This window comes from Bolinopsis microptera, chromosome 9 (assembly GCF_026151205.1).
Source record: "Bolinopsis microptera isolate Bmic1 chromosome 9, MBARI_Bmic_1.0, whole genome shotgun sequence".
Taxonomy (NCBI): domain Eukaryota; kingdom Metazoa; phylum Ctenophora; class Tentaculata; order Lobata; family Bolinopsidae; genus Bolinopsis; species Bolinopsis microptera.
Window position 1 is genome coordinate 4,498,294 of NC_087080.1, and position 144,179 is coordinate 4,642,472.

General features: G+C 38.0%; 6 protein-coding genes across 12 annotated transcripts in view; 2 read left to right on the plus strand and 4 right to left on the minus strand.

The window, feature by feature from the left end:
- Window positions 1-13,199: 13,199 nt before the first annotated feature.
- LOC134821169 (benzoate transport protein-like) lies at window positions 13,200-21,302 on the minus strand. Its single transcript, XM_063831839.1, has 4 exons — window positions 21,083-21,302; window positions 17,012-17,182; window positions 16,665-16,788; window positions 13,200-16,462 (listed from the first exon to the last, which is right to left on the minus strand). Exons 2-4 carry the CDS (start codon window positions 17,172-17,174, stop codon window positions 15,445-15,447), a joined length of 1,305 nt encoding a protein of 434 aa, XP_063687909.1. The 5' UTR covers window positions 17,175-17,182; window positions 21,083-21,302; the 3' UTR covers window positions 13,200-15,444.
- Window positions 21,303-37,012: 15,710 nt separating this feature from the next.
- LOC134821101 (homeobox protein ceh-13-like) lies at window positions 37,013-37,777 on the minus strand. Its single transcript, XM_063831767.1, has one exon. The coding sequence runs from the start codon at window positions 37,775-37,777 to the stop codon at window positions 37,013-37,015; it is 765 nt and encodes a 254-aa protein (XP_063687837.1).
- An 11,441-nt stretch (window positions 37,778-49,218) lies between these two features.
- On the plus strand, window positions 49,219-107,229 carry LOC134820823 (NADPH oxidase 5-like). Of its 4 annotated transcripts, none has more exons than XM_063831457.1 (23): window positions 49,219-49,327; window positions 82,688-82,727; window positions 87,186-87,319; window positions 87,598-87,692; window positions 87,844-87,958; window positions 88,781-88,872; window positions 88,972-89,086; window positions 90,404-90,554; window positions 96,739-96,807; window positions 97,009-97,150; window positions 97,733-97,819; window positions 97,964-98,113; window positions 100,501-100,667; window positions 101,272-101,367; window positions 101,523-101,599; window positions 101,991-102,182; window positions 102,438-102,592; window positions 103,114-103,263; window positions 103,725-103,879; window positions 104,647-104,871; window positions 105,053-105,201; window positions 105,430-105,501; window positions 105,907-107,229. In XM_063831457.1, exons 1-23 carry the CDS (start codon window positions 49,232-49,234, stop codon window positions 106,000-106,002), a joined length of 2,820 nt encoding a protein of 939 aa, XP_063687527.1. In that variant the 5' UTR covers window positions 49,219-49,231; the 3' UTR covers window positions 106,003-107,229. The 4 variants fall into 4 exon arrangements, with proteins under 4 accessions (XP_063687527.1, XP_063687528.1, XP_063687524.1 ...); XM_063831458.1 differs by having other exon boundaries at window positions 49,281-49,327; window positions 87,192-87,319; XM_063831454.1 differs by lacking the exon at window positions 49,219-49,327 and adding an exon at window positions 76,653-76,817.
- A 794-nt stretch (window positions 107,230-108,023) lies between these two features.
- LOC134820778 (carcinoembryonic antigen-related cell adhesion molecule 1-like) lies at window positions 108,024-113,010 on the minus strand. Its single transcript, XM_063831390.1, has 10 exons — window positions 112,814-113,010; window positions 112,084-112,366; window positions 111,728-111,901; window positions 111,041-111,367; window positions 110,563-110,696; window positions 109,885-110,150; window positions 109,225-109,415; window positions 108,862-109,069; window positions 108,578-108,678; window positions 108,024-108,419 (listed from the first exon to the last, which is right to left on the minus strand). Exons 1-10 carry the CDS (start codon window positions 112,850-112,852, stop codon window positions 108,295-108,297), a joined length of 1,848 nt encoding a protein of 615 aa, XP_063687460.1. The 5' UTR covers window positions 112,853-113,010; the 3' UTR covers window positions 108,024-108,294.
- A 19,211-nt stretch (window positions 113,011-132,221) lies between these two features.
- LOC134820353 (uncharacterized) lies at window positions 132,222-140,474 on the plus strand. 4 transcript variants are annotated; one of them, XM_063830662.1, is made up of 12 exons: window positions 132,222-132,341; window positions 132,563-132,752; window positions 133,154-133,259; window positions 133,403-133,512; window positions 134,953-135,118; window positions 136,969-137,086; window positions 137,229-137,501; window positions 137,712-137,878; window positions 138,069-138,556; window positions 138,743-139,027; window positions 139,177-139,316; window positions 139,752-140,474. In XM_063830662.1, exons 1-12 carry the CDS (start codon window positions 132,241-132,243, stop codon window positions 139,909-139,911), a joined length of 2,304 nt encoding a protein of 767 aa, XP_063686732.1. In that variant the 5' UTR covers window positions 132,222-132,240; the 3' UTR covers window positions 139,912-140,474. The 4 variants fall into 4 exon arrangements, with proteins under 4 accessions (XP_063686732.1, XP_063686730.1, XP_063686731.1 ...); XM_063830660.1 differs by having other exon boundaries at window positions 137,220-137,501; window positions 139,752-140,471; XM_063830661.1 differs by having other exon boundaries at window positions 136,972-137,086; window positions 137,220-137,501; window positions 139,752-140,471.
- Window positions 140,293-144,179, minus strand: part of LOC134820351 (deleted in malignant brain tumors 1 protein-like) — a 9,739-nt gene continuing 5,852 nt past the window's right edge. Inside the window, exons 9-15 of the mRNA XM_063830659.1 lie at window positions 144,067-144,157; window positions 143,730-143,787; window positions 143,244-143,363; window positions 142,663-142,709; window positions 142,024-142,359; window positions 141,523-141,615; window positions 140,293-140,919 (exon numbers count right to left, since the gene is read on the minus strand). Coding sequence (XP_063686729.1) covers window positions 140,831-140,919; window positions 141,523-141,615; window positions 142,024-142,359; window positions 142,663-142,709; window positions 143,244-143,363; window positions 143,730-143,787; window positions 144,067-144,157 — 834 coding nt within the window. The 3' untranslated portion in view covers window positions 140,293-140,830. The remainder of the gene's footprint in view (window positions 140,920-141,522; window positions 141,616-142,023; window positions 142,360-142,662; window positions 142,710-143,243; window positions 143,364-143,729; window positions 143,788-144,066; window positions 144,158-144,179) is intronic.

Consider the following 144,179-nt stretch of genomic DNA (forward strand, 5'->3'; position numbering starts at 1 on the left):
AATTAGATCAGGAATTTCAGAACTTACTGAATCTTCACGTATAACGTAACGTAAAACTTAAAACGTTACAGGTTTGAAGTTGAACACGTCCTCACTCTTTGTAGTGTAGTTGTCGGGGTGAGTTATTAACTATAAGTACTATGGTAACTATGGTAACTAGCAGTAAGTTAAGTACCACCCCAACATTACAATCCCATTTTTTATGAAAACAAGCAAAAAACTAGAAAGGAAAGAACTTCCGTTTCATGAAAATGTTGTTCCAAAATAGAAACATTGCACAAAAATATTGATGGCACTCCTGAAGAGGTAGATCTAAAACCACGCACATACCAGCTTAAGGCAGACAGAACTGACGTAGGTCAAAGTAAATAGTTAATAACTGTAGCTATGAAATAACCCCAAGAAAGCACTCAATACTGCTGGGGTCGAACTGCGCCAGGTTATCGTTATTACATGAAATATACGTGCCAAGCAAGTTATCAAGGTCTAACAATCCATCGCCATGGTAACAATCCGCTACTATTTTGCTCTAAATTTCTCATCACCACCTTATTGTCAGATTATAATCTTCAAGATTGACGATCTGGCACCATAGTCATAGAATGATATTGGGGTAGATTGACTTTATCTACATCAACATTGACTCGATAAATTTATAGCTATAGCGCAAATTCTTGTTATGTATTGAGCTGTTTTCTCGAGTCGATCTTATAGAGTTTAGCGCCACGTATTTTTAATAACAGTGGTCAGTGACTCAAACCACAGAATTGCGTAAAATAAATTGACTATTTTCACAGCAACTATTTTTATTTAATTTGGGAGGACATTGAAATTAAATGGACGGAAATAATTTGGGTGGACAATGGAAATTATATTATGAAGTCCGATAAGTCTTATTTCCTTTGAATTAAATCCACAGTTCTCACTTATCTGTGTAAACTGTAAAGGGGTCTTATTCTAAAATCTAATCTGCTGTACAATTTGGTTATAATATGCCATGTACAGCTACTCCATGCATAATGCATATTGCATTTGATATAAACAAGTAAACATGTTATTATCCGTTATTCAGAGAAGATTTTAAAGTAAGAGACGTGAAAAGGAGCGTAGAGTGATTCTCATCTGGATTATGATTAATCTGGATTATGATTAATCTGGATCATGATTAATTTTCATCAACTTCTCTTCTGGGAACCCCTTCAACTCTTCAAGGACATCGTCGAAGGGGAAGACCACACCTCACATATATTGACATCCTTCGGAAGGACACGGGGCTTGACGTTGAAGCCGCCCTAATTAGGGCGGCTTCAACCTCCGAACAGAGATAGTTTTTCTCAATATCTGTCTATCCAGCATGAGTTTGTTAATCTCCTTGCTGCCGTCAAGCACCGTGTCCTTCCGAAGGATGTCAATATAAGTCGAGTCGTAAGTCGTATGATTAATCTGGATTATGATTAATCTGGATTATGATTAATCTGGATTATGATTAATTTGGATTGTGATTAATCAGCCTACGGAAAATAATATTGATATTCCCCTAGGCGATTAATCACTCAGTGATTATTCGCCTAAGGGAATATTAATGATATTTTCTGTAGGCCGATTAATCATCATCCAGATTAATGATAATCCAGATCTTGGACCCGGCCCTCAGCTAACATGGGCACAAGGTATTGAGAATAAACGTTAAGACTTAATAACAGTAGCTACCCAACAAACCCATGTTAAGACGTAGCAGTCACCAGAGCATATCGGTGGACCCGGTAAATAAACAATAAGACTGTATTGCCATGCCCCTCATATAAGTATAACTATATTAACCCGATCAACCGCGCTATGATCAGGCATCCTTTACCACTCTAATATATGCACATAAACCATAATATATAATTATCCTCGCAAATATTATTATCCTCGCATATATTGACACTCACTATTAAATAATGTAATCCTATCGCACAGGGGATATGAGATATAGCTATATCGTATATAGTGTATATAGTGTTAAAATGATATTATGTAGTCAGGGTAAATAGTAATAGGTACAGTTCTGACTCGCTGGTAGGTAATTCCGACCCGCTGGTAGAGGGTTTATCATGTCATGTCACGTATCTCAAATCTTCATGAGATTTGATCGGATCCTTTTTATGGAAACTATTATAGCGTTCATAATGATTGCAATCCAATATTTTCAACAAATAAATGTCAAAGATTTGATTCTGAAGGAAACGCCAGAAGTGAAAAAACACAACATAGAATGTTAAAGATTTCTAAGCTTCAGTGGGGAAGATCAATGATGACTCTGCTTAGAATTAAAATGATGTTCAGAAATCAATATATACAGAGTAATCTTTTATAAACGACATGGGTCTTATAAAATATTAAATACAGTTTAAGATGGGAAACTGTGGTACAAATAAAGTACAGGGTGGTCCAGAAGTAACTGCCAACACGCAACCCTTTAAAGCTTTAAATTTAATAACTCACGCAATTCGTGTCAGAATTGCTGAAAATTTGTTGTATTAATAACACTAAGACACTACGTCAGACAAAAGTGAATATTTTTTGCAATCGATTTGGTCAACATCTAGACGCTCTGCAAAATTTCAGATCTCTAACTCAATTTGAACATGGTTTTTAAGGCACCTGAATATGCCAATTTTGGGTTTTTTCCGTGTTTCGTATAACAGTGCTGCAGGCGCGTATTTTGCGCAAAAATTCTTATAAACCGCCACATAACTATTTCTTATTCCTGTCATCTTTGACATTGAATTAGAATGTTTTGAACTTAAAATATGCCTGCTGAACGATTTTCGATTATTCTTCATGCCTGGAAAAACAGTAAAGCCAAATGGAGTATTTAATAGTATAGGGGGTAAATACTAATAGTATAGTGGGTATAATGGCCGCAGTCGTGCTTGCCAGCACTTTGATAACAGTAAGACAATAGTAATACGTTAGACCCAAGTGAACATTAACTATATTCTCTAAAGAATACAATTAAAAGTTTCTGTTAATGGACGTTCACCAATTGAGCAGTTGATCGCTTTGAATGCGTGTGATATTAAAACTCCATTAGCAAATTTAATAGAATGGTGCTTAATATAAATAGGATCCAGCCGGCTATAGAAGGGGTACTTAGGGACACTCAGAATGGTTTTCGAGAAGGACGGTTTACCATTAGTCATATCTTGGCACTCAGGAGGATTCTAGAGGGGGCTAGAAATCTACCGGCAGCTATGGTGTTTGTTGATTTAAAAAAGACCTTTGACTCACTTCACCGGGGAATTTTGATGCGAATACTAAAGGCCTATGGAATACCGGACAATATCGTGGATATCATTAATCTTAAATCTACTCTATGTCAACACGAAGGGCAAAGTTATAACACCAGATGGGGATACCGAGCTATTTGATATCTTGGCAGGGGTTCTACAAGGGGATACTTTAGCACCATACTTGTTTATAATTGCCCTAGACTATTGCATGAGATAAGCCTTCAGCAAGCACCCTGAAATAGGATTTACCATCAAGCCTTATAGGAGTAGGAGAGTCAAGGCGGAGAAGATATCGGATACTTCTTTTGCGGATGACATTGCTCTGATAGCAGATATTGTAAAGGAGGCAGAGACGCTGATTCAAAAGGTAGAAAGGGTTGCTGCTACAGTGGGACCAAATTAATTACTCAGAAAATCAAGAATCCTGATATCATCAAGTCCCTGAGTAACAGCACAATAGAGCATGTGGAAGACTTCACTTACCTGGGTTCTAGAATCAGAGACAGTGAGAGTGATATCAGGGTCAGGAAAGGAAAAGCATGGGGAGCATGCCACACACTCAAAAAACTTTGGAATTCTAAGCTTAGGAAGTCTATCAAGATCAGAGTGTTTACAGCACTAGTCGAGTCGGTGCTTTTGTACGGTTCAGAGACTTGGACTATGACGAAAAGGCTAGAGAAGATGGTTGATGGTTGCTATACGCGAATGTTAAGAATGGCCCTTAACATCAATTAATATCGAGACCATGTCAGCAACCACAGCCTGTACGGTGATCTTCCCAAAGTCAGCTCCAAGATAACCCAACGAAGGCTTCGAGTATCTCGGTCATCTGAGAAGCTATAACTCTTTTCAGGACAAACGTAATACGAATGGCCAAACACAATTCAGTAAAATTTAGTTCGATCCGACTATCCAAATTATCAAATAAATGCGAAAATGAACCTTCATTTGAAAAAAATGAACACGAATATTTTTCGAGTTGACAAATTTCTTGAACCAGTGGTGGTACTATAAAGTCATACCAGAAAGATATGAGTGGGAGATTTGTTACTCAGTTAAATCTAGACAAGACAGCAGCATTTACCGAGGTGCTGACTGCTAAATGACGATCAAAGTTGAGACACAGCCAATAAACTACGGAGTGACTAAAATGCTATACAGCAAAAAACAGAAGACTCCAACCGGCAACCAACCAAACCCTCAACCTACTGACCCATAACCACCCTACCATATTTCTCTCTCTCTCTCTCTCTCTCTCCCTCTCTCTCTCTCTCTCTCTCTCTCTCTCTCTCTCTCTCTCTCTCTCTCTCTCTCTCTCTCTCTCTCTCTCTCTCTCTCTCTCTATCTCTCTCTCTCTCTCTCTCTGTCTCTCTGTCTCTCTCTCTCTCTCTCTCTCTCTCTCTCTCTCTCTCTCTCTCTCTCTCTCTCTCTCTCTCTCTCTCTCTCTCTCTCTCTCTCTCTCTCTCTCTCTCTCTCTCTCTCTCTCTCTCTCTCTCTCTCTCTCTCTCTCTCTCTCTCTCTCTGTCTCTCTGTCTCTCTCTCTCTCTCTCTCTCTCTCTCTCTCTCTCCTCTCTCTCTCTCTCTCTCTCTCTCTCTCTCTCTCTCTCTCTCTCTCTCTCTCTCTCTCTCTCTCTCTCTCTCTCTCTCTCTCTCTCTCTCTCTCTCTCTCTCTCTCTCTCTCTCTCTCTGTGACTTAGTGAACTTACGGGGGCCGCAATTTAATTCTGAGTGCCCCTCATGTATTTAATAGTAATACTTGATAGGCAATCTTGAGGAACACAGCCAAATTACCTAATTACAGTAAAACCCCGATTTACCGCAGAGTTTGGGGGAAAGGAGACGTCCGCGGTAAATCGGGGTTTGCGATAAATCGGGGTTTTGTTTGTTTACAATATATGTATGTTAAAGCCTTATTTGAGGGAAAGGAACGATTTTTGCTGACCTACAGATTTTTTTCATGAACTTTTATTTTACGATAAAAATCTGAAGGTCAGCATTTTTTTTGATTTGTTAAATTTACAATATTTAGTCATCTTTTCCTAGTATAGTACCACTACTAACAACAAAGGGTCGACTGTGAAAATGGCTAAAAATGTTTGATAATTTGTAAAATTTCAAACTATTTTCGTTATTGAGTTATACTCTTGTTCATTTTTACACATTTGCTCACATCACTCACAGTCAGCCGCTCTGACATGGTTAACCACCTTCCTTGTGTTGTTGGTTAATCATATGAGCGGGATATAAATACCTCATTTCATTTCATTTCATTTCATTGTTTCAAAAATTCTTTTCGCCTTTAAAAAAATGTTTATCAATAAACTTTCAAAATGTTTACAAATTGAAATACATCATTTTATTTTATTTTCATTGAAAAACGTCGAGAGCGAAAATGGTGACGACAAAAATCATAGGAGGGCTTTCTCCAACAATAATATTATTACTAACAGTAAAATATGACATATGCAACGTCGAATAATGACTTGATGCACAATGAAGTCTGATTTATCGAGATTAGACTTTACTTAATAATTGAAATGCGAAAATAATTGAAATGCGAATGTACAATATTAATAATATTGTACAGTCGCATTTCAATTATTTTTGTTTGAAAGCCCCTCGTAAGGGATGTGTATCTTTTTAACTCTTGAAAACAATATTTGGGGCAACCACACCCCCCCCACCACCAACAAATTTCTAATATTCCTCTATATTAGGACGCAATGAAACTACCGGACCACGATGTATGGGGACTTGCCACCCCATGGCAACATTAAAATATATCGACTCTGTTACATCGTTTCGCTGTTAATATAAAACTCCGTTACAAAATGAACTGGGATCTGGCAATACTACACCTTAGTTCGATAAAATATGAAATAGGAATGTATAACTAGACTTAAGTAAAAGTCTGAAAGAATATAGAAAATGTAATTGTCAACCATTAGCTGAGTCCCACAATGCATAACTCAAGTTGCTTTCAGTGAGCTAGACGTGTATAATAAAGTAATAAGTATAATGTTTGATGAGGTCTGTACGACCGGGAATTAGTGCTGGTGTCTTATATACATGTAGTTCTACCTTAGTACAGGTAGTCGGTAGTCACGAATCACTTTATAACATTTGATTCAAGTCGTGTGAGCGTGTAGAAATTAGAAATTAGAAATTAGAAATTAGAAATTAGAAATTAGAAATTAGAAATTAGAAATTAGAAATTAGAAATTAGAAATTAGAAATTAGAAATTAGAAATTAGAAATTAGAAATTAGAAATTAGAAATTAGAAATTATAAATTAGAAATTAGAAATTAGTATATGTTTCCATTTAACTGACACCACATCATCAAATTTAACACGACTTTCCACGAAAACCATGAAAGATACCCATTGACATTTTTGACTGGGTCTAAAGCTTTTATAGCTTTTAAGTTATGCAAAATTGGCCAAGGAATAAGAAATTTAGGTCCCGAAATTTGGATTCCCAAGTGGTGTCAAAATCGCTAAATAAATAAATATTGTTGTCTCCTGACACCACTTTAGGGTTAAACGGGTTCCTGCTAGTAATTTTAATGTGCAAAAATTCAACAGTAGTGGTGTACACAGGCTAGCCGGCATGTAAGCCGGTGATAACCGTTATAAGGTCAATTTTTATCACGCTTTCTTGAAAATTACATTATTTTAAAAGGAGAGAAACTATGCTTGGTGTAGCTCGTTGGGATAGTAATAGTATAGGAATTTTAGTTCCTATAGTTGGGAATGAAGTAGTTGTCAGATCGCCCTCTAAACTTACAATGAAATATTTCCTGTAGATCCTTGGTATATAAGCAACATGACATTTGACATAGCATAGTGTGGAGTGGGCTATGTGCCCATCCTTGGAGAACCCGGTGGATGTCCTTGCTGTACAGCAGTGTTAAATAAGGGACTGAAACCGAGGCCCTTCACACTTTGTTTCTGTCTATAGTTCTAATGTACCGTCACAATAACGACTTTAATATATCGCGTCGGGGTAGCTTACTTAAAATATGGCAGCTTCTATTTTTTTTGTTAATCAGCGAGTAAAAGCTGAAATGGGCGGCTAGTTTTGACTTTCGAATTCTACTTGACATTACTAGGTGGTCTCCATCGTAATCATAAAGCTACTTTCAAGGAAGATCTGTAAACGTTTTGTCGGGTTGTATATTAGTCGCGAGCATAATAAATTGAATTATTCATGAATATTATGGGCTGCCACCTATTCGGTACTTCGGTACCTATATCAGATAGCAAAAATAATTGGATTTGGGGTAAGAAATCATATACTGTAGAGCAAGATCATCGCTATCAGTATCACTAAAAATAGCATTATATCGGAGGCTGGATAACTATCACCTGATAATGAGATCATATTGTGTGTTTATAAACCCTAATATTTGTGGGAGACCTCTCATTCGAATAATTGTTCACTTTGATACTCGACTCATTTTCTTCTACTCCTACTCAGGACCCTGTAGCAACCGCGGACTCTTCATCGGACCTAGGCGGACAAAGACTGGTGGAGAGACGTTGCATCGGTTTAAAGTTTGGAGCAACTCACCAGGACTACTAAGAAAGTCTGGTTATCGTAACTTATGGTTTGCTTACGGAACATCCAGTTCTTACGGATACTCCAACACGAAGAGCCATGGTGTAAATGTGAGACACCAGGCAGCTGTCCAGCTAGGAACATGGAGACATGTGTGCTACACGTGGAGTCTCACTACTAGAGCAGCTAGTGTGTACTATGATGGGTTATTTCTCGGATCAGTCACAACCCCTTCGGGTAGAAAGCTTGGTTTATACGGACATTTTATGCTGGGAAATGAGTTCGAATAGTACGGAGGAGGGTTTGCAGATTATCAAGCTTTCGGCGGAGAACTCTTCAAGGTAAACGTATTCGACAAAGAACTTGATGCCTTTGTTCAGAAGTAGAAGAGAAATACGGACGAAGAAGGTACCTGAAATGGGGGACTTGTTACTCGAGGTGAAGTCAGGTTATGTTAATGAGATCGACACAAGCTGCACCAGCACAGCTAGGACTGTGAATGTGAGCAGGGGAATGGAACAGTGTTCAGCCGGTGCAGGGATCTGTTGCGAGGGGAGGAATTCTTCAACAGTACGGTCTCCGAGGAAATGGCGGAGAAACTAAAACAGAACTTGGATATACTAGGTACATTTGAAAAATGTTTTATGTATATTTTATCTCACCGTCATTTGGTTTATTGAACGTGAAATAATTCATTGATATTATACCACGTTAAAAAAAAACCTTTCACGATACACAAAAAACTTTAATTAACTTTGCTGCAGAAGATTTCGAAGGAGCAACAGCAGTGACGGAACGGTGCATTTCTCACTTCAAGTTGTTTAACGAGAAAAAAAAATGTAAATGATTTCACTCTTCTCGTATTTGTAAAACGAGGAATATGAACAACTTGTTCAATAATTTGTAAAGTTTTTCCTTGTGAGTTTACTTAGTATTCGCTTTCTTATTCGGCAACATATTGTTTATAAGAGATATCTGAATAATTTACACATTAAGGTGCCCATGTCTGAGCGGCTGTCTAGTATCTTTGAAAGACTGTCTCTCCTCTTTAGAGGAGAAAGTTTAAAACAAACATGGGTCTCTTAAAATCAAAAAATACCAAAGTTACCACCAGATGATAAAATATTTTAAGCAAAAATGCATTGGCAAGTTTGATAAAATACAGTTTGCACATTTCAGAACATTCCTAGTTACTACTACTATAAGTTAGCTACAAACCAAGACCACCGGAGAGAGTAGGTTATGCAAACTGATTGCATTACTTTGAAGCTTTTATCGGTGAAATTAAAAACGGATATAAACTATAACATAAACTATAAAGTATTATCCCTTATAAAGTGATACCACTTGCAAAAAGGGTTCGGAAAAGATTATGTAATATTTTTACACAAGAGCGGAAGTTGCTTAAGGGAGATGGATCTAAAATGGCCGAACCAGGTTTCTGTAGTATCTTCATATACTAATATTATTAGCAACAAGAGAAACGCCATAATTGTTGGACGTGAGGAGAGTAAGGACTCAAACTACATTAAATTAATTCCATCTGTAACGTCCTCAATAAATGTAATAGATTTGTAGTGTTGTAATTAGCTACAAGGATGAAACGGATGAAAAAGGTTCAATTTGCGATTTCTTCCAAAATACTCGATACTTTGTTCGGTTATATAGGCCCCGGCATTCCCAAAATAACTCTTTCGTAATTTAATTGCTTCACAAGCCGAGTTGGAATGCGGTAATATATACTAAAATAAATATTTCTTCAAGAGAAATACCATATGCGATATGTGCACCTGATTTTAATCGTTCATAACAAGATTCATCGGCAGCTGTAGAAACTTTAAAATGAAAAATAACTACTTCACTAGCTAAATAAGAAAAATTGTTCATAAAGGAAACCACAGACCTCAATCCAAATAAGGGAATAAATTTGAACAAAAGTGTTACACAAGTACAATATACTTACATAGTACTAGTAGATACAAAAATAGTCAACTCTAAATTCCTACTTCAAAACATGCTCACTATAATATTAATAATACGTGGCTGAAATGAAGCACGTACGTATAAGTTATAAGTATAACCAACATAAGATATGGTGCTAGATATAACTTGTCATCACATTCCTAAGATAAAGAGGCACTGCTTTAAGTCTTTAGAATGACCTTTATGTCTATAATCGACACTTCGACAGTTTGACTTTGATGTTCTCACCACTTTAATTGATAGACATTAAAATCATTATTATATTGAGTGGAATGCCCGCCCTACCGAATATGTATTGCTTTGATATAAAAGTCCGCTTTGAGACAATAGACAACTTTGTAGAAGTTTATTTTCTCTGATCGACTACCAAGTGAAACGGTTATCTCAGGCTAAAACTCATCCCGACAAACATTTACGTAAAATATTACGTAAAATATCACGTAAAATATCACGTAAAATATCACGTAAAATATATCGAAAATCAAAATTACTACCCAACAAAACCAAAAATAAATATCTGAACTTCATGAAACTGCACTGAAGAGATCTCAATGACAAAACGTACTACCTATCCCCCCTCCCCCGTTAACTATTTTTGCCGCCCATCTAAAAATGCTCTGATGAAAAAAGTTTAGCCTTTTTTCCCGCCCCCTATAGCGTTTTCCCCCTGACAGTGCAGTCACTTAACGTTCAATTAAGTGGACAGGGTAATACACAAAATATACATTTCCCCCTAAAATTCAAGAAAATGCCGCCCCCCCCCCCCTGTACGAACCCACTACAAACTTACAATATTACAGAGTAGTTCACTACGTGCTGTATGACTATCTGACTATGAGTTTCTTACCTTTATCTATATAAAAAGCAGAATTATTTCCCTTTCCTCAACCATTTAAGTGGCTTCCATTAAGGCAACCCCGTTTTAGAATTATGTCATATCATCTGCCTTCGATTACAAGTCGACCCCGTCTGCACTACAGCATATTATCCTCCAAAACACATTTTATCAAAAGTAATACGAGCAGAACAGTTGGCTCAACTACTTTATACTTTTATAGCTACTTGTACAATATGAGGTCGCCTCAATCTGCAGACTCGTTATATTGTTACTCCTAATTCTTCCCATTACTGCTTTACTGTTACTCCCTTCTTCCCTTTACCGCTAGTTAAGACCTGTTAAAGGATCACATGTTACGTAGTCAGCCTGGGGGGGGGGGGGGGGGGGGGGGGGTTCAGAAAAACAGGAATTAAACAGGGATTAAACAGGGATTAAACAGGAATTAAACAGGGATTAAACAGGAATTAAACAGGAACTAAACAGGAAATGACCAAGGAGAACACTAACGAACTCGTTTTGGTAATACAACAATTCGTAAAGACGATCAGAACTCTACAAATCGAGAGAAAGCTATAAAAATAAAATCTTAAAAATTAACCGCGAATGGAGGCTGTGCAATGTGATGAAGGAAAGCCAATAAAAAGGAAACAAATCATTGAAATGAGTATTTAAAAAGATTGGTAGCACAACTTCTGTTAGATTATCATTAAGAAATTTATATAAGCAGTAAATCATTTTATCAATTAAGTGTTTATCTCAAATTGAAATATATGAAAATGGTAATAACAAATAAGCGCTAAGTATTTACCTAAATTATGATCTGAAATTTAATCCACCCAGAAAGAATACATCAATTCTATGATAATGTAATATTAACAACATGATCCCTGAATTCCATATAAGAAAGCTCGAAAAAGTTCAAAACTCATTTACCCGCCTAAGTTTTCCAAAATTAGGACAGTGAAGGGCTATTCTCCTGAATTAAATTGATCATTTATTATTATACTGAAACATTCTGAACGGGGGAGCTGTAACCATGAACATTATACTATTTTATGATTTATCCCAAATAGCCGAAATTTCATAAATCGCGTATTTACACCAACGCTAACTTAGGCTAAATTGAATCAACAAATGGAAACTGCTTAGAAAGTTAGAAATAGAACTACGAGTGAAATAACTATCAATTATGGTAAAGCCAGAGTCTCAACACTCCTACCTAAATATAGCTGAGATCAGTGGCGTAACGTTGCCTGTTGGCGCCCCCTGCCGAAAAAAGCGCCCCCCTGTTAGCGCCCTCTCCCCTTTTGGTGCCTCTCCCTAAAATTGAACAAATTAGGTGATTTTAAAGAATACGCCGGTAAAATCTCTAAAAAAGTGTGTATCTAGAGCAAAACGCGCAGTTTTGCTAGTACTTTAGTTAAGTTTTCGAAATTGTCCCACATTCAAACGACGATTTGGCGCCCCCCTAAGACGGCGCCCCCCTGCACAGCGGGGTCAGCAGGGCCTTTCGTTACGCCACTGGCTGAGATTTACAGCAGTTTCAAGCTTTTTAGTAGGTATAGTCTAGCGAGAATTACTTCAATATAAATAAGAATATAGTTGAGATTAAAAGCGTTTAAAATCTAATGCTCAAATAGCATTTCAGCTTTTATAAGTTTTATAAATTAAGCTTTTTTCGTCCTTGAATCTATGTGAATGTGTATTTGAGGGAGCAGTTGACTAACAAACCATGAAGGCCCATGACCACATTATTGCACGCCGCCGAACACCACCACCACCGCCGGCACGTTATCAGTTTAGTTGTAAACGCAGGTATACGCTGAGTTCTGTTTTCCAGAATCTATCCTATTCAAGGCAGGCCTTCATGAGGGCCGAAAGGTTAGAAGGTATGTTTGTGTTCTCAGCTCAAGTGAGTAGAGTGACTATAGAAGAATAGATTTAATTGGAACAGTTACACACGGAATTTGCAAGTACACAATTTGTCTCGACACTGACAGGCAGTTTAACTGTTCAGTTAAATTAATATTAGTGTTACGGATGCTATAAATATGGTTTTGAAATAATAATTTATATAAAATCGTAGTATTATTATGTAACCCGTGCCTAAGGCCCGGGACTTCACTATCGCAGTTGAAATGCAAAAGTATAAACCCGCCTATTATATTTGAAAACACGCATAACATTGTCGTATGAAAGTATGAACTCTCTCCAATCAAGGAATGTTGAGGAAGGAATGCTGAAACTATAACACAATAAGTTCAGCTGTCCCTTTCATAGAGCTGCTCCAGTTCACTAACATTCAGTTCTCCTTGTTGAGACTATAGACTATAAGTTCAGCTGTCCCTTTCATAGAGCTGCTCCAGTTCACTAACATTCAGTTCTCCTTGAACCTCGAAATATCATCATGTGTGTACCCAGTCCCCAGATCACATACGCTCCTTCTTTTATTTTATTTTGTTTTTGTTTTTTTTAATAATTTGTATTGATACTGAGTTTTCTTTTATTTTATTCAATTTTCGTTATTTTTTATAATTTGTATTGATACTGAGGTCGTTCTCCATAGTTTAATTGTTTTATCAACAAACATTTCTGGCCACAGTTCATTATAGAGCAATACTCAATACTGTTTAAGATTATGTTAACAATTTCTTAACCGGTGTATCCACGATCTGTATTATCATATCGATACCACCTTTCTTTCATATTTTATATAATACTCATGAAATCAATATAGCAATCGCAATACAGATATCAAGGAGCTATGATGATGATGATGAAGATTGTGGCAGTATTTCTACTCGTGGCTGGATCTTATGGTTAACAAAATGGTGGTTTTTTTAATCTGATTTAATTTGTGAATACCAAATTTCCATCGACTTATTTATAAATAATACATGATATCGACATTACATTGGTATGTTTACACTTTACATTTTTTAAACATTACCCATTTACAATGTAACCCAATTTCAGCTTTTGCTGCATTTAGTGTATCGTTTTGATAGGGAATAGGATTGTTCTGGATGTATTTAATGTGAGACTAGAGTTTATAAGAAATTCAGATAATCCATTGAGCCCAACTACAACTGGTGGGAGATGCACTCATTTAATCCTTAATTAATCTTTAATTAACGCGTATTTAATATTACAACTTTTCAGCTCAATCACCATGTACTGATACCTTGGAGGCTGTGGTGCCTGGACAATGTAAAATTTTTTTAACAATGTTTAAGGGGAACTGTAACGGAAACTCAAGATCAGCATATCTTTTGGAAAATTGCGCTAAAAGTTGCGGTGCCTGCTAACTGGGTGCTAAGTGCTGATGCCTCTGATGATGACGTGATACTTGGTCTAACTTGCAGTAGCGAGCGACCGCAGTACGCGTAAACACATGATCACGTGATACCTGATGGTGGAGGGTACGAGGATAGAGACAATTATTCATTGTTATCTTGATCAATGGGCACAATAAGTTGATTTCTGTAATCATAGCTTACAATTTTAAAATGAATTTAAAACGATTCCGTATTAACTATTACTACACTATACTATTTTTTCTAAACTTTAATGCTTTTAGCATTTGCATTTACGTATTATATCTGTCTTATTTGTTAAAATTAAACATAATGTTATCACAGATACAGCAATCAATCCGCTAGTTGATTATTTTGATTTACAGTAGATAAAAAAATGGTCTGCTCTAAAGTAAAGTATTAAAAACAAATTAGTTTGTCGAAGTCGCACCGAGTATAGCATTTTCCATAATAATATCAAGCAAACAACAAGCAAACAACAAGCAAACAAACCCCCGTGAAGGACAGACTGATGAGAAGATCATATCTCCAAACCTTCCGGGCAATCACCTACGTGGCACTTCAGCAATAGCCTGATGACTCTGATACTGATAATGGTAGTGACTTATATAGTACAGTAAAATCAAATATCTACCAATACCATGATGAGAACTGACGTGTACGTGGCACTCCAGGCTTACGATAGTAGTACTATAAGTAATCGAAACATGCTAGCTTAAGGCACCATTGGAAATTGGAGTAGCTCAAAGAACCAATTAATACGAATTATACTTAACTAAGAATGAGTAGAAACTGTTAAAATCAGGTCTGCAGATGGATCAGAAAAGTTATTGAAAAGTGATAACTGTTGATATGGGTAAGAGCATGCCTTGCACTGCCTACAAACTGTGGCCGGTACAAATGCATGCTAATGACAGATAAAAAGGTTCAGTTGGGACAATGTTTGAAAAGTCAAGTATCTTTTTATTTTATAACGCAGTTTTTCTAAGATCCCTCTGCGTGATATTAGCTATTATATATTAAAAAGTATGATTGTACAATGTACAACTTGTATCCGAAGTTTATTTGATAGTAGAAAAGATTTTGCCTTGAATATTTTTCGAAAAAATTATATCTTAATCTGCACTTCTCTTATGAAATTAACATTTAACAACAACGAAAAATGTATCAAGAACTGCTAACTGGCACTGAAGGACAAAGGATTATAATTAGAAATGCAGTCTATCATAGAAATTGTAAGTCTATTGTTATTGAAGTGTAAAGTTGACAACTGTTGCATTATCTCAAGAGATATAATTGACGTTGTTCTGTAACAATCCAGGGCAATCAATCCAACCGGCATAATTAGTATAGTAGTATTGATGTGGAATTCAAGGAGGAGGACTCGATAGGTAACACAAAGTGACGGTTGATTTCGTACCATATCCTTCGTATGTTTCAATTTCATCCCGAGAGGTCGACTAAATTTATGATGTTATCCTTTTTTCAACCTCTGTCATGGAAATCGCTAACAGAATCTGTAGTGCACTAAGGACTAATGCAGTGATTGTAACATGTAATGTTGGTGCAAAAGCGACTGTGGCCGTCCCAGCTACTCCTCCCGCCAGGCCCATACCATACGCAATACCGGAGGCCGATGCATATTTTGTCTCTCCGAAGAACTCTTTATCGATGAGAATGTAATAGGTAGCCATGGAGCTGATGCCATACAAGAACTTAACGATAAAGTTAGTCACAGCAACTACCACTAAGTTTTCCTGTATAAGCATCGCTGCAAAAATGCCCACATTGAGGATGCCAACTGCTACCTGCGATTTGCGAAAAGACACTCTTTTCTGGAGGAAACCGCCAAACAATTTTCCAGGTATAGCTGCAAATGTGACAAGAGCCAATATAAAAAGTTCTGTACCTTGAGTTGCAGTCTCATGGCAGTCACTTTTCAGTCCCGCTTTTCTGATATTGATCAGCTGAATCATGGCTGGAACAAGGAGAATGGTGAGCCAGCCTTGAAACATGAGCACTGCACGATAAAAACAAAGTTTAGTGAGTCTGGTAACAAGGTTTGGCACGGCCACTGTTTCAACTTGCGTTGCTTCATTCTGTTTGTCTTGCATTTGTGAACCTGCTGTATCTGCAAGACAGAAATGAAGCATAAAAATTGGTGGCAGGAAGAAAGGTAATGATGTGAGAAGTATGAATACCCTCCATTCTACCACATCTAACAGTATGGATCCCAATACTGGTACCCAGACTCCCCCAAATGTGTACATGGTGGACCCTATCAACGATATATTACTTAAAACCTCCTTACTTGAGGCCAACTCAGTAACTATAACATTGTGAATCCATAAGTTGAGCCCAACACAAAACCCTATGAGGGCTCTAGAAAGGAGGAGCGTTGCATAATCAGCCACTACAGCGCAGACCACTGTACTGATAACACTCAGATAAAGAGAAAACAGGGTTAACTCTCGCGTTCCAAACCTGAAACAAAATGGAACTCTGAATTATCCTAATATGATAATATTTTGGAGGTAATATATTATATTTGTTTCGTTAAGTTGCTGCGTACAAGAGGATTCAACACTTAAAAGTTTCTAGAAATTAAAAATTAGAAACTGTTCATTTTTCACCAGCTTAATCTGGTCAAAAATGAAGTGGGGAAAAGCCAGTAAATTTAACCTACCTGTCAGCTAACAGCCCCGACGTAACAGTAGCTACAGCTAAGGTGAAATACTGTATACACTGAAGTATACCTTCCAGTAATGGAGACAGTTCAATGTCACACGAAACTTGCTGTGCTATCACTCCTGAGGTTTTAACGGGTGGTATGGTTGTCTTTTCGAATGATGTTATTATTACTTAATTTCACCATTTATCACGGAAATCGGCCTCCATAAATGGCGTAAAGTTCAATGTCACCAACCCCGCAAAGCTTGTTTGGTGCCCACAAATTTATTTTTATATTTTCGTGAGTACTGAAGTTAGGTTCGTCAAAATTACATTTGAAATAGTACGACGCATTTTACTAACCAGGTAAATACATTTCCACACCATCTCCCAGATTCATAACTATGGAAAATACCAAAAGGAGCTTGTCCATTCTTGTCCAAGACTGCTGTTGTTCGATCAGAGGTGTCTCCTCTTTGTACGATATCTCTCCAGGTTGTATTTGTAGATCTTCAGAGTCCGCCATCTTAGCAACTATGAAATATAATTGAGAAATCTAATTTTCAACCGAATTAAGGTCAGAATTCTAATATGCAAGCAGCAAGTTTCTAACGCGAAAATTCACATACATATATCAAAATGGTTATTTTGAATTTTGAAAATATTCGAAACGAAACGAACGGAAACACAGTTCTTATACTACCCCGACAAAGATATTGATTAAAATATAACTAAATGTTTTAAGGTGCCCATGTCTAAGCGGCTCTCCTCGAAAAAACACCATCGGCTAATATCCGTTCTATCAGATACTGTGAACAATAAGAACAGATCGACATGCACTCTATTTCAAAACGTACTGTAGTCCGACATACCCTAAGGTTAGAATCTGTCGAACTATAAAAGTGCGCTACCTGGACTCAGGTTCGACACGTACTAAAGTTCGACAAGAGAACTTTGACTGTATAACTAGAGTTTTGAAATAGAACCTGTAAGACTGGCCTCCAGCTCGACATTTTTGACTTTGAGATTTAAGTAAATCGAGAATGTTCAAAGGGTGCAGGATGTTCAGCTCGACAAATACCGGTAAATTATTTCGTACGCCCTAAAATAGGCTCAGGTTTATACGTCATACTCTGAAATTGACCAAAACCCATAATCATGGGTAGAGTGGACCGCTGCCAGTGTCTCTCATTCCCAAAACAAAAGGAAATGATATTAATTTGATTGACCGTTCTCAAATGCAAAATGATACCGAGAATGAAATCGGTCGCTCGCTTTTCCCATTCATTCACGGCTTACGAATTGTATAAATAAGTTTCGATTTATTACATCAATCAGATGCTGTAAAAATCTCTTTGGGTTGCGTTCGGGTCGATACCTAGTATTTCGGGGTAAGGGACAAGGGTGGTAGTTATTACTTATTGAACAAGCTGAAGTTTATTGAATCTTCATTGCCGAGTACAGCTGCCTTTGGGTAGTTCTTCTTAATCTATTACAATTATAAATGAATGGGAAAAGCGAGCGACCGATTTCATTCTCGGTATCATTTTGCATTTGAGAACGGTCAATCAAATTAATATCATTTCCTTTTGTTTGGGAATGAGAGACACTGGCAGCGGTCCACTCTACCCATGATTATGGGTTTTGGTCAAATATCATCTCTTTTTAATTATAATGTCAGGGTACTTTATAAAGTCGAAATATAAACTGATATCTTCATTAATAAGGAGGAAGTTTCAACGATTTCGAAATTTTTCCTTTAAAAACATTTCCTTGTGTTTAGGTAAGCATATCGGTCGATCACTGACTGAATATGCCACTTAATACTTATTCAAGTTGGCATTAAATTCATATATAATGACATTAAACTGTCGTGGCAAAGCAGAATTTGTTGGAAATCACGAATGAGCAAAATTCTCACCTTTCGCACGTGCAAACTTTGAGCGGACGTTGCGTGCGCATCCAATATTGAATCGCCGTAAAGTTTTGCATGTAATTGTTTTATATATAGTTTGATAAGCATGCAAAGTTTCAAAGTATTTCAAGAAGAACTGTAATCACAACGGCACTCTAAAGTTGACAGAAAATGACGAAAACAGCAATTTTCAGTGATTTTAGCAATTTTCTATCAATTTGGGCGTGTCCCCACGTGTGCAACTTTTCGATTTTCAACTTTAAAACTAGCCTAATGCACAATTTATACCTATAGAAAGCAGAACTGAGCTTCACAACCCAAGGCATGGCCCAACACCAGAGAATACTAAATCGCAAAATTGACGTTTTTATAAAATAATTCTTCAAAAAAGCACAAACTTCAATGACGAATATCTTTATGAAGGAGCAAGCTAGAAAAACTTTCCGGTAAATTTTCAGAATGCTTGAACAATTATCTAAGACGAAAATTTCCTCAGATTTTGAATAAAATTACTCTTTAATGGTTTAAAATTAATTTTAAAAGTTATTACTTTGTCAAAAATCAAGTTTTAAAAACGGTTAACTTGATGACGTCATCAAGGGGTGTTTATGACGTCAAATCATTTTTTTATACAATGTAAACTAAAGTGTAAACAATTATTTGCAAGACCTGTGGTCGGAAATGGCTGTATCTTTTATACTTTTGAATCTATGGAAAATTAAATACAGGCTACAATTGACTGGCAAAGCGTCTATCCCTGAATATATATGTATGTAATTGTGGGTGGCGTCGTCTGCTTACAGTGCTCAATCGGCAAGCCGATACTAAAAGTTCCTATACCTCAGTTGTCACTGATGATATCATGGTTTTGTATCATGATTGAAACATTTGTCTGACTCAACCGGTCGTTTCATTTTGTATATATGTATGTATATATCACGACAATCTATCGTAAAACAGGGGTTCTAGAAAACCCATTTCCCGATGCTCCTGAAACCTGAAACTTTTTTTGCAGTCGATTTGGTCAACGTCTAGATGCCCTGAAAAATTTCAGATCTCTAACTTAATTTTAACATGGTTTTTAAGGCACCTGAATATGGCGATTTTGGGTTTTTTACCGAATTTCGTATAACAGTGCTGGCGAGTATTTTATGCAAATTTCTTAAAAATCTCAACATAACTATTTTTTATTCCTGTCATCTTTGACATCAAATTAGAATGTTTTGAACTAAAAATAAATCTGCTGGACGACTTCCGATGAGTCTTAATGCCTGGAAAACTCCTGCCGGAGGCGGCGGCCTTCGGCCGCCGCCTCCGGCCGGAGTGCACGCTTCGCGTGCACAAAAGAGGCTTGTAACATGTACCAAAGGGGGTATAATAGTAAAGGGGGTATAATAGTAAATGGGAACATAGTATACCCACAATAAATGCAACGGTCGTGCTTGCCAGCACTGTGATTAGAATTATGTAAAGGAGATAAAAAATAAATGGACGGTAGAAAAGTCAAATTTATCCGATAATACTATTATTTACACGTCACTCAATTAAAAACTGTGTTAAATTCTTCCACTCTTTTTTGTCATTGAGTGTTGGTTTTTTATATTTACCAAAAATAGGGCTTCCCACAGGGGGACTATAGTGCAAAGAAACTGCTGCTAACTGCTGCTAACAGCTGCTAACAGCTGCTAACTGCTGCCATGCTAACTGCTGCTAACTGCTGCTAACTGCTGCTAACTGCTGCTAACTGCTGCCAACTGCTGCTGACTGCTAACTGCTGCTAACTGCGCGCGCGCCATTTGCAGCAGTTAGCAGCAGTTAGCAGCAGTTAGCAGCAGTTAGCAGCAGGTAGCAGCAGTTAGCAGCAGTTAGCAGCAGTTAGCAGCAGTTAGCAGCAGTTAGCAGCAGTTAGCAGCAGTTAGCAGCAGTTAGCAGCAGTTAGCAGCAGTTAGCAGCAGTTAGCAGCAGTTAGCAGCAGTTAGCAGCAGTTAGCAGCAGTTAGCAGCAGTTAGCAGCAGTTAGCAGCAGTTAGCAGCAGTTAACAGCAGTTAGCGGCAGTTAGCAGCAGTTAGCAGCAGTTTCTTTGCACTACAGTCCCCATGTGTTTCGTTTCTGGATTCGAGGAAAGCAGTGGCACCGCGTTCAACTTTAAGTGCAGTGGGTACGGAATCGCACTATTGACCTAATAGTAATACCGCACTTTCCCGCACCATCGCTATCAGTGATCGGCGCCGATACATCAAGTTTGTGCACTTGGTACTGTTAATTGTGTACGATAAGAAAATATCGACATGCTCACATTATTATTATTATTATGGGCATATCGATGTGGCCCCATAACTATGATTAGGGTCAAACATTTTTATGACGTAACACCAAAACTATCAAAAAGAAACTAAAAGTATAACTTTTAGTTTTAAAAATGCCAACTTTTTCACCAAATATAAATTATTTGCTGAAGTATGGTCCAAGTGCCAAAAGACGAAACCGAAAAGCAAACTGCAAAATTGGCTACCACTTACCAGTTACTGGAGCAGCTCGATCTATAACATATATATATATATTATGATTGGCTACTGGGACACGTCATACACACGGTTGGATTGTTAATTCGGTTGAAGTACCTTTACATCCATTATCACCATAATCTGAACATGATTTATTAAAAATTTGCAATATTGAAAACGAAAAATCTGAATAAACTGAAAATTTTGAAACTGAAAGCTGCACTCAATTGATGGAAGGCAAAAATTTACTCATAACTAGCAAGGTAATAACTACAAATGAACAGCAGATTTATAAATCTGCTGATAAAAACTAGATACAAGACATGGTAACTGATAAGAGTTTGAAATTACATGTAAGCAGATAAATTGTATAAAATTTCTGTCGCAAATCAAGTTTATAGTGCATCATGAATTTAGGCCTGTTCGATCAAAGTTATATTAGGAGATATTAGGAAAATAGTTCGGTCGGCCGGAAGGGAGTCCAGACTGAGTGTGGTGTGGAGGCAGGATCACTGAGAGACTCGAGATGCTTGTGAGAGTAGTGTACTCATCTACCGCCATCCAAATATATATATATAATAAAACTAAAAGAGAGCTAGCTAAACAAAAACTTTTTTGGATCTTGATCTTGTCTCAACATTCCCCCTTGTCCAAAATATATGTGTACAGTGTTTAATATTCGTATGTAAGTTCTTAATCTATTACAATTGTAAATGAATATTGCGCAAAATACTATTTACAATTGTAATAGATTAAGAAGAACTACCCGAAGGCAGCTGCAGTACTCGACAATAAAGATTCAATAAACATCAGCTAATTCAAATTGGACACTAACTATCACCCTTATCCCGAAATACTAAGTATCGACCCGAAAGCAAGAAATTTTACAGCATGTCATGGATATAATTAATTGAAACTTTATTACAATTCGTAAGCCGTGAATAAATGGGAAAAGCGAGCGACCGATTTCATTGGTGGCATGAACAAAGGAATGGATGTTAAGAGGACAAACTCCCGCCGTTTCACTTTCAAGAAGAAGCCAACCTAGCAGCGGAGCCCATGCGCATCCGAAAGTAAATGCAATGCTGCCTTGGAGGAAAGAAAATGTTGGTAGAATCTCATGTCATTAGAAGAAATATGTTTAGCACCAAAGACCCCAATTGTTGTCATGTTTAATCCACAGCCAAATCCTATGAGAGCTCTAGAAAGTAGAAAACTATAGTAGTTGGGGACCAACGCGCAGAATACGGTGAAAAAGATGGAGCCATAATGAGAATTGTGAACAGAGCAAAGTGGTTTTATCTCCAATTTTATTCGCCATCGGAACTGCAGCTAGTGCAGCTATATCCAAAAATACATAAAACATGATAGAATGGGTTCCTTCCTGAAAAAAGGAGACCTCAAGCTCACATGATACTTTTGTGTGATCACTTCAGGCTGATATTACGTTTCCACTGCATCCCCAAACTTGATCATCATCGCTACTTATAATGATAGATGAAAAGGTAAAAATTCAAGTATCTTTTTTCTTTTATAACGCGGTTTTTCTAAAATCCCTCTGCGTGATATTAGCTATTATATATCAAAAAGTATGATTGAACAAATATGTACAACTTGTATCCAAAGTTAATTTCAATTTTGGCAATTTTCGATAGTAGAAAAGATTTTGTCTTGAATGTTTTTCGAAAAAATTATATCTTAATCTACACTTCTCTTATGAAATTAACATTTAACAACAACGAAAAATGTATCAAGAGCTGCTAACTGGCACTGAAGGACAAAGGATTAGAATTAGAAATGCGGTCTATCAATCTATCATAGAAATTTTAAGTCTATTGTTATCGAAGTGTAAAGTTGACAACTGTTGCAGTATCTCAGGAATTTGTCTATTGTTATTGAAGTGTAAAGTTGACAACTGTTGGATTCCTTATTTCTCCTCTGATCTGCAATTATCCAACAAGGGCAATTAGAAACAATAGTGGTTGTCAATTAACAGTTTTGTTGATTTTCACTCGTGGTTGACTCACGGTCCACAGAATAGTAATACTGATTCTAAAAAAGGGGATAGCTAATCTAGCACATTATAATATGAGAAATCCAGTGTAAGAAAGTTTTCTTGCAACTATACGAGTTGCAAATGCAAGTTTTCATAATTCTTCTTAAAGTGAATTTTGGTAAATTTGCTTATTCATGGACTATATACTATCGAGAAGTTATGTCATTTCATTTAACACATTTTATAAATTTTTTATTTATTTCAAAATTCAAATAAACTTTACATCAATGTATTACAGTTATATTCAATAAAAAGACCACAATATCTCCTGTGAAGCAAAAAAATGGAAAAAGAGAGCTAGAAAAATATTCATGATACTCAACACTACCAGACTCAGCTGGAGTGAGAAACAAATTGTAAAAACATCAAGGTAAAATTTATTTCGGCTGAACCAAAACACGGTGGTAAGACCATAATAACATTGGTGCCGACCCTACATAAAATCATTAATAAATAATCAAGAGAAAAAATTTAAATGTATACGATACCTTCTTGCTACTACTCCACAAGCTTACACGACATAACAACAAAATAACATAATTAAATAATATTATAATAAAACAATCTACAATCTAGCCACTCACGTACTGCGTGACGCGCTTGTTTCGGGTTGTTTCATAAAAGAAAAAACGGCGCGTTCTACTGCAGGTGCGAGGGGCAAATTATAGAGAGTATGACATTCATAAAGTAAAAGATATATATAATAATATTCCATGATGGGCCATCTAATCAGGCCAGCATACGTCAGAAGACCAGAGAAATTCAGTTAGCTTTGTTTTGAAAATAGAAATTTTCTCAGTCTGTCTAACATAGGCTGGCAGTGCATTCCACAGAAGCATTGTTCTATAAAAGAAGCTGTTTCTGAAACTATCGCAGTTTGGTACAATAGAGCAGGTATATGTGCTGGTGTCAAGTCCTTCAATGACTGATGCCGTGCTCCTTGTGTACCTCATTGTTCCAGCTTCAACAACAGTAATATATTCAGGTAGAGATATACTTACCAAATCATTTACTATTTTATAGAAGAGCGTAATTGAATTATGGATGAACTTAGATCTAATGGGTAGAATTTTAAGCTCCTTCTGCTTCTCATAGAATTCAATATCACTATAATGATCAAACTGTTGTCCATTGATCCATTTGATCGCTCTTTTCTGGATTGCCTCAAACTTCGACATGGCTGTGTTTCGAGTAAGTTTCACAATGTTTACATTTTCGATCAAGATTTTTTAATTGAAACAGTTGGTTTAACACCTATTACAGTATTAAACTATGTACTGCGTATGTGCTTTAGTTGATATACAAGCAAAAGATATTATACAAATTTATTTCCATAATGTTCCGACTTTGTTCGCATGTTTGATGTGTAAACAAATCATTTATTATATCAGCTTTGTATTGAGTATTTTGTTACCAAAGTACTTTATTAGTTACATTGCAACCAAATCCGTAGTATTTTACAAAAAATCGATGGCACAGTGAACTTTTCAAAAATGACTATTTTCATGACTATTCAGTATTCATTTCAGATAACAAATTTATGACCAATTGGTTTAATTCTAATTTCTTCAACTTATTGCAATCGCTCAATTTATGATATTTTTGTTGTTCTGATACTAAACTTTCAGTTCTATCACATACCGTATGGTTATCATAAACACAGAGCCATGGATGGAACCGCCTCCTTCTCTAGAGAACAAAAGAGAAAAACAAGCCTCACCTGAAGCAGAACCAAGTTTATTTGGTTTCCAAGACTTAGCGAGTGACTACTACCAAGTGCTCCGTCAGAAGAGCAGACCTCGTGCCTGTAGGATGATCTGGGGTGTTGTAGTTGTGTTCCTCTTCATTTGTACCTCCTACATGGTCTACAGCCTGCTTAGAGCGTACTTCAGACATGAGTCTTTTAACCTGTCCTCAACTGCGTGGGTGGAGAGCGTAGCACTTCCTGCTATCACTATCTGCAGCACCAACTTTATCAACTACACTTCACTCAGGAGCTCGTTGGAGTCACAAAATGAAACTGAAGTCCTCGAACTTTTCACACGAGCCATGGACTTTCTTGAAAAGTTCGATCGGAATTCTGATTTCATGGAATCAGCTAGACTAGAACAATATCAACCATTATTTGAATACGAAAGAGAAGTCACTTCGTTGGTTCTAAACTTTTCTCTGGACGTCTCCAACATGCTAACAGGGACACCCCATTACTTCTTCCAAAAAGTTGGACAGTACATTTCTGATCCCGCCGAAGCCGTAACTCATACAGAACTGGGACTATGTCTGAATATTAACGATGACGGAGTCTTAAAACAAGCTCACGGCGGCTCAAAGAACGGCTTTACAATAGATCTGAACACCAATCTGAAGGACTACCTCCCAACCACATCCACTGATGGATTTGTTCTGTTTCTCAGGGATCATAACGAGGTTTTGTTCATGGATGAGGGAGGGTACGTTATAGGACCAGGTACAGAGACCTTTGTTAAGCTAACTTCTAAAACTATAAAGAGGCTGGGACACCCTCACGGGACTTGTAAGAATGTAGAAAGTAGATTTAGAGAACACTCTGGAGAGCACTCCTCGGAGAATATAAGGGAGTGTTGGCAGAGGCAGGAGATAGAGACTATGATAAAGATGTGTAGGTGCATTCCCGTGTACTTTGCAGAGAAGATGGTTCATAATAATAAAACTCATATTTTAGATGAAGCTATTCAGGTGATACAAGCTGCAACAGCTGAGTTGAATGCGAATGTTTCGTCCAAACAACAACGTCTAGGCTCCACCAAAAGGACCACCAGCACTGAAGACGGACTTGGTGATTTGAAAGAATGGGATAAACTAAACTTCATGAATACACCCTACTACAACTACGCATGTGGACTGGTTTTACAGGCCGGTTGTAAGGTATATATTGAGAGTATTATTTCGAGAGGAGAGCTGGACTTAGAGAAGTGTGCGGAACCCTGTCAGTACCATGAGTGGGATGCAGTTATAACCTCCTCCCCCTTCCCGCCTACCCGGACATACTTCAACAAGTTCCTCAAGAGTGGGACCATTCCAACATTTGAAGATGCTCGGGAGAATCTGGCTCGACTCATGTGTATTACGATGAGATCAGGATCCAAAAGACGGAACAGAAAGCATCTTATAGCATTTACAACTTTATCGCTGAGTTTGGGGGGACTGTTGATTTATTCATTGGTTTTTCTTTCTTTACAGTTTTTCAACTTATTGAGATTGGGATCGCATCTTGTGTTTTTAAGTGCTGCAGGAGGAAAGTAGTTGACAAAGAACCCCGACCTATGAACAGTGAGATGTTGCAAAGGAACGGTGAAATGTTGCAGAGGTCTTTAGAAAACTGCTCGATAAAGCTTAGTGGAATGGAAAAATAAACCATAACGTACATGTGTAAGAACCGCCGGATCTCTAGAATCTAGATGCCAGTGTATTTCTTGTACGTGTCCACTGTCCGAGGTTCAATAATCTGACCTCAGCTTCCACCTCTAGTCTTGAATAAAGTAACTTGTTAATCTGATCAATCTGATTACTGTTGTAATCTCATACCTTCGCACGGAAATGAACCCATTTAATCCCCGATAAGTGAAGGACTGATAAGAGTGGTCAGAGCTCCGAAGAGCGAAGTGTCTCTAGTAAACCCGAGAACACCTGATTTGCAATGGTGGAGCTGGGAATGTGAAAAAGGATGAAGAAGAACTAACCACTTCTCGACTAGAGTTTTTGTGTCTCGAGGCGCTGTTCCTAATGGAACCTGGGACGACAAGGACACTGATATCGAGGAGATAGCATGCAGACGTTCTTTCCTGTTAAACTACTCATTTCGTACTAATAACTTGGGTGAGCACTCCTAAGGGTTTGTTACATTATTCGTTATACGTTTTAGTATGTATCCTTTGCTTAAAATATTTACCTTAAAGTCGAAAACTTAATTTCGGCCACTTTAATTGTGTACTTCAATAGTCTTGATAATATAACTCAGTGACAAAGTGTCACCAGCCATGGCCGTTGCATCTGAGATGTAATTGTCAATGAAATTGTGATTGGAAGGTTAACCTAACTTTCTGTATTGTAACGGGGATAATGCCGTGTCATATTTGGCTGTCGAGCTATTTTAGAGGAACATTACGGATGCGAGATCCTGGTGAGACCTGAAGGAGGACATGGTGCAGGTAAGTATTGGCACAAATACCCGGCCTAACGAAGACATGTTTCGGGAGCCGTTGGGACCCTACATTTAATTAATATAAGCGATGTTCAGGTATAGTACCGCTGTAGTATTGGTCGTTTTCCATAAGACATCCGGTTCTTACAACATGTATTTGTTAAGTTCATGTTTCTTTTTTATTTTTATATTATAACTAGAACGTAACATATGTCGACTGAATAGGATGGTGACATGACGGAAATTGGGACAGGTTCAAGAAATGGCCGTCATGTTTAAGCAAATATGTCTCCGCACACGTTTTACTCGACAGTCAACACATACCGTGGTACTGCAGAAAGAATTTGATTTTTAATCGCTGCGAAGTTGTCGTTTCTTGAAAATTAATTGATCTGGCCGCCCTGCTGCTGGTTACACTTAACTTAGACAATATCTGGTCGACAGGTCATTTTTTGAATGCGACGTTTGTCTCAAAATGTGATACCCTGTTTCAATGTGAAATACACAAGATGGATCAGACACGTGGCCGGCCACGGGGTCACAGTGTACATGAACTCAGTACTCACAGACGAATGTTCAGTACTCTGCAGTTGCCGATACCGACTTCGTTTTACTGACTTGTTTAAATCATGTGATAGAGTAGCAGATATTTTAAAATTTAAATCGAATAAATTTGCCTTTAGATGTTCATTCGGCCTCATCTTGATATCGTTTTCGCGATCAGCGGATATCTAGAAATCTTTTTTTAGTTGGAAACACCTGAGCACTGCCACTATTATATAGTTATATCATCCCATTCAACTCATCTCCAATATTATATCATCCCATTCAACTCATCTCTATCGTTTTAATGAATTGAACCGGAGCTGGGAGCAATCAACTTTGTTATATTCTGGTATCCCACGCGAAATATCATGCATTTTAAATAAACGTCAGATTTACATCATCCTGCTCGAGAGAAATTGAGAATATGATGTGACAACGATCATGAGGTCTTTCTGCGATATCGATTATTCACTTTAAAAAGCAGAAATTCTTATATTAAAACTTATGAAATGAGGAGATTAAGTGGTCTTACGAAAATGTGGAGTAATTTTTTCATCCAATTCATGTTCATAATAAAGAATGAACCGAAAGTTAATACGGCAGAACAGTGAACTGATTTACGATATACATTTTAGTTGCTATACAGAGTACGAGCCCCCATGTAACGAGCAACTTGTTTGTTTGTTAGCTTGTTTGTTAGTTTGTCTGGCACCCACTCTACCCTGATATCATGTCAGTAAGGAGACTACCCGCTACGCCCTGTAAGTTATAAAGTTATAATGTCTAATGTACTGATAAGTTGAAAAGTAATGATTATTATAAATTAATACTTTAATATATTAAAATAAATAATCCCTTTAATTTCCGTACAAAACCATAGCACACTCTGTGAAACTGAAAGGAAGGAATCGCATTTCTTATTTTAAAATTCTCACAAAATCTGAGATAAAATTAGTTTGTTATAAACCTAGTGAGGAATTGTTGCCTCTACATGTAGAATGTAGATGTAAATCGCGTTATGTGCCCTTCTGTTTTTAAAATGTCCCGTGTTCACTTTGCATATAGAAAAATATATATTTGTATTATAATTATATATTAGCCATACTATTATCGATTAGAAATTTTATTTATTTATTTTTCGCAGTAAATTTGACATCAGTACTCAATTAGTATTAATCACTTTGAGACTCTTAAATTGGGCTCTACTTTCAAATTAGACTAAATTAATAAAATTACTTAAATCATAACCAATATATCACAGGGAGGAAATTTAAACAAGTTTAAAACTTTACAGTCTTCTTCACAATACTTCTTCAGTTCTGTACTCACAATACTTTTTCCCAAATCCTATCACAAGGATTCTCAAAGAACAAAACATCCCCTCTACCCTGGATTCTTCTCTCATCTATCAAAGAGGCACCCAAGATAGCTGGCTTGGCTTACAACCATTTCAACGCAAACAGATCGTTCAAACGATTCCCCAATAGCATTGAAGAGCCAAATCTCTCCAGTCCTTTTAAGAAGGTCAGTTCGTTAGAGTCTTTTGTTGTGCTGAAGAATATTTTGATTAAAATATGCGCCTCATCGTTCTCTCTGTAAGTATGGGGACCATTATTCTAGATTTGGGCAATGCAGAATATGGATTGCAATTTTGTTACAAGATTTAGGGCATGATATCTTGTGTTGGCACTGCAGTACGCGTCAACTAGGTAACTTGTTGTTTTGAAGAGCAAATACCGGGGTTACAGTAGTAGTTAGTAGTTACATTATTAGTTAAAGTAGTGGTAATAGTAGTCACAGTAGTAGTTACAGTAGTAGTCACAGTAGTAGTTACAGTATTGTTACAGTAGTAGTTACAGTAGTATTGTTACAATAGTAGGTACAGTAGTAGTTACAGTTTTAGTCACAGTATTAGTCACAGTATTAGTTACAGTAGTAGTTACAGTAGTAGTTACAGTAGTATTTACAGTAGTAGTTACAGTAGTAGTTACAGTAGTAGTTACAGTAGTAGTTACAGTAGTAGTTACAGTAGTAGTTACAGTAGTAGTAATAATAGTTACAGTAGTAGTTACAGTTGTGGTTACAGTTGTGGTTACAGTAATAGTTACAGTAGTATTTACAGTAGTAGTCACAGTAGTAGTTACAGTACTAGTTACAGTAGTACTTACAGTAATAGTTACCGTACTACAGTTGCAGTAATAGTGACAGTAGTAGTAGTAGTTATTGTAGTTGTTACAGTAGTGGTCACAGTAGTAGTTACAATAGTTATAGTTACAAACTTCTTTATAGTACTTTAGTAGCGCTGACTGCACGGGACCCGGTATTAGAATTGTTGAATTGTCCTCTTCTTATCTTGTTAGGAACGATTAAATAAGGTTAGGAATGATTAAATAACAATAATTAAACAACAATGCATTTACTGACTTACTAAGCATGCCCAGTAAAATTATAGTTCTGAAACTATGGGAAGCACAGCTGCTTAAACTTTAGCTGGTGCTTTGAACGTTTTAGCTGATTCTCCACTGTACCCCAAAAGTCATCTGCCATCCGCCATTTGTCATTAAATTAATAGTTTCTTTGTTCGCAAAGAATTTTTGTTTTTGTTCGTTATCACTACACTGGTTATTCTAGTTGAATCATGTTTCTATCCCTAATATAGATAACTGGATGTGATCAACTCTACCTCTACCAAAGCCAAAGAGCTGAATAGTACCAAAATGGAGAGCGGAGGAGGAGAGGTAAAACACCGGGTGAAGTTCGGGATAGTGGAAGAGGCGGAGGAGGTGATCTGGGCAGAACCCAAAACTCCCTCCATCAGGTTGGTGCTGATTTTTTAAATTATTCGGTTGTTCTTACTTCTTATCCTTCAATATTAGGATTTTTATGGGTTACCTCAACTTTGATTTGATTTTAACGAATACTGTATCGTTTTTCACATTTTTTATTAAACGACATTCAAAAATAACCATTAAACTGGTTCACGATTATCAGAACAATGAAGTAATAATAATCTTTGTGCCAGGAAGAAGACGCCAGCACGGCGCTCAGTGACCGTGTCCCCGGGCCCGCGAGCAAGACGGTCTGTTGTAACTGGGGGCAGCAGAGAGGGGAGCAGGGAGGAGACTATTAGTTACCATCTTGTGTCCCCCACATCCGGCAAAAAGGGAAGGAAGATTAGTCAGATCAGCCCGGATGCTTATTGCCCCGTACACGGGCCTTTTGGTGAGTCTTATCCGCTTATAACTGCCCCGTACACGGCCTTTCTGGCCGTATGGCGCACGTAGCTACTTTGATAGGATTTAATCCGGATGCTTACTGCCCCGTACACGGGCCTTTTGGTGAGTCCTATCCGCTTATAACTGTCCCGTACACGGGCCTTTTGGTGAGTCTTAGCCGCCTATAACTGTCCCGTACACGGCCTTTCTGGCCGTATGGCGCACGTGGCTACTTTGGTAATTTTAGTTGCCAGAGCATCGAATAGTATAATACTTTTCCATAGGAGGTATCTAACTATAATTCCTACAGAAGAGAAGATCTGTGCAGAATGTGAGGCTGAAGTAGAAGAGTACGACCATCTCAGTAGACACGGAATACCTGTTACCACAGGCCGAGGAACAAGGTGCTCCACAAAGGAGGAGTTAGCTCGTCTGGTAACCGTAACTGAGGCCGTCACCCGCACCCCAGCTGCTATCAGAGCCAAGGTAAGGGACCGTCACTCATACCCCAGCTGCCATCGCATCATAGCCAAATTACTAATTAGGATGCCGTCATCTCATGCCACATTCAAAGCTAAACCAAAAGTGATGTCTTCCAATTTTAAAATCCAAATACGGAAATTCTGCAGAAGAAATATAAATAAGTGCAAACAGTTTTATATCACTAAATTTAGCCATGATTGTGATTATGAAACTGAAGGAGTGGGTTTGATCAGTTCAGCTAGTTTAAAATTTGATTTTACAACCTTTTCGACTATGGTAATAAGGGGGTCCCCAGAATAAAAGAACATGCTAGAAGTAGAAGTAGCAGTTCGGAGCCCCCTGATATATTTATTTTAAAAACCAGACGGATGCAGATGCGGACTGAATATTATTGGGAGCCACCTTTCCCTAATTCCCTTCCTGCCTGTCACTAATAATGTGTTTGAGCCAGCTCCAACCCATACAAGCAGCACAAACTGAACTATTAAGGTTATCTTCAGGTCATTTTTATTGGCAGGTCAGACCTTATTTTAACATTATAACATGAGAAGTTGAGGTCATGTCATCTTCAGCGCACTGAATCTGTAAAAGTGGGCCTGGGTAGCGGGCCGTTAAGTTGTGGAGCCTTGTCTTCCAGCTGCAGCAGGTCAAGTGGTTACCTTAGCAACCTGTAACCTAGCAACCTGCATAGCCTGGGTAGCGGGCCGTTAAGTTGGGGAGCCTTGTCTTCCAGCAGCAGTAGGTCACGTGGTTACCTTGATAATAAGGCTAAAAATATATTTACAGATCATCAACCAACTGTTAACTTGCTCTTAGCAACCTGTACCCTACCAACCTATACCATAATAATCTATACCCTAGTAACCTATACCCTAGCAACTGGCACCCTAGCAACCAGTTGTAAGGTAGGGTTGTAACCAGTTGTTGCAACCAGTTGTAAGGTAGGGCCCTAGGGCCCTAGGGGTCGAGTTATTAACCCGAACAAATTTCATCAAACAGTCCGTTAGGGTCGAGTATTTCTTTAGGCTTTTAGAACAGTTTTTACTGATATAATTATATTTACATTAAATAATAGTCGATTTAAAGATTTAAACTTTTAAAGAGTGTAAGACCCGGCGGTCAGGTGGAAGACTACCGTAATCTACAATGGTGGACCAAACTGTACTTAGATAAACCTAGGGTGGAGTGCTTATTTTAGGCTCCACAAGAGCGCTCCTACAACTCTTGAAACATGATTATGCCTGGCTAGCCGGAGTAACGAGTTCGACTTACCTACATCATGTCCTCCTTCAGGTCCACCAGGGTCCCGAGTTCGTAACGTCCCACTAATATAGTGGTACCCAACCACGGATACTCGGGAGCATTATTCCCGCAAGTGGCGGGAAGGAACTTAGTAATTTCAATCACAATTATAGCTCAGGATATTTCCTGGCTGGTGACTCAATAGTCACATACTTCAGTTTAGAGACTAGTAACATACGCCTATTTAAGGGGGCCGGAATAGAACTTCCGACATCAAGGTAATTAGAAGTAAACATACAATAGTCTTCAATAGAATATTTAACACGTAACCTATTAGCCCGTCCTAGGAGTACTCACCTCAGTATAGGAAAGGAGTTAGTTACAGGAAAGGAGTTCCGATGGGTTGGACTCTAGATATGTGATGATCTCCGCTGTTCACGATGATATGTCGTCAGTGCTCCTCCAAGAGTAGTATTCCATCCTGTCGTAAGAGAGTCCGTTGTGGAGAGAACCCAGGTTGGTGAGGACTGGAGAGCGAGAGAGAGCCCCAACTAAGTATTGTGCCGTATATTTATATCCTCCTCGTTAGGAGGTCGTTAATGAGAATTGTGTTATCTTGATTACTTCTCGATTGACTAACTCCGTTTAACGACCGTGAGGGGTTCCTTATTAGAGCGCTATCTTAACTTAGCTTGATTAGTTATGATTGACTGCGCTCGCTTCAGCTTTGTGATTGCTCCAAAACGCTATCTTGGTTGTCACTTTTATCTTGGTCCTGACACTGACGTGGGTTCACCAACTATCGTTGGCTGAAGTCAATTAACTCCGATAATCTAAAGAATTAATATCCAAGAGGCATTACACACAGGTAACTGAACACATACTGGTATGCTGAATACACACCGATATGCTGAACCATCGGAGGTTCTTACAAAGAGCCCATTAAAACTTTAGGCTTACTTTTAGTATAGACTGTAGGTTTATCGGTGATTTAAGTGAGGAGGCAAGTATCTAGATATTTGTCTAGTTCACACGTGTGAAGTTCACGAACAACCAAATTTTTGAGACACACTATTCACATCGGGACATATTTCTCGATTCATTCATTTTAATGAGGCTAGACCTGAACCTAGCAACCTGCACCCTAACAACCTGCACCCTAGCAATCTGCACCCTAGTAACCAGCACCTTAACAACCAGCACCCTAACAACGAGCACCCTAGCAACCTGCACCCTAACAACCAGCACCCTAGTAACCAGCACCTTAACAACGAGCACCCTAACAACGAGCACCTTAACAACCTGCACCTTAACAACCTGCACCCTAGCAATCTGAACCCTAGTAACCAGCACCTTAACAACCAGCACCCTAACAACCAGCACCCTAGTAACCAGCACCTTAACAACCTGCACCCTAGTAACCAGCACCCTAGTAACCAGCACCTTAACAACCTGCACCCTATTAACCTGCACCCTAACAATCTGCACCCTAGTAACCAGCACCTTAACAATCTGCACCCTAACAACCAGCACCCTAGTAACCAGCACCCTAGCAACCAGCACTCTAGTAACCAGCACCCTAGTAACCAGCACCTTAACAACCAGCACCCTAACAACCAGCACCTTAACAACCAGCACCTTAACAACCTGCACCCTAACAATCTGCACCCTAGTAACCAGCACCCTAACCACCTGCACCCTAGCAACTTGCACCCTAGCAACCTGCAACCTGGTAACCAGCACCCTAACAACCTGTACCCAAGCAACATTTGTAGCAACCCGCCCCTGACCGCATGATCATTAAAAAATGCGGGCATGCAAATAAAGTGAGAAAATGAGGTTGCTGCCTAATGCTCGGCTTGTTAAACTGTTAAAAGTATGTTTCACTTTGTCCAAATCTTTCACTTTGTCCAAATCATCAATGCTCGGCCACCTTTCCAGATCAGAAGCTGGAACAGCCAGTCACTAATCAGCCCATCTGAAAACATGTTAAGGCATAATCCTGCATTTTCAGCAGTTTTTCCAAAACATTTCCTCGCTACACCAGGCTAAGTGTTTCCCTGAAAACTTCCACTAAAAGTAGGTTTTGTTTCTCGCTTTTGGCCGGGTATATCAATCTGCAGTACTGTTGACGAGCAGGTCACCAGCAAGTACAGATCTCGTCACAACCAGTTGAAGAGTGAAGATATCGTGACTTGCAACTCAGCTCGCTATAAACGACTCATCTCATTCCCATTTCTATTCTCGTTTGTTCGTTCTCGCCATTTCCTTGAAATATTCTGGTGGCGTCCACGGTCGTGCAGCTTTACAAACCCTGCTGGACAAGTATAGTACGTTATCATTAACCCGTACCTAATTTCTGATTATATATCTTGAAATAGATCGAAACGCCTGATAAAACGTACCCGTCTGCAAATGTAAAATTAGCCGGAAACCCGTTGATTTCCCATGAGCTGCTCGATTAATCGCGGCTATGTAATAATACGCACGAATTCAATTAACCTTACTAATCACCAACCCTTGATCGATCACGTGACAATGTTTAGTTTGATCAAGCACCCTCCGACTATTGCGAAATAAGTTCGTCTGGTGTTAACCTGTGAGGATCATTCCTTTGAATTCATTTCCATATTTTTGTTTAATTTTTGTTAGTTTTTTTGGGTGAGTGACATGATATTTTTAATTTGGACTTTTAATAGTATTTCGTTGCCAGCTGATTGAATTACTCCAATCATTGTTGTCTAGGCGACGAGTTGTCACGTGCACACGGCTCGACCAATCAGGAGGGGTTATCCTCTCAATTAACCAATCGAGGCTTAGTGTGCCTACTTATAACTAGCCCGTTTAACTTTTTATACCTCTTCTATTTTGTTTGCTCAGTCGATAAAATTACATTGTTTTTGAGTTGCATTATATAGTTAGAGTATAATTTGTTAATTTATAGTATTGTTACCATAGCAACACACTTGTTACCATAGCAACACACTTGTTTGACATGCAGAGCGCCTGGCTGACACCATAAGCTTACCAATACAGAAATACTGCAACTTAATCGACCACATCATCCTAATATTATAACAGGTTTGTAACGATTTGATTACCTTATTACTCATATGAATCATAGTAACAATCGTGAATAATCATATTTGTTTTTAATAGCAGAGACTAAAAAATAATTGTCCACACTTCAGCTTGAAAAAATTAATTGTAAATTTCTCCATTTTTTCAGTCACACATTGTACATGTTACTATATTCAAATTTAAAAACTAGTAAATCATAACCACTTGATAATTCTCCAAAAAACATAAATAAACAGAAGTCTGGAAAACATGGTAAACACTCTGTAAATTTGGACCGAACTTTCTAGACCACCCTTCAGGATTCATTATCCGGCTACTATAATCTACGGTTAATAAAACACGGCCGTTCTTGATAAGGTCTAACGACATGGAAATAGCTTGAAAGTCTAGTTCTCTGATGAGTCCGAACCCATTTTTACAGGTCATAAAACTGGTTCTACGTGCAACAGTTATTAATGTTTAGTTTGATGAAGGAGTTATTAACGGAAATTTAGTGTCGGTAAAACAAGAACTGTCACGTTGAACCCAGGAAATAAGGGAATGTAACCAGGTAACCAGGTGAAATGAGGTTATTACCAGTCGATACTCTGAAGTGGGTGTGAGGCGAAGGCGATTATCTCAAATCGATACGTATCACTTATGTACAGTGGTTCTTTACCGTATTCTCCCGCATATATCCTCCCTCTTCCTAACTCACAGAGTTTAGAATTTAGATTAATCAACAATTATCTACTATAATTTTAAAAGGAGAAGGATTACCGGGTATGATAATACCTTATACAACGAAAATCTAATGGGATGGTTCCGTCTTTTCAAATCACGAATTACCGTTTTATAATTATTTCGGGATATTGTTAGATAAACTTGCGGGATAGTGTTTAATTAGACATATGTCGACACTAATCACATGGCAGATCCTTTTGGCAACTCGAGAGATCTGTTTGGGCTTTGTTTCAATCGTGGAGTGGCTGCAAAAATACACACCACCTAGGTAAGCAGGATTTATTTTATTTTATATTAAACTATGATAAAAATAATTATTTTATTTTATATTAAACTATGATAAAAATAAATGCAAAAGTATTTATCGGTAATTAACCATTATTTTAATCTAAATTATCATATAAAAAACAACAGTAAAATCACAAGACATCTGCTCGTGGTATGTTAGCACTCCTTTTCTTCTCCATCCTGCGTCTGTTCTGGAACCAAACAGAAATAGTCTCCTCCTTGAGTCCCGTCTCCTCCGACAACAGTCTCCTCCTACTCTTAGTCAGGTACACAGTCTCTGAGAACACCAGTTGTAGAGTGCCCTTCTGTTCGGAGGTCAGGTTGGTGCGTGTTCTGATCTGGTCAGCTGATTGGGTTTGTCTCCGGGGGAGGGAGGTTTGTCTCCGGGAGAGAGAGGTGGGTGTTGTGATTCTGTGAGGGCAGGAAGGAGAGTTGCAGGTAGTGGCAGTACACACGTGGGGAGTGGAGTCCGGTTTAGTAGAGGAAGGCTGGGTTACGACAGCAGAGCGAGGTTTTCTAACGGGTCTTGTTGAGGGAGTAACCGGAGTGGAGAAACTGAGAGGTTGGAGAGTGAGGTTGGTTAGGTGAGGTTGGTCACGAACCAGGTTAGTAGGAAGGGAGGAGATGTATTCAGAGAACTGTATCTGCTGTTGCATCTGCTTCAGGAGTAGCAGCTGATGCTCTAGAGGAGTGAGGGACTCCTTCCTGTTAGGAGACGGAGGAGGAGTCAGGGAGTAGGGTCTGTAACGAGCAGAGGGGCGAGCAGGGGTCCGCTTCTTGTGAGGGGCCAGGAGGGACTCTATACTGTGCTTTAGAGGCTGAGGTGTGAGGGGAGAAGAGGGGATCGTTAAGATGGGTGTAACGAAAATAGGAGTTGCACAATCCAAATTAGACATATTTAGTTCGTTAGTTGGGGTAATTGAGCTAGACAAGTAAACAATGATAAGAGATTTTGGGTGAGTAGGATTATATACAGAGTTCGATGTGACTCGAGATCATGGTTGGGTGCAACTTACATGCTCTCTGATAACGGATCACATGATGATGCTTGTGGGGGACCGGAATGATATGTGATCCGAGCTGTTTGTACTTTAGTAGGTAAACACCGTGATATGATCCTCTGAGACGTGATCTTAATCCACCCCATAGGTGGGGTAAACGTACTCCACAACTGTGAAATGATCTGGTTAATCCACCCTTTGAGACATGATCTTCTTAATGCTTTGATGCCTATCCACTCTTTGAGACGCCATCCGGCGATTTTCATAATGATAATGTACTCTCCATAATGCCAGTTCGTGATATTTGCTGCGTACATTGGCTGTCACAAGCCTCCAATAAATAAAATGCCCATGGTTTTATAGTTTAGCTTGTGTGTCTTGCCAAGAGACTGTACAGTCAAAATCCAGACTAGATTAACTAACGGTTTGGACAATGGGCGGGCCATCTAATTTAACCAATAACAGTTAACATATCTAATTTATCTAATCTATTTTAATCGGCGTCCTTCTAAAACTGTGTGTCTGTTGACTTTATTGCCGAAAATGACAATTGTGGTAAAAGAAGAGCGTGCATTACCACTATACCACCCACATCCAAACCACGCAACCTGCGAATTATCAGTGCTTCTTATCTGTTCACCACAAAAGTGATCATTTTCTGTTGACCACAAAACAGTTGACGTGTCAGAGAAGCTGACAAAACCATTGACAAGCACTTTGTGAGGTGTTGTACCGCAGAACAGCTGAACAATGCTTAACTAGTCACCATGACAACTACTTACCCGCCCGTAACTCACCAACAATTTGACGACTAACAGTTACAGTCAGCTCTTTCCTGTCCAGTCCGTCCACACTTTCGGAGTAGATCTTGTGCCACCTATCTGATTGTGTGCCACGCATGACCAATTAACTGCTATTTCAGACACCTGCAGACTTTAGCGAGATTTTAATGGGGGATATCCCACCTAAATCCCACCTAATTGATGGACAGACGATGTGTAATGCGTTTAATCGAATTCGCGTGTGTTTTCAGTTAACTTTGGTCGTATCTCATGCAGTAGATCATTAAGATGTAGTTTGTTTGCGGGATAAAGTGTCGACTGTTCCATCCTTGTACCTCGCTACCAGATGATGACTCGGTTTGTGATGCCCAGGTACGAAAGAGATGGTTTTGTTTAACGGGTACCAGTTACCATAGTTACACTACTAGTTACCATAGTTACACTACTAGTAACCATAGTTACGCTACTAGTTACCATAGTTACAAATGTAAACAGGTATTGCTCTTTTAGCCACTTAATTGCAAAATGAGGTCCAGATGTTGATAAACATGGTCTGTCAACGGATACTTTCATTAATTCCTCGATTTCATTGAAATTTATGAACATTTAGAAAGATCCAGATATTGCCAAACCTAATTTTTCTGTTCTAGAAGTTTCCACCCCCATGTTTAGAAATTAGTAAAAATCCTCGGTAAACTCCCCTCGCCCTGGAACTAGAATAACTTAGTCAACGGTTGCTTAGCAACCGTAAATTGACTGATGAGTCTTTTTAAATAAATGTAAACGAGTATGACACATGTCAATTGTACATGACATGTTTTCACTTAAATTTGGTCGTTACTCTATCGGACACATTTGCTACTGTTTCATCTTTGTGCCTCTAAATCAGACTCTTCAAACTCCGGTCACAAGGTAAAGAAACAACAGACTTATATCACTATAGCAACATCATGCTGTATAGTGTATAGCAACCGAACAGCACTGTTGTCAGCGGCTGCAGCCGTGGTTTTTTATGCTGTTATATGTTATCATTTAAACTTACATCTTAATATATATAATATATTTTATAATAGCGATAACTTCTTCTCGTGGCTAGATCTCACGATTTTACACCGTTAATATTGATCAACGACCCAAGTTTCAAAACTTTTATGCTCAAAATTTTCAGATGACTGATCGTTAAGTATTTTATAAAATTGATTGGTCACGTCGCCGATGATCTCCAGTATTTTTGGCAAATTGCCGACGACAAACTTTAGGCGGTGGACAACACTGAGAAGTAGTTAATGTGGTTTGTTCTATTTATATACTAACAGATGACATGGCTTGCTCTTATTACTTTATTACCACCACTTCTAGGTCGGAGTAACTAACTCCGATCTAGTAGGCCAGAAGTTCCCACCCCCCATCGTAGGCCTAAAAACTTTGAGTCGTAACGAAAATGTTTTTAAATGAATGTAATGGCAGTGCAATGACACACGTTAGGATATTTAGTATACTTTTTGGCGACAAACAGGCTTTGGTCATTCTCAAATTAGGCCTTGCAATAGCATGTTTGAAGAGCATGTTTGATTTCATGAGCTATATAAAATATCCTAATCTGAACTGGTTTTTAACAAAATCTTAACCGATTAGCAAAGAAAATAAGTGGATAATATAGTGGACTGCTCCTTCATAAAATTTGTTATAGACCTTTCAACCGTTTCAATGTATCGCGAACTGTATAATATACTAGTGTGACCGGTGACTTCACTATCACAGTTGAAATGCAAAAGTATAAACCCGCGGCCCGCCTATTATATTCGAAAACACGCATGACATGTTCGTAGTTAAAACGGCGCGAAAGTATGAACTCGCTCATTCCAAGGCAAACAACAGACCACAATTTAATTCTGAGTGCCCCTCACATATCTAATACTCTAATAGTAATACTTGATAGGCAATCTTGAGGTCTCCTGCCAAATTAGCTGATTATATAGCAAATCCGTTATGGGGGAAAGAGAGAGCGAGAGCGAGAATAGCGAGTACACACACACACTTTAGTATCACATTTGGGTCACAAAATGATCAATTAAATCACTTACCACCGACCGATTTAAAAAACCTGTATCATTTGGCTTCGTCAGAGTTTTCTCGGCACTATACCGAAAAAACCAGCCCCGTAACTCTTATCGTTCTCTTGATTAAGCCGTTACGAAATTACACGCGAACGAACGAACGAACGCACATCTTGAGATTATTAGTATAAATACTAACAGATAGCACTATAACAGGCCTTCTCTTTTTGCCATCAAGTATGAAAGCATTTTACGATCTTATAATTGCTTCTTCCCCTTTCCAGAAATTTACACCTTTAGATAAATTTTGCGTAGATTATAGTCGAGCAATTATTCTTTAATGGCAGTGCAATGACGTTAATCTGATAATTAATGACGTTTAATTCGTAGTTTCTGTATATTATGACGTTACAATTTCTTCTCATTCCACTTGCAACTCTTCTCATAGATTACCCTATCCTCTTTTTGGAGAGTGGCCAGACCCAGAGGCAGGCAGAGCTACTGCATCCTCGTATGTGCCACCCATAGAAGCCTCTATTAATTATTAACACATTCTTATCAATTAACATTTTGACTTTTGAGTTTTACCAGAAAAACTGCAGATTTTGATCTCAAATCAAAAAATAGAACTCAATAACAGTTCACAGGTTCACAATGACATCACTGCAGCTTGACAGATATAACTTAAAAGATGAGATGAGTATAACTATAACTTACATTTGTCTTAGATTCGGATGTTTCCGGTTCCGGAGCCCAATTTGTCCAATAAACGGAATTACGTTTACCACCTATAATCTTATAATGATGTTATTATCACTATTTCCTGGAGTAAACATGTTGGGTGAACTGGTTTGCTACTAGTACTCACGAGTACTGTATACAATTAACATAGTGGTTAAGCTTAATAATCATTTGTATAAAAATGTAAATACCATGGCCCATGAACTGGGTTTTTATGAGCTAATTGTTGCACTGTCGTAAAGGTTCCAAGTCAGCGCAACCCACTTCTGGGACAATAGTTAATTACACTGGACAGATAGTAATCAGGAAATAACGAAAAGTTTAGTATCGTTCATAATATTCGTTTGTAATTTGCATTGATTTTCACAGATTGTAACTCAAAAGTTTGGTGCTTGCATGAGCTGAGAGCTCCATAAATACATATATGTTCACTTTGATGATACCCGCACCTTCGGAAGTTTTGGAAATCTTGCAACTCATTGGCGAAGCTTACAGGTATTAAAGGAAATATCCGGCTTGGCATAGCTAGAATATTTAATGATGATCCGATCGCATAACTTAACTACCGTTCCGTCACTTAAATAATCTATTACCAATTAACATTTAAGGAATGGCCAGCAAGTATTAAGTAACCACCAACCAGTAAGTAACCAGCAAATAACCGGGTATTTTAAGAAAGTTGTCTGTATCCGGCAGTAGTTGAAGCAGAAATCAGCCATCTTATGCTGTAAATGTAGGTTTATAGGGAGTAAATGCGTAAGGTAGTGGTAAGGTAGAGCTATTGATACATTTCAGCCGCATTTTGCCAGTATCCTTAACTCAATGTCGATGAATTTTCTGAAATGATCCAAAACGTGTGTTGTGTATTGTGGGCCTCTAGTAAACCTCTAGTAAACCTCTAGTGAACCTCTAGTGGACCTCTATAGCCCCAAATATAGCCCCCCCCCTACTAAAGTACTATCGCTCATCTACCAATATCAGTTCTGAACGATTCTGAAGAATTTGTATCATATAAGTAAATAGCAATACAGTAAGCTGAACTGCTAATACACTTCTACCCAGTCATTAGTGTGATCAGGTTTTGTTGTTTGACTTGTTTACGAAACAAGGTAGAGTTATTATAGTGCTGCCGAAACAAGCGAAGGAGTAGTATTATTATGATTTTTTGTTGTTGTCAAAATATGAAATTTAAATCAACAAGTCAAAAGTCAAAACCCGCTGTTTCAAATTAAAGGATCAGTCTTCAAGCATTTCATGAAAGAAATAAACCACGACATATCCATGTGGTATAAGACAGACCCACGTGGTATACGATATACCCACGTGGTATAAGAAATACCCACGTGGTATAAGACAAACCCACGTGGTATAAGACATACCCACGTGGTATAAGACAAACCCACGTGGTATCTGTTCCTTTAAATATTAACCCCAGGAACTTTATTTGTATGAACTGTCATAATATGCTAGTGTCTCAACCATTATACAAAGTTGGTTTAACAGTTACATATTTGAACGCAGCTTTGAGAATTAATTAAAGGAATGATATCACCTGACAACCTTATCAGCTTTCACCAATAAAAACGAAGTTTTCTGAGGAGTCATCCATTCGGTTACGTAATACTGTAATACACTAGGTATGATATACTGAGAGTAGCTAATAGCATAACAGTTATCTTAAATAATTACTCCCTTCAAATGATCGCACTGCATACTCGTTGAACACGTTCCATTGCGTTGTTGTTTGGAAGACTGTACCTGTTAAATGCAATGAAAGACACTTTGTATCACTATCATGTTAACGGAGGAGTAACCAAAGATGTACGTCAATTAATTAATTGTGAGTTTTGTTAAGCTTTTATATTGGATGGTATGTCTGAAGAAAACTACAGGATATCATTAGAAAAGCAATTAGTTTTTATATGTACGCACATTGACATACGCAACTGACATGCTTTCTAAATGTCAATAAACTACAAAAATGAAGCTGAAAGTGCCTATTATCTATATTTTGCCTGATAAACTATTTCCGGAACGCGATCTTTACCATGATGAACAGTCTTGTAATGATTCTAACGTTTTAACAATTCAAACTACTAAACTTAAAATAACTAGAACCTGGCATCACTTCATCACGCCCAGCCATTCTGCTCGTTTTCTATCCGATATAGTCAAGATAGCTAAACAGTAGACAGCTTCTTTTATATCTGCATTGTACTATTTGTGAAATAAAATTGGTAGTCAAGAAACTAACTAGGTGGCTTGAACACAAGGTAACAAGACAATTATATCACTGGCATTTTGCGAAGGAAATTCCGTTGTCCGTAATTAAAAGCGGTTGATTTTCTCATATTTTGTTGTGCCCCCGCCTTAGAACACACTTCATCAGTTGTTCTGGCCATTACACGAGTTTTAAACTTTAAAGCTTAGTTGCATTGCTGTGATAATAGTTTCTCAATTTTAAAGTTAAATCTTTTCAGGATATAATCCGATCCAGTTTAATCCGACGTTAATTTTAATTTGCAATTTTCCCTTCATCATTACAAAGAACAGGTCATTAATTTACTGGATCCGCCTCAAACAGTGAAGAATGTGGTCATGGTTATTACAGTAAAAATTTGAGGATGTTGCACTTAAATGAACGCTTTTCTGTCTGGTTTCACTCCAGAAATCCCTAGTCTGTTTTGAAACAACAATCTCATAATCACATACTTCCTCCTGTCACTTCGTTTAATCGTCTCTACAATCGCTGGGAATAAATATCACTTACACCGTTGGGAATATTTCCTTATCCTGATAAGAGTCTTTTCCTTTTCGCGATAAACGGGAACACTACACATTTTGCCCCAGAATCATTCGATATAACCATTGACCGGCAATGTTGTAGCGGTTGTGAGAGGCGAACCTCTCAGTTGTTCGGAGAAGGATATATGAGCAGGAGAAGGGGGTATGCCAGGGCTAGTTACCTACGTCCTCACTCTGTTCTCAGCCTGTCTACTGTAACTATCTGGGATGTCCTCCTGCGATTCGAAGAGTAAGTCCAAAAAGTTTAGAAGTTATACAGTTTTAGTTGAAGGAGTTACAGTTTTAGTGCTTATATCTTATGGGTCATTTTGTTTTAGATTGGAGCGTCCTGTTCAGTTGGTAGTGCTGGTGGAGAACATTTCTTCTTTTTTTTATGTGGCAAATTTATTCTTGGCCCTTGATTATCCTGAAATATTGGTCGTGCATTCATGCACATCAGTGTCCAAAATGCAAACCGTAGTTATTTAGTAAGTTTATATAATCACATTGTGAGCAACTAAAGTGTTTTCCTTTTCCAGCAGCTCAGAGCAACTCTGTCCTGACTTCTCCCTAGCTTTACAAGTATCAAACGAGTGACTGCCTGTGTATGATTAGCTCCTTATATGGGCATCACGTGGCCTGCATCTCCAACTCACTTCTCAGCGCCTACTTTATCATGGCGGGAGTACCGTCCTATGACGAAATATATACAAAATACCCAAATCTGGCAAATCTATTAAGAATGTCAAAATACCTCAAAATAGCTTATTCTGCCGTAATTTTACAAGGTGATACAATTTTACACCCACTAACTTAACTTCTGAAACTGTTTTAAATATTTGAGGACTGCGCGAAGACAGGGGACCAGGTAAAACCTATTCCTATATTAATTTTACTTGGTTGCTAGGATATTATGAGAGTATGAGGTTGCTAGGTTATTATGAGGTTGCTAGGTTACTATGAGGTTGCTAGGTTACTATGAGGTTGCTAGGATGCATTTTCGGCTTGTATTAAACTTGTGGGGAATCTCTTGCCCACGCCCCACTTCCATAACATGTCATAGTTAGATAGCCTGCGTTACAGTTAAAGGAACGATGTTTTGTGTGAAGGCGTTTAGTTCTCCTTCATCTTTCATCTCAACGAATCAGTATCTCAGTACCTCCACTCAAATGGGGATTTGAACTATTACGGTAACACAATGTCCCTGTCAAGTAACCTACAGCAGATAGTATACCTTAACCCTAGTGTTATTTACAAACACCTTAAAATAGATAATTTTAGGTGATGTGCAATTTTACACTTCCGGAAAATTTAAAAATCTAGCGAAGACAGGTTGTCAGGCATTGAGTGGTGTACCTGTTTAAGTTCTTTAACTGGCACCATCGGGCCTTTAAACGACCATCAACCGACCATCAACCGTCCATCAACCGTCCATCAAACGACCATCAAACGACCTTTAAAAGTTTAAATAACCATCAAACGACTTAAAGGATATGCCGAAATATACTTTGTATTATCGGTTACATAAAGCGGCTTCGTATCACAAGTAAGTTGAAGACGTTTTATTGACCTGCTTATACTATGTAGGTTTTCTTATGTTAATTGTGTGTGAAGTTGCCTTCGTGTGTGAAGTGTGCTTCCAGGTTTCGTCAGATTGGGCTTTAGGCGCTCGGCTGGGCCCAATACAGGGTGTTTCAAAAGTCTTGTAAGGATTCGCTTTTTGAATACCGTTTTATCCATTGTCTAAACTTCGTTCTGTAAAACATTATTACTAGTTCTAACGTTTATTGTATACTCTCTTGAGTAAACTTAATGATTAACCAGTAAAAAAAGCTGGTTCCCAATCAATCATAACAACTTCTGATTTTTGGACATTGCCATGGCCACCATAGCAACCACAATCAGACATCAGTCCTCTAGCAACGGAGAGTAAGGGAGACTTACTAGACCTACTAGTACTAGATCTAGTGCCTCTGACTTTCTGATATGAGGTTCATTCGGTCAACAGCTGATGAGATTAGTGCATGAAGTGTCTGCATGCCGGTGGACCTGTTCTTCATGATTTTAATCCCTCAAGTCACTTCATATTTGGATTAATTTCATTTTATTTTCAAAGAAGTGATTGGAAGCCTCTGTCCTCTAACTTAAATAGTTAATGAACTGACCTGATATAGAACGACTTTTCTAAAGTCCAGTCTCTATATCATACCGCAACTGATTAATCGTGATGCAGATAAACGCTGGAGTCAGCCTATCAGTTATCAGCAGCGTGCTCTTCAGCCAATCAGCGTGAAGCAAAGTCTTCCTTAGCTGAGCAAGAGGAGTCTTGTGAAAGTGCTCATTCATTGGCATCTATTTTTGACGGTACTAACAAATCTGAGAGTGAGATAAGCATTATTGTTTACATATATTTCGTAGTATTTTGTCGGAGCGGTGACATCACATTAGCACATCTTGACATTATATCTGATACTGTCTCCAGAAGAAACATTGTTGCAGATACTGTCTCCAGAAGAAACTTTGTTGCAGAGACTTTCTTCAGAAGATACTTTGTTGCAGATACTGTCTCCAGAAGATACCTTGTTGCAAATAGAGTCTTCAGAAGATGACAAGCATCAAGTTCCGTCCACGGCTTCTCAAACTCCTCTCCCAGAGCTCCCTGGACGACCCTCTGCTCTGCAGAATTAGCTCACCTAAGAATGACCCGGAGTTTGAGCTGGAATCAGAATGTTCCACAGCACCCGACAGTACTGCTACTACTGTGAGGACTGTGAATATGCCGCCTTCCCTGGATCAATACGTCAACAGTCCTAAAGAACAGTGCAAGTATGAACTTAGGAAATCGCGAAGCTTTCACTTATCACTATTTTTTATTCATTAAGTTACCAAATTCTTTTTGTTCTTAAAATCCAGTCCAGGGATTAATAGCTCAGTCCCTCTAAAAAAGGTATGTTACGTTAAGATAAGCAATGTCAGCCGTTTTTATGGCTAAAAATACCACAAGCACCACAAGTACAACACCTTTAGAACGTCTAGATCCTGCTGGAAGGTCTAGATCCTGCAATTATTTTATCTTTGAGACTTTTTATTTGCCATGTTGTCCAAGTCTAGAGAAACCGCACAAAAAACAAACAAAGTAAAGAAATTAATGTGGGACAGTATCACGTTTTGTCAAAGGAAAACATTTTCTCTAAAAATTAGTTCGGAGGAGGAAAAAGTGATTGAAGTCTGCCCAGTTGGAGACCCATATTTCTTTATTTGAAACTGGCTATCTCTGGAGTAAGTGTTTTTACTTTTTAGGCCATTTTTTAGGTCATTTTTGAGCACTTGGTCAGTTAAAAATCTTTGGAAACAGCAAAAAGAAATGTTACATTATATAACGACAAAATTTGTTCATTAGTCGTGTCGTAGCCTAATAAAATAGCGGGGCCACATCTTTGAATCCAATTGCCGGCCACTACGATATATGACCATAATTAGGCATCAGGTGATGACCGCTACGACTTTATGCAAAATATCAAACTTTTAAGCTTCCAGGAGCCGTATGAAAAGAGCCGGTAATTAAACTTTGCCGATCTCGTCGTTTTGCCATTGAAAGACTCAGACTACTTTAGTTAATCATGACAAGAAGCGGCTACCATCTAACTTTTAATGAAGTCTTTTTTGTTTTGTTTAGCGTGAGCGATCTATCATAATATGTATTGATATTGTTTGAACAAATTATTATCATAACACAAAACTCAATGTAATATCCCATCGAGGCTCATGCCAACCCATCGCGGTGTAAATGATATCATTATTCAATATAAAACCAATCTTAGTTATTGAATTTTCATACGTTTAGACTTTAAGTTGTCATACCATATTGTTGCCGTTGTGGGGCACAAGCCACTCAACGGTCACTCAACGGTCACTCAAAGGCCACTCTACCTCAATACGTAATTAAGGAGGCTTCGTCCAACCTTAAATCTAACGTCTAATAAAGTGCCTCTGGTGCAGGGATTAGGGTCATATCTGAATATCAACAGGAGATAGTTTAAAGTTCCGGATGTACACCAATACAAGGGAAAGGTAGTTGACCGTACTACCAGATTATCAGTCAATAAGACCCCTGGCTACGGGACCCTTCCCTGGGGGAGAGTAACTCCCAGGAAGACCCGGCACGAGGAGATAAAAGCTTCCTCTTCTCAAATTTTACAGTACTGCAGATGCTCTCTTCCGATTCCTTATGAGAGGTATTATAACATGGCATGTAACTATGTAATATGCTGTAGATTTACTTGTGATGGCACACGTCGGGGAATTATTTGGTGATTAATGATAATTTAATTGTTTATGATATTATCATTATTATCATCGCACAAGTCTACTACTGCTAATCTTAAACGTTAAGAATTCCATCAATAACTACTCTTGTTCCATCAATAACTACTATTGTTCCGTCAATAAAGCGCGTGTATTGGGCATAACGTGACGACCGACCTATTTGTTGGCAACAAAGGCAGGAGACGTTTATACTACTATTTGTATTTCTGTTTAGTAACAACTAGGTGCAGGACCGGAGATGGCTTTTCACTTTATCCCAATAATTCACCAAATTATTCTGATGTTAGTTATCTTAAACTGTTTATTTTGGATACATTAACACCATGCGTAATGGTGAAACTGTGTTATGACATTATTTTTTCTAAAGGCACAAAATTTCGTAAATTACCAATCTGTTTTGCCCAATTCCTCCACAGAATTTTACGTGTTAATGCTTATAGCGTGGCAGGTGGAATATTATCTGGACTGTAACAGATATCATTTGGTGCTTCTTAACGGCGGTTAAGTTGCTAGGCGACAAACCTAAGTGGTTGTTGGCTACAAACCTAAGTGGTTGCCGGCTACAAACCGTCTCGACTCACTTCTAAACTGACCCGTTTTCACAGATGGAGGTAGGGTTTCTAAACTCACATGTTTTCAGAGAGCGGCTGGGCGGGGTCATGTCCAATAAATATAAGAAGAGACTGGCGAGGAAACGTCAGGAGAAACTAAGAGGGTTCGCAGAGTTGGTTATCAGTAGTTACTATTTTAATATCGTGAGTTGGTGTGTGTTGCCATAGCTATCGTGTGTTGCCATGGCTATATCGTGTGTGTTACCATGGCTATCGTGTGTGTCGTTATAGCAATTTTGCTATATTCAGTGTTTTTTCGCTACAGCTACTTAGTTATAATTGTTACCCCTCATTGCTATAGAAATCGTGTTAGTGTGGCTACAAGATATCTTGTTTACTGTTTTCCCGCTCATAGTATTCCCAAAATACGTTTTGCAGTTCACACTTCTCAGAGGACGTATCCCTAACTCTATGATAGATTCCTGCTGTAATAATGACTGCACGTGTTCCTAAATCAACTGTTGTATGTTTACTGGGTTGCTGTACTTTTTCTGAAGCATGCTATTCTATACTCAAATGTTGAATTTAAGTAAACTTATATAAATGGTACCTGATGTATAATGTAATGTGGCTAAGATGCTATTTTTTTAAATGAAAATAACATTGTAACCTCGTTAAATCTTAGCTAACTATATAGGCAGCTATATTATATATAATGAATATAAATTATATAATTATACTCGCTATATATACTCACTATAAAAGTATATATCCACTATATAAATTTACTAAAAACGTATATATATAAGACCTATTGTTTGTTTTTTCCTGTCGTAAGATTTCCTAGATTCCTCCTCTCCGCATGTAAGTAAAAGCGTCGCTTGTACGGGATATACGTGCAATTACAAGCCCTGTTTTTCATTACTGCTTATACTACAAGTAATTTCCACACTTGCATTCTACCGTCCTACTGCACTCAGTCCTAGTTAGGTGTCAGCACTACACTACATATACCGGCCTACCATCCCACATCCTCACTTCCACACTTGCATTCTACCGTCCTACTGCACTCAGTCCTAGTTAGGTGTCAGCACTACACTACATATACCGGCCTACCATCCCACATATCCTCGGCTTTGATCAAATAATTTGAGGCACAGTGTATAACACTATAACTATAGTTGGCATTTCTGTTGGACAAAAACGTTTTGGCAATATATTGGCAGTTGGGATAGTGCTAAGCACTCTAAACTATAAAGGTGCATGGGAATGTTGGATTATGGTATGGTTGTCATATTGTTGGTGTGGCGTCCGCAATATTATCAGTCGCCTTTGAAAATCTACTACAGATTTTCTTTCTGTATATCACTATACAGTTCCTCTTTAGAAAAAGTGCATGTGACAAGTAACGAGACAAGGATGCTCTAGGATCAGGAGCGACAAATGATCAATTGTTCTAGACGTGAGGCTTTCTGCAGTAACGGCCCTAGCGAACAGGGGGGTGGTTGTTCGCTTGAGTACTATGATGCGGTTATACAAGTCTGGCAAAACAATTTGTGACCTGCCTATTGGCCGGGCGCCGCCGTAGACTCAACACATGGTGTGTGGGGTATTTACCTCGGGCACACACCTTAATCTCTCGACCGGCGGGTCACACCCAAATCTCCTGCTCCAACTCTTTCAAAGGCTGGTACCCTACTACTACGTGGCCAGAAGGAAATTCTTGTAGGAACTCTTAATGTACGAACAATAAGAGAAAAATACAAGAGGGATGAGCTGGGTGTATGCATGAGGGATAGTGGCGTACATATTTTGGGCATTCAGGAGCATCGGGTAGTACATAGCACTGAAATCGAGTATCAAGATCTTGGAAGCTCTCACCTCATAACAACTTCGGCATGGAGAACCAGCAATGGGGCGGCTGCTGGTGGGGTTGGTATTGTCTTGGACAAAAAGACAGTATTCAACTCATTGATTAGTGTATACTCACATGACAGGAGGACGATGGTAGCCAACTTTGCAGGGAACCCGGTCACAACTGTTATTGTGACTTATAGCCCGACAAAGGGGGCGACTGTCGACGAAGCAGAAAACTACTACGACAGCCTTGGTGGTGCCATCGACCAGATACCAGCCCACAACTTACTATTCGTTGTAGGAGACCTCAATGCGCATGTCTCATCATCAGGAAACTGGACATCCTTCCACAAGGGTCCAGCAAACCGAAATGGTAGACTGCTAGAGGATATGCTGTTGGAGCGACAGCTAGAAATCACAAACACCAGATTTCAGAAGCGAAGAGGTAAACTGTGGACATATCTCTCAGATATGAGTCAAAGTAAATCTCAAATCGACTTCATCATTTGCCGGAAGAAATGGCGGAACTCCGTCAAGAACTCCGAAGCATATGGTAGTTTCCACAGTATTGGCTCGGATCACAGAGTAGTCGTAGCAAGGGTAAAGCTTAGTCTACGGATAAGCAAGACGGAGAAGAGGGCTCCGGTTCTGGACTGGTCTAAACTTAAAACTGATATCGCTCTACAAGAGAGGTACACAGTGGAAGTTAAAAACCGCTTTTCCATACTTGAAAAGGATGATCAGACGGCAACAGAAAGGTACCAATGCTTTATTGATGCGAATAGGACAACTTCTCGACTTTTACTACCTGAAAAGGAGAAAAAGAAAAGATGTAAAATCTCAGCGACTCCAAGTGTTGAGATTGCCAGGCTGAAGCTGAGGGAATGTAGCATAAAATACCACTCAGATGCTACAGAAGACAACCGAATAGCTGTTCAAGAGGGCAAACAGAAGCTAGGCGATGCTTATCAAGCAGCCAAAGAGCACCTGCTGGAGGGGCAGGTCCGGGAACTGGAGGAAGCAAGTTGGCAGGGCAGACATGCTAAAAGCTGGACCATGATCAACAAGATCACAGGTAAAGCTCCATCATATACTGGCAAAATCAAGGGAAACTCACCAACGGAAAGGGTTCAGAAATGGAAGGACTATTTTGCTACTCTTCTCGGCTCACCACCGACGGTAGAGAACGCGGAAGAGGATATTGATCCAGTCCACCCACCTCTGAATATCGGAACAGAACCGTTTACGTTGGATGAGTACAGGAAAGCAAAGTCCAGCATAAAGGAAGGGAAAGCATGGGGTGACGACAACATAGCCCCAGAAGTCTTAAAACGATGCGACCTTGATCAAATTGTCTTAGACTTCTGTAACAATGCTCTATTGAAAGGTGAGAAACCAGACCAATGGTCAACTGCCAACATCATACCAATTCCAAAGAAGGGCGACCTTAGCGAACCAATGAACTATCGGGGAATAAGCTTGTCATCCCTAGTTGCCAAGTCTCTAAACAAGATGGTTCTAAACCGGTTGAAGCCAGAAATCGAGACAATTCTGCGTAGAAACCAGAATGGATTCAGACCAGGAAGGTCAACAACTCAACAGATATTGGTACTGAGACGTCTTATAGAGGGTGTCAAGAGTCGGAAACTGCCAGCTGTTCTGACATTTATAGACTTTAAGAAGGCTTTCGACAGTGTACATCGTGGGAAAATGCTAAAGATTCTAGAAGCTTACGGCATTCCAGTCAAAATCGTGCAGCTTATACGGCTCATGTACGAGAAGACAATGGCCAAAGTCCTAACTCCAGACGGAGAAACTGAATTGTTCGAGATACTTGCAGGTGTGTTACAGGGTGATACCTTAGCACCTTACCTCTTTGCAATAGTCATCGACTACTGTATGAGGCAAGCCATAGGCGATGATGCGGAGCGACTTGGACTCACCCTCGAACGTAGAAAAAGCAGAAGAGTGGGGCCCAAGATCATCACCGATGTGGACTTTGCAGATGATATAGCACTTATATCTGAGGACATGGACAAGGCTAACGAGTTCCTGCTCAGAGTAGAATCGGCGGCAGCAAGCGTGGGACTACACATAAACGAAGGCAAGACCAAGGTCATGACACTGAATATGGAGGATCGATCTAGCGACCTACAAAGTGGATCCGGGGAAGCCATAGAAAATGTAGATGATTTCATCTACTTAGGCTCCTGGATTGAGAGCACAGATAGGGAGATAAGGGTTAGAAAGGGAAAAGCGTGGGGTGCCCTACATAGACTGAAGGATATCTGGAAATCCAAACTCTCAAAGAGCCTAAAGATTAGATTGTTCATAGCGGCTTGTGAATCAGTACTGCTCTACGGATCAGAAACCTGGACACTGACAAAGGCTCAAGAGAAAAGTTTGGACGGGACATACACAAAGATGTTGCGTATGGTGCTGGGTATCTCATGGAAGGACAAGGTCAGCAATATAACTTTGTATGGTAGCCTCCCAAGGCTGTCAAACAAGTTACGAAGCAGGAGATTAAAAATGGCGGGACACTGCATCCGACATCCTGAGCTACTTGCCAGTGATTTAGTCTTATGGGAACCTACGCACGGTAGAGCACAGCAAGGCCGACCAAGACAAAGCTACTTGTCTATGTTACTGAAGGAAGTTGGGACAAACTCTAAAGAGGAACTGCGAACCCTGATGCGGGACAGGGATATATGGAGGGGGTTTTCTGGCGTAGATCGGACTTAGCTCCGACATAGTAGTAGTTGAGAATTTGAAAGGGAAGCCTCTCTTTGGTACGGACTTACAGAATGTTCTAGAACTAATGTCTGTGTTTTCAAATTGCTTAATCCCTTCAGTTTCAACTGCAGTTGGGAGATTCTAAACTATCGCCTGTCCGTGTGTCCGTGTGTCCGTGTGTCCGTGTGTCCGTGTGTCCGTGTGTCCGTGTGTCCGTGTGTCCGTGTGTCCGTGTGGGGAGGAAATACTGATAATATTGTGAGACTTGATTTCTCAATTATCTTTGTGAAGCTTGTACAGTTAATTACAAACCTTATAAACGGTGTACGTCAATGTTCTACGTCACATTTCGCTATTCGAGATGTTGGCGACACAAAGGGAGTGTAACAGAAACATTCCATCTTAAACTTAATTCTCCGGATAATAGATTAAAATATTAGCAGTGCTAACATGGCTACGATTCAGATAATCAAAACGTCACAGACTTCTTCAACGATGTGCCCAGTTTACTTTAACAGACAAGATTGCTCATTAAGGGAAATCGTACTTTGTAGCTAGCTAACTGTCTATTATCAATCACCGGGATTTGGATCAAGTTAATTTCACATGCTGAGAGCTTTTCTGTTCCTCATTTTCAGCCTTGGTGAATATAAATAACATCTCATCTTTTTTTCGGTAAGATGAGGGGTTTGACAGGACAGCCAAACATTTAACAATTTGTAAAACTAAAAGATTTAATGCAGGGATAATTATTTGAGTATGCTTAAAACTTTAAAATTAAATGAACGTTTGCAGTTTTCATCGTGCCATAATGAAAACTGGCAGATCAAAAATCGCCGTTTACGATTTTGTGAAAGAACGTTATCTGATCATTTCCTAAATCTGCGCCAGAAAGGTGGTTCTAGGATACTAATTTTTCGAATCATGATTGCTTCAAAAGTTCAAATAGCTAAGAATGCCAGAACAAGTCCAGAATTTTGGCTCCGATCCCAAAAAAAGAATAAAACAAAAGGAAATTAACGATAATACCTCCCGACTATAAAGGTTACATCGACTGTCGAACCATTGGGAAAATCAGCTTCATGACTTCACGATAAAACGTAAAATGATCGTAAGTCGTTTAAGAAATAACTGGTGAACGATCATTTCGATTGATGACAGTAATTTAAAATCACTCAAATCACATCCCAGCAAACAAGACAGAACTCCTGTCAAGCACAGCTCCGTCGTTTATATGAAGTATTTATGAGTGATTATTGATTACCGTTACCATGACCACAGCTGAAGTCGCGACAGTCGCCAGCCCACGTGATCAGCTGATCAGGCCTTGTTATTAGCACGTGGGCCTCGTGGTCAGCACGTGGGCTGAACTTAACAGCATGTGGGCTGAACTAGCCAATCAGAGAGTCGTATCACCTGGGAAGAGATAAGGAGATAGATACACATGATATTTATTAATCATTCAGCGATCATTAGCAAAAGTGCAGTTCACCCAGTTTTTATCATCTCCTATCTTGTTTAGTTACACTAAAGAAATTGATAGCCCTCAAAATCGCTTTTATATTTAGTGTTTGTTTGCGATGATTTGCGATGATTTGCGATTAAGTAACAGTAATTATATTATTTAGTATTTACTGCTTAAGTAATACTAATAGTCTTTACTGCTTATAATATTGAAATTTTGACGTTTGCCGTTGATCCTAACGGCGAAAGTGCACGAAATGTTTAATTTTTAGCGCTTATAGCAACGTGACTGTACCAATTTTCCCTCGACGTTAAGGTAAAATATTCCTAATCTCTTAATCCGCATTTATGTAAATTGCAGTCAAGACCTAGCTAACGTCAACAGCCTCCTTATTTTTAAAATAGCGTCATTAGTAAGACAGTCGACAAAACGGCGCTCCTGCCGTGAAATATGGTAGACAGAGAGACGTTACCATGGTTACTCCTTCATGTAACCATGGTTACACCTTTATGTCTTTCACAACGTATATTGTCTGATTATCTTGGATGGACTGCCGCAGTGCTAATGGGAGCCTCTTAACAAGTGAGTTGTCTTGTGACTCTTGTCAGGATAACCATGCCAACTTGTCAGTATAGCTTTATAAAAACTATAGGCTCATCTAACTACTTCTGGAGAAGGCGTCTTATTTTACCACTACTACTCTACTAGTACTATGAGTATGACTGATAGTAACGAAATAAGACGTCTTGAAATTATCAGTCAATATGACAGGTAACCATGGCAACTATTATCATGACAGCAGCAGTACGGCCAGACAAGCCGAAACCGCACGAGCCTATTTCCAGGTTATCTCACATAGACGTTACCATGGTTACTGATCTCACTGTGTAATAGCTGCTTCTTTCACGACTGGGTGTCTGACGAGTTTCTAGACCGGTTTTCTATTTTAAACTACCTATTTTCTGACGCCGCATGAATAGAAATGTAGAAAGCAATTTTAAGAGATGAAGTAACACTGACATCAATGTTCGTTACCTGTATATGTGTCTCACTATATGTGTCTCTTTATGATTATTGAGTTATTGGTCGATTAAAAAGTTGGTTAAAAGTCTGTTAAAAGGGTGATTGAGGGATACCTTATTTTTCAATACAAGTTTAAATTTCTCCTCTTTCTTTCACAAATGTAGGTAATTTCACTGTTGAGTGAATTTAGAACTTAAATAGAACGTTTTGTAGGTTGGGGTTTTACCATTGGTTTAATATGTGAGATCCAGAGAAACACAAACCCAATTTTGAAGAATATTACATCTATCAAATAAAACTTCACGAAGCCAAGTTTCCTGGAAATTCAGCCATCCTAAAGTCATCGAGTTAATTTCCGGACGCCTTCTCCTTTTAAAAAGTAAAAACTTTACACTGCTTCCTAAAAGCCCGCCTATAAACATCCTATAAATCCGCTTATAAACACCCTATAAACCCGCCAAGAACCGATACACACTCCCGCTAAATTTGCGTATATTCCCGCCAAATTTACATACATTCCCGCCCAATTTGCATGTTTGTGACACACACACTAACACACACTAACAGTATATCTAGATAAGTAGATAGACAGTAACAGTTAGGTCTATTACTATTAGCACGAGTCTTTATTGCATTTAAGTCTAAGTAATGAGCAGACGTTGCAGAGATGGTGTGTCTTGCGGAGAAGGAGGTGCCTTCTTTTGCTGGGTTACAGTCTTCGTTTAAGTGAGGTTTTCTTTCTGCGTAGTGCTGACGCGAGACGATTGAGGAGACTTAGAATTCTCACTGGGTTGATTTGTAACTTTAAAAAAATCTTTTGGGCTATTTTTTCATTATTTTTTAATACTATACTTCCTATATCTGATATCCCCTCTTTTTGCATGGTTGCACGTGCGCTTATCAAAGAAACTGTTATCTGACGATCCATCCTTACAACCAACTACTGTTTGTACAGTAATTATTGTTAATCCTCCAAAAGTCCAAATATAGTCACAGGTTGCCATGGTTAGGTACACTTTTACGGGTTATAGGATAAAGCAAAGGCAGTATTTCTATCCAATCACTGTCCAGAGATTAAACACAAAGCCATATAAAGGAGCATTAAACTTAATTATAAGATTATAATCAAGTCCGGAAGAGGGGAGATTAAGATCGCGACTTCAAAATTGTCATATTTATGATCTTGCAACACCTATTTTGTCATATTTATGATCCTTGCCAGCGGGAGGACGTATTTGTATTGTAAAGTATAAGAGAACCCCTTCCCCTTACATTAGGGTAGACTAAGTTAAAATATTTGTAAGTGCGACGTTTGACTGTTTTTCTTACTATTTTATTTTCTGCTATTATATCCGGCTTTTCATGAATCATAGCTCGACCAATCTTGTTGAGATATGTCAGCCTCTACAATCGATCTTATTACTAGCCTCTATAATAAATTACCACGTACATGGTGTTCATGAGAGATAGGTGCAGTTTTGAACATCTGTAAATTAATTTATGAAGAAGCAATCAGCTATATGTTGCGCTTGTCCTCTTTTGTACATGTATCGGCATGATGTTGATTGGATGTTATACGTGAGCAGACCTTTATTCATGGGTGTTATCAGATAAAGATAGAGTTTAGTTGTGTCCTCAGTTATACGAAAAACACTCAAACTTTAAACAGATCTTCAATTTACTTTTAAAAATGGTTTAGGATATTTTAAGTGACCTTAGATAAACTACAGTAGGTCTGTATGCTGCTGTTCAGATAAGTAAGACAATTTCTCCACGTGAATACACCTCGTAACCCAACAGCTGTTGTCTACCGTATAACATGATATTAAGTTATCATATCAAGTCATCAAATTAAGATAATGTATTAATTTATCCTTTGTATTGATCGAGAACGTCGCTTCAATCTGGTAATATCTATTTTCCTCAATTAACGAAAGTTCATTATCTTAATTTCTCATCGTCATTAGAACTAAATAATTATTCCACAGAATTTTGTCTGCAAAGTAGTTACCATTCAACAAGGTAAATCCCAGATGATATCCCCGAATGGAACAGAGCCTTGGCTTCGGTAATTTCACACTTCCAACTAATGTCAGGTTAGATTAGATTTAGACCTGATAATAGTTGCCATGGTTACCAGTCCGTCGATATCATTGCCGTCTAATAGTTATCTAATGCTCGACACTTCCAATAAATCGACTTTTGCACTTCGGACGAATCCACTTTTGTGCACTTCTGTGTTATTTGATGTAGCCGAATTAACGGAGAGTTTCCATGGAATTCCTAGACGTATTAATAAAATAGCTATTTTAATAAAACAATTATTTATTTGACGAAACAATAATTTATTTTGAGGCACATCTAAAAATGTCAATTTGTATAACAACTTACAGAATATGTGAACGATGTCTGATACTTTGAGCCATTGCTAAACCCTATAGCTTATAAAGCGATGTACGTCATGCTTTCAATATGAAAATTGGTTCATATTGAATTTTACGATAAAGTTACCTAAGCTATATTAACGTCATGTGACCTAACCTGACTATGAGCATCAGGTGACCTGAATAGTGACTAGTCCTGCTGTAGTATATAATGGCGGAAAAACTAATTTCTTGTTTTGTTTTCTCCGTGTTCCATGTCCATATCATCAAGGACTTTAATTGCAATTCTAGAGGTCCGCTTCTCTTCCTAGTTAATCCCAGTATTACTTTGATGTTTTCTATACTCTATACCACTATATATTGTCTATATATCGCAATAAAAACTAATATCGTAATGGTCACCTGAAAAGACTCTTCAAAGCTTTTTATAGCGCTCTTTGCAGAAATGCATGTAGTCGAAAATGAACAAAACGATCAAGCAGCTTTAGAAAGGTTGAGGATTTGCAGGTTTTGTGCTATTTGACGATATCTGAAAATATTTGACGATATTTTATATTTGACAGTATCTGAAAATATTTGACGATATCTATTTAGAAATTTGGAGCCATTTTGGATTTCCTTATACAATCGTCAATATTGTGTTTTCTGGCATCATAATCACATGTGGAGATTACAATACGTTTACTAATGAATGACAGATACCATGTAACCATGGTAACTATCATCTAATCTCCAGACTAGTGTATCATTATTATATCAGCCTGTATTTTTACATCACCATGACAACAACACGTGAAGTCGTGCGATCCGCCGGGTTTAAAATCACAATTTTAATCTCAGCCGGTTTATCTTAATCTTGGCTGTTATTTGGGTGTGTTTGTTTTCGTGCACAGGTTTCTCTCAGGTTAATTGTGCTGTCAGATTCCAGGTAAGTTGATATCGATTATCTCAGCAATATACTTGTGATAATTGCCCTGATTTGCATATCTAATTCACTCTTTCCCACTCTGACATCTGCAAGTAGTTATAGTAGATAGATATGGATTTAGTAGAATTAGATCGGTTCCAAGCTTATCCTTGGCGAGGTTATTGATCGCTTGATTTGTTTAGCTCTTCGTCATTCATAAAAACTTTGAACGATTTGCCGGATTAGGTGATAATCAGTTTTGAGGCGAGATTTTTCTTCTGCAGATCCAACTAATAAGTTATTCTTTTGATAACGAGGGTATATCACTTATAACACTAGTTAGTTTCGAGACAGTCTTTTTGTGCAGATTAGCAGAAAGTAGCACTTTCTGGACGATGCAGTTGTCTGCTGCATTAGAACGTGGTATATAACATGATACACAATAAAACCAAGTTGATGATAGTAAGTTGGGCTCCAATACATCTCATTATGTTTTTTATACAGCTAATCGCTATAAAGGAAACAATTTGTCAGTTTGCCGATCCTGTTTCAACTGATCCGCTTGGACAAATTCAGGTGGAAATTATAGCTTTCTCTGCTAGTAGTTATTGATATTACTAGTACTAGTAGTATGTCGTGAGATTTTACTTTGAACGAGAGTGATTGATTGATAGCTTTCGTGTTACCCCAAACCTCGAAGTGGGCGCACGGGGAAGAAGGGGGGAAAATAGAATTGAGTAGATTTTTGCTAAAACAATTTTAATTATTTGCAACATTTGGCCGGTAATATTTGGAGTTTCCACGCTGCATAGTCATTAAGTTATTTGAGAAATCATAATAATGCGGTCGCCAATTGCTGCAGATTTGTTTAGATTAGCAAGCGTTTTGTTGCTATAGAGACAGTGGTTTATCCACGCTTGTTTACGGTAATTAACGGTAATTAACGGTAATTAACGGTTAATTGAAGTGGATTCTAGTGGGGAGGCATATTTGTTTGACACGTGACTGTAATTCTGGGGTTTGATTGGTGAATAGTGGAAGCTGGTTTGTTAATTGCTGTCACGTGTCAAGGAATATACACCTCCCCACATATTATTATAGTGATTGCTATTTATTAACCAAACTAATAGTTCCAACATGATTGGATGCAGTATTGGGATCAAAAAAGGGTCCAGATATCAGCGACTCAGTCTGAAAAGCTACGGAACTTTTTCTGGGGTGGTAATAGCCACTTACTATCTTAATTGGGTATATCTGTCTACCAATATCTGTCTAATATCTGTAGCTGAATTATGGCTACTTACTATCTTAATTGGTAAATCTGCCTAAAAATATCTGTCTAATAATTGTAGCTGAATTATGGCTACTTACTATCTTAATTGGGTATATCTGTCTGCCAATATCTGTCTAATAATTGTAGCTGAATTATGGCTACTTACTATCTTAATTGGGTATATCTGCCTACCAATATCTGTCTAATAATTGTACCTGTACTTGGTTAAAAGACACTTACTATTTTAATTATCCATGTATGTCTACCTGCAATATCTGTCCAATATTATCCAAATCAATATGCTCTATAAACTGATGTTTTGTTTTTGGACTTCATGTTGCTGTTAATGCTGAAGACTATATCACTAATTGTGACATATAATTAGTGATTTTATTAAAGATTCTTATTGTTCCAGAATTCCAGATTTTCTTTTTTATAACGACAGCTTGGTTTGTGCCGTAAGAGATTAGACAAACAACAGCTTGAAAGGATTGGTGACTGAGCTGTGAGAATTTAAATACGTATGCTGAACCCACAAATATTTCGTTTTTACTTACAGCATGTGTCTTCATCGGTCGATTTAGAAGTTGGTAGAGAATAATGGGTTGCTTGGTTTGACCTAATATAGTAATAAACAATGCTCAACAGTTCTTTTAATCGACTTTTTAATCGACTTTTTCGCGGGTGGCGAAACTTAGTCTGTCCGTATGTCTGTCTGTCTGTGTCTACTTGTCTATCTATATGTCTGTCAGACTACCTCAAAACACGTTATTTCTACGCCATATCAAACTAAATGCAATCTAACTGTCTATACATAACTATTAGTAAGTTAGTAATACTAACTGCTCCTAACCAAGCCACGTAAGAGAGAACACTGTACTGCGCTGTTACCATGGTTACTGCGCTGCCAGCTGACCTCGTTATTTTAGTTGATTAGTTCATGATTCCTCTACCTTGCTCTCGTCAACTGATCAAGTCTTCTAATTTCTCAGTTTCAGTGCTCGTAATCTGTCTTCATGCTAATATCCTCCGGAGACAGGCTGTCTGTACCAGGAGGAAGAGGCCGCTATCTCCTCGGAGGTGGACTTACAGGCCTCTATCTGCTTTGCACTAAAGTATTGTTTTCGTGACGTTGGAACAGATCTGCATCTCAATTGTAGCTGTCGTGAGTTCGTGCGGTAATATGCAGTTAATTGCGGAAATAAGCTAATGTAGTTGAAAAGCCGGGTGGAAAGTAGACACTACGACCAGCTGAATATCGATCTGAATTTTACTGCAATATCCGACACGATTTGCATCAATAAGTTGAATGTCAGAAAATGGTAAATGCGATTTTGAAAAAGCTGCAAAGGCTGCCTAGAGTCTGCTGAGCCTGCCAGTTCTGATCAGCGGGTAACTGTTACTATGGTAGCAGTTACCATGGTAGCGACTAGCGAAGGCACTACTTTGTTAATCTTTCGTGGCAGAACCACATACTTAATAGCTACAAACGTATTTAGCTAATAGCTATATCATAGCTAATTGCTATATATCATGGCTATATTCTGTTGTACAGCTTAGTTCGTTATTAGTAAAGATCTTTGTTAAAATTAAGCTCTTCAATTCCTAAGTTTATACTTTTATATAGTATCGCCAAGGTAACTGTTGCCAAGTACTGGTGGTGCCAGTCGCTTGCTAATAAGTGCTGAAGATTAAACATCCAAGTACGCTCGACACTGAGGAATAGCTTTATTTATTGACGCCCGAATTTTAGGCTTGCTAACTCTTTCTTTCTGTAATGCAAGTTTTGGTTACAAAGCTTGTAACCTTGTAAACTTTGTTTTGTCGTATTTGATTATAAGTATTAAACCTTCTCTGCTCTAACATTTACTTTTAGGAAACATAATAATATTAAAACGAATCTTGCCTGTTATAAATCAATAAGTCGCCTAAATCAATAAGCTCGCCTCTAGTTTCTTTTAAACTCGTCACTTGTTTCGTTTAATTATATAATTTATTAATTAATTAGCAACAACCCAGTATTAAGACTACTGGAATCAGTTAATGTTTTCACATTGCTTTTCACGAAAGCCCCCATTCACGATACAATTGGCCCTAACTGAAATAGCTTTGGGAACCTATCATGTTCACAAGGTATTGGTATGTGAGTTGCTAAGCAGCCCAGTTGCTAAGCAGCCTAGTTGCTAAGCAACCCAGTTGCTTGTGTTTGTGCTTGTTTTTTTGTGCACGCAGATTTACACTGACTTGTTTATGATGAGTTCCTTTGGTTAGAAATAACTGGAATTTTACTTTTGGTGCTGGTGTGTTAGTTAGAGCATATTCATATTTCATTGTCTGTTCCCTTGCAAGTACTGTATATAATGGACATGGAGACAATATTGGTTTTAACAACTGCATGGCTGCGACTGAAATATGTAACGAATATTATGAATTCTTCTCGTTTCGTGGGTATGTTGATGTTTCTCACTATATTACGTTAATATTCTTACAATTATATAGCCATTACGTTTAACAAAATTGTAAAACTGAAACAGATAAGGCATCATTTGTAAAAACCTGCAACTGCATTTGTGAAAAGAACTATATGGCTGCCCTGCTTAGGAATTTTACGATATTTTTCAGTTCAAGCCACGAACAGTCTGGGTTTTTTACTTTTCTCGCGTGTCCAGAATAAAAATTTCCAAAAATCAGCAGACAATTCAATAATAGTCGTGTAATCTACCTATATATTACCATACATGGTTGATAGTAGTGTTACCATGGTTGCATTATCTAATATGGGCATATATACAAATGAAATCTGCCAAAATTTCTGCTTAAAATTTGGAAGATTCTCATAATAGTCGGATCCCAACCGTTCTAAAAGGCTATCTCGTTAGCTTTTCGTGTTAAAAGCGATTTCTCAACGGTTATCACCTCTCTAGATGAATCTTAAAACATTTGGACTTCATTGCATTTTTGAAATAAATGCAATGAGGGCGTTTTCGGCCACACCCTTTTTCAGTGTTTCGCGGTCACTCGAATTTTTGTATTTCGGCTCAGGAAGGTCTTAAAGACTATTCCGATACACCAAAATGTGCCTAATAGCCCCATTTATATACAACTTATGAAGCAACTTATACCTTAAAATGCTTCGTTTCGGAAATATGGCCGAAAAATGGTTTTTGGCTTGACACAGTTCATAATTTCCGTGATTTTTGGCAGCCTAGGAAGGTCGTAGAGACTATTCTGATACACTAAAATGTACATAATGGCCACATTTATATACAACTTATGAAGCAACATATACCCTAAAAGGCTTACTTTCGGAAATGTGGCTGAAAAACGGATTTTTGCCGAACGAACAATGACAGTATTCACAAATAGGCTATTGGGCTGTTAACTAGAAAGGTCTTAAAGACTCATGAGCAACATAACATTTGTCACAAGATGTAAGATGACTCACTTTGTGTTCAGAAACACCTACAAAAATTGGAGAATGGTCTACTTTATTGGGCATCTCTCTTAATGGCCCAGGACAGCAGCATATTTGTGTCTTACGAAAGGGCAATTTTTAAAATTACGGTTTCTTAAGGTCAAAGGATCGGCTGCTAACAGCAAATTGTTCCCAATTGCCGACTCATGCACATCATATACCCAAAAATGCTCACTTTAGGAGTCATTAGTAAATAACTACTACATGATTTGTGACAACTCCAACAATTTTTCCTTGGCACCAACTTAAATAAAATGTGTTGACCAAAATTCAACTTCAAACTTTTTATTTATTCATGCCATGAAACCATGATATATGTACCAAGAATACCGGACCTTAAATAAATCGGCACTGGATCCGGGCCAGATTGTTCCTTGACCGCTGACCAGTACCCCACTTTATAATTATGATCGATTTCGCTGCCTCGACCAATATTGATCTGTAATCGACCTGGATTGAGATCTGTTGGCCGCAGTTTAATTTAGCTAATTTCCTATAATACCGCAGTGGTTTGGTTCCCACTTCAGAATGACGCCATATTCTTTTTTTCAGTCGCATAGATTTTCCCATCGTATGATAATGCATGTCATTCCCTCGTTTTTTAATCAAGTGGTGACTGGCTAGTTCTTCTGTTATTACAGCTGTGAGCTGCCTCGAGATCTTATCTGGGGCATGGGCACTAATACTAGAACATTAGAACTGTAATTCTAGAACCTTAGATTAAGGTTACTTGGAAGAATAGCATTAGCAGGGTTCGAGATTTGACTGAGGGCATTCAGGTAACATACCAGGTTCATGTCACCAGTTGAACTTGAGGTGAATCTTAGTTTCGGCATGCAATGTCTAATAAGTTATAAGCTTATAGTAGGATCACGGGGTTTATATTATAGAAGGTCTCAAGATGCTGATTTAGCTATTTAGGTTTCACATGTGACATTTTTCCAGCTTTGGGTAAAGTGGATTTTAGATAGGGGAGGGGGTCTAAATGACCAAAATCTGAACGATCTCTTACTTACGGGGCACTACGGGACAAGGGACGGATATCGGGCCCAATAGCTGTTTTTTAATGAGAGGCTGGGGTATGGACCTAGATGGTCAACGTGAGGATAGCATGAGGATTCAGGATGCTCTGCCTGCCTTTCATGGGGTCTTGCAACCCCGAAAGCTGGTATATCTTATCTAAATTAACCTTGGTTACATCCCGTGCTGTTTTGAATATATAATTAGATTTATAGGTCCAATATCAAGCAAAAAAGTCTGATCTCCGGTACTGATGTTACACTTACATGATCTCCGACGCGAGGATCTCCGAAGTCCGATCTTAAAGTTGGATCTCAGAGCCAAAAAGAGGAACCTAAGCCTTGGTTCCTCTCTTTGAGAGTCAAACAGGAAATTCGGTGTTATCAACTCAAACTCGGATTCGTAGCACAATTGAAAAACCAAAGAATAAAAATCTTAATGAATTTCCCGACATCCTAAAATTAATATCAGGTCGTATTCGATTCAGTGGCCCAAACTCCAGTAGGTTACAAGACTTAAGTTCAAGTCGAGGAACATTTTGATTAAGCATTATCCTTGTCTAGTTGGAGTTTTCGCATATCATGCAGTAGTAAAATCTACTAATCACTCCTAAACTGAGCGTTTTAGAGTCGAATCTCGAACCCTGCCATTCAGCCAAGTAATCTTAATCTGAAGTTCAAGAATTACAGTTCTAATGTTCTAGTACTAATGTGTTAGTGCCCTAGATAAGATCTCGAGGCAGCTGTAATAACAAAAAACTAGCTATAAGTAATCACTTGATTAAAAAACGAGGGAATGACCACATTATCATACGATGGGAAAATCTATGCGAACCAAACCACTGCGGTATTACTATTATGGTAAATGAGCTAAATTAAACTGCAGCCAACAGATCTCAATCCAGCGATTACAGACCAATATTGGTCGAGGCAGTGAAGTCAATTATAATTATAAAGTGGGGTCCGGATCCAGTGCCGAATTATCTTAGGTCCGGTATTCTAAGAGTCTTAGTACATATCATGGTTTGATGGAATGAATAAATTAAAAGTTGAATTTTTGTCATTACATTTTGGCTAAATTGGTGCCAATGAAAAATTGTTGGAGTTTTCACAAATCATGCAGTAGTTAAACTTATTTACTAATCACTCCTAAAGTGAACGTTTTTGAGTATATGATGTTCATGAGTCGGCAATTGCAAACAATTTGCTGTTAGCAACTGACCCTTTGACCTTTACTTTGACCTTTACTAAAGAAACCGTAATTTTGAAAAATTACCCTTTCGTAAGACACAAGTATGCTGCTGGCCTGCCCATTATGAGAGATGCCCAATAAAGTAGATCATTCTCCAATTTTTGTGGGTGTTTCTGGACACAAAGTGAGTAATCTTACATCTTGTGACAAATGTTATGTTGCTCATGAGTCTTTAAGACCTTTGTAGTTAACAGTCCAATAGCCCATTTGTGAATACTGTCATTGTTCGCTAGGCAAAAATCCGTTTTTCAGCCACGTTTCCGAAAATAAGCCTTTTAGGGTATATGTTGCTTCATAAGTTGTATATAAATGTGGCCATTATGTACATTTCAGTGTATCAGAATAGTCTCTACAACCTTCCTAGGCGGAAATGCCAAAAATCACGGAAATTATGAACTGCGTCAAGCCAAAAACCGTTTTTCGGCCATATTTCCGAAACGAAGCATTTTAAGGTATAAGTTGCTTCATAAGTTGTATATAAATGGTGCTATTAGGCACATTTTGGTGTATCGGAATAGTCTTTAAGACCTTCCTGGGCCGAAATACAAAATTCGAGTGACCGCGAAACACTGAAAAAGGGTGTGGCCGAAAACGCCCTCATTGCATTTATTTCAAAAATGCAATGAAGTCCAAATGTTTTAAGAATCATCTAGAGAGGTGATAACCGTTGAGAAATCGCTTTTAACACGAAAAGCTAACGAGATTCCGTTTCGTCCCAGACTATAATTAAGTTACAAGCTCAGTTTCATTCTAATGTCTTAATGTGACTGATGATTAACCAAATTATCGTCAATAATTAAGATATAACGTAACCATGACTACCATGTCACTTGACGTATGACTCCAATGCCAGACCTGTTCAGTTGCAACAACACTGAAATTAATCATATGGATGATTTTCAAATTATAAAATTATAAATTGTAATCATCAATATTATCATTAATTAGTAGGTTCGAGAGGAAATGGGATGATTTCTATATTATTATATTGTGGAAGTGAGGCGGTTACCATGGTGAGGCGGTTACCATTGTGATGAATAACATACCAGTCTGTGAGTCGTAGATTAAGTTTCCGAAACAATCTGATTTAAAATCAATATTGCCAAATAATTAATTAATTAGCGACAATTAGTGACAATTAGTTAGACAATTACTAAAGATAACACACTTTGCAGGGTTAAACACACTTCCCGCGGAGAATAGAAAAGTCACAGTGAAAAATTATGTGCTAATATGTTCGCGCCAGGCTTGTATAAAACCTTTCTCGCGAAGCTGATGCGAATTAACTAATTAAATTAATTAAATAATTAAATAAACTCAAAGATGAAAGAGCTACTCTGAATCTGCACCGCTACGTAATTTCACTTTTATGAAGTCAATCATTTAATCTCCAATTTCTCGCTATGATCCAAATCCCAAATTATGCGTCAACTTGAGAACTTAATAACATTTGTTTCTGAGTGTAATATGTTTATTTCATTTAAGTAATCCACCAAGCGTAGTACAGTGAATTTATTGTTTTCGTTCTGTTTACTCGACACACCAGGTGACAAGGATCACTCGGCTACAATCCAGATATAACCATATAAGGTAATGTTACCATGGTAACACTACCATATATGGTAACACTAGATGGATCAGGATTCAGGAACGGACAGCCTGAGTTGTGCGAGTTTAACTTTTAAAGAACTATAACCACCACTTGAGTTTTCAGGGCTCACAGTTTTAATAGACGTAGTCTGGAAGTTAACACCTGATTAACCCTGATAAGTCTCCACAGTTGCCATAGTAACACTACCACACTTCTCCCTTGCTCTCATTAACTTTCCTCCTTAAATCTGTCACAATTGTGACAGTGTCTAACAGGTGTGTCAGATGATGATGATGAAGTGAGGTGGTTACCATGGTGACGAGGAGCTAAACTCCCTATAATACTCTCAGCTCACTCTCAAACCGAAACAAACCTTTTATTAAACCCTGTGGGAGCCAGCAGCTCATATCCAGGTCCCTGGTTCTCTAACTCCTGATTGGTTGTTGACTGAAATACTCGTATCTGATTGGTTGTTGACTGGAATACCAACTCCTGATTGGCTGTTTGCCACGAAACCAGGGTTGGTTGGTCAGCACGTGTGGTGGTGACTGTTGCAGTAGTGGGGTGATTGTTTGTTAGAACATGTTGTTAATTGTTTAGTTTAACCTGCCCCAGCTGCGTGTCCCTTGTCACTCACCCCTAAACTCATCACGAGACCACTCTTCTGCGCGCTGATTGGTCCGTTCTTTTGTCACGTGATCCTGTTCTGTGCGCTGATTGGTCCGTTCAGATGTTCTGGAATGTTTTATTGGCGGGTGTGTCCCTTGTAGCAACACTCTATCAGGGGGTTGTTCCTTCAGCGCACCCTCTTTTACCTTTCGTTATCCTCGTGGGAATACTACTACTAGTTGCGGAGAGCCGGAACACTACAATAACACTAGAAAACTACTAGTTACCACACCAGGGTGCCCGCGTGTGGTGAAACGTGCAGGAAGTGTCAAAGTGCCAGATTAACGGTCCCAGATGTCAACTAATCCGAACTACATGGCCTACAAGGTTCTTCCGTCATTTCACATTATATACAACTTGTTTTTAGAACTTTTGTAATATTACAGAGCTTGTTTTTACAACTTTAGTTAATGAATTAAGTTGCACTGGACAATAAGTCTGAGTCTAACAGAGCGCCTTGTTTTTCATCTTTTGTGATTACTAACTTTTCTTGTAGAAATACTTTAAAAACTCATGCGTATTAAGGGGGTTTAACCACAGTTTAACTCCGAGTTAAACGATAAAATCTGTTTTCAAGGTCGCTTGAAGCCCGTTGATATGCCATTGTGGGCTTATATACTTTTTTATCATCAGACTTCCTGCCCTTGTATTGACACTGACTACTGGGACCTGCTTAATAAAACCAGGTCACTCCTGACTCGAACCTGACTTGTAAAGGCCAACTCCTTCCTTGCACTAACCCTGACTACCCCTGGTAACCCTGACTACCCCTCGTAACCGGGGTAACCCTTGTAACCGGGGTAACCCTGACTACCCCTCGTAACCGGGGTAACCCTCGTAACTGGGGTTACCCTGACTACCCCTCGTAACCGGGGTAACCCTCGTAACCGGGGTAACCCTGACTACCCCTCGTAACCGGGGTAACCCTGACTACCCCTCGTAACCGGGGTAACCCTTGTAACCGGGGTAACCCTGACTACCCCTCGTAACCGGGGTAACCCTGACTACCCCTCGTAACTGGGGTAACCCCGACTACCCCTCGTAACCGGGGTAACCCTGACTACCCCTCGTAACCGGGGTAACCCTGACTACCCCTCGTAACTGGGGTAACCCTGACCACCCCTCGTAACCGGGGTAACCCTGACCACCCCTCGTAACCGGGGTAACCCTGACTACCCCTCGTAACCGGGGTAACCCTGACCACCCCTCGTAACCGGGGTAACCCTGACTACCCCTCGTAACCGGGGTAACCCCGACTACCCCTCGTAACCGGGGTAACCCCGACTACCCCTCGTAACCGGGGTAACCCTGACCACCCCTCGTAACCGGGGTAATCCTGACTACCCCTCGTAACCGGGGTAACCCTGATTACACCTCGTAACCGCGGTAACCCTGACTACCCCTCGTAACTGGGATAAGACTGACTACCCCTCGTAACCCTGACTAGTGACTACCCCTCGTAACTGGGGTAACCCTGACTACCCCTCGTAACTGGGGTAACCCTGACTACCCCTCGTAACCCTGACTACCCCTCGTAACCGGGGTAACCCTGACTACCCCTCGTAACCGGGGTAACCCTGACTACCCCTCGTAACCGGGGTAACCCTGACTACCCCTCGTAACCGGGGTAACCCTGACTACCCCTCGTAACCGGGGTAACCCTGACTACCCCTCGTAACCGGGGTAACCCTGACTACCCCTCGTAACCGGGGTAACCCTGACCACCCCTCGTAACCAGGGTAACCCTGATTACCCCTCGTAACCACGGTAACCTTGACTACCCGTTGTAACTCTTTCTGAAGAATATCACTAGGTTTGGTAGCACTTGGGAGCAGGTATATCAGGCTGTTACAACCTGACTTATTAACACATTTTATAAGTGCTTCTATACCATTAGTACTGATTCTTTGTTTGTTTGATGATTTCCAGTTATTTGAATATTCCTGTTGGCTACAATGTTACCAGGAAATATCCCCGAAAGGTTGTGATAATTGTACGTGTGTTTTGTGGACATATTATTTAACGCCTTATAACGCCTTCCGAATGGCTTTTTGTCGCATTGATGAGCAGCGCGTTATATCACATTACTACATTCTTTCATATAGAAACCTTCGTACATCATGAGACATAATACAGGGGGGCCTCAGTGAGTTTAAGCTTAAAGTTAATTTCGTACTCACGTACGTTCGGGGTTATTGCGCGCAGCACGCAAAAGCCAAAGTATTTTGGTATTATAATCTTCACTTTGACAGTATAGTAGTACGACTTCCCATACCTTAAGGGAATTTGTTTGTGCCAACCTTTTCAGACCCAAACGTTTTTCCAAAACGATACTATCCCTGTTTAAACACAAATATTAATTTTTCTTGTAAGATGTCTCGTGGTTGTGGAATGTGGATCTTGGTTCAGCTCTATGCTCAGCTATATATTGTTCGAAAGGAGAGGTTTCCTGTTCGGAAAATTTAATACTTTTTGGATAGCTGATAACTTACAAATTTAGGCTTAAACATCAAATTATAATTTTTTATTTTCTGAATGTTGAACATTTTGTCAACTCAATAATGTACGTGCAATTCCGTGTTTATTGTAATATAATTTTTTGTGGAATTTGATAGGCACAATGGTAACCGGTAAAGGCAACATGTAGGTTATATTTTGCAAATAGTGCGTTTCCGCACCTGCCTAAATGTTTTTTGTGCGTGGAAAATAAGGGGACAAAAACAAAAAACAACGCAATTATAGCTGAACAATTCGCCAAATTCTCAGCCTTTCAGATTTGATTAGTCAACAGTATATGATGTTGTCTTACATAATTGCTGAGTTTAACACAACAAATAACTTAAAAGGTTAATGTCTTACCTTGAGTTTTCTAACAATTCAAAATGTATAAATCTATAGGAATTATCATCATAGAAGTTTTTGTGATTATATGGACAGGATGATCGGGCTAGTTGAGCTGGCAGTGAGTATAATTAAGGCAAAGTACTCAATATTGTAATTTTAAAACATTAAATTCCAACACATTGTGTGTATAAGAGTGTAAGGTAAAATTCTTTTTAATCATCTAACTATAACTATAATATATCTAATCGCGATCGACTAAAGTGACTAAATTTCGATCTATTGAGGGACATGGATAATGATCAACGGATTATGATCCAGCTCGACGAGTTATTCATTTGCCAAAATTCACTCTCTTTTGTTCTTTTATCAATTAATATCGATAATATTGAAAGTCACTGAATCATCAACCTGCTATCTGGAATAATGAACTTTCTGGGAATATTTTTTGTTTTCCCTGACTTCCAAACGTAATTCTCACTGCATCCAATGTTGTGAAAAACGTTTGACCCTAACCAAAGTAGTGGTGGGTATGTCGATCTTATTTCATTATACACAGCGGTAACAAGTACACAAACCTAATAGAACGAATAGCGGCCGATGGTGCGAAAAATGCAGTGTTGGGCCAACCCATTAGCCATCGCACTTAAAGTTAAATGCTGCCTCTGCACTTACCAGTTAAAACTTAAAATTCGATGGAAGTTTGGTTAAACTTTTTCGTTACGGTTAAACTATTTGCCGCACATACGTTCTGTGGACAAACAAGACAAGGAGAAAGAACAAGGACTGTAAAAAGTAAACTGTCCTTCCTTCTTTTCCGCCTAGTTAACAGTTATCAATTATATTAATCATATTATTTAAAAGCTATAACAATAAGCCCTTCCTGGTTTCAATTCTATATGAAAGATTATCAGTAAGGAGTACTCTTTGATAGTGGACCAAACAACCATTTCCCTGTTTTTGTGGCATTTAATGAGTCTCTAAATTGGGTTCCGAACGTGAACAATATAAAATAGTTTTTAGTACCATATATGGTAGTATTACGATGGTAACATTACCTTATATGGTTATATACACAACTGAACCATATAAAAGAGATATCAGTAGACTATTAAACTGTTTAATGGACGCGGGGTTGTTTTTACTAAACTGCTGTAGACCTTATTGGTCGCAGAATTGTTTGTGTTTGTTATTTTATTTATTTTAATTTGATCAGTGATCACGTTATATGGGCTGTGTATAATATTTTCATAGTATTAGCACTGGTATTTCATGTCCGTTAATATATTCTCTTTTGCTCAATGAGTTGTACATTTCGGCCCAGACGCGGGTACATTAGAGATAGATAATTGTATCGTGTTTAATGTTTATTGAGAGTTTTAAACCATCGTTTATCTTTTCCTTATCTTCTCCTTCCCATCACTATATCAGTATAGTAATTTGTTGAGGTCGTCTCTATCGGAAGAAACCAGCACCATTACTACTAAAACATTGACAGCCCCTCCTATCTATTATTACCATTCTGTCTCCTTCTGAACCTTAAAACCTATAATACTTTGAAGGAACTTGTTGGTCTTAATTGTCAGTCTAACCAGAGGAGATGGAGTACTCAAGATTGTCTCCTCCAGAAGAGGCATGTTCCTTGCTTCCTCCTGATAAAGCATGCTCCTTGTTCCTTCCAACCATTCAGCTCGACTACTGCCCGGTGAGAGTTTTACGATCTGATTCTTTTGTAAAAATAATACCGTCTTCTTTTTGTGAAGTGTAGTTAGGATTTATTATTTATATAGCCCATTGCACTTTCAATTTCTCGTCTTACGTTTTCCCCCCGTTTAAATTTGTGTTAGGTGAGTTTTAAAGCTTTAACAGTATATACAATGAAAATAGCCTTATACACTTAGAGTTGTCGTTTACGGAAGATATTCCAATCTTGGAAGCAGTTGAATTAATAGGGCCTGTAATGGTATCGTGGATCAAATTAATTCATCCATTGACAAACTGGATCGTGCTAGATCAAACCGTTATTCTTTTCTACGATCACGACTTTGGAATTAAAACAAGCTTCTAGATCTAATGCGATTAACATCATAATCACCGCTCATCCATCCCCCTTTTTGGAGAATGTCCATGTCTCACTTAAACGCTGACGAACAATTCTTTGTGGCTAATTTTTAACCGGTCGTTTCATCTCGCCAGTACGCAGCAAGCGCCGTTTATCTACAAAGTAATTGCAAGAACAGCAAATGTCTGCCTCCGTCACGCGTGACTGGTTTAGAATGTTCTACTGCATCATGATATCAATAATTGACGATTAACTCGTCTGCACCAATTTAAATTATGGGAAAATTTTTGGTAAGCTTAGTCAGCTGGTGTGCGGGGATCAGGCAAAAATTAGTTTTTGCGATCAGCAAACAATTTAGTCTACTGCAGAAATCTGAGAGACACTGTTATTTACGCATGGCAAAAAAGAAATCAGCAAACAAATCAGCTGGTAAAACTGAAAGCCACACGGATATTACAGAGGTGAAGATGAAATGCTACACTCTCCCCAGCAGTGACCCCGCCCAGAACCTAGCACAATACCTTTACCACCACCAGCTGCTGCTCCACAATACCTGTTTTCAAGTTCTATTTTAGTCAACTGTAGTTTGTGTCAAATTGCGTTCATTACAGCTGTAAGAGCATCTTTCCTAATGACGAGGCCCCTGTTTAACTTCTGACTTGTCCGATTAATTAATAAATCGTTTTTACTTCACACGAAAAAACGAGGACACGCCTAGCTTGGCTTATTGTTAAACTGTCTGTTTTTTATCGGTTTGCCAGAAACTTTTACTTACGTTGTTATGCTACTGGTCGTTAGGAATTTATCATTAATTTATTATTTAGTTATTGTATAATTATCATTTAGTTATTGTTTAGTCATTATTTAGTTATTATTAAGTGACAAACAAAATAAAGACACGACTCGTTCTTACTTTATTTGGTCTTTCTGTATTTTATGAGTACGTCCTACTTTCATCAACTTGAGAATAATTTATCATTTGAAGAGTAACAGAGTATAGTAAGTAATAATTGTGAGATTATTATGAGTTAATTGTTGAGGGTAGGAAATGGAGGGTCGTTATTTCAGTTCTCAACGTAATGTGTCTAGCAACTATAATAAACGATGATTTTGGTCGGAAACTTCTACCATTTTTTAGCCTTCTTTGAGCTGTGGACAAATATGTTTTGGACAAATGTTTTGCCAAGCCACTATCGTGAGATTTTTGAAATGTTAAAATTAGAGCCAACAGTTTGCATTATCCGCAGCTGGTCGATACAATAAACTTGTTCCAAAGTTGACTGAAACCCGTCGGGAATTGATTATCTACCTACATCGCTTGTTAGTCTTTTCATCTGAAGACAAGCTAAAAGTACGGTCTATGGCTTCCCTTGGTAACTGGCTGGTCTCGACATGAACCTGCAAAAAGCAGCCTAACCGGTTTAAGCTTGACCAAATGGTCGTCAGCAGCACTTGCATGCCATTGTCTTGGGACCACGTTCAAATCTGTTGCGGATATGAGATCTGATCCATGGTGGAGGAATACAGGCGTTTAGTGACTGGTAACAAGCAGTTTCATTATAACAATCTACTAGATCGAGGGGGAGAAGAGAACTTCTCTTTCGGAATTAGTCCTTAATTCTTATCATCTTACCATGGTGAGATACCACAGTTGCCATAGTTACCACAGTTACCACAGTTACCTCAGTTACCTCAGTTACCACAGTTACCACAGTTACCACAGTTACCACAGTTACCACAGTTACCACAGTTACCACAGTTACCACAGTTACCACAGTTACCACAGTTACCACAGTTACCACAGTTACCACAGTTACCACAATTACCACAGTTACCACAGTTACCACAGTTACCACAGTTACCACAATTACCACAGTTACCTCAGTTACCACAGTTACCACAGTTACCACAGTTACCGAAGTTACCACAGTTACCACAATTACCACAGTTACCACAGTTACCACAGTTACCACATTTACCTCAGTTACCACAGTTACCACAGTAATCATAGTGAGACTGCGAATCTGCATTATACTCTTGTTAAATTATAGACCCGTCTGCTATGTTGAAATGTTTCTGCTTGTGTTTACCTGATGTTTTTAGAGCGGGTTTTACATTCTAAATGATAATTAATTTAGGATACAACTGGGTTCGCTATTCACGTCAACCTTGATCCACAAACAAGGATACATTCTTTGTAAGCCCTAACTATCAAATCCTTGTGGCAAGTCTGAGGCTAGACTTCATGAAAATATGTGGCCTAAAAACATCAGTTAAAAGGTTAAAGGGCGTTTCGTGAAGTAGACAGGTTTTTGTCCGTCTAGCATAAGAAGCTCTTGTAAAGAACGGGACCACCTACAGTTTTATTTAGCTGCAAAAGTGCTGATTTCCTAATTTGTATCTGCTAGGAGCGTTGCAGTCCCATTCCGTATCTTCTATATCTTACAAATACAATTCATCTTTGATACAAAAATGTCGTACAGAAATTCTTGCTTTAATTCGTCCTGGGCTAAGAATAGCTGTGCCAATTAACTTATTTGGATTCCTTTCTTGTATCTGAACAGGTACACGAAAGGTCAAAGCAGTACTGACCAAGTTTTAACATTTATATTCCGCATTCTTGTGACTGCTCTAAAATAACTGTTGTTAAGGACACGTTCATTTGAGTTTGAGGATATTGATAACCTTATTAAAAGACACGGTATTGTTAACTTTGCCACACTTTAAAATTATATCAACCTTTGTTGGTTAGGATAATCGTCTCATTTTCTAGGCAAACTCTGTCACATAACAATATCAGGTATAAGATATCGCCTAAAAATACAATATGTTGTTATAAAGACTATTGCCAAGGTAGTATTGTTTCCATGGTAGTACTGTTTCCATGGTATAGCTTTAATCTTAATGCTATAAAGACTAACTCTCCCTCTGTTTGGTTCTCATCTAGTGACAACATGATAGACTAACAACAACATCAACCCTTCTGATACATGAATTTCACCTGTTAAACTGAGAATATTGGGATCACCAAAACCATGGGTAACAGTAAATGGAAGAAAGTGGCAGATGCCAGTCTACCCCGACCCTCTGCATCTCGTGGTATCATGGAGATTATCCTGCAGTCTTATCAGATTAACATGGTTTGCAGAGCGCTTGCGGAGGGTCCCAGCTCTATTACCGCATGTAATGATTCTCTACAGATTCGCTATAGTTTTAGTTATGTTTTTATTATATAACTGTTGCTATAAGGTCATGGTGGTTGGTAGGTTAACGCAGCCAAAAGTTTCATACAAAGCAGAGGCTGGTTATGAGGTTATGCATGTTTGATTACAGTGTTGTTGATTGTTTCTTAAACTTCTCTTATCTTTCTTGTTCTTAATATGAGTCCAAATATTAAATGATTTATTTTCTTAGTTTCAACAAATCTTACATAAAGTTTAAAACGTGTGGCGATAGCTGGAATACTCCAAGGCGATTGGCAGAATGGAACAATCCCGACCCACCTTAAGTGGGAAGCTTAGGTGGGAAGTTTAGGTGGGAAGTTTAGGTGGGACTTTGGATCACATCACTCTTAACTTAGAAGTTCACTTTATGGCTGAGTTCAGTGTCCGAGCGTTTAGGTGGGAAGTTTAAGTGGGACTCTTAGAGGATCGTGTGATTGGTCCGTGAATATTGTCAAGGACAGATTGTGGTGATAATCACTTCACTTCGCCCGTCATTAAATCACACTATGGTATAAATACCGTTAAGATCATCATTTTCATCCTACCCCGCAACCACAATCTATCAACATGCCTTTCCAACCACCTAGACTTGGACTTCACTTTGAGATAATGATCCTAGCAGCAACCGAAGACAGTTCCAGATCGTTCCTGATGACCAAACAGATTCTAAAACCCACCCAGAACTGTGATGCCTGCAACAGTCCCATGGTTCTCTCACCTTGTGCAGCCTCCAAATCAGCAGATCTCTACATTTGGAAGTGCGGACGCCCCTGCAAGAAGACAAAGAACAGATCCGGAAGTTTCCTGAGTGGATCCAACCTACCATTCCAGCACTTCTTGCTCCTGATCTACTACTTCTCATCACCTAAACTTCTAAATTAAGAGTGATGTGATCCAAAGTCCCACCTAAGCTTCCCACCTAAACTTCCCACCTAAACTTCCCACCTAAACTTCCCACCTAAACTTCCCACCTAAGCTTCCCGCTTAAGGTGGGTCGGGATTGTTCCATTCTGCCAGGCGATTAATAGCTAACACTGATATAACCACAACCATGTATAATCAATCAACCGATTGTCCTTCGCGGTACCGCGCAGAGAATTTTCACTTAAAAGTTGGCAATAAATAAGGTTTCAATGAATCCCTGTATGCTCTGATGGTAGTTGGTACCCAGTGTGAAACCTCACAATTTTAGATTTCTGATTCAAGAACCTGTGAAGGTTTAATTATACTCATATAGCGTGATACAAAACTAAATTAGTATCAGTAAGAAGTATACGAGAAATCAGATTCCTGCACGTTGGAAGACTTCTCATGAACTTCCCGTTTTAAGCCGTACTTAGAGAGACTGCACTTTAAATTGACAATGACCATTTTAATTTTATCTGATCGTTTCACGTTTGACAGGCTTCAAGCTTCATAGAGGAACGCAGGAGCTTAGAATATTCGTGTTGAAGTGAGCCACTGATTTTAAGATAAATGAGCCATACAATAAGCTATAATAAGGTATGTGTCAACTATCAAGGTCTTTTATTCCTCTAGAGGATAGAGGATAAAACTTTATAGCTTCATTTGAAGATGTAGGGTTTCTATTTTCTATGATCCTTATTTCAAAGTATACGATAAATTACTCAAAAATCAACTTTTAGAAAAAATTGTAACCTTTACTTTGTCTACAGTTTATAAACAAGTAAGGGAAGTATACGAGGTATAATGTATATCAATAATCAGGAGAGCTGTACAAGTTTTATCCGGTTATCACGATGATGTTCATCATGGATGTCGGTAGAGTGTTTCGATCGTTCCGTATCTTCTATCTTTGCATTTCGCTGCAGGGATGTTTTTATATTTTTAAACATAAATTCAGTCTTGTAAGGAAACTTGAGTCAAAGAACAGCTAATAAAGGGATGTAGACATGACAGTAAATTTTAGATCATTTAAAGATGTAAGCTAATGTGAATGATTGAATTCACTAGTAAGCAAATGACAATCGTCAGCAAATACTCAAATAATGACGAACGATATAGATTGATCGAGAAGGTTGTGTGTTATATTTTGATACTGATAGATATCGAGCAAGGCAAGCAATATCTGAATAAGTTTGGGTTCTCATTAGTTTCCAAGAGATCATGAGCGACTGAAGCCATGGCCCTGGTAACGGTTGCCATGGTAGTATTGTTGCCATCTTATCACGTGGATAAACAAGGAACGCCTCTTATCAGCGTATTAATCCAGCTTATAAAAGTCACGTGATATTAATACTGTGCTCTGATTGGTTGGTTTGTGTCACGTGATGTGAATACTGTGCTCTGATTGGTTAGTTTGTGTCACGTGGTTTGAATACTGTCCTGTTATAGGATAGTTAGCGAGTTAGTAGTTACTGTAAGCAGCGTTGGGCTCATGGAAGAGATTGGTCGCTTATTCTTTGTCTCTATCAGTGTCTTGTTGAGTACATTTCCATTGCACCGGTGTAGATTTTCCACCGGCCTCTTGTCTAATTAATCAAGCTTACATTTTTTTAAACCTATAATTTGCGCCCTATAACAGTCGACTGTTCTCGTTGATCTGCCACAGACTCGGCCCAATTCCCACCATGCGGAGGGTATGTGAAACGTGCGGCCGTGTGAGAGCCTGGCAGAGTCTGAAAGGACGGCCAGGAAGTAGGAATGGTTTCTACTCGGGCAGGGTCCGGCAGAGTCTGCCAAACTTACCCAACATGCAGCAAAGCTGGGTATGTTTGTGGTTTTTATTCAATACTCGTAAGTTGCAAATCATTAATCCTATTAAATTGAAAACAAAACTTTTATTTACCACAGTATAATCAATGCATATTACGTATGCTTTATTTATAAATAAATTCAAAATTCTAAGTTCAACCATATATGTTTGTTGTTTTATTCAATGCTTGTCAGTAGTATCCGGATCGAACATTGTTTATTAGTTAGTTTTCTGATGTAAATTTCTAATGATTATGTGTGCATGTGTATTTTTTCCTTGGTCACAATACATGAAATACAGAAAAATACACGTGAATACTGCACTGGTAAGTAGCAAATCATTGATTCTATTAAGTTGACTGTACATGAATCATGGTCTCCCCTCTTGGGAAGATGTCGTATGAGGAAAGTTGTAAGTGCCCCAACTGTACAAATCACAGATACTGATACATTATTATATTAGTGCACTTCAACACAATGTTCCGGCTATTGGCACGTGACCAAATTTAGACTAGCACGTGACCAAATTTTGGGTTGGTATTTGCACATGACCAGACAACATTATCACAGGTTCATGGTCTCATAAATAAGTCCCTCGTCTGTCTCTAATAAATATTGCCACCACTATAATCGTTTGATTGAGTTAGCTATCTAGGGCGGAAAGTATCTTCGTTAATCTAATATTAACTTTAACATATTCAAATTTATTTTATCAAAATTGTAAATATTCGGTAAATTTTCGATCGTTTTAAGAATATGTGTTTACATTTTTTGCTCAAACTTTGCTGTCGACCGCAAAATTACAGTGTTTGAACTAAAAAAAAGCGTACCCATTTACCTTGTTATGTAGTGTTAACCTTTGCCAAGGGATGGCCATGCATTGAAAGTATTGACCGTGTAGTGTTATGATCTGATTGGTTGGTATCGTATAATAATCCATAGCCCAGCGTGGAACAGAAAACTAAGTTTCCTTGGCGGTATCCTAAACAAAGGATGTTTGATGATTGTTTTATTGATGATACTTTATAATTATTAATAAATATATGTTTTGAATAAGTTTATAATTGTATAAGATGGTAATAGGTTTATGGTTGGTATGTAGCTGGTATGCATTTGGTATGTAGTTGGTATGTAGTTGGTATGTAATAGGTATGTAGTCTTGTCTGTTGATAGAATTCATTAGCAGAAACTTTAAAGCTTCAACACGATTGTTTTGGTGCAATACGACAATTTGAACGTCCTATCCATTTTCTTCGAAAAATAATCCTTCTTTAATTTACCTGCCTCCTATCTGTGTCAGGGTGTCGCCGTGGAAGTTCAGTTTCCCAAATTCAAACAAAATGTTCCTGATCATAGATCTGTATATTGACAGATGTGTTTTCTTAATAGTACGCTTTGTCAGACTTTTCAGAAAGGTGTTGCACCTATGCTAAAAGTTATTTATCTTTTTTAATCCGAAGCCCACGTGACACGTGCTTATAACATGCTAATATATTGTAATAATAATACCCACGTATGGTTGAATATTCTTCTAGGACCCCCCTGACAGATAATAGTAACATACTGTAAAACATCAAATTCTAACACCATTTTATTCATAACACAAGTTTTATTTAATTTGTTATTTTTAAAAAGTGCTGACGCGCCGTCAAATCTCCCCAATCAATCTATCAATCGATCAGAAATATTGTTACTAGGATCAGTCCAGAATACTGTGCTCTGATTGGTTGGCTTGTGTAACGTGGTGTGAATACTGTGCTCTGATTGGTCAGCACTAAGCTCACCAATCAATTAATCAATCAAATATACTGTTACTAGGATCAGTCCAGCTTTCTCATCGATTCAAAGAATTCTTTTAAACTGTTTAAATATTTGAAACATCCAAATTTTAAACCCGTTGATAAATGCAAATGGGAAAGTTTGACCAACACATTAACTCGCTAGCTATTCTAAGTAGCCATTTACAAACTTCACCCATAACCGTGTAGTATTGCAACCCTTTCTCCACCAAGAGTCGTCTAAATGGAGGGAACCTCCTCGACATCACTCTCTGACCCAGGCCTCCTCAACCACTCCAGCACCCTAGACGATCTCCTCCTCACTACAGATCAGCCCATCTCTCAGCTACCTCCCCTGAAGAAGAGCTCCAGTTTAAAGGCGTTATGTGGAAGTGAGGACAAGAGGAGATGGGAGTCTTGTAGGCTGGTTACTCTGATCACTGATATAGAGCGAGCTCAGCTGAAAGCTCTGTCAAAGGTAGAGGAGGGGTAGTTTAGTGTTTCCAACCAATGAGAGGGGGCTTTAGGGTAGACGTTCGGGTTAGGTTTAGGGACTTTATAACGGATTCTAACTCTAACGTTAACCTTAAAGTTTACCCTTAGTGGCTGGGCTTATTAGACACTGCCATGAACCAGCCAGAAGTTGTTTCTTAAAATATAATTTTTCCTGACTTCAGTAGGTGTAAGGGCTTTACTCCATTGCTTAATGCTTATAATTATATAAATATATGTCAACTAATTAAGCCCCGTTTTATGTAACTTAACCTAATTCCCCTCTTGCACTCGTGCAAGGCAATTTCTATTTTTTGCATTATCGCAAATAGTGTTAAGGTAAACTGCTGTGGTACAGCAAACTTTACCATTTTAATGATAATTGAGGACATTAGTTTCACTAGCAAAGTGAAAGGGGTAGTCGTGTTCTTCATCAGTTAATTAAAGAGTATTTGAGAGAATTTCATCAAGATATCTAACTGGGTTTTCCATTGCTATTTATGGGGAAATGGTCGTGCGTTTAATTACCATTCTGCAATGAGATGGTACCTACTAAAGCTTGGTGGTTTTTAAAAGTTTGCTACATTTTGTGTGAATACCTGGATTGAGCTACTTTATGTAAAAAAGCACTTTATGTTGTGGAAAGCATTTTGTTGATTGTTGCTCATTTCCAGATAGCATGGACTTGCATATAACTTTCATCGTTTTGGGCTTTAAAGTAATTTGTATAATAAGGTCCTGTCTTTAATTAAAACATCAATGATTTACATTTCTATAGCATTAACACTTAATCTTTTTCAGAAACTACAACAGGATTTTGTGAACGACATCCGAGGAGCAGGTAATTATAATAACAATTAAATTAATAAGTTAATTAATTAAGATTCTATCTATTTCCTTACTAAAATGAATGGTTTTTAACGGTTTTATTCTATTTTCCCGGGTAAGTAAGCGCGCGGTAACACAAATCCATTCCACGAGTCTGTTAAAAAAATTCAGCCACAAAACCAATGAACCAATATTAATAAAAGTTGTGGTAATTCTTATCGGTCAAAGCTAATATGATATCGAATTTCTGAAGATGTAGATGCGGTGTCCGGAGAACATTCGAGTCTCGAGAGTAGATATTGTCGGGGAACATTCAAACATTCGAGAGTAGATATTGTCGGGGAACATTCGAACATTCGAGAGTAGATATTGTCGGGGAACATTCGAACATTCGAGAGTAGATATTGTCGGGGAACATTCGAACATTCGAGAGTAGATAGTGATTTAGCAGGCTCATTAAAGTGCTGACTCAGTCACCAGTCTAACCAGCACCGGATAACCACTACTCAGCTTGATTATATTATGTGAATATCATGTGTGAATATTATTCATACGTTCTTCAACTGTTTATATTCCTACCCAGGGAGGCTGAGATGATTTATTACCGCTGCAACACACTATGTTTGGAGATTCATGCTTTCAAAATGCATCTTACTCCTGTTACAACCTTTGAATATCTTAAAAACCAACTTGTCCTTAATCTTGTATCCAACAACAAAGTAACTGGGGATAGTCAATATCAAGCCAGGAGGCAGATCAACCCGAGAGGTAGAAATGAACCGGAACACACTTGCTGTGATTACAGGAAAACCGACTGTACAGTATCATGCATTAAAGTTTCGGCCTATCACTTGCTTACTGTATCGGCGTATTATATTAGTATCTTAGAGTGGAACGAGTTAGAATTGGCGGTTGAGGTCTCTGATAATAATAATAAAGGGCCTCGCAGTATTTCTACTCGAAACGCTACGAACTTTGAAAATATTTTTCTAAATGTATTTTTGACTGTTCAATTTTATCAAAAGTGGCCTGGTAATGATTAATGAATAGATTGATTTGTACGTGTATTTTGATTGGTAGAACTTAATGAAAACTTCTAAAAAACTGCCAATTCTAAATTGGTACATTATAATAGTATTGCATATTCGCTCAATCAGTTCTTTCAAGTTATTCCTTAAGTTTCCAATGCAGCCCTTATCCTTGATGGTCTGCTAAACACCATACCTCATATCTAGAAACATCATGGTGAACTAATTTAGTATTGGCTTCTAGTTCAGCAGTTCTACTGCTCTATCACTGCCCACCAGCGTTTCATGCTTGCTGTTATATACCTATAAGTATAGTGTAAATTCTACACAATCTTCAAGACTGTTAAAGTGATTTGATTGTTATTCCTCCAGTAAAAAGTCGGCCTTATTAAGTTTCATCTCAGCCGCTGTGTGTACTTTTGACCTTAATTGTTCTTATTTGTGGTTCAAAACCTGCATATCTCAATTAATTTCACCTTAGATTTCTGTGAAGAGGTCTCAAACAATATGGTGAAGCTAAGTTACGTCATGTGTGATTTAACTTAAAAGCAAATCTCAAAGTTCGTTCCCACTGAATCGCTCTTACTAAATCGCTAGCGCACATCTAAAAAAATTGTGAAAAGTATTTAGGTGTATAAAAGTGACATCTTTTGATGTTTTTTAAACACTGATTCCGAATCACCCCCATGACATGGACATACGGTAAGAACGCTTCCCCGAGGAGTTCCGGACAAACAACTATTTTGGTCATGTGATATGATAGTGAAACACAAATTCGATTGTGTAGGCTTAGGGTTGTGGTTAGAGTTCTGGTTAAGGTCATGGTTTATAGCTTCAGAGTTAGGGTTGTGGTTAGAGTTTTGGTTAAGGTCATGTTTTATAGCTTCAGAGTTATGGTTGTGGTTATAGTTCTGGTTAAGGTTATGGTTTATAGCTTCAGAGTTAGGGTTGTGGTTAGAGTTCTGGTTAAGGTTATGGTTTATAGCTTCAGAGTTAGGGTTGTGGTTAGAGTTCTGGTTAAGGTCATGGTTTATAGCTTCAGAGTTAGGGTTGTGGTTAGAGTTCTGGTTAAGGTTATGGTTTATAGCTTCAGAGTTATAGTTGGGGTTATAGTTCTGGTTAAGGTTATGGTTTATAGCTTCAGAGTTAGGGTTGTGGTTAGAATTCTAGTTAAGGTTATGGTTTATAGCTTCAGAGTTATGGTTGTGGTTAGAGTTCTGGTTAAGGTTATGGTTTATAGCTTCAGAGTTATAGTTGTGGTTAGAGTTCTGGTTAAGGTTATGGTTTATAGCTTCAGAGTTATGGTTGTGGTTAGAGTTCTGGTTAAGGTTATGGTTTATAGCTTCAGAGTTAGGGTTGTGGTTATAGTTCTGGTTAAGGTCATGGTTTATAGCTTCAGAGTTAGGGTTGTGGTTAGAGTTCTGGTTAAGGTTATGGTTTATAGCTTCAGAGTTATAGTTGGGGTTATAGTTCTGGTTAAGGTTATGGTTTATAGCTTCAGAGTTAGGGTTGTGGTTAGAATTCTGGTTAAGGTTATGGTTTATAGCTTCAGAGTTATGGTTGTGGTTAGAGTTCTGGTTAAGGTTATGGTTTATAGCTTCAGAGTTATAGTTGGGGTTAGAGTTCTGGTTAAGGTTATGGTTTATAGCTTCAGAGTTATAGTTGTGGTAGGAGTTCTGGTTAAGGTTATGGTTTATAGCTTCAGAGTTATAGTTGGGGTTATCTAAAACCGTTTTGTTCGGCTGCAAAACCGTAAAAAAGCAAGTCACGTGACCATTTTGGGGGAGCGAAATAATAAAACCGCTCAAGGAGGTTATGGTGAAGTGATGATACGTCATGTGTGATTTAACTTAAATCAGAGCCATCCTCTAGCTCTGTTTATCATCAACAGCTCCATTAATCAGCCCAGATTGAAGTTTATAAGTTGTAGTGCATCTAAACGAACAGGTCTGATTGGCTGGACTGCTATCACGTGACCTGTTTTACTGGTAACATGACCAGTGTTTCTCTAAATCATATGAATTCGACTGGTACAAGGAGCTGTAAGTCATCCCGAGCAAGGAGTTTATAGGTTGTAGGTAGTGAGGAAGCAGCCTGATATATCACAGATTAATATGGACCCTCACATTCTACTGACAAGCTCTCTTTTGTTCGGTGGTTTTAACGTTTTTATTCATCAGCTATAAACGGTGGTTGACGTCCCCTGCTATAACTGGTGTAGGCTTTATAAATGGTTTAAACGTATGGTTCCCGCCTTTTGTTGACTAATTTGTAGCACTGTAGTCCAGTAATGATATTAAACATGCACACCCTTACAAAGTATTCTGAAAATAAATCCTTTGTGGCTATCCTATTTTTAGCTTTTTGTATTAGGGACCGTTCACATATAAAGTAATCCAGATCCCCTCCGAAAAAAACTATTCACCCCAGAGTTGAGAAATATTTTGACAACCAAAGTTTTTTGCGTTTAAAAATTGCGGTTAGTTTTGCAATAGTTCGATACGATATTTGGCAAAAATTAGCCACGGACGGTTGGCTACCTTTATATTTTAAACTACAGCTAATCTTATGTGTCGACTATTCTTACAAACCTTGCATTTTATATTTACAAAAAACAAGTATTTGACCAAGTAATACAGTAATATCTGGAATCGGGATTTTACTGTATTAGACCCAGTACGAGCGTCAAAAGTTTGTCATCTGCTTAGTTTGAAACAGTGATCTGGAGAAGTGTCCTTAAAGAAAGGCTCTTTGTTTCAGAAGCTTCCAAATAACTAGTTAATCGTTTTCAGCTGACGATGTTACTCAACACTGACACATGCATCTAGTTTCAAACGTAACACTGTAACACTTACACTGTAAAAGTAACATTCCATAATTTAACCTCATTTTATTGCGCTAAACAAAGATAAGTGACATTAATTTCCAAAGTAAGTTAGCCGTGAGTCATCCTCATTACTTGGCGCTCTCAGACAACTTAATGACGTTTAACGAGGTCATAACCCTCCGAAATGGCAACATACTCTTCTTCTTCACACCACAGCCGAGTACCTTTCAGCTGAGTAAACTTAGCCAGCTACTACCTCGACCTGGAGGAAGGTTGTACAGGGGCAAGATTTTACTTACAGGTACCTGAACGCTATTTCGAGAATTCCTTTGCGAAATGTGCTGAATTAATAAATGAATTATAAAATGAGGAATATCAGCGTGTTTCGTTCTCCACAGCCATTATATCAACTTGAGAGGCAAGAGTTAGCCCAGACTTCATAGTGTGGACCAATTGTCAATACTTCAATGGAATGTGAACCGTATGATATGTTGATTAAAGAAGTTTTCTATTCTAAAAACCCAATATCTGTATAGGGAGGAATTTGATAATACGTAAAACTCGATATTAGAGTATTAGGGCACACAGAATTTGGTTTCTAAACCTAAAACCCAAGATTCAGGGGGCCAAAACCGCGAACACAGAAACACGAAGATAAGGGAGTGGTTCAAAGATAACTTCACCAAGTACGCCAACAAGAATGATGAAATCTCCCGCCAGAAGTTCATCCAGGCCTGCAAATCCTTGCCAGTGAGTTTGTCACGTGACACTCCTTGTATGGTCATGTTACCATGACAACATGGCCATATTAGGTTGTTGATATTAACTATTAAGTCATATCAATATTTATTAACAATGTTTTAAGCTAAGTCAAAATAAAATGATGAATCAGTATTACTATTCAGTACGCAAATAGCACTGATAAATCAGAGATAAGAATGCATTGAATTTCCACTGGATCCTATATTGACAAGTTCAAATAATTCCTTACAAACCCTTACAATGTTATGTAACGTTACCTTTATCAGGATTTTAACGAGTACGTTTTCTTCCTATTCGACACAGATGACTCAGGCTCCGTTTCAATCCAGGAGCTATTGGGAGGTTTTCAAAAACTGTCAACGTAAGTTCAGTTTCCATAGTTACCATAAACGTAAGTTCATGATGTCAGTTGATGATATATTTAAACTGAGTATTTGATATCTAACTACTTTCAACAAACAAACGAACACGTTACACTATGGTAACTATGGTAACTGAGTTTTGATTTTCAGGGGAGAAGCAGACGAGAAGACGATTAGATGGTTCGAGAAAAGGTTCCAAAAACATGCCTCCTCTGAGGAAGAACTAGATAAGGAGAAGTTTATGCTCGCTATAAACAATGATCAGGTCCGAGTTACCCCAATAAGGGTTTATAATTCTGACTACTTTCTTTGCTTTTTTGTTTTTTCTTTGTTTCTCAAAACAAATTAATTTGATTTTTAACTTTTACGGTGGACTTGAAGTTATGTGGCAGTATCGACTGTCGAAGGATGGTAGCTGTGGGGAAAATTCCTGTATGTCTCCTCTCAAGTTTCGCTACATTTTTGCTTTCATCGAGATTTGATTAAAATTTTAAGAACCTATTGAACGGTGCCATACATGTTGAAAGTGATAGAGTGTTGCAGAGTTACTATGCCTTTCTCTACACTTCTCTTATTTAACATAACTCTGCCAAGAGAAGTCAGAGTGACAATCTCAATCAACAGATTGCATTCTCCTCTCAACTTCAAGCTGTCACTCAGTACCAATAAGCTGGTAACTATAGTAACAATAGGCTGCTAACTATAGTAACTATGGTAACTATAGTAACACTAAGCTGGTAACTGATTAAATACCCTGTTGTTGGCTACTGACTGCACTATTTTTTGGTATTTGAAATGTTCCATATTTGGGTGGCTATTTCGATGCTGAAAATTACCCCTGCATCAGCACCCGATAACTCTAATTTGGTAGATTATAAGCTTGGCAAAGTTTTAAAATGGACTTAGGCAATTCGTGCATTGATTCTCAATTCTCATACATTATCATTTCTAATTAAGCTGCTCAATGGTTCCCCCAGATGAAAAAAGTGCCTGAAATCATAAAAGGAGTAAATACCAAAAATTAGATAATTAAATATAAAACTAAAGACCTAAGTTGTACAAATTTTAACGATTGTTCTATTTCCAGTGTCTACTAAAGCTGTTTGACCTGTTCGACATGGACAAGGGAGGGCACATCTCCATAGAGGAACTGGTCAGAGGTGTCGACAAACTTACATGGTGAGTGAAATTTCACTTCAAATTTCACTCGTTATTTCTTGTGATATACGATAATTCCACGATTTTTTAAAGCACATAAATAATATCCCTGATCTGCAGCATGAACAAAGATGCGAAGTGGTTAGCCTGGTTAGAGCAGCAGTTCAGTAGGATTTCAGGCGAGAGTCGACAGATTAGTCTACACGATTTTACAGAGGTTCTCCAAGTCAAAGAGGTAATGCCTGATAAGGATTCTTTTAGTTGTTTCTCTTATAGTTTTGATCACTAAACAACAAACAAGTGTTCTTACTCTAAATTTATTGTTATACTTAATTGAAGCCATTCTCCACAACATCTCGTCCGTGGTGATCAGAATAATTAGCAAATTATAAAGTTTATACTTAGTCAGTTCTATGACTGAAAATCAATCAGAAAAATTGTATATTATATAAACAAACTCTAATTTAAACCTATATGCATTATAAACTTGCTACTTTGAGTTATATTATTATTAATCAACTATATACAGCAAACACAAGATAATAGGAAATAAATCATAAAATCGAGTGGCCGAGTAGTCTCGACTCACCCATAGCTTCTCCATAAGCGTCTATCATGAGCTTTGTACACTAAATCATTGAAATTACTTAAACTAAATCTTTTATTTACAATCACAATAATATTCTTCGTCATAATGTCTTTTAATAATAAATCAAATAAATTTGAACGAGGTCTGCCCCTCCTTCCTTTGTAGTCAAAACATCCTAAACATGCAAATCTAAAAGATAAGAAAGCGGGAGTGTCATCACCGCTTCTGAGAACGTGCCCAAGCATCTTCCATCGTGCTTTCTTGATCCTTTCAGTAAGGGGACTGACATTACATCTCTTATATAAGTTCTCGTTACTGATAACCGTAGGCCAATAGGTGTTGATTATCTGTCTCAGATGCTTCCTTTGAAGAACGTCGACAGTGAGTTATAGTCTTTGGTTAAGTCTCTGGTTAAAGTCTTATATATTTAAACAAGAGTCACTACACTAAATAAAATGAAGCAGAGCTTATTAACTTATGCAGCTTCATTTGTTAACTCATCTCATAACCAATAATAACAATATTCATTAATTGTTAAGATTGTTATCAGGTTTATTTAACAGCTTATTTCTGAAGAAATGTTAATATAATCTAGCTTTGATTAGAATAGCTGCCAGATTTGGTTGAGTGCCAGATTTCTGCTGAAGGCCCCAAAATATTCCGTCCGCACGGAACTTTGTAAAAACTTTTATATTTAAGTTGCAAAAATATTCAAAAGAATCAAAAGGATTTAAAATATGAAGGATATTACAACTAAAGTAACTTTTCACTGAATTTGATCAAATTGCAAAGTCACCACTGATCTTATCCAGTAGAGCTTTTCAATATAAATTAAAACGATCAGCCTGCATGTTATGGAGCTATGGTTTGGACTGGATTTTACCCGTTTAAAACGTTTCCATCGCGTTACATAATACAGAAATATAATACATTTATAATAAATTATGCAATCACATATTTCAGTTGTTTTTTGCGGAGCAGTTTTTCAAACTATTCGATAAAGACAGGAGCGGTACGATTAGTCTCTCGGAACTGATAGACGGGCTCAACATGCTCATGGAGGGAACTGACATGGACAAACTAAAGTTCTTGTTCGACGTTTACGATGTTGATGGTAAGACGATAATTTGTTTGCACTCATTACAAATATTTTTCGAATTTTATTCATTATTTTATTTTTGATTTAGCGATGTTTGTCGTAGTTAGCTTTAAAGAACAATGGTGTTTTGAATATTTCATTTCTTCACGGTTCTTGAACTCTGCAGTTATGTATTTCGCCCATTATGTTGGATTCAGGAAGCAATTTGAGCAACCTTTTGAGACAATAAGAGGCCCCTTCCAGCCATTGCCACTGCGAATTTAACCTAAAACCTGCCCAGTTAATAGCGAAGACTGCGAAATTACCACTCCTGCCTAGTAATCTAATTTACCCTGTCCAGATCAGCAGTATATTACACTAAATCCGCAGGTTTTCTCTTAATTTTTTATGTCAAAACCTGCCTAATTAACTAGTGATCCTGCATCAACAGCGCAGGTATTTGTTATTTGGAAGGTTTTCTATTAACTTGGCAGGATTTGCTATAAAATTATCAATCCTTTCCGGATGGATTACGGCAGTGATAAAGTTAAATCGGCAGGTTTTCCATTAACTTGGCAGGATTTTTTATAAAATTATCAATCCTTGCCGGATAGATTACGGCAGTGATAAAGTTAAATCGGCAGGTTTTCCATTAACTTTGCAGGATTTGTTATAAAATTATCAATCCATGTAATGCCAAATAGATTATAATGCTATAATCTTATTATGGCAGCGTTAAATTTATAAATTGGCAGGTTTCTTTTATTTTTCTTTTAAGTTCTTAAGTTATTTGGAATTTTGCTTATTTGGCACCAAAACAAAAAGTCAATAAAACCGAGTTGATTAGCGCAGTCAAGAAATTGGCCGGAGTTGATAAAAAGCTGACAACCATGGCACTGAATCTCCAAATGAGAGGTATAGTACGCTATATACTTATATGGTACGGTACCGCAACAATTGACCCCCTCCCCCCCCCCCCCCCCCCTCCGACAAATGACCCCCTGATGCAATCTACCCCCGACAATTGACCCCCCATGTAATTACACTGGGGTCAATTCAGGGTTAGGGTCAGGGTTAGGGTCAGGGTTGGGGTCAGGGTTAGGGTCAGGGTTAGGGTCAGGGTTAGGGTCAGGGTTAGGGTCAGGGTTAGGGTCAGGGTTAGGGTCAGGGTTAAGGTCAGGGTTAGGGTCAGGGTCAGGGTTAGGGTTAGGGTTAGGGTTAGGGTCAGGGTCAGGGTCAGGGTTAGGGTCAGGGTTAGGGTTACTGGGTAACACGACTCCTGTCAGCGACATCTGTCCGACAGCGACATCTGTCCGACTCAGGGTACCAGAAAAAACGACATTTGTCCGAAATTGTGATCTGATTTCAATACAACACATTTCCAATTAGAGACGTGATCTGAACTGTTAATTTGAATACGTAACATTGCCAATTTGAGATATGATCTGAGCCATAGTGTACTACTAGTTTATTTTCGACCTAGGCAGGCAGGCATGAAGCAACTGCGTTGTGAATGGCGAGCTCGTAGTCCATGAGAATGTATTGTGGTTGGTAGCCCCAAGGCCTCAGAAGCCCAGGTGTCTATCTCCTCGAACATGTTGCGGTAGAGGGTCGTCGATTTTCCAGGAATGAGTCCTTAGAAGAGGGGGAGGTGCCAGCCGTCAGGGAAGAGTCCGTGGACTGTGAAGAGCTGATGGAAGAGATTAGGTGCGGATTTGAAGGTACCGTTGGGCGTTGACTACGCAATGCTCCGCGTCCACCATATGATCTGCGTTCTTAGGAGTCCCCCAAAGGAATGATTGACGAGTCTGTTCGTCCCATCCAGAGTCCCAGAGCATCATTGGACTGTTGTCTGTAGAGAGGATTTAGTTTGCAGGAATGGATAGCGTTTCCAAATCTCTCGGGTCTGTTTGCTGCAGATCTGGGTCTGTTTACTGAAGATTGGTTGCCATTGTGGATTGCGATAACTGATCTCCATACGGCTGCTATCTTATATGTACTCATGTAGGCTGTGTCCTGTGATGTGATCGACAGCTTGTTAGTGTACGGCTAGCACAATCCTGTCCTTAAATAGTCAATCACGTATCGATGGATCAGATCTCAATGGATCAAATCAGCATTCGAACAATGGGAGCAACGTCACGAAATTACCCGTGAGTTTGTGAAATACGAATGTGAACCGAAATTACAATATGATCCGAAATTCGGACAGATGTCGCCAAAAACGACTCCTGTCCGACAGCGAAATCTGTCCGAAATCCCCAATTCGGCTGTCGGACAGATGTCGCTGTCGGACAGATGTCGCCCAATCGGGTTACTGTTAGGGTTAGTATAATAAATATATTTGTTTGGTCAATTGTCGGGGGGGGGGGGGGGGGGGTGGGGGGTCAATTTTCAAGTATTATATCACTTGCACCGTTTAGCTCCACGTGGTTTCTTAAGCTTAAATACTTAACTGTCCTGTCAAGATAAAGTAAATCACTATCACCTCTCATTCTTAATAAGTTAGTAAGCAAGCATCTGATCATTTTAAAACAGTCACCTCCCAATTTAGCAAGTTCTTACATCTATATTACAGTCTACACCCTTCAATAATGAGATAATATGTTTGGCCGGTAGAGGGTCCGCAGTAGTCCCATTACAGCATTACCTCATTACCTTAGCATTGCTGTACAGTGTACAACTACTATAAGAGTATAAGATATACATCCTTCACCAAAACTGGTTTGTCCGCTTTCTATTACTAATTTTCCGCTGAAAGTGCCACATCAGTGATCAATTAATATTGGTAAATAGCAATAATTTGAGTTATAGGTTGACCTCCCACTTAGAGCATATGTGGGAGGTCAACCTATAAATTATAGTACGAGCTATTTCCAATTCGTGAATACGAATTTCGATTAAGGTCCAACTTATTAAGTGTCACTTTAACGTGTGACAAATTTCCGATCAAATATCTCATAATCTGAAAATAACTGCATATTTAGAACTATTATATTAATTGTAATTGAAGATTCTTTCAGAATCACTTCATTCACTAAATCTTACAATGTGAACAATGAACAGGTAGAGGCACTGCAAGTTGCAACTGAAAAAGTGCTGTCCTCACTACTTAAGAACATAGCAATCTAATCTAAAAATGGCAACCTAAGAACTGAAGTTAAGCAAACAGTTATTTTCCAATAATCGGTTTTTATACAGGGTGGGCCAAAAGTCAGTGTGCAAACGTTGGGTCTTATACAGGGTGGGCCAAAAGTCAGTGTGCAAACGTTGGCCTTAATAGCTCAGTCACTGAGTGCCCAATTGAAATAATTTGTTCTGGTATGACTTACTACCACCACTGGTTCGAGAAATTTGTCAAATCGAAACATATTTGTGTTCATTTTTTTCAAAAGAAGGTTCATTTTCGCATTTATTTGATAGTTTGGATAGTCGGATCGAGCCAAATTTTATTGAATTGTGTTTGGCCATTTAAATTACGTTTGCCCTGAAAAAATGAGAGTTCTAGCTTCTCAGATGACCGAGATATGAACCTTAACGAGGTTATTCATTACGTGTGATCAGGTGATTGGTTTACCTAATCACGTGATTAGGTGACCCCGTTAACCACCACGTTAAACATTATGGGAATCGTGAAGGCTGCCCAATTAAGGTGTCGTGTCGCGGTGTCACATAATCACCCAGTCAATTTTGTTAACGAGATACAGAAAATGCTTGATAACTTCGTCATTTCTAATCCGTTTTGCCTCATATTTTCAGATCATATGCAACATTTAATAATCTACCGTCTCTGAAAAAATTAGACATCTAGCATGTTCGGGGAGAACAATACAAGTGTTTTAATATTGAATGGGCGTGGTCTAAAATATTCGAATTTTCAAATTTTGGTGACGGAATCCTCGAACCAGTAGGTACAGTAAACCATCTGCAAAGCAACAACCCTCAAATATAAAACACGGCGGAGGTATAAGACCCAACGTTTGCACACTGACTTTTGGCCCACCCTGTACCTCCGCTGAGTTTTATATTTGAGAGCTGTTGCTTTGCAGATGGCATACTGTACTTACTGGTTCGAGGATTCCGTCGTCAAAATTTGAAAATTCGAATATTTTAGACCACGCCCATTCAATATTAAAACTCCTATATTGTTTTCTCTGAAAATCCTGAACGCCTAATTTTTTTAGAGACGGTAGATTATCAAATGTTGCATATGATCTGAAAAAATGAGGCAAAACGGATTAGAAATGACGAAGTTAACAAGCATTTTGTGTATCTCGTTAACAAATTGACTGGGTGATTATGTGACACCGTGACACGACACCTTAATTGGACACCCTTAACAATTCCCATAATGTTTAACGGGGTAGTTAACGGGGTCACCTTATCACGTGATTAGGTAAACCAATCACCTGATCACACGTAATGAACAAGCTTGTTATGCTTCATATCTCGGTCATCTGAGAAGCTAGAACTCTCATTCTTTCAGGGCAAACGTAATTCGAATGGCCAAACACAATTCAATAACATTTAGCTTGATCCGATTATCCAAACTATCAAAAAAATGTGAAAATGAACCTCCATTTGAAAAAAATGAACGCGAATATTTTTCGAGTTGACAAATTCCTCGAACCAGTGGTGGTACTAAGTCATACCAGAAGGAAGTATTTCAATTGGGCACTCAGTGACTGAGCTATTAAGGCCAACGTTTGCACACTGACTTTTGGCCCACCCTGTACTTTTATACTCAAACTTATCATAGACCCCGTGTTGGTAACAGTGGATAATATGCAGTGGCGAAACGTACCTAAGAGGCCGCAGCTGCACCCCCCCCATCCCCTTCCGCATAGCAGGGGTTGCCGGAGTGTCGGGCGGTCGTTTCGCCACTGACTAGTGACTGCATGTATAAAAGTATAAACTATAGAGCCATGTAGGCATGTAGCATTCTGTACTTCTGTAGCTTTGCACAAACCAAGTCTCAGTCCTACACCCTACCTAGTAATAAGGTTATACGATCATTACAGTATTCCACATTGTACACTCAAATTATCCAAAACCCCTGCCAATATAGGTTTAATCACGCCACAAGTTGATTCAAATTATCTCAACTTACGCAGGATTTGCGTTAAATCTGCAGCATTCGACTTTATATTTAACGGAAAACCTGCCAAAATAGAGCAAACCTGCCGAGAGTAGGTGAAAGGTGAGGCAGGTTTTGTGTTAATTTTGCAGGCTTTTCTATAAATCAACAACTCGATTAAATAATTACGTGAGATAAATCTCTGCACGAATACGATAAATAGGCAGGTTTTCGGTTAATTTTGCAGGAATCATTTTAAGACTTCAAATTGATTATCAGTCTTAATGTAAAACCTGCCAAATTAGGTGGCAGGTGGCAATGGCTGGAAGGGGCCTAATAAGAAAATGACTTATTAGTAATTTTCCAGCCAAGAGTAAGATTTCTACCAATGAGCTAAGCAATAATTAACAATCCCGTCTGCGGTTAGGAGTGCTTAAAGAATTCACCTGATAATAATACCAACTAATCTATTTTTAGCAAACTGATCATCATTCTTTCACACTTCTCTGTCTCTTTCTGAGGGTTGTCCTGATATAACTCTGAGTTATAATAACTCCTATCTAGCTGGGTATCTCCTTATATGGGTATCACGTGGTTTTATATCTCCTTATATGGGTATCACATTGTTCTTTAGAAAACAAAATTAAACGCTTCCAAATATCTGGTAGCGTCGGCGTTAATAGTCGGAATAATTGCAATTTGGACGGAGACATTCTCGATAATTCATAGTTTATCCCATGTGCCCAACATCTAATACTCAGGTGATTTACCGTGCACTATTATAACTTTGTAACCATTGTAAAGCGAAGAAGTACAGAAAAGTTGTATTGTGTGCCAATGTACCAGCTCAAAGTTGTAGGTTACCTGGGTTATCGCCGCCCGGTAAAGTTGTAGGATGGTACCAAGGCATATGTCTCAAGATCCTACAATACGATTTTCTTGAAACTTTCCAGATAGTAAAATACCCACAAGGACGATAGCTGCAGTCGGGAAAGACTAAAGAGTTAGTGTTACCAAACTGTAAGATCAACACACAAATCCACGCTGCTAAACAACACTTTGTTCAAATGTTCATTACGTGGTTCCACTGAGGTGAGCGTCAAATTAAAATAGTGGAAATTCCTAAGCCTTATTTTCCACCAGGTAACGGAACGATAGATCCAGACGAGTTAAAAATAGTCCTCAGATCATGTATGGACGAAAGCAAATTGGGTAAGCTTAATGGTCAACAACTTGTATTCATTGCTAGGCCCTTATTTTTCAACTGCACGGCAAAATGATTTGTTTTTAAACAATAAATGACTCAATCTCATGTTTTCCCTCTTTTTACATGATCTACCAACGATTAATGATTAATTATTCATCGCCTATAGAACATGTTACAATTATAATTGAAAAATGTTACCTTGGCAGAGCTGAGTGAAGAAACATTGGACGAGCTAACCCAGACCCTGTTCGAATCTGCTGACGCCGATCAGAGCGGCTCCATTACCTTCGAGGAGCTCCACGACGAGCTTCTCAAGCATCCGGGAGTCATTGAGAACTTAACAATCAGGTTAGAGTAGTTGTTGAATCTTGATACACACGGTTGTACGGATCCAGCACGGTTTTTGGCTCTCGGAAGATCAATTATAATCCATCATCATGAAGGGACATACGTATCAATCAATTAATTGTGCGAGCAACTGGATTTACTTTGATCTTCACGTGTTATATTAGTATATTACTTTATCAGTGAAGTATTGCATTAAATTTATCTATTTTCTCAAAATATTCTCTGCTATGCAAATGATCGTGAGTTAAATAGTCTTATCTGGCGGCCACTTCACAAGACTAATGTTCGTGTTTGATCAGTAATTGGGAAACAAATGCCCGAATTTCCGGTTGAAATTGGGTTTAATTTTGCGATGCTTCACTTGCAAGAATAATCGGAGCCGTTAAAAATTTGTTAAACATCGAAACTTGTTACTAAAAGTTGTGCAATACAGCAAAAAATCGATTCATTATCACAAGCCAAAAATGTCTCCCGAGACCTTAAGAACCCAAAGGCCAAATCCCATTTTAAACTTGATCAAAGTGGACAGAACTGTGCTACTATATTATAAATATTACTAATATCACTAAAATAATATTTCAGTGCTTCTAATTGGCTGAAACCCCCGCCTCCCCCAGCTAATTGGTTCAGAGCTTTCATTCAGAAATACCTCAGCTTCTTCTCAAAATCGTGAGTTCAATTTCTTTTTATTTCAAAATAGAATATTGTAACCTTCTTTTAGTTTCATAACTCTCTTAATATAACAATACGTATTTCATTAACGGGCAGATCATTTCCCTCGTTGTATAACAGATTGAGATAACTCCAACGCAGGTTTTTGGTGAACAACATGGCCCTGGTATCAAATATGACAGTGTTAGTGACCATAATGGTTGTCTTGTTCTTTGTCGGAGCCTGGTTAAACGGGGAGAGCCTGGCCCTGATGATTGCTAAGGGAACAGGGAAAATGATAAACCTTTGTGTGTGAGTATTGCTAATTAAAACCTTTTCAAGTTTTATATAAGGACACGTTCATTGAAGTTTGAGGATATTGGTAAATATTAGTGACCCTACTGAATGGCACGATGATGTAAAATGTGTCACACTATGACACTATATAAACCCTTCATGGTTAGGATAATCGTTTCATCCTCTAGATAAACTTTGTCGCATAACGATATCTTTATCAGACGATAAGATATCGCTTAAATGCGGCCGGCAGTGAGTTGTAAACTTTGTCACACTATAAAAACGTGACAGAGTTTATATGGACCCCTTGTTGCCGTGTTTGACCAAATTTTCGAATTTCCAATTTATAGGATAGTTGCATATGACTATTATCTACATATTTAGCGACTTTTTACGTTAAATGGTAGCATCATGTAAACTCCGTCACACATTTAAGAAATTTATATGAGGGATGTTTATGACATCCTGACAAGAAATGCCGAATAATCTAGCATTATTTTGTGAGCTGAATGTGTTTGGAATTGTTCACATATTTCATTGTTATAGGCAAATACAAATACAGAAGGCAGAAATAGGTAAATTTAGTCACATAAATTTGTATGATATCTCAACATGTGTGAAATTGAGTAAATATTAGTATACCAACTTAAACACCCTATATTACGTACTATGGATCAATTAACAATATTTCAACCATACGCCGGTCATATAAATTATTATATGGCAGTGATATGTTAACATTGGACAAATTTCAACACCTGAACAGGGTAAAAATTTGTAAATTTCGTCACAAAAAAATATGATAACTTTATTTGCTATTTGTTGGCAAAATAACTAGTTTATCGACATAGGTAATATGGTGATAAAGTAACATTATATCATAATCGAGGTATGATTCTTCAAAATAGGGGGCAAAAAATGTAAATTTCGTCACATACGTCATTTTAAAATTTAGATACATTTTCTTTCATATCAATAGTCCTTATTATAGTTGGAATGGATTTATACAAGAAATGTAGAAACCCATGCCAATTTTTCATCACATTGAAATAATACTGTTGTGGCAGAAAAAGTGAATTTCGTCACATTTCAGTAACTTAGTAAAATTAAACTCAGCATTGTTAAACTTGAGTTCTAATTTGCTGAACAATAATCAACCAATAATTCCTGGAAGAAAATTGAATTTTAACTGAGGTATGGTTCTTCAAAATAGGGGCACGTGAACAGTCCTAATTACAGTATGAAAAGATTAATACAGAGGAAATTTAAAAACCCCTGCCCATTTTATAATGTACGTAATATTATGTTAATCACAGACTATTTCATTCTATAATCATTGTTTCCAAATTTAACCTATTATGATGTCGTATCATTTTGTGACGATGTTTCATCAACTGCCCTATACTTGAATCAACTGTATCCGTGTATCGTCCTTATATAGAGATTCCCCGCAAAATGTAACCTATTTATGATGTCTTATCATTTTGTGACGATGTTTACATCAACTGCCCTATACTTGAATCAACTGTGTCCCTGTATCGTCCTTATATAGAGATTCCCCGCAAAATGTGACCTATTTACGATGTCGTATCATTTTGTGACGATGTTTACATCAACTGCCCTATACTTGAATCAACTGTATCCGTGTATCGTCCTTATATAGAGTTTTCCCGCCTTCCGAACCAAAATCAGATATAAATGATTATATATCAAATTCCATATTATGTGACAGAATTTACATCATTTCCCAATAACCAAGTGTATATATTTGTTAACTTTTTAAAACAACATATTTTAGGGCTATGATTGGCAGAAGAACCATCAAATAATGAGTTGAAAGGGTTTTGAGGACACCTCACAGTAGAAAAGAGGTCTCGTATTCTGAGTGTGACAAAGTTTACGAAATATTGCCTTAAAGCCGTTCGATCACTGCCCTTTAACCAATGTTGAATCATAATTGTTATATTGACCTAATCTACTATATTTTAGACCAAAAAATGCTGATCGGGCAGCTATGGTAAACAATGTCACAAAAATGTGACATTTTTTACATTATAGTGCCTAAAAGCAATACATTTTATTTCTGAGCGGTGCATATGGGAGTATGGGTCACGTGGCTAATGTTCAGAACTTATGAACATGCTAGATTAATAGATTCTAAAATTAAGCCACTATCGTCGAAAACGCTATTTTAGAAATTTACCAATATCCTCAAACTTCAATGAACGTGTCCATAAACTTTTAATAGTTTCTCAATCTTTGGACTCTGAAGTCTGAATCAATTCTGATTAAATGTAATCCAAACATCTTGTCTCATGTATTGCTGTAACTGAATAACAATAATCTAAAAACGTATATCAAAACATCCACTTTATTTTATTGATCCAGAAATCTGTTTTCAGGGTGCTATTATTTCTAACGATGTCTCGGTATCTACTAACGAAGATAAGAGCAACACCTTTATCAAAATTTTTAGCTTTGGACCAAGCTATAGACTTCCATAAAGCAATAGGAGTTTTCTGTTTGATTCTAAGTGCGATACACACAGTAGCCCATCTTTTTTATTTGGGTAAGTTAATTAATTTATTTATAATACTATTTTATTGTTATGTTATTCTGTTATCACTTTGCTCGAACTACACTAAGCTTTGTCTCGAGTAAATTTATTGTAATCTTAGTACCCTAAAAGTGCAGTATTGTATGCGAGATCACCATTTACTGACTCAGTGCACAGAAAACTGGTTAATAACATCTAATATTACTATTAGATCATTCGTTAACCATCAAATTGTGCGATTAAATCAGTTACTGTGTTCAAGTTTGAGGTTGGCACTTTGGTTTTATGAACACTGGATACTCATCAAAATGATATCAGGCGGCAAAGTTAGACTTTTAATCGATATTATTAAAGTAAAACAAGATTGGCAATCTCCTTATATGGGAATCACGTGGTTTGCCCCTATATCCTGTGATGGGTTGTGCAAGCCACCGCCCACCAGTCTTCAGTACTATAAAAGCTGTTTTTCTGACATTTTAACAGCAAATATCAAGCTAACACGATGACGTAACCCACTATTTATTGGCAGAGTTTTAAAATATATGACAAAAATAACTAACAAATAAAACTATTAAACAAACAATTAACTATCAACTAATTATACGCTATACTCCAGGAGGTACGTCCAAAGGTTATCAGTATCTTGTCAAGTTGTTCTGGATACACGATGATACAGCCACTTTGGGATGGTTTGGGACTGCCTATGCTACTGGTAAGAGCTATTTCTTCTTTTAATCTCGTTTTATGTTTCTTTATTTCGTGGTTAATATGGAAAAGGAGAAAAACTCTTAACTGGCATATTAAAATATTATTATCAATTAATAACAATACTTAATTAATAATAATACTAACTTACCCTCCGTCCAGGTGCCCTGTTAGTACTAATCAGCATAACGATGGCGCTCTGCTCACATCCATACGTGCGGAGAGAAGGATACTTCCAAGTTAGTGTTATCAGCAATATTATAAATCACGTGATCCTATATCTCCTTATATGGGCATCACGTGGTTCTATATCTCTTTATATGGGCATCACGTGATCCTATATCTCCTTATATAGGCATCACGTGGTTTTGTATCTCCTTTATATAAATATTATATCCCTTGATTGTATTATTTTAACATAGACCTATAATCTTGTGATGCTACAATGGAAGGGTTTACAGAAGTTGATAAAATAGGCGTTATTGTAATCAAGAAATAAAGCTGATTGTTGGGTCCATAATTGTATTTTTTTAGAATTTCCTGGCTTAGTTTCGAGATAAATTAATGGGTCATGACAAAACAATATTACCCATGTAACGTGTGCTATTTCTGATTTTACTTAACTTTCAGGTGTTTTACTTCTCCCATATGCTGTACATCCCGTACGCAGCTCTTCTCTTCTTCCACTCCAAATCCTTCTTCATGTGGGCCACTATCCCAGCTCTTATATTTATTGTGGAGTTTGTGAGGAAATCGAGGATATTCACGCTGTCCTACTACGGGCACACTTACGTTAACGACGCTAATATTCTCCCGTCAAGGGTATACAGATTATATTAAATGATTTGATTATTATTAAAGTAAATTATTTATTAAGGGTATGAAGATTAAGCTTTAGCTTTTGATTGTTAATTAATGTAACGTATAGTTTCAAGTGACTATGTTTTTGAGTGATTTAGTCCTTTAAGATTTTCAATACAACTTTATAAATGTTTGTCTCGGTTTCAATATAATTTACTTCATGAGACCTGGGTTTAAAATTTTTTAAAACCTGATAGTATATTTAATCCTCTGCAGGTAGTACATATCGAGATTGGACGACCGAAAGGTTTTCGGTTTAATGCAGGAGACTACATTTTTGTAAATATACCAAAAATAGCAAGATACGAATGGCATCCATTCACTATTTCATCATCAGCGGAGGGAAAATATCCACTATCCCTTCACGTTAGGTAAAGTACTGGGTATTAGTTACTCGAAGTCGAACAATTTCATATAATAGATTTCCAACATTTTCTAAATTTCTTTTAGAAATTGATTTATATAATGCCACTTTGTTTCCAACTATCAAATTTTCTGAATTTAACCGATATAATTTAATATCAACTCATGAGAGTAATTGTACTAAAGTGTTGTCATCCTTTTTATTGTTATTACAATTATACATTATTATATATCATTATATGTCATTATATGTAATAATATATTATTATCATATTATTACACATCATAATATATCATTATCATAATATATTATACTGATAAGCTGATAATTGGATAATATCCGGTTGAAAGAGACAAGGACAAATGAAACAGGAAGAAAGGAATGTAGGCAAATTTTCGGCGTCAAATTATTTGTTATATAGTAGTGTTGAAAGTATTATTCAACCAGATATTATCCATCATAAGACTAATAAACAGCGAACTATTCCAACATTTGATATCATATATTATCATTACTTTATTACTTCAGGGCAGTAGGTAACTGGACCAACAAACTCTACGACTATGTAAAAGTAAGACACGATCACGTGGAGGAAGATAAACTGGAGTATATTAATGGCAAGTCAGTGTTAGCACTCGGGGACAGTAACAATCATCTTAACGATACATCACATGTCGGGTAAGTTACCATGACGGTTACCATGACGGTTACCACGGTTACCACGGTTACCACGGTTACCACAGTTACTACGGTTACTACGATTACTACGGTTACTACGGTTACTACGGTTACTACGGTTACTACGGTTAATACGTTTATTACGACTATCAAGGTTACCACGGTTTCTTGTTCATCTTGTTCTTATGATTCCTATATAATAAAAGTAATTTTTATGTAAAACCTCATCAGACTTTATTTGGACGGACATTATGTGGACGCTGGAGGACTAAATGATATCATTAAATCAATAGAAACAAGTTAAATTATAAAATATGTTAAATAAGTAAGTGTTACAGTTAGCAATTTGGGACGATGACGAATTTCGAGTAATTTACGACGGTTCATTTGACAGTTTTGTAAGTATGAATGATCAGACTCATTATCCCCTTATATGGGCATCACGTGGTTCTTCATCACAGGTTGACAGAGTACGACAAACAGCTGAGTGCACACAGTTCAATAAACAGTTGCTCGGATTGGAAGCAGATCGAAGTGTTCATTGACGGACCCTACGGAGCACCCGCTGTGGACATATTCGAGTCCGAGCACGCCGTCCTTATTGCTGCTGGCATAGGTTAGTAGGCTTTGTATTTGCTGAGCACGCCATCCTTATTGCTACTGGCATAGGTTAGTAGGCTTTGTATTTGCTGAGCACGCCGTCCTTATTGAGTTATTGCTACTGGCATAGGTTAGTAGGCTTTTTTTTGCTGAGCACTCCGTACTTATTGATTTATTGCTACTGGCATAGGTTAGTAAGTTAGTAGGCTTTGTATTTGCTGAGCACGCCATCCTTATTGCTACTGGCATAGGTTAGTAGGCTTTGTATTTGCTGAGCACGCCGTCCTTATTGAGTTATTGCTACTGGCATAGGTTAGTAGGCTTTTTTTTGCTGAGCACTCCGTACTTATTGATTTATTGCTCCTGGCATAGGTTAGTAGGCTTTGTATTTGCTGAGCACGCCGTCCTTATTGCTGCTGGCATAGGTTAGTAGGCTTTGTATTTGCTCAGCTATACCAAACCAGGTATCAGTATAAGTTTACAAGTTTAGAAATCTGCGATGTCCAATATTTGTTATATTTCCTAAGTCTTCCCATTAGTGCTGCTACTTAAATTATCAGTCCTGCAGCACGTACTTTATATTTATCTATGATTTCCCGATTTTAACCTTTAAGAAAGTGATGTGTTTACAGACTGAATTGTCATCAGTTACATTTGGTTTAAAAATCCGCATACCTCTAGTTCTACTTACTGGTTACCATGGTGACTTAACGGCGCGCACAGGTGAAGCTCGTACAACACGGTACGAGTCTTGATAGGTTATAAACCTACAAACCTCTACAGGAGTGACCCCCTATGCCTCAATACTACAAACAATAGTCCACAAGTACCAGCTTACCAACCAGAAGTGTCCGGAGTGCGGACACCGCTGGGTTCCTCCTGAAAACGACGGAGCTTTCAAAATAAAGAAGGTGGATTTCTTCTGGATCAACCGGGACCAGCACTCGTTTGAGTGGTTCTTGAAGCTGATGACGCAGCTGGAGACAGATGCCAAGGAGATATCAGTTGGTACGGTTAAATATCATTGTTTGCTATACAATGTACAATGTACATTGTACAATGTACAATGTACAATGTACAATGTACAATACTTCTCATCTAACTCTGCAGTACTTTTTAAAACTTTCTTAGTTAACATTTTGTGAATACGTGGCACTTTAGCCTGCTGAGACCAATGACTATCCTCCAGTTGACGATAATCCAGATGCTTCTTTCCTTGACCTCCACATGTATATGACCTCGGCGTTGAGGAAAAGTGACGTAAAAGCTGTGGGTCTGCAAATGGCTCTGGAGTTGATGCACGAAAAAAGTAATAAAGATGTGATAACAGGGCTGAAGGTCAGTGAATTATAATTATGAATTGCAAATTACACGTGACACGCTATTTTACAAGTGACACGCTTTATTTTTGAGTCATGAGCGAACTCAATATCTTCCATTTACTCCTTCTAAGTATATCAAAATCCATATAAGGGGATACTGTCTGAAATTTTACTTATTTGTTAATTATTGAAGTCATTTCCAATGATTATTAATTAATTAAATTAATTAAATAATTACTACCAGGCACGAACAAAAGCAGGGAGACCCGATTGGAAAGAAGTTTTCACGGAGCTGAACAAGAATAAAAAGGGAAAGGTTCGTGTGTAAATCTGTACTTTCAGTTAATGTAGACCAGTAGACTAGTATTAGTAATAACTAATTAATATTTATTGATTTAGCTATTAAATGTAATACTATTTCAAACCTTTCCGACAGTGTCTGCTAGAATAATGAAATAAGTACCAGCTCTATAGACTATAATATTACGAGATACGAGAATTTATTCTGATATAACTATAAGAATTGAAACAGGCAGCACTAAAATATGTATACCGCTACAAATTCAGCTCGATATTATAAAATACAATTTTTAATCTTGCTATGAAAATCATTCAGAGCGAACCATATAATTATAAATATACCATCATCAATCAAATTAAATTAAATTAATTTAATCGCATTAAAACCGAAATTAAAACAATTATCCGTTCTCATTTTCAGGTGACAGTGTTCTTCTGCGGATCACCAATCCTGGCTCAGGTTATAAACACCTATTGTAACAAATTTGGTTTCCGGTTCAAAGCGGAGAAGTTTTAGCTCCACTCCGCAAGACGTCCACGTGATACCCATATAAGGTGATCCTGATTACCTACGGCTCACCTTCTATTAAAACCGGCTGAGATCCGAAAGTTCCGCAAGAAACCAGTTGAATTTCGGTTAAAAGCTGGTTAATTTCCGGAAAACTTCCGGATTAAAGCGGTTAAATTCTGGTGGAGAAGCTGTGATAACCTCCTTGATAACCTCCTTGTCCCCACCCCTTTCAGATCTGTATATTTGACTTTAGGACATTGTTTTTAATAAGTACTTACCGATCAGATGTAAATTGTAAATGCTAATAAATATTTATTCTGGTTGTTTATTGACTTTTGATTGCTGGTTTTTGTTTTGTGTTTACACCACGATATGATGTATGCCAGACCTGTTGGCTGTAAGCCAGCCCTGCTGGCTATATGCCCGACATTTTGGATGCATGCTAGACCTGTTGGCTGCATACCAGACCTGTTGGCTGTATGCCAGACTTGGCTATATGCCAGACCTGTTTGCTGCATGCCCGACCTGTTGGCTGTATGCCAGACCTGCTGGCTGCATGCCCGACCTGCTGGCTAATAAAAACTCTGTAGGTTATGTTGGGATGCGGACTTAATGCTTTTGTTGCTGAAGGAGCAATTTTATCCCTGTCACACATTAATTTTAATCGCAAACTCTCTCCCTGAGGACGCTTTTAGGTTTTCAATTTCATTTTTAAATTAATCTAATCTACTTAATTCTAAGCAGACAATTTATTATCTGACTTTGAGAAGAAATGAGACGATGTCGATTCTTTAAAAAGATCATTTAAATTTGCAATTAGTTTTCAACCAGAGCGGTCGATCCAGTCTTCTTAAAGTCAGATCTGATTTTAATTTCACTTTAAGTTTAGTTCCTTGACTTTAAAGTTGCGTTATCTTCTTTAATATTATCCTCCAGGATAACATCTTTTATTTTGATCTAATTGATTAATTAATTAATTAATTTGATCTAATTCCTTAATTTTGATAGTTCTGTGAGATTAACCAGGGTGACCCTGAAACGACGCTGCCGCTATTGACGTTTTTCTGATTTCGTTTTATGTCTGGTTGATAGTGAGTTAGCAGACACCTTTATAATTGATTTGACAAAAATTAAGTCTGGTAACGTAAAATAGCGTTAAAACCGAGTAATGAAATAAGATTTTTGCTTTCATATTGTTTTTGTTGTTTCTTAAGTTATTTCATTTCATGCTGAGCATTTGCGTATCAATTTTAATCGAAAAGAAATTTCAAAAGTCAAAATACAGGTCGATCATTTTAAGTTTTAGCTAGAATGGTCAAACTACTGTTTTATAAATACGTTATAGTGTTAGTTTAACTTATATGATCAGCCACCCTGGTTATTCAATACTAATCAATCTCAGCTCAGGAGGTTGTCTGATTGGTTGGTTTGTGTCACGTGGTGTGAATGCTGTGACCTGATTGGTTGGTTTTTGTCACGTGGTGTGAATGCTGTGTCCTGATTGGTTGGTTTGTGTAACGTGGTAGGAATGCTGTGTCCTGATTGGTTGGTTTGTGTCACGTGGTATGAATGCTGTGTCCTGATTGGTTGCTTTGTGTCACGTGGTATGAGTATTGTGCTCTGATTGGTTGGTTTGTGACATGTGGTATGAATGCTGTGTTTTGATTGATTGGTTTGTGTCACGTGGTGTGAGTACTGTTGTTATTCAAGAAAAAATTCAGTCAAAACAGTGAAATTTGGGTCGCGGAAAGCCCAAATTAGAATATTATGTCCTACCGGTAGGACATATTCAAACTTTTCATTGCATCAAAGTTTTCTCCGGAAATACTGCTTCCAGTACCTTGATGGCGACTTGTGTCACTCTCACCTACCTCACTTATTGGTCACTGGTCAAAATTTCAGTAAAAACCGCCAAATTTAGCTTATATATTATAATAGACTCAAATTTCTTTTGTGGTAACTTGCCCATCATGCAGTAGAGGCCTTATCAAATTTTGTATCTGATTGGAAACAAATTGGAAGGGAATCTATTGAGAAGCTTTATTTTAAAAGATAAACACAGTTTCTACCCAAACAGGAAAATTTTATATTCTGTTTACTTTACATTGAATTACTTAGCTATCAAAAGTATCGCCAAAATTTATGTTATATAAAAAGCGAATTACAATTTATGAAGATATTATGGCAAATATAATATACGATGCTTCAAAAGTGGAATTAAAATATCATTTTAAGCTATTCCCGATAAACTCCTGATATAACAATAATTGGTGTAAAACTAATAGCTTAATTAACAAGTCACATTTTGCAGAAACCACAGGTAAGCGGACAGGATCGGATCCAAGCTGACTTTTTACATTTCTTACGTATCTTTTTCTTTCCACCCAGCTTCTTACTGCAATTCTTGTGTCTATCTTCACACCCTGACAAAAATAACACGATCAACTTGCAATCTTTCAGTTCAACTTTGAATCAACCATTGAATTTAGATCCTTTCCTAAATTTTGGATTAAAAGATTCGATTCGTACTGCAGGTTAATACTGATTACTGATAGTGATATAACTTAATTAAATTGTAAACCTATTTGAAGTAGAGCGGGGAGGCTCCTCCGGACAACCAGCACATCGGAGATAACATAGACCGCTTCACAAAAGTACTCTCCCGCATCTTCACTCCTAACTCTGCATTATTGAGAGTTAATTAACTAATGCATTATCGAGACTTAATTAATTAATGAATTATAGAGAGTTAATTGATTTAGTCTTTTTGATTGGGGACTGGCCCGTGGTTGAAACCCCTTTTATCAGCTCCTTCCAAAACAGAACTGATTATAAAATAGACTTACGATCTAAAAATAGACTTACGATCTAACAGTAAAAGTGGAGGTTCCCACGGGACTGCCACCATCAAAGTTCACCCTCGTATCATCGACCATATCATTGTCCCCGCCTGTCTGCTTGTACCACCGGATTGTACCAGGAGGAACATCTGTATTCTTTACAGTGCAGGTAAGTACTGCTTCATCACCCGCCAGATACGTTTTACTTGTTGGGTTTTCAGCGATACCAAAATCTGAAAAATAAGGAACGGGTAATGTGGGCGAACAATTAAATATTTGGTTAATTTAATCGACCTTTAATTTACGAACAGTATCATAAGACTATTGAAACTGAAAAGAAACACGTGTTAGTAACACGTGTAACACGTGTAAAGGTAACATGTATTACCTTTAACAATAAGTGTTGCAGAAGTACTCTCCAAAGCAACTCCTCCAAAATCAGCTGAACACTCATAACCTCCGCTATGACCTGACACCACGTTAGTGAGTGTAAGTGTGCTGGATGTTATCCAAGTCCTGTTAGTGTGCTCCTTTACTGCAGAGTGTACGGTTGAGGTGGTGCTTATTCCTGAGTTGGTCCTGCAAAAAATAGTCAGTTTACTGTGTAAATGAATATTTTCGAGGTTTTATAAAAATAATTTTTGCGAATTTAAATGGTCCAATGGAGAGATGAGTTTCAAACAATCGATTTCGTGACATAAAATTCCACGTACTTATATGCTCTAAAATAATCAGGACAATAAATCCCTAGCACAAATTAACAGTTTTACAGTATTTAATATCATACTGCAGACGTATTAGTTTGTGGTTTGATTGATTAGAAATAACAGACTTGTTGGGTTTGAGGTTATCATTTGGTTATATTGGAAATGAATTTAAACGTATCTTATTCATCATGCAAAATCGGACTGAAAGGAAATGTGATAGTAATAGCCATATTTAGTTTACTAACATCGGGTAACGAGTAAATGTAAGCGATATGTAAGAATCAGAGGTGCTATATCATTGTAATATATCATATACTATAACATACAAATTACAATGTTACCATGAAATTTCAGCTGGCTGTTCGCCAACAACCGCACAACTAATCGTAATGCCTGATCCGACCTCTGCTATCTGGTCGGCAGGATGAACCTCAAACCCCCTCACAATAACATCCACACTCTCACTAAAGGACACGTGATCAGACCCATCATGTATGTATTTAGCTGTACAGGTGTAGGTTCCAGAGTCTGTTAGCGTTGTGTTTGAGAGGGTCAGTATACTGTTATGAACTGAGTCAGAGGTAAATGTGGTCACTCCCGAGTATATCTGTAGATAGTTCTGATAAATTGAAATAAGTTGTGATAAGTTGTGATAAGTTGTGATAAGTTGTGATAAGTTGTGATAAGCTGTGATGAGTTGTGATAAGTTGTGATAAGTTGTGATAAGTTGTGGTAAGTTGTGATAAGTTGTGATAAGTTGTGATAAGTTGCGATAAGTTGTGTTAAGTTGTGATAAGTTGTGATAAGCTATGATAGGTTGTGACATAAGTTGTGATAAGTTGTGATAGGTTGTGATAGGTTGTGATGAGTTGTGATAAGCTGTGTTGAGTTTTAATAAGTTGTAATATGTTGGGGTTAAGCGTTGTTTTGAAGAATACTGAGTCGAGGGTTCAGGACGTCACAGCACGAAATTATTCTTTTTATAATTCTAATTGATTAAAAATTATAGAATTACAAACGTTATCTCCGTTGTTAAGTTGCCATGTGATTAATCTGTAAGCGTAGTGTTCATCTGTGTTCATTGTACAGTAGATTTCCAAGTCTTCGCCAGCAGAAACAAATTGTTTGACCGCAGGAGCCATCACTAAATCAACTGAAAGCAAGTTATTTTAGCCATTATCTCTTTATATGGGCATCACATGGAAACTTATTACAGTCAAAGTTGTATTACATCATGGGCCCTTCGCCGTTTTCTGTATATTCAATCATAGTTAACCATTTATTTATTAAATTATTTTTTCATGACACTTTTGGTTTTTTTTTAAATTATATCAAAAAACATATAATATCAATCTTAATGAGATTCTTACTTATAAATGTGCAACACTTTACACTCATGATTGATTTTCAATGAAGACAACAATTTGCACAAAAATAATTATTTCTAGCTAATTAATGTGTTTAGTACAATTACCTTAACTTAAAGTTAACCATTACCTATGCCCAAATATAGTTCGGCAGAGTGTTCGTCCCGGATAGGTTCATCATAAACCACACGGCAAGAATGCAAGCCAGCATCTCCTGAGTTAAACCTGGAGATACTCAAAGTGGAAGTGGTCACCATGGTAACACCATCCTCTAGAGGCATTGGTGCCATGGTTGTTGTTGTGGTGTATTTAAGGGTATCACTATTTGTGGGGTGTATCCAATAGATACCAAAATGGTTGTTACTATGGTTACCAACATCACTCGCCTCGACTGTACATGTGAGGGTTGCTGTGGTTCCTGCTTTGACGGACGGAGCACTGGCCGATATCGATAATTCTGAAAATAATGTGGTGACTAGACGTGACAAACGGATTATAAAATAGCGTCGAGTACTGACATGATTTTGAGAAAGTTTACTGTTCATAAGTTATAAAACAACGACAACAAACATATATGTATAACTTAAAATTAGACTTTGATAGGTTCAAAATTTAACTGGTGCATTTTTATTTATCAACATGTCGCAAAATAAATGTATACTGTTTTATATTATCATTACTTACTTCATTATTACTTAAATCAAACATGTATCCATAACGATCACTTTAAAAAAAAGCTGATTTCAATTAAATTTCATCGCACTTCATCAGCATCCATATTTCCAACATATTTTAATGAAAACGATAATTAACTTACTTCTACAGGAAGCAGGGAAGTTGTTGGTAGAACTAATGCAAGAAATAGTCGCACTACCAGCGTTACCATAGTAATATCCTTCAGAACAAATCATTTCTACATCTCCTCCTTCAGGGACGCGTGATCCGGGGGTAATGCGGGCAACATTGTGCATTTTGGGTATCCTGCATACCGCTGAGATGGTGTAGTTTCTATGGTTACTATGGTTAATATTGTTACTATGAGTATGGTTACTATGGTTACTATTGCTTTTATCATGTGGCCAAACACAACAGCTCCGTCAAATTAAAAATACAATTTTTGTTTTAATATTCAAAAATTAATAATTTAGAAAAACAAACTTAATAACAACATACCAACACAATCAGCTGCCGAAGTGGATGCAATTTGTAAAGTCCCGAGCCCCTCACCGCACACACTGCACTCTGTAGCCCCCACGCCACTGTAGGTGTCATACGGGCACAACCCACAGTGCTGACGGTTACTATGGTTACTGTCAGTGGTTACATACGTTCCTGGAGTACACTGAGAGCACGTGTTATCAGGGTTTGTCACATAACCTGGGTCACACCCAATTATGTAGATGTCGTCTACCTCAGCCTCTTCAAACTCAGAGTTGTGGATTTCAGTGGCTAGTCCCTGAAATATCGGTTTATGCATGTTTGGAAATCCGTTCTTGTGTAAGACATCGTATGTAAGGGGTCATCCATAAATTACGTCCATCAGCTAAATAGAGGAGAGAGCCAAGGTTTCGATTTTGCGACTTAATCGGACGATGGGAGTGGGGGAGGGGGACTGACACTTTACTTATGTAACACTCCAATTACTCAGAGGTCTCAGACTGACTGATCGTAGTGTTACATACAATTGGTCCGAACAAGATGCAACTCTTCATCACTCACCTTTACAAAGAGTAAATAAAACAAGATGCAAATCTTCATCACTCACCTTTACAAAGAGTAAATAAAACAAGATGCAAATCTTCATCACTCACCTTTACAAAGAGTAAATAAAACAAGATGCAAATCTTCATCACTCACCATGACAAAGAGTAAATAAAACAAGATGCAAATCTTCATCACTCACCATGATAAAGAGTAAGTAGAAAAAGATGCATTTCTTCATCACGATCAAATAAGATTTTACTCAAATTTTCAGAACCTCACGAACGAAAACAAAAAAGTACACAAAACAGCCGTTAAGAATTTTGCGATTGGAGAATAATTCGATTTGTGTCATTGGATCAAATATTCAAATGTTGGGTGTTAGCAACATAAGATGATAAAATTGTGCAATTTTCACTTGTTATATCACGGCTTATCAATTTTCCTGACACTGATCAGATTATCTGTTCAACCCTTGCAGAGCGATTATATAATTAGATAATTGATAATTGCCAATATCTTGTCGTTCTAGTTTTAAAACCAATTACATTAAATATTTATTTATTTAATCTTTTCCAGCGCTACTGAAAATATTTTAATGAATTGAATTATTGGTAGAGATAATTAGAGATAATTAGAGATAATTGTGTCTTATCTGCTTTATTAAAGTTTCCAAAAACCAAAAACTTACCACTTTACAACCAGACGTAATTGTAAAGGTGATTGACTCTCCGTTAACCCCCAAATTTATAAAAAGCATCTAAAAGAATAAATTGGTAACAACTGGTCGTTGCTCTAACACAAAAAACGTAAAATTGTATTGACATCTTTAATGTGCGATTTTGGGATTTTTGGCTCCTGATTGGTTTTCAAAACAATTTTTAAACGGGCTTTTTCCCTGCTCCGACTGAATTTGTGATTGATCAATAAGTCGTAATTGAATATTAAATAAGTAAATTATTTAAAATTTAGTGTGAATTACATTAATGATGTTTTCAAAAATGACTTAATAATTTATCATAGTTTAAAGTCTATTGCTTTCAAATCTGGAAATTCAAAATAAATCGTTTGCAGATACTAATTATACTGTACGTAAATATCTTCACAAATTTTCAAATTTATCATTCCTTGTCTATTGTCTGAATGTCTGTAGAAATTCAAATTTAAATCACTAATTGATCACGAAGCGAGAGTAGAGACTCTTGATGTGTCCTTAAAACCTGAGTAAACAAAGGGCGAGGGCCTACCCTTCAGTGTAGCACCCTTACCCTTGGGTTTAGTGCTTGGCTTTGCAATGTTGTACGCGTTAGGACCGGGGGTTGCTTCTGCTTTCCTGACTTTGGGCCTTCCAGTGAGCTTGAAGAGAGGTGTCTCAGGCTTAGAACTGACTGTGTTGTACGATCCGGGACCTGGGATACCGTTATCATCGCTCTTTGTTATTTTAGAGGAGATACTGTACTGGGGGCCCTTTATTTTGGTTAACTCTGGCCGGTACCTGTTAGGTCCGGGGATGGTATTAGCGGGTCTTTTAAGTGGCAGAGAGATAACCGACTTGGGACCGCTGTTCTTTGAGAAGTTTGAGGGTCCACAGAATTTATGAGGTGCGGGGATGTCAGCTGCAATAGAGTGTTCAACGTAATTCAGAATCACAGGGTACGTCGGCTTTCCCTTGGCTCCGAAAGAGTAAGCTGTGTTTGAAAACTCATCTTTCTCTTTCTTATACTTGTTTGGACCCGGTTCCCCGGGGTCAGTAGGTGAGATGGTTGTGTGTGCCATCGTCTGTTTGGGGATGCTGGGCTTGTCGGAGAACCGAGGGTTATACGACCCTGGAGCAGGAGCCCTCCTGTTGCTGGCAGGCCAGGCAGGCACCTTCCCTTCCTTTGTAATGTGGAAGTTTTGTCTCCAGGCCACACTTTTAGACTGCCCTTCACCCATGGTGGTCCCGATATCGTACATAGGTCCCGGACTGTCCTCCACATTAATCTTCCTGAAGGGGGTGTAGCCCACATTCCAGCCAAAGAACCTTGGGAGGGTGATGTCAGTGGAGCTGGCTAGTTCGTTGTCTACTTTAGCTGGGAGAGGAGCGTTCACACCCCTGATTGATTGCGGAGGTTCGTAGCCCGCGGGCCCGGGTCCCCATGTCTCGCTAGGAATAGGTATTGGCATCCCTAGGGAGAAGCTGTTTGATCGGTCATCTGGAGCCAGGTAACTGGGTCCAGGGATGTTTCTTCCCTTGGTATGCAGGATCGCTGTTACGTCAGTTCGAGCTCCAATAGAGTACTTCTGGGAAAGATGTCCAACATTTCCGTACTTCACGTTGTACGCGTTTGGGCCCTTGCTGGCTGTAACATGCACATCAGACCGGGGACCCAGAGGACAGGTCTTACCCTGCTGCTTCAGAGAGATAGTCTTGTCTTTCCAGGAGAGATCTGTGTCCGTCCTGTACCGGGTGGGTGGGGGTCCAGCTGAAACAGGCAGGTCTTTAGGCTTCCCAACTATACTCCACTCTCCTGCACCGGTCTTGATTTTAGCGGGGTTGTAGTTGGAGGGTCCCGGCATGGGCCTGGCTAAGGAGGTTAGGAAGGGTTTCTCAGGCTTGTCAGCTGCAAACTCACCCATAGGTCCACGGAGAAATACTGTTCCCGCTGGTTTCTTCATCCTGTAATATTCTATAAAGTTACCATAGTAACCATTATAACCATAGTAACCAAATATGACTGCATAAGCTGTTTTTAACTTTTCAAGCGATAGAAGATAACTTGAGTAAATGATGGAAGATAACTTGAGCGAATGATGGAAGATAAGTTTGTGTTATTTCGTACGTTGGCAACACATATTAAATGTGTCCTCTGAATTTATTAATGTCACGCCGTTCCACAGCACTGCTAGTAGCTACAATTAATGAGGTGTGCTTAGATTAGTGTTATAATATTACTTAATAGTGTTAATATTACTTATAGTGTTATAATATTACTTATAGTGTTATAATATTACTAATATTCATAGTTCATCCCATTACTTGACTGTTCCTTAACTCGACGGACTTAGTCTATTCGAAAAAGCTTTTAAACCAAAACGAACATGTTGTTTGTCACTATTTCGACTAGCAGTATGTTGGGAAAACAAAAAATCTTCGACTACTGAAAAACGATTTTATTTTGATGAAAACACAACATTGAATTCAGATTTACTCTGTCCGAACAACTGCAAGCTTTTGCATAAAAATGAATATGAAATAATAACATGACAATAAACTTATCATGCTGTCACCGATTTCTAACTAATAACTTACACAATCTCGGAAATACAAGTATCTTACAATATAACAAAACAATAAATTTGATTTAAAAAAGCGCAACTATGGATATGAGCGATCTGCACAACTTAAACAGTGAGAACAACGATTAACCTTCCAGAAAGACTAATCAAGCAAATGTGCGGCTGTAAAATTGGACTTGAATTGCATCGTATTAAATTGTTTAAAAATGTGTTATATGTATGCTTGTGATGGAGCGGTACGCACAAATGAGTGCTAGGACTAGGAGTCATTGCTTCACGAAATGTGCTTGCGAATGGTAAAAATATACCAAATCTTCCGCTGATTGAAATCATAGATCACGTGTTAATAACGTGGTCACGTGGTGTGTGTTAAGGGGCGTTTAATAGACCACATGGTTAAAGTTAAATGCCGGGTGTAGATTAGTAGTGTGTAGATACGAGTCAAGGTATACGCTGGTAATTCTTTGTTTGATTAACTAGCTGAAGCTATTCTTTAGTTAAAGTTACAAACCTTTAAAGGTGCCATCTGACTAGTATAATTACAACTTACCTTATTAGACGTTATTTGAACGGACATTGTGTAAACGGACATAATTTTTAACAGACATTAAAATGAACGCTCGAAGGCATTCATTTAATGTATTTAATTTTACTACCTTGTTGGACTTTATTTGAACGGACAGAATGAACGTTAGGACCTCCAGCGTCCAATTAATGTCCGTTAAAATAAATTTCGACAACTTATAGCGAAAATATCTAACAAAAAAACACCATCACTACAAAAACACCTCCATTATAATACGAAGCACAAAACCACACTGTCAACTCCCTCTAGCACGACTAATAATGATTGCCGGCAAAGCAATTAATCGCGAGACCAAGTAGATGGCACGTTAACAACACAACATGAACATTTATCTAAGTGACTTAGTAAGTCCGATATTTAAGTAGGTATATAATACCTTATTTGGGCATCACGTGTGAGATGTTTAAATATGTTTGAAGCTATTGTCCATTAGCGGAAACACATCTATCATTGAATATGAGAATCATTAAATATACCGGGCAAACCATTAGTGCTTTAGTGGGTTTGTGACTACTAGTCCTAATCACTCTCCCGTCATAAGATTGGATAATATCTCTCATATACCATATTATACTATTACTAGCAGTGTGGCTGATAGAATAGATAAATAAACACTATATACATTTAGTAAGAAATACACTAAACAGATTTCAAAGTAGTACCTACGACCCATACTGGACAGATATAAAACTATCTCAAATAATTTGTGCAGCAGGGCTTACTTTTCTAAATACTTGAGGTTATACAAGGTGTTACTACTCTACTCTGCATCCATGGCAAATACTCAAGCTCCCAGGCTCTACTCTGCACTCATCTTAATATCATGCTCAAGCTCCCTGGTTAAAATAGTAATTATACGGTATCTCTTACATGATGGCATACATAGCAATAATATTTACAATTACAAGAGAACTGCAAGAGATTTGCTAGAGCAAAAGCTCTTAAGTACTCAGAGGGGGGGGGGGGGGGGGTTACAGATCAGACTATAATTGTTTTAAGGACAAAGGAATATAAATAATAGTCACAGAGTGTTAGATACTTAGAGCCACTTAATCCACTGGCAATTGTTTTATTAAAAGTGCACTAATGCATTACATAACAATGTGCTCTGAACCACAATTCCTTGCCATATCTTTAGGAAAATAAGCAGCCGATTTTAATACTTTAATAGAATTGCAACATATTATATGAAGACGATTCGCGTTAGACACTTGGTAATTAGAATGGCATTACTAAGGGGGCTACTTATTGGAGATGAGAGACAAGAGGGGGAAGGAGGGAGGAGGGGGCATTATACAATTAGACATAACTCGCTGGCTAAAGTAGCTCTGATACGTGGCATTAGAACCTGTAAGACTGGCCTCCAGCCAGCAATTTTGTAGATTCAAGTAACAGAAAAGCTGAACAGAAAAGCTGCACATTTCTGTTCAATTTAAATAGCTAAAGAGTACAATTCACTTACCATCCCTCTCTTCGTAAAACTCAACAAAAGCAAATCCAGCAGGATTATGTGCAATCCAGACATCGCGAATAGATCCGTACTTGCCATACTCTGCCTCAAGTTCACTGCGTGTCACATCAGCTCCGATACCACCAACATATACCTTACCGATATACTTGGGATATACTTGGGATCTGCTCCGTCCCAGTTATCTCGTGCCATGCGTTGCAGTGAGTTGGGTTAATTACTGAAGTTTAGCTGATGAAATCTTAACATATGAGAAACAAAAATTTCAAATTCTGTCATATTTATACTAAGATCATTGCTTACAGTATCAACAGCTTCCGGTGTAGAGAAGCATTTTTTTAAATAAAAGGGGAATTACACCTTAAAAAAGGCTGATTGAAGAGGAGTTAGAATCTTTTGGTACAGAATGGTGAAAATAATTGTAAATAGTTCGACATAAATATTTTAAAAGTTATCATAACACAATAAATTCAGTAACCTTGAATTTTCATGATTAAAATAACAATTCTGTAATCCAAACCTATTAAAAACAGCACCACCAAGCAAGACAAATGAGTTAAAATAAATACGGGTCGAACGTCGGATAGTTTCGAGGGGGTTCTATAGCGAAAAGGCCAGGTTCCAAAGTTGAAAGTTTCGGACAGAATTAGAAGGAATACCTGTGATAAGTGATAGATTTAAGATTTAAGAGGCTCAAGAAAATTAAACTCCAGGAATTCAAACAACATTTAACAACAAGAATATAGAACTTGATTCAGGATAAAAACAGTCTGAAAACATAAACCTAATTTCAACAGCATAATCCGGTATAATCGGTCAATATTTGTTTAAGTGTTTTCTACAAAAAAATCGTAACATTTCATGTACTGAGTCTCGTCTTGTTAATAACTGCACCCCGTTTGGTGAGACAGATTACAAGAAAGCATCACACCAAATATTCAAGCATTTGGCGCAATCACCGGCTTGTTTACGGTTGGCTCCAATTTTGTAATTCAGCCACTTAACCATCAGGTCCTCGTTTTTACCCAGCTTCAAGAACTGTCCAAGCACATTGTATGCGTATTGGAAACCCTGGTAAATTAAGAGATTAATGTTTCAGCAAAGGCCAAGATAGTGAGCTACAATAAAGAAATCAAATAAATTATTTAAGTGTTGTCTTGTGAAGGAAAATGGCAGCTATACTCCCTATATTGTAATTTTCAATGTCAAATTGATCATATTCATCCCTTATCTTGCAAGATAAAGCTAAAATGAATATAAATAGATGATTATAAAATCTAATCTAGAGTTTAAACATGGCATTTACCTCACCAATCAATTTATCACCAAGTTTCTTTCCGATACCAGGCAATGACTTCACAGCTTTCTCACCCATCGGCTCGGACGTGAAGGCCTTCATTTTTTTTGACATCGACATGGTTGCTGTTTGGATAACTTCCTTCCTTAATGTCAAATTTGTGATGAACGATTTATTATAAACAAATGTCGTAATCAAGTTTAATGTAATATATTACATAATCAATTTACATAATGTAGATAATGACATCAGTCGGAACAGTGCCATAAGAAAAGGCACCGCTCACCCAAATTTTAGCAAATGATTTTAGCATCCATGTTTTTCATACAATAAGCTTATCTGCGCTGTGCATATAAGGTACGAAGGTACCTACAGGACTAGATTAGATACCGTCGGTCACATACCTAGGGAGATATCCCGGTTTGTCTTCTACTTTATCGAGATGGGTGGTATGGTAGAAGGTATCGTAGCTGACATAAGCCACCGAAGGTCGCCTATACCAAGTGGGGGACTAGAGATAAAGCTTAAGCTGTACTTTAGGCATTCAACTTTCAAGTATCTCTCTAGTAGAGCAGTTGGGATCGTCCATTGCCCGGTACGACTACGAGTTGGACAGACAACCAGTTGTAATAGAAAATGTGGAGGTAGAAGAAGCCGAAGATCAACTTCAAGATAGTGATCATGCAATAATGTGATATTTACAATTCAGATTGTTAAAATTTTATAATACCTTGTTTTTATTAATTCAACGATATAGTTTAGTTTAACTTTAATGATAGCTATTGAAATTGACTGAAATTAAAAAGTTGTCATATTCTGGACAAAAAGTTCGAAATGAAAAAAATTTTGAAAAAAATTCAACGGACTTTAACATGGACGGACATTAATTGAACGGACTTTATTTGAACGGACATTAAGATGAACGCTAGGGCCTCCAGCGTTCAAGTAATGTCCGTCCAAATAAGGTCCGATAAGGTAGATATGTATCGCTCTATAAGGCAGCTGACCCAGGCGAGTCTATCTAGCACAAAATAAAAGGATGAAACATTTTTCCTGTAAGCTTGTAGTACTAGTAAAAATATGCTAGCTTGTTGAGTATTACATGCGATGAGCTATTCTTACTTTATATCACAAGATCCAATCATGTCCTATCATTCCCTACTCAAAGTCAATATCCCATTCACTGTAATTGATAAGCTAAGAAGGTACACGAAACGTGTATGAACAATATTGCGTTATCCAGCTATTGTCGTGCAAAGTACCTACAGCTTTACACGTCACGAGGCACACTGTTCCTACTCAAGTATTGTATCCTACAAATCTTCTCTCCTGATACTATTTATTCAGGCAATACTATCGAGAATATATCTATTTATATTTAAAACTTGACGAAAAAATCGGGGGCTCATAAGTCTACAAAGGTTTTGAACTATATCTTTCTTTTTAGCGCTTGCTATACCCCGTGATTGATTTTGTGGGAAAGCTATGATTATACCTAACCGGATCAATTACTCTTCTTTCTGCCGCAGAAATGGAGCAGAACGAAATGAAACCTCGTTGTGCTCTGATGTCCATTCCATTTGGACCGAGCCACGCTGAAACCTGATGACCTTCACCTTCTCGAGCAGTGGTCTTTCTGTTTTGCAGCGGTTTCTTGTCCCATATGACCTCATATGCCAAGAATGAAAGTCCGAACAGGCCATAGAAACAGCAGAACCCACCTTTTCCACTGCACCACCAAAGTCCTCAAGTCATAATTATTTAGCTGTCCGCACTGTTTGATGAACAGTTCCACTTAATGGTGGAACGAGTCAGTGTTCATGAACCTATGGCCTGGCTCCAGATATTTCACTGTTATCGTGTCAAGCCCGAGGTCAGGGCTGTTTATGAGCGGTGAAATATATAACGTTTATGAGCGGTGAAAATTATAACGCAGTGAAAAGTGGCCAGCATTTGTTCTGAGCGGAACAATTGTCTGCCCACAGAATGATTTCCCGGCTTTCACCAATTCTCACTTCAGCAAAAGACCTTATAGCTTTGACCCAGGTTGAAGATACTTTCTCATCTTTCCTCCCAGCAATAGCAATTTGCTTCATTTTAGGTCAGGCAAGCTAAAAATCTACAGTCTCAACTGATTAGAGAATAAAAATTTTAAAGCAAATTTTGAAGCATATTTTGAAAGGTTCTGCAGTGACAAATCGGCAATTTTGACGGCGAAGCTAACGTTTCTGAAGTTTATGACCATCACCAATTGATCCGTCGTGAAAATTTAGTCTTAGATTTGTAAGTTCCGATTATATAGCTTCAGTTGACAGAATCAACATCTAATTAAAAGTATAATGGGGGCATACACCAAACCTGTCCAGACCAAATGACCTCATAGGCAGTTCAGTGACCTTCTAGCGCACCGTTTCCACACCGAAAAAAATTATTTTGAGAATACCTATTTTTGTAATCGAGCATTTCCTGGTGAGAGTGGAATTTTTGGAAAAACACAATTTGTTTCATGGAGAGGCTATAAGTTAATCATTTCTTGCGGGATCGGGTTGAAATTTTGGTCGCCGTCTATTCACATCTATTTCAAGGTGTGTGTAAAATCTTGATATCGTATCTTAAAAAGCTGGTGTGTTATAAATTTTTAAAGTCAAAAAGCTGAAATTGACCAGGCTTAAAAATTCAAGCTTATTTTTACCAAAAAGTTAGTCAGGGAAGATCGAATTGTTTTGATGCTTGACATGAAATTGTTCTCTGAATTCTGGCGCAGTTTTTGATGACCTCTAAAATGTGTTTACTCATTTTTCTTCAGATCTATTGGACCTCAAAGCCAAACAACAAATTTAAGCATATTTTTCGTTTTTCATAATTACTGATTTTTTCTAAAATTTTGAAAGGAATGTGCTAGTGACTTTTTAAATGGTGCAAAATAACCGCAACTAGCACAATTACATATGAGTTATGAACAACAAATCACCCTAAAATGCTTCCCTTGGAAGTTATTAAAAAAAGTCATTTCTTAAGCCAAAAATCACATGGTCACTGAACTGCCTATGAGATAATTTGGGTTGGACAGGTTTGGTGTATGCCCCCTTAAGTGCAATAATTATAAATTGTTTTTTTCCGGGCCAAAAGACCCACGATCACCAAATTGCCGTCACTAGGCCAGTTTTGGACGTAGAAAACAATGCCACCATTTTCAGTTCCCGAAATGGCACCATTTTTGAGATAAACGGCACCCGTTTTCCAAAATGCTACTTAAGCACTTTTCTCAGAAAAATGACCATTTTTTGCATTTTAGGGGGTTCCAAAAAGGGGGTTTCGGAGGGTCAGCGAATGTATCCAATGGTCCTCAGGGATAGTTTTTGACCCAAAAACAAAATTTAGACCAAAAACCCGAAATTTCCAAAATGTTACTTAAGCACTTTTGTCAGAAAACGGCAGAGATCCAGTCTTAACCTTCAATTGGATATAACTCACTAGCTGAAGTAGCTCTGTTACGTCCGATTAGAACCTGTAAGACTGACCTCCAGCTCGCCATTTTTGAGATTCAAGCAAATTGAGGATGTTTTGGAGATACAGGGTAGACCGAAAGTAACTGCCCACACGCAACCCTTTAATAACTCAATTAATTCTTCTGAGAATTTCGCAGAAATTTCAGAGATTATAGATATGGGTCAAATTTAGATTTCCTAAAATTTTCGTCAAATTTAGTTAATTACAGTGGGTGTGGCACGCCAATCCCTCCTTTTCTCTATTGTCACCATAAAGTGATCAGAACGCTTTCAGCTAGGAACTTCAAAGTTTCTAGACACATTTTGTTTGATAATTGAAGTGCTTTCCCAAAATTTCAAGTTGGTTGTTCACAATTTAACCGAGTTATGACCCTTTTAAAATATTGCAGATACGTGATCTCGGCACTTAATCAGTGATTTCGTCACTCTTTAAGTGAAATCACTGATTAAGTGCCAAGATCACGTATCTTCAATATCTTAAAAGGGTCAGAACTCGGTTAAATTGTCTAAAAACTTTAAAGTTCCAAGCTGAAAGCGTTCTCACTTTATGGTGACAATAGCGAAAAAGAGGGATTGGCGTGCCACACCCACTGTAATTAATTAAATTTGACGAAACTTTCAGCAAATCTAAGTTTAACCCATATCTATAATCTCTGAAATTTCTGTTATGTGCAATTCTAATTTCTAAGAAGAATTACGTGAGTTATTAAAGGGTTGCGTGTGGGCAGTTACTTTTGGGCCACCCTGTATTTATTAATTCTCTAAAAATCTATCAAAGGATGGCTACCCTGTAAACACCACAGTGAGCCAAGAAAGACGGTCCGAAAAGATAGGTGATCTAGTGTGTCACCGTCACAGAAATGAACTAACAACGATCTGAAAGTCTTAAATATAGCGGTCCAGTTTTAGTCTTAGAACTTTAGTTTGAGATCCTGGAGAGGTTCGCTGTTTATCAGTCTCATGATAAGAGATAATATCCGGTAGTAGAGACTAGGTAGGACAACTGGACAAGTGAAACTACTGTTTAGGAGGAAACGCGAGCTTTCAGTGTGCTACACTTTCATCAGGCTCAAATTATTTGCTATATAGTACTAGTGTTGAAAGTACTAAATTTAATAAACTCTAGGTACTACCGGATATTATCCCTGGAATCATCAACTTTAGTTTGATAGACAAACATACTTATTACGGACATCTCGATGGATGTAATTGAGTGGACTGTCTTCATGAATTTGATTAACGCAACAATCGACTCAGTAAATTTATGTCATCTCTTTTCCAATGTTTCATAACTTAAACGACTTTAACTTTTAAAGTCAACGATCTGTTAATTGGAAATGAAATGAGTAAATTGTTCATGATGTTGTGAATTTATATACTGAGTGAAATTCTACTCTAAAGTGTAAATACTGATCAGTTAGATGGTCAGTAAGATTGGCAGTTGCCCCCCCCCCCCCCGCCCCCCCCCCCCCCCCCCCCAACTTCATGTGGGACTCTCTCTCTCTCTCTTATATAATCGGTATATATAATGGTTGTATCCGTGTTGCACAAAGCGGTGGTTACTTGACCCCTGGACCACCTATCCTGGTGCCACTGTTATAGTGTTATCATAGGTTCTCTACTCTCTATAACATGTATATTGTATAATGTAAGCTCTTGTTGGAGGGTACAATTTAATGTGCGCCTTCGTACTGTTTTGGACCTTATTCAATCATTTTGCAATGTAGGTACACTGTACACTGTACACTGTACACTGTACACTGTACACTGTACACTGTACACTGTACACTGTACACTGTACACTGTACACTGTACACTGTACACTGTACACTGTACACTGTACACTGTACACTGTACACTGTACACTGTACACTGTACACTGTACACTGTACACTGTACACTGTACACTGTACACTGTACACTGTACACTGTACACTGTACACTGTACACTGTACACTGTACACTGTACACTGTACACTGTACACTGTACACTGTACACTGTACACTGTACACTGTACACTGTACACTGTACACTAGTGCACACTGCACACTATACACCCTGCACAGTTCACTAATAACTAGTAAGTACACAGCCGTAATACAGTGTGCCAATGACTTTATCGTGCACTTCTAACTTGATTTGATTTTTATCTGCGAGATAAACTTGATAAAACAATACATTTTAAATACTTTCAGTTGGTCTGTGTTTCTTTTAGTTTTGATTTGTACTGATCTAAATTTGCTGGAGTTTTAACTTTTTACAACCTTTCATAAGTCTGCTTTTGATAAATTAATTCCATTAGAAACTGTGTTCACGGAGTCTATTCAGAAACAATCAGAAATTGCATCCCGCCTCTATAAGGTTTGTTACCAGTAAAACTGGGCGGGAGATTCGTAACAAGCTGATCGCAGATGTGTGACCTTATACGGTATTATTACCAATAATATCATGGTCACTTTATCACATAAGGTAATGACGTCACCCTCGGTTAGAACACAGTACTGGACTTTATCTTTAACTGTTGTGGTGGGTGCTGGCTAAGTGCTGTGACGTTTGGTCTCAGATTTCACCTCGTCACAGCTTTCCTCTCAATTCAATCCCATATTTTAAACATTTGTAAAACAGTTTATTTGGTATTCAGGTATTATATTGTAACCTGGACATTAAAGTCCACCAGTGCCCCCGCAGCCCCCCCCCCCCCCCCCCCCCCCCCTTCATCTCCCCTCCCCCTCTTAAATTAGAAGGTAAAATAGGACAAATTAGGTGATTTTAGAGGATACACACAGCGGGGCCCTTCGTTACGCCACTATACTCATTATATAATATTTATATCTTTAAATCTGATTGTTTCGTTTCAATCAGGGTTTTTAAAAGTGGTACTGTTAGCGTCGCTTTGTTAGTGTCACTTTGTTAGTATCACTTTGTTAGTGTCATTTTGTTAGTATCACGTTGTTATTGTCACTTTGTTAGTGTCACTTTGTCAGTGTCACAACTGTTAGTGTCACTTTGTTAGTGTTATTTTGTTAGTGTTTTTGACTCTTTAATCAGTACACACAATTAATTAATGGCAGGTAAATCTGAAACCTAAATTTCTCATATCTCTAATTTCTCTGTCTGTAGAACTCTCAATATCGTCTTGACACATTATTGTACCTTGCTAACTGCCTCTTTCTGTCACACCCTCCACCTAACTACCAATCAGTAAATCAGAACCCAATGCGTGATAACTCAGTGTCCAATCAATACACGCCACTAAGTCACGTGACAACTCAGTGTCCAATCAGTGTGCGCCACTAAGTCACGTGACAGTCACGTGACAGTGCACGTGACTGTGCGCGCGCAGCCATCTGAGACCACACAAATATTCACTTCCTATCTGTCATTCATTGTCTGAGTTGTTTATACACATGTAAGTGTCTATTGTTGGTAGCGTGTACTTTGCTCTGTTACTTTATAACTTTTTTATTTTGTTGTGTAGCTCTGCAGCCTCCCTTCTTTTGTTTTATTGTTTGCTTTACATTAGACTCGTGGTTTAAACCGCTACATTATACTTGAACAGTGACACTTAAATGGTTACCCAGCAACCGTTGGAACCTAGCAACCCACAATATTGTTTCATGACATCAGAGGATCCCAATTTTACAGAAGTGCAAAGTTCCCGATCAATCACCCTCGTTCATGTCCGATAGTTTCACTGCTCCCTAATATTATACTATTGATAACTTAACTCTAAGTACCTTGATGGTAGTACTATACACTCTAAGCTCCCTCTAAGCGCCTCTAAGCTACCTCTGAGCGCCTCTTAAAGCTCCCCACTTGTGTTATGTTAGTTCTTCCGCTGTAAACCCTATTTATAATAGTATATTCAGTGACACGTGCGTCATCTTCTATTAAATATTAGGTTTTACATTGTTAAAAGGACTGTTATCCTACAGCTTTTCATTTAGAAATGAAACGAATACTTTACCCTAGCCAGGGTTTCACTAGTTAAACTTCGTTAAAACGCTCCTATCCCATTAAATAATAATAAAACATAACAAATTTACAATTTATAATGGAATTTACAATCATAACATTACAATCAACAGAATAAATTAGATCACAAAATATGATAAACTTTGAAGAGTGACGAGTGACTATATAGTGAGGGGCGTGTTAGAACATGGTATGTGATTAATTAACATTCTCCCTGCGCTATAATTACATTCTAACTAGTAGCGGTGTTTTATGAATGTCGTTGTGTTGAATTTTTGTTTTATTATCTAGCCTGTGTGAGTTTAAAAGATTTTTTGATGAATAATGCTTTTCAAATTTTACAGAGTACAGCAATAAATGATGATGAAATAAAACCGTTCGAAAATATTGCCCCCAGCTGTAAAATCAAAAATGCATATTAATATTATATTATGTTGTATAAAACAGACCAAAGAACATACATAATACTACAGTATGGTTTATAATAAACTATTGTAACCTTGTATCTTCACTTTGTGACGAAGTACAAGCCGATATAATAAATAATGATAGAGATATTGTCATTCGTGTCCCTGATATTTGGGTTAATTCTAACTCTCCTGAGATATCAGACAATTTGTAGTAAACCGTCATGAGGCTGCCACACCCCACTCGAATGAACCTAAGGTCTGAAAGTTTTCAAAGTTTACAGGCCACTTATAAGAGTACTTACTTTGGTAACTTAGGTGTGCTTCATAGAATCCTCTATCGGGTCATCAGAGTTGCTGACCATCCGGACAGCGAGGTCGCTGCCTTTATTCCACTCCAGTCGAGTAACGAGTTTCCATTTGGACAGCTGTATCCTGCCACTAGAGGCTCATCCGGGAATGATTTCACAAACGTTGTAAGCATTTCTTTAAAGTGCAGGGGATATTCGATAGTATGCATGTTAAGTTCCACAATCGAGGTCCAATAACTGCAAACGAATTGTCGTAGAGCGTTTGGTTGCGATGACTGCTAAATTTCTTCAGAGTGAGAATAACTGCCTTTTGGCCATAATTAATTATTACCACTAATTAATTATGCCCTCTATTCTTTTATTCCACTACCGTTACGTGAATTACGTCACCTTTACATGTTAATTTACAGTCCTATTATGTACAAAGCTTGCTTGATAAAAGATCTTGATCATTTACATGTATATGATGTAACATGACCATATAAGGCAGTACCACCACAATATTACTACCATATAAGGTAATCTTACCTTGTACACTGTGTAAAGTGACGAAAGAGAGAGAGAGCAGGTAGGTCCAGATTTTAATGTGTCTGATCTCCTTGTGAGAGTTTATACTTAGCATTATATATGGTAGTGGGGTCACCTCCTGTTACCTGTTTATTGCTTCACCTCTTTATTGCTCACACCTTATATTTCTAATTTCGTTATAATTTGGTTTCTCTGTCGCTGCTTGTCTCCATTACACACTTATAGAGGCTTATTAGTATCACTTGTCATCTGTCTGGGTAAATACAACCGTTGCTAATACTATATTACGAGTACTCACCACTCACCACTCACCACTCACAACTCAGCACTCAGTAATTAGCACTAAGTACTTACAACTCAGCACTCAGTAATTAGCACTAAGTACTCACAACTCAGCACTCATTAATTAGCACTAAGTACTCACAACTCAGCACTAAGTACTCAGCACTAAGTACTCACAACTCAGCACTCAGTAATTAGCACTAAGTACTCACAACTCAGCACTCAGTACTCAGCACTAAGTACTCACAACTCAGCACTCAGTAATTAGCACTAAGTACTCACAACTCAGCACTCAGTAATTAGCACTAAGTACTCATAACTCAGCACTCAGTAATTAGCACTAAGTACTTACAACTCAGCACTCAGTAATTAGCACTTAGTACTCATAACTCAGCACTCAGTAATTAGCACTAAGTACTTACAACTCAGCTCTCAGTAATTAGCACTTAGTACTCATAACTCAGCTCTCTCCACTCAGTACTCAGCATGCAGTACTCAGTACTTATACTAACAACTAACAAGTATCATTTTTCGCTCTCTTGAGTGGGTCAATCAAGATTGCAGTCGAAATGAGAGGCTCTCATTTATTATTATACCTATTGTATTACACTATTTAAGATTATATAATGTATAAGCTGACTTCTTACTACTTTAAATAGTCAGCTCTCAGGATCCAGGATTTAGCACTATATAAGTATATTTAAGCTGAGTTCTCACAGTTAAGTAGCTATTAGCGTTACATCGATTATAATAGCTGCCTGCTGACTCAGTTCGATTTTTTTTTTTTTAATTTTTATCTAGACACTTATTTTACTTCGGTGTATTCCAACAGCCACAATGTTACACAAGTGCAACCAGCCAATTACAGGAAGCCGAAGGATCTTTTTGGCCAGTGACGGTTAAGGTAGTGTGTACCATACTTTCTTCGTCCGAGACTTTGCTGCAATGTGCAGCTCCTCATTTAACCCTCACACCCGATTTCTCGAGTATTCGGCTGAGTAGACCGGGGGGCTGCATAGACCACTCATGATCCTTAGCTGAACGTCGACGACGCTCACCCCACGACCAGGCAGTCAGTGGGTTTCGAACTCGCAACCTAACGATTGTAAGACAGGCGTTCTAACCAACTGCGCTACCTGGCCGCTAAATGATGGAACTAAAAGCTTTTAATCGCTGGCTCTTTGCCAGAATATTGTTGATTAATCTAAGCTGTCTACTTGTTCAAGCCACAGCCGATATTTTAGCAAGTTTTATTCGTTGATGTTCCTATGATTTTTATCGTATTATTTATAAAGTTACTTTAAATTAACTTGCCGTTTTAAAGTTTTAAGATACATTTTCCTTTAATACGTATTTATTAATACGAAATTGTTAAAAATCTAATAAGATTTACGTTATTCCCACAATGCACTGTATAGTGTATATATTATATGCACAATGTACTATATACACTAGATGAACAATGTACAATTTACTACATATACTGGATGTACAATTTACAATGTACACTAGCTGAAAATGTCCATCAGTACAATGTACTGCGTATAATACTAGATGTATATAATGTACAATAACCTCCCTGAGTGAGAGTACTCTTAATACTTTAATATGACACCGCCTCATTTTCAAAGTCCCAGCTACCATTACTAATTCCCAATCTGTTACGTAATTGTTGCGATCATAATCCTTCTTCCTTCGTTGTGTTTGAGTGGAATTGTTCGCATATTAAATACATACTTTCTTCATTTGGGTTTGAAAAATTTTATTAAAAGCAATAAGTGGAATCTTCTTATAATTTAGGATGAGTCATTACTCATTAATGTGTAGTCCAATAATTTCTGTTTTTCTTGGGCAGATCTCGTTAAAGATGGCAAAATCAATTCATCCCATTGTTTCTTTTCTGTTATATCTTAAATTACACTTAACATTACACTTTATATTAAACTTAATATTACAAATACAACTAACATTACACGTTGTCCCCCCCCCCCCCCCCGCCCCCCCCCCCCCCCCCCCCGGCCCCCCCCCCCCCCCCCCCCCCCCGGCCCCCTCCCCCTTTAGTTGCTCCCAGATCTATCTGCTATTTCAATAGAGCCATTCACTATCTGGATCTGACTTTACTCTGCGTTATATTGCGTGTACTGTGTAATGTGCATATTAAATGATGTAACGATACTAAAGCGATACTATTTAAACATCACGATAACGGATAAGTAAGCAAGTATAAGCTTATAAGGCTCACTGTTGACATTATTTTATTTGGAGTTTGGGAATTGATTCGTCCGATCCTTGAAACTTATAAAGCTACTAGTGTTACCCGTCTCTACGGCCGGGACTTCACTATCGCAGTTGAAATACAAAAGTACATAGTACATACCCGACTATTACATTAACAAAAACATGCATTACATTTTCGCAGTTAAACGGTGCGAAAGTATGAACTCGCTCATTCCAAACAGACTGCAATTTGATTTTTAGTACCCCTCACGTATCTAATAGTAATACTTGATAGGTAATCTTGAGGTCCACTGCCAAATTACCTATTCATATAGCAAATCCGTTATGGGGGGGAAGAGAGAGCGAAAGTGGGAGAGAAGAAGACACTTAAGGGGACATATACAAAAAGCTTTTATGTTCTGAACAGGCTGTAACTTCATATTAAGAAAGTAGACATTAAAACAATAAGATTTGATACATTAAAAATTATTTTTGAGGAACCGCACTTTCGAAAAAATAAATATTTTCTTTTTCGAAAAAGATTCGTCTACTAAAAGATTCGTCTTACCAAGCTGATTACGATCCTGTAAAAATTATTTCAAAAAAACTGATACTTTTTGAGTTATAGGCATTTTAAACCTTAAATCTGCCATGTTTGGCCCTTTTTTACGATGAATTTTACTAAGTCGTTTAGGCCACATTTTATACCTTAAAACTCAAAACTGAGAGAAATCCTGTTCCAAAAAAGTTGGATATGATCATCAGCTACACTCACAAGAATTTTTAAAGCGATATCTTATGACCTGGGTGAATGGTAAAATATACAACTTTGATTTTTACAAAAATTTTAATTTTGCTTCTTTCGACCTTGTTTGGTCTGTAACTTCGTCATCTATATTTTAATTATAAAATCCTTTGAGGGACTTCTTGTACGGAGTGTAAGTAATGTTCAGTAAAAAAATCAAAATTTTCGAAAAAGAAAATATTTATTTTTTCGAAAGTGCGGTTCCTCAAAAATAATTTTTAATGTATCAAATCTTATTGTTTTAATGTCTACTTTCTTAATATGAAGTTACAGCCTGTTCAGAATATAAAAGCTTTTTGTATATGTCCCCTTAAGTATTACATTTTGGGTCACAAAATGATCAATTAAACCAATTACCACCGACCGATTTAAAAAAACCTTAATCATTTGGCTTCGTCATAGTTTTGTCGGGTTTTGTCGAAACTACTTACTGAAAAAACCAGTCCGATAACTTTAACCGTTTTCTTGATTAAGCCGTTCGGAAATTACACACGAACGAACGAACACACACATTTTTAGATTATTAGTATAGATAATATTCATTATCTGAATTAAATTAGCACCCTAAACTGAATTAAAGCGTTTACTATTTAATTGTATTAACAATTAGACGCGACTATTCACAGTGGATTTTACCTTGATTAATTGTTTTCCCAACAAAATCGTTCTGTTAGCTAGCAGTGCCGCAGTAACTACTGTTTACTAATGTACTAATGTTCTAATGTACTAATGTACAAACGTTATAATGTACTTATGTACTAATTTACTTATGTACTTATGTTCTAATGTACTAATTTACTTATGTTCTAATGTACTAATGTACTAATGTACTAATGTACTAATGTACTAATGTAATAATGTACTCATGTACTAATGTACTAATGTACTAATGTACTAATGTAATAATGTACTAATGTACGTTTTAACAAACATTCCACCAGACATGTCGTTTAAGAGGGTATGTATGTTCCTTATGTTCGAGGTGATAGTGACTATTCCCACTGCTATCATGATCTACTGGCTGTTATCTCTTCATACTGACAACTTCACTGGAGATAACATGCTGTGAGTCTTTTGTTATTTAGTTAATAAATATATTTATTTGTTAATTTATTCAAGTAATTCAGTCAAATATAATTTTAGCTTTTTCTGTGTGGACTTATATAGTTATAAATTATATAAACATGCTGCGAGTCTTTACTTAGATTAATCTTAGATTTTACTTTCATTATTCAATAGAGCCTGATTTGTCTTTGAGTTCCCATATATAATTTGAATACCCGCAGAGTGTACCTACACGGAATAGTGATGATGTTCGCGTTCACGTACCTGCTCGCGCAGGGTATCGCGCTAGTGCGCGTGTGTCCCAGTTCCCGGCACTGTGCCAGAATAACCCACTCCATCTTCAACACTTTGTCTTTACTGTTTGGTATTGCGGGACTTATCCTTATTATCAGCTACAAGTCTGAGAATAACGTGAGTTTTATTCGGGGGTCACATGGGTAATACTACCATGGCTACACTACAACTCACACTATCATGGGTAACGCTAGTAATTGTCCAACTTTCTTTATGGTTGTTGGGACCGGTATAAAATTTTCGGGAATAAAATATTATTAGACACAATAAATGCGCTGTATCAGATAAAAAAGTTGTTTTAAAGTTTTAATAACCTTTTAACAATTTGTAATAGTCTTGTAATGACCTTTTAATATAACTTTTTAATATAGCCTTTTAATAACTATTTAATATAGATTTTTAATAACTTTTTAATATAGCCTTTAAACAACTTTTTAATAACTTTTTAATAACTTTTTAATACATTTTAAAAAACTTTTTAATACATTTTTAACAACTTTTTAACAACTACTTCTCAGAAAACACATCTCTACTCACTGCACAGTTGGTGTGGAATTCTTCTGCTCTTAATTCTAGTGATACAGTTTATGGGGGGTTGTATTGTGCTACAGTCATGTTGTAAAGGTCAGTAAATGTATTCTTGTTCATAGAAATAAACAAGAAATTTAAAATCAATACATTCTTACAGTCGTGCCTTTTTATCTATCAGCCGCTGACTGAGATAATTTGTTATCATAACTGAATTTGTAAAATTGTGATTTTGTCAGGTGCGTCGCTGAAGTCGAGACTGAACTACGTTCCAAACCATGTTGCTATGGGAACAGCAGTGTTGCTGTTAGCAGCAGTTTGTGTTATTAGTGGAGTTGTTAACCTCAAGGTTTGTTTCTTTTTTAACGCTCATTTCTTAAGATATTGATAGAATTGTTATTTTAGTCCTTTCTTAAATTATATTCAAAAGTTGGGCCTTATCCATCCTTATCCATATCACATTCGTCTTATCATTGTGATTCTAAATGTGTTTTGCTAAACCTTAGTCTTTACCTCTTGCCTTATTCTTAGATGTTCTTGATTCTTGGTGCTTTGCTTTGTAATCATCTCTTTTTATTCTCAAAAAGTCAAAGGTGAACCTTGCGGTGCGACTACGAAATCACAAAATGTAATAGTGCAAAAATTATTACCAAATAGAATTAGCTCGAGAAAAAATAATTTTGACTCGCAGCAGGCAACTTCTAACATTGAGGCAGTAAAATCATCCTAATACTCTTGATTGCTGAGAATTATAATTTTGAATAAATAACTAAATATTAATAAATAGTCCATAAAATCTTTTGCTCTGAGGCCTGGTTTAGATAACATTCAGTTACTTTGCTTCCACTTATGTTAATTTTATACAATAAACATGTAAATTGTAAACACGGAAAAAAAATATAAGTTGTGAGTTATTGTCATAATACAATATATACAAAATATATAATATGATATATCATTAACATATGCGACATAATAGGTTCTTATATTCTAATTTCAAATAACCACAGAAGAGTATATTGCCGGGAGAACGCAGCGGCGTTCCTTCAAAAAGGAAACATAATAAACCTCTATCCGTTAGTTTGCGCTTTAATACTCGCGTTCGCCTCACGCTTTATTTGGGTTAGCTGCAAACTCTAGTATAGTCGGCAGTCGCCTCACGCTTTATTTGGGTTCGCTGCAAAGTTACTCTAGTATAGTCGGCAGTCGCCTCACGCTTTATTTGGGTTAGCTGCAAACTCTAGAGTGGTCACCTTTAATACTCGCCTTCGCCTCACGCCTCACGAGGTGCTGCATAGTTATTGAAGCAATATGGTGAAAAATCATCTTTTATTAGCCATTTTATGATTTAGTTCAACCACTTTAATAATTTGTATTTTCACGGTGTGTTCACTCAACATTTTAAGCATTTTTCTTGCAGCACATGGCTTTAAGCAACTTTGTAATGCTAAGAAAGAAAGTTCTGGAAAACTATCAAAATTCAATAATTTCTGGGATTAGTTGCAAATATTTTTACCACTGATCGGTGGTAAATAGACGAAATAAACATTATTATAAGCCTGACGAATAAGGACGCCAAACAAATAGCAGCTGTATAATGTATACTTATTATTTAACCTTAGCTATCTGAGTCTCAACTCACTATATTATATTGCTATATCGCTGACTACGCACTCTTTTAATTATATTAATTACAAAATTACTGAACCCATCTCTTATCGGCACACTTCATCACGCAACATAATATAACTAGATTGAGTTAATGAAAATAACAAGTATTAACTGCCAGGAGTATATAGGGGTAGCTCGGCAGGAAGATAAGAGCCTAGATTTCGAGAACTCCCTGCTGAACCTCATGGCAGGCTCTGCTCTCCTCGTGTTTGTGATTATATTGTGTATAGCTGTGTCTCGGAGATCCCGTAAAAGTGGGCTCGGTTCTGAGGAGTCAATGGGAGGTTTGTAGCTTCTTTTATTATATTTTATTTAGTAAGTTTTATTTAGTGTAATCTATAGAGACTGTTACACAACATCTCTGTTTCTGAACCGATCCCCTTCGACCCCAATTGAATTATACCAATTTTGAATATTTATACATCTATACTCCGTAAGAATTCCCAATTATCAATATGATTGGTTGTGATCTACCCAAATTGTACATAGCACTGTTACCATGGTGACATGATGCTATATATAGCACTGTTACCATAGTAACATGATGCTATATATAGCACTGTTACCATGGTAACATGATGCTATATATAGCACTGTTACCATGGTAACATGATGCTATATATAGCACTGTTACCATAGTAACATGATGCTATATATAGCACTGTTACCATGGTAACATGATGCTATATATAACACTGTTACCATGGTAACATGATGCTATATATAGCACTGTTACCATGGTAACATGATGCTATATATAGCACTGTTACCATGGTAACATGATGCTATATATAGCACTGTTACCATGGTAACATGATGCTATATATAGCACTGTTACCATGGTAACATGATGCTATATATAACACGGTTACCATGGTAACATGATGCTATATATAACACGGTTACCATGGTAACATGATGCTATATATAACACTGTTACCATGGTAACATGATGCTATATATAACACTGTTACCATGGTGACATGATGCTATATATAGCACTGTTACCATGGTAACATGATGCTATATATAGCACTGTTACCATGGTAACATGATGCTATATATAGCACTGTTACCATGGTAACATGATGCTATATATAGCACTGTTACCATAGTAACACGATGCTATATATAGCACTGTTACCATGGTAACATGATGCTATATATAACACGGTTACCATAGTAACATGATGCTATATATAACACGGTTACCATGGTAACATGATGCTATATATAGCACTGTTACCATGGTAACATGATGCTATATATAACACTGTTACCATGGTAACATGATGCTATATATAGCACTGTTACCATGGTAACATGATGCTATATATAACACTGTTACCATGGTAACATGATGCTATATATAGCACTGTTACCATGGTAACATGTTTGTAGAAGAAGAAGTTGTCTGGCCTCATGTTATCATAAACCCCGGGAAAGAAGCATTTGTACTTGTCCCACCCACCAAAGGTAGCATGTCTTGTAACCATAGTAACCATATGTAACATCTCTTGTTACAAAGAATTACGCAAATCCTGGGAATGTTACAAAGAATCAAAATACTTGTATTCATTCACTTGCAAGCAACTTACCAGAAATTATGAATATATTCTTGTTGATGATCGAGTTCTGATTCAGTTGTATGTTAATATGATTACTTTTGGTCGAAAAGGTGCTCTGTTTGACATGTTGTTTAATGTTTTACTGTTGAACTGCAGTATGAATCCCGCATTTTACAGAACAAATCCTGTGATTTGCAGAACAAAACCCGCGGTTTATAAAATTCAGAATTCCTTCCTACTTCTGTGCAAGTTCTGCTGTCGCTATAACTCTTTAACTTTATAATACCATATGACCCGGGATATTATGCATTGTTTCTGTTGACCACCTGAGGTTTGTACTAAGTTGACTGCATTAACCTTAGTAACCATAGTAACCATAGTAACCATAGTAACCATAGTAACCATAGTAACCATAGTAACCATAGTAACCTTAGTAACCATAGTAACCATAGTAACCTTAGTAACCATAGTAACCATAGTAACCTTAGTAACCATAGTAACCTTAGTAACCATAGTAAGCATAGTAACCATAGTAACCATAGTAACCATAGTAACCACACTTACAGCAGGTAAGCTTAACTTTAGAGACGGCTCCTCCTCGGCAGCGCCTCACCCCAGATCAGACAAGTACAGGATTGAGTCCAGTGTCAAGTCTAAAAACATCAGTGAAGATACTGCTTACAGGTAAAATTAGTGAGGAAATCTTACTGGTTCCGTTGATAGCAAGTTTGTGATGTATTCCCCAGCATAATAGCAACTGTCATTACTTGAACATGTTATATTTCACTGAAACCGTTTTCTGATGCACACTGATCAGTGATTTCAGTTCGGGGCCGGGTTCTGCACACCCGCACAGCGAGAGATCTTTCTCCAGACCACGTGACTCAGAATTCAGACCACGTGACTCAGAATCCAGACCACGTGACTCAGAATCCAGACCACGTGACTCAGAATCCAGACCACGTGACTCAGAATCCAGACCACGTGACCCAGAATCCAGACCACGTGACTTAGTGGACCAGGCTGCCATGTCACAGAGGAGAGACGTTGAACCTCCGCAACCTAGGAGAGGATCCGCCAACTTACCTCGCAGAGATAGGTAACACTAGACAGGCTCACGTGGGGGTTGTTAATTCTATGGAGGAGGGGATATTTGTAGGCTTCGTTTGTACTTGGGGGATCAGATGGGGAGATAGGGACGGGGGTATCGTTTGATGAAGCTGAGTTATACGATTTGTCCTTAGAAACCATTGTGACAGTGACACCAAGGCTCTACATTTGATGACTGTTGACACACATCTTGTTACAGTGGTCACAGAGACGGTGGACCCCACTCTCCTAGAGGACCCCACTCTCCTATAGGACCCCACTCTTCTCCAGCTCCTCGGCTATCAGACGTAGATGGAGAGCCCACTTCTCCTGGCAGAACGAGTCTCAGATCACAGAGGTCTCAAAGAGACACTTATAGAAACCACGGTTAGTTCGTCAGAGCTTTTGTAAGATTGGTGATATTATATCTTAAACTTAGTGTGTCGTAGTATCTGCGTCGAGATCTTAAACCGAAATAACGGAAGATGATTTTAGTTTCTTCCAATTAATCTTTTCACTCCTGTTCCCATCTATACTATTATACAATTAACTTCTGGGTAATACTTAATTCAACCAGAACCACCCACGTCACCAACAGTCAGGAGTCCCGATCCGAGGGACATGTCTCGTCGACCTTCATTTCCTCCCGTCACTCCCGGACATTACCCCCAACGTCACCCCAGCTCTGGTCACCAACCCCGTCCTCCTGCTCCAGACTACCCTAGATCCGATCCTTCTTATCAGTTACCTTATCACGAGCCACCACTCGACCAGTCACGTGATATCACGGCACGTGGTCACCAGGGAAACACACTCGACCAGTCACGTGATATCACGGCACGTGGTCACCAGGGAAACACACTCGACCAGTCACGTGATATCACGGCACGTGGTCACCAGGGAAACACACTATCCTCGCCTGATATTCCGCCCCTTTTCGAGAACAATGTGTCTCATCTCCGGTCCTCCAGAAGGGGGGTGCCACCTCCTCTTGACATGTCGCCCCCCGTCCAGTTCGCTCCTGTTAACGTTGTCAATCCCTTCCCTTCTCGATATGGTGGACAGGTGATACTTTTTATGTATTTTAATATTTTGTTTATAGAATATATGTGAATAAGATTTTAGAGTGTTTTGATTTAGTTATGAAGAAGTTGACCTGAAAAATATTCTAAGATCGATAGCTAATATAGCATAAAATTGCCATAACACCCTCTCCTTTTCCAGAATTATAAATTATCATCTCTTTATCAGGCACCCCAGAACGAGGACCTGAAACAGTCACCAATGTACAGTCCTGACCACACTCCATCAGATAGATACAATCCTAGCTACCCTGACCAGCCCTCCAACCCGCTGATCCAACCCGCTTATAACCATGACAACCCGCAAATCCAACCCGCTTATATCCACGAAAACCCGCAATCTCCGCCCTACAGCCCGCAACAGCAGACCACCACATTCAACGCCAGACCCCCCGGAAGACACCAGGTTGCCAGGCAACACAGGCACCAAGTTAGGCGAGCTAAAGTCGAGAAGGTTTCATTCTAGTTCTTACTACTAAACTACTAGTTCTTTGCAAGAACATTTTAACTGCATCAAAGTCCAAAGATATCAGCTCTACAAGCCTCTATAAAAATGTATAATGTATAATGTATAATGTTTAATGTATAATCCTCCCTGCTCAGGCTAACCTAGAGTTAAAACGACCGGTAACACCTCCTGCTAGTTCTTACACGGAATCTCTGGCTCCTGCTCGAGTCAGTACCAGCCCTCTCCAGATATCCTCTCCTGAGTCTATACCGGACGTTGATAGTTCTGTTCTGAGGTGCGTGTTTTGGCTATGGGTCACGGATTTTAACCAGCTTTTATATATTTGACCTGCGAACGTTTGACGTGCTCTCAAGTTTTTGAACGCGTTTAACCATAGGTCCCCTGGAACCATTGCTTAAACGGACATTAACGTCCCAATTCACTATTTCTGAAACCCCTCCCTCCCTCCCTCCTCCCTCCCTCCCTCCCTCCCTCCCCCCTCCCTCCCTCCCTCCCTCCCTCCCTCCCTCCCTCCCTCCCTCCCTCCCTCCCCCCTCCCTCCCTCCCTCCCTCCCTCCCTCCCTCCCTCCCTCCCTCCCTCCCTCCCTCCCTCCCTCCCTCCCTCCCTCCCTCCCTCCCTCCCTCCCCCCCTCCCTCCCTCCCTCCCTCCCTCCCTCCCTCCCTCCCTCCCTCCCTCCCTCCCTCCCTCCCTCACTTTTTCTTCTTACAGTGAAGATGTAGATGGTCCAGCTCCAAGGCGAGGTAGGACTAGTTATCGTAATGCAGTGAGAGATGATGATCCCCCTCCCCTCGTACCTCCTCCTCCGCAACAGTTCGAGATGATAAGAGGTGGTTCTAAGGACGATGATCAGGGCATTTGTTGGTTATAGTTTTAGATTTTGATCATCGTGAAACCCTCATGTAGTTAGTAGCAATGTCTCATTAAACATGCCGGTAGATGTTTACAATTTCGGAGGCATTTGCTTATTTTTTATTATGAACTTTCATCAAATATTTGTATATTGATGCGTTAGTAAGTTGTATACATAGTTACAGAAAGGTGCGTTTTAGGACTGATACATAATCATTATTACTCAATTAGTGAAATAATTTCACTTTAGACATTAGTGAAATCAGTCGCACAAGAAATCGAGAGATAAATTTGAGAATTATTATCATTCGGATATAAAGATAAACACGTTTAAAATGCACAATATAACATAGAATTTTTATTTTATTCCAAATTCTATGTCAGATAAATACGCTTTATTATATATTGAGATATCGGGAAAGTGAATTACAAATATTGTGGACAATGATGTATATTATTGTTGGCAATGTTTGGTCCAACTAATAAACGATGATATTTATTACCTCAAGGTTAAATTCGTATTTTTCGCATATTCCGTTCGTTGTGAAATAACAACCACATTATACATTTGCTTGTAGTAATATTTCCTGTTTTATTTTGTTGTTCCTACGGTACGCTAATTATTAAACAAAAAGCCATAGCTGCGATAAGAAATGCGGATTACGAAAGATGTGAAATAATATGGACGCGCACAAATTCGATCTCAGGAACCATCATAAGAGCGGTGTCCGAGGTTGTTAATCAGTTTATTAGTTAATTGGCGAACGGTCAACTCCCGAAATTATGCTTCGATCATAAACGACGCTTGACAAAATATGGTAAACAGTTTTTAAAATTCTTAGAAATCTGATCCACCAGAGTTAAAACCAAAAACCCTGCATATACATTAACTTATGATATAGCTTCAGCTGAGTTTGTGTTGACTGTTGAAACCATCGTCACACACTGTCCCTCCCTTGTAGTTGTATTATAGGAGTAGTCCAGACTCCAGATGTAGCTGCTATGTTTCCTTCTTCGTCCACTAAGTCTAAAGCAAATGGTATAGTAGGGTTCAACGAGTGCATGAAATTCAAAAGTCATAGAAATAACATTTTTAAAGATAAACAGATTTGGTATCGATAATTAAATGGTTATTTGAACTTAAAAACTAAAAGCAACTTGACTTCTGGACAATTTTTCCTCATCAAATTAGAACTACGTCACTCGGCACAAAACTGCATCTTATACATTAACATATACAGGGTGTACCGCATAAAATATGACCGCATAAAATTTAACTAACTTTTATCGGAAATGTAGTTGAATTGTTAATAACAATGAAAAATATGGTTAATATAGTTAAGCATTTTTATATACTCTTTTAAGAACATTTCAAATCTAAATGGTGGCGCCAACATGCAACCTTACGCCAATGATGTGCAGTACGGAGCTGTTTCACTTGGGATCAAACAAGGATTATATACGGGTACAAAATAGAGATCAGCTAGGTCGGGAGTTGTTTTGGTAAGTACAACTAACTTTTTTTAAATACCGGCTATACAATATCATATAATATAGAATATTGAATATACTCAACTAATTTATATTCTGTAAGTGTAATTATTTTACAAATGTACGTTTTAAATCACACCTTTTGGTAAGACCTTGCGGCAAAAAACAGTTGTGTCTGCAGAAGTTTCAGTCCAAATAATCTGACTGTTAGCAGCGATCACTTTCCAGGGTCCTGTAAAACAAATTAATTATTGTTCTTGGTATCCAAGAACTTAAATAGTCAGCTATCTTACTATATATAAAGCGAAACGATATTATATGGATCCGTGCCATTTTACTGACACCACGGCATCAACTTTAACGCGACTTTCCGCAAAAACCGTAAAAGATATACAACTGAAACTTTTTTGACTGGGTCAAATGCTTTAATGGCCTTCAAATCAGCATGAAAAAATAAAAATTGACCAAAGAAAAGGAGTTTTAGAGCCCAAAATTTGGACCCCTAAGTGGTGTCAAAAACGCGAATTAAATCGGTAATAATTATTTTAGTCTTTTGAGTCTTGACACCATTTTAGGGTTATACGGGTTCCTGCTAGTAATATTAATACACTACAATTATATAGACAAACAGGAAACAAACCGCTATCGGTGATATAGTGTCCTTGTCTATGATCTGAAGCAGGATTCCAGCCGTCCCCCTCCACAAAATCTGCTCTCTCCCAACCCGGCTCTGCCCTATTCCTACACCTCCAAGAGTCATCTGTAACAACAACACTGTTCCCATCCTCATCCTGGATTGAGCCCATAATCCCGTAGAATCCACCCTTGTTCCTACATTTTACCCCGATAGCACGTGTTGATTGGGGGATGGTTAAAGTGGACACCTTGTTCCACGCTCCTTGTCCGGCTACAGTTCTCAGCTCCCCGTCAACCCACAGGGTCATCTTATCGTTACAAATAACTTTCAGTGTCCACTCTGATAGGGGATAAGATAGTTTTAGTTTGCTCTAAAAACGGTTGAAACTTTGAAAGACAGTTTATTTGCTCTTAGAAGGGCTATTAAAGACAGTTTATTTGCTCTTAGAAGGTTTAACAGACTTAAAAGTATAACTGAGTAGTGAGTATAAGGAGAGAGTATTAGATTCGACTAAAACATTCGACTTATTTCCAGTGAATTGGCCTCAAAGTTACAAAATAACAAAATGACATATTTTCACAGATTTAATAATGAGGATTACACTTCCACTGAAACTTTATTCCCATTTGTGTGATGAATTACCTGGGAGTGGGAGTGGTACGGTACAGGAGTTGTCGTCCCAGTAGGACCTGCAAAGTGGCAATTTAGATCTTGTTGTTAAGTTTGGTAGGACTTTAAACTTTTAAAGGAGGTAAGTTCCCACACTCATTATATTAATTACAGTAATGCTAATGTTATCGTTCCTGGTGTTTTCCTGCTCTAACCACTTAACCATTTTCTCCGGAGACCATGATTGAAATTGTAAATGGTGGTATTATGCCATTAAGAGCAACATGTAAATTGTAACTTGTAACCATGAGTAATATAATATTAATGATGGTAATCATGTAGACATGAACAGGACATATTCGAGGCGACCCGCTTGTGACTCGACTAGTTCCGGTTTTTTTCGGCCATCCACAAGAAAGTATAGCCTCAGTAAATGTAATATATTTGCAGAGTTGTAATACGTTCTGCTTAATACCTTCATTTTACCTGGGATCCCAGGCTGTAATGTTCAATTTCATAAACATATAGAATAGAGATTCGGCGGAATGACAGGCTGAGCGCCGCCCAGTAAACCTTCATTATAAACGTCACCATATATCAATAATGTGACTCACGGGGTGACTCTACACACAGCAGATAGCTTGTATCTGATGGTGTTTGTGAAGGAGCACGAGCCTGTTATCGTCTTTGCTCCGGTTTCGAACGTTCCAAAGGTACTGTAGGGAGACCACGCTCTGAAAAAGGAATAGAACAAATGTTGGAATTACATTACAAGTAAGTGCACTCTCAGTTTATAATATTCCTTCTTCTGCAAGTCCGGCCGTGTTTGCATATTTTACATATGTCCCTGATGGTTTCCGCCGATATTATTTGTTTAGGTCAGCTGTTTCAGAGCCAGAGTATGTCTGAAACAGACATGATAAATAGTTTAACAATTACAATTAATTAATATACTGTCAAGTTGGTTACCTGGTTACCTGGTCACCTGATTTCCTGGTTATATGTTACCTGGTTACTTGGTCACCTGGTCACCTGGTTGCCTGGTTACCTGGTCACCTGATTTCCTGATTTCCTGGTTACCTGGTTACCTGGTTACTCACGATGTGATATAACACCCCAATATTTCGTACCCAGAAGGACATGTTAACGAGCTACTTCCTGTAAATAATAGCCATATTTTTACACATAATTGAAATAGTAACTACAGTCTTACAGTTACAGTTGCATTTCCAGGGATGCGCCTCAATGTCAAAACAGCGAAACATTATTAGTATATATAAATATATATAATATATACACAATATTTTAAAAATCGTTGAATTAAGCAGTAAAACCATGGGAGCTCCGGTAAATCGGAGCGCGTTAAATCGGGGTTTGCAGTAAATCGGGGTGCGTTAAATTGTAAATTAGGGTTTTACTGTATTTTAATAAACCTACCAGTTACCCAACTATCCTGTTTCAGATGCTTGAACTTTGTTATATCACTGTCACTTGAACATGTGTCTTTTTTACTGCAAGTCACTGTCACCTACCATGCTCACAATTATAAC

What these genes read in the sequence shown, in the direction of transcription:
- LOC134821101 (XM_063831767.1), bottom strand. Translation starts at nt 37,777, where the DNA reads ATGTCTAATTTGGATTGTGCAACTCCTATTTTCGTTACACCCATCTTA.
- LOC134820778 (XM_063831390.1), bottom strand. Translation starts at nt 112,852, where the DNA reads ATGAAGAAATGCATCTTTTTCTACTTACTCTTTATCATG. An exon ending in CTTCCCTGCTTCCTGTAGAA is followed by an intron (nt 111,368 to 111,727) that starts GTAAGTTAATTA and finishes CATTATTTTCAG; the next exon opens with AATTATCGATATCGGCCAGT. An exon ending in CCCCGCTCTACTTCAAATAG is followed by an intron (nt 108,420 to 108,577) that starts GTTTACAATTTA and finishes TATTTTTGTCAG; the next exon opens with GGTGTGAAGATAGACACAAG.
- LOC134820353 (XM_063830660.1), top strand. Translation starts at nt 132,241, where the DNA reads ATGTTCCTTATGTTCGAGGTGATAGTGACTATTCCCACTGCTATCATG. An exon ending in GCTACAGTCATGTTGTAAAG is followed by an intron (nt 133,260 to 133,402) that starts GTCAGTAAATGT and finishes TGATTTTGTCAG; the next exon opens with GTGCGTCGCTGAAGTCGAGA. An exon ending in AACTTACCTCGCAGAGATAG is followed by an intron (nt 137,502 to 137,711) that starts GTAACACTAGAC and finishes ATCTTGTTACAG; the next exon opens with TGGTCACAGAGACGGTGGAC.
- LOC134820823 (XM_063831454.1), top strand. Translation starts at nt 76,713, where the DNA reads ATGGGTAACAGTAAATGGAAGAAAGTGGCAGATGCCAGTCTACCCCGA. An exon ending in TGGGACTGCCTATGCTACTG is followed by an intron (nt 101,368 to 101,522) that starts GTAAGAGCTATT and finishes CCCTCCGTCCAG; the next exon opens with GTGCCCTGTTAGTACTAATC. An exon ending in CCACTATCCCTTCACGTTAG is followed by an intron (nt 102,593 to 103,113) that starts GTAAAGTACTGG and finishes TTATTACTTCAG; the next exon opens with GGCAGTAGGTAACTGGACCA.
- LOC134821169 (XM_063831839.1), bottom strand. Translation starts at nt 17,174, where the DNA reads ATGGCGGACTCTGAAGATCTACAAATACAACCTGGAGAGATATCGTAC. An exon ending in TGTGGAAATGTATTTACCTG is followed by an intron (nt 16,789 to 17,011) that starts GTTAGTAAAATG and finishes TTAAAACCTCAG; the next exon opens with GAGTGATAGCACAGCAAGTT. An exon ending in TCGGGGCTGTTAGCTGACAG is followed by an intron (nt 16,463 to 16,664) that starts GTAGGTTAAATT and finishes ATTTTGTTTCAG; the next exon opens with GTTTGGAACGCGAGAGTTAA.